The sequence below is a fragment of the Aplidium turbinatum genome, chromosome 4 (assembly GCF_918807975.1).
Source record: "Aplidium turbinatum chromosome 4, kaAplTurb1.1, whole genome shotgun sequence".
Classification (NCBI taxonomy): domain Eukaryota; kingdom Metazoa; phylum Chordata; class Ascidiacea; order Aplousobranchia; family Polyclinidae; genus Aplidium; species Aplidium turbinatum.
In genome coordinates, this window is record NC_137475.1 from 26,066,641 (window position 1) to 26,210,819 (window position 144,179).

Consider the following 144,179-nt stretch of genomic DNA (forward strand, 5'->3'; position numbering starts at 1 on the left):
ATCTCCGTGTGATGAAGCCTATCTGCCAGGCTTTAGACATTCTTCAGGGCGAGTCCAAGGCATATTACGGAGTCTTGCTTCCAACCATTACAATTTGCGAGAAGAAGTTGACCGAGATCAGTGATCTTGTGACCTGTGAGGAGTTGAAAGTGAAAGTCCTTGAAGGGGTGAAGAAACGATTCAACAAGTGCTTCAACAACGTGAAATGCGTTATGGCATCATGTCTTCATCCCTCCTTTAAGACGTCGTGGTTACAATTTCTGCTCTACGTTTCCATGGATGATGCTGACGCACTGTGAGAAAAAGTCAAGACAGATGTAATTCGACTGTTGCGGAAGACATCAAGCCAGGTTGATACCGAGAAGAGTGACACCAACACCAGTCATGACTCCAAGGATGTATTTTTTGGAGTGTTTGCGTCATCCCGTGAAACGTCGGTGCAGAAGGAAGCAGCAATTGTGGACGCCTTTTTTTCGGACAAGAGCAAGTCCTTGAGCTTTTCGAATACAGAGTTAAACATATCAGTTCATTAAATACAATACACCCCCATTCCTTCCAGTGCTGCGGTGGAGAGACTTTTCTCTGTTGGAAAAGATGTGCTTAAGCGAAAGCGGGCAGGACTTAGTGGCTCTCATTTTGAAATGCTCGTGTTTTTGAAAGATGCGTAACAATAAATTTCCCTTAGAATGTGTTTTCTATAACGACGTTAAAATGACAGCGTAAACGAATGATAGCATTCGTTTTCAAGGTCATTTTTGCGTCACTAGGGACTTGAGTGTTTCCTAGTGTCATTTTAGACAAAAGTAGCGGAAGAAGTAGCGGTAGCGCGCGCTACTTTGGCCCGAGTAGCGGTAGCAGGTAGCGCGCTACTTTTGTAAATTGGTAGCGAGTAGCGGTAGCGCGCGCTACTTTGGCCCAAGTAGCGGTAGCGGGTAGCGCGCTACTTTAAAAGTAGCGGGTGCCCACCTCTGACCATTTCATAGCATTATGGCTACACCGTCAGCAAATACCCTAAACAAGAAGCGGGAGTAAAGAAAAAGGAGCATTAATTATCGAGCAACAACTGTATCGAAGTCTCTGTTTGACTCTAATTTAAAAGAGAGAAAAAAGGCAAAACGAAAGTGAAAAACAGTAAATATGCAAAGACGTCCAAGTGTAAGAGATTGGTATTGCCCAGCATATTCAGAAAATACTGTCTCCGAAATGAGGCAATGTGAAAGTTGTAAAATATGGTAGGCAACCATGAAGACTGTGCTGGTTTAACAAAAGATGATGATGAATTTGTATGCCTTGATTGTGATATGTAAATGTTTTATTGTTGAAAATTTCTTTGAAGATAGTTATTTAACTTTGTGATTGACAAAAAACCTTGTTTGCACAAACTTACGATTGATTTGAAAAGATTTTTCTTGAACTCACTCCGTGAATTCTAACATTTCTTTTTGCAATAAACTATGTAAATAAATTGTTCTCGGGATTTTTCAATGTTTTGATGTTGTGTAATGTTTTTTTCGGCAATTTATGGCTGTCACAATCAATGTGCAAGGCCGCTTTGTATCTTGACCGAACTTGGTGTTTTGATTGTGAAACTCTTATGCTACATGTTATTATCGGTTAGGTACTGTCCTGTAGTAACCTCTGATTGCGAAGTCTTTATTATGTGACGTATTTCCAGAACATTCTACTGCTACGTGAATATCTGGAAGCTTCTTTAGCTTGCTTCTCACATTTTACCAGATGTAAGGTTTTATGACGTCACAAAGATGTTTACTAGTACTAAAACTTGACAGAACAATGAGTTCTTATGATGTAACATTACATAACCTTCTCGAAGTTACTAGACCAAACAACCTGCTATAATAGTGGTGTATTATTATGATCATTTTGAGAGATTATTATTGTAGTAGTGGTAGTTGGTAATAGACGCAAAGATTATTGTTGATCGAGAGTTGAAGTTATTGAATACGAGTAAACCAAAGTTGATGCTAATGTAATTTCTGATTGAAATTAGAATCGTATGAGAAGCTGTGAATGGATTACGTTAAACTCGATTAATAGTTGTAAGCGTTGGAATTTATTGCTGTTCACTGTTAGGCTACTATTACTTTGAATAGTTGCTGGAAGTGCTGAACCATTCGTTAAAGTCCTTCAAGAATTTTCATTATCATTTCACTAGTAGAACTATCCGATCATTTAATTGACTGCTTTTCGGTGATATCTCATTAAACTACGTCATTGATCCTTTCCAAGTCTCTTTCCTGGTAAGAGATAGAAAGAAATCGTGACAATGGCAAAAAAATTGAGTTGAGAAGGCTGGCCTTATTAAGGCAATGGTGCCGTTTTAAGGCCCACACAGCAGTAATTAGCAAATTAACTATAATTTTAAAACTGTGGTCATCAATGTTATTAAAATTATTCTAAATAAGTACTTTAAAGATGCTAAAACACAATAAAATACACATTGGTAGCCGCTTTTTTCATTTCATGATCAATTTGCGACAAAATCAAAATGGTGGGTCTTATTGGGGAAGGGCCATAGGCTATAGGCTACTCTATGTTAATTTGTAACAGTAAGTTAGATTTTTAGTGAGCTCTTAAACTGACGACATCCAAATTCCAAAGTGGCTCACTGTGAGCTTTGTGCATTTGCAGTTTGTGTATTATTTCGTTGTTTTGGTTTGGATATGGACAGCTTTGTCTAACGCAAATAAATAATAATAACAAAAAGAAGCCGAAACTCCTATTTGTAATTTATCAGTTAATGGAACGATTTTTAAACCGTTCCAAAAATTTAAATACCTCGGTACTGTAGTGAATTGGGATGCGAGAAATGAAACAGATCTTAACATAAAAACAGCTCAAGCAAATACAAGCTTCCAACAAATGTAGCGCCGGAACTGCCTCCGACGTCACATGCTTCTGACGTCTGACGTCACGCGCGCTGCGTTTCGCTTAGAAGTTTAGGAAATTGTAGGCTAAGCAACGAATTTTTGGAAGAATGCCTAATCGCATTCTGACTAGTGCTTCATGGACTCGTAGATTTGCCGTTTATATTAGCCTACATTGTATGGTTGTGTACAGCGTTTGCAATGCATTTAGGCCTAGGCTATCCTGTCATTTAATACAACTCTGAAACCTGGTATCTTTCAACAAAAATGGCTGAAAAATTTAATGATTTTGAGATGTGGTGTTTCCGTAGAATGCAACTAGGCTATTTCATGGCTCGCAAAGAATACAAACAAAAAAAATTTTACAACAAGTGAACCAAACCAGATCTCTATTGAAAATATTAAAGCTAGACAATATAAATTTCTCGGCCATATAATAAGAAAGCAAAAACCGAAGCATCTCTTTTAGTAAAGTTAAATCTTAGCCCACTGGTTTGTTATTTGAACAAAATGAGCTTGTAATTTCATTTCAATTATTTTTGTATTTGTATTTTTTTGTGTGATTTAAATATGGCCATTTCTGTCTTCAGTGCCGTATTTAGAAAGTTAGCGCATTGGCCGAGTGGTTAGCGCGTTGGACTCGCAGTCGAGAGCCCGCACTTGCTGTTGTTTCTCTGGGCAAGAAACTTTACGTTAATTGCCTCTACCCGGTGATCGATTTCGAGTAATGGGTAGTACCAAATTTAAGTCATAAGTAGAGCAGACAACCGGAAACAGACATTGCAGTCGGCTGCAGCGTGGGTCAGGTGTACGTCGGAAGGCGTACACCGATGCATAGCGCTCAAGTCCGCTTTCCCGCAATGCAGGATAAAGATAATAAAACAAAACAAACAAAAAACAAAAAGTTTGTTAGGGGGGGGGGGGGGGGCAAGACATTGTGTCAGTCAACCGCGCAGTGGTCTCATAGGGTAGTCAGATCTCCGCAGTTTCAGCTGGAACTCCCAAAACATTGGGGAAAAAGCCTATTATCGCCCCTTAGGTCTTCTAACACAGTTGCCCAGCTTCTAACATTCATCATTGCAGAAATAAAGGCATGCAATACAATTTTGGTAAAGAGGTCACTTTCTTCAACCACAGACATATACAACCAAGCAACCACACGGCATTTAACATAATCCGTTAAAATTGAACATAAACTATAAGCTACAAACGTTTACGGCCATACACGTTAGTCCTTACCAGGTAACAAAAAAAAAATAACTGCTTATCATATCTACTGTACAATGAAAATGAATAGTTTATGTTCAATTTTAATGGATTATGTTAAATGCCGTGTGGTTGCTTGGTTGTATAATTATGTCTGTGGTTAAAGGCATGTATGTAGTGTAGGCTATACTAGTGATTGCTTGCTTAATTAAATATTTTTAACTTAGGTTAATTGTAGGCCTGTTCAAGACAGGGATGGAGGAACCATTTTAAAAGTAGGTGGGCCCAGAGGTGCCGGATTAAGAGTCTGCTGGCCTGTAGGCACATTTTATAAGTGGCCCGAAAATCAGGGTTGCCAACTAAAAAATTAGAATTATCAGTGTTGCCAAATCATTGTCACAAAGATCGTTGTTGCAACTATAACACAGGGTACCGTACCGTGCAAAAACTTGGTCATATGCCTAATTAAATAGCACCTTTGCGCGTTTTTGCGATTGAAAACTTGTTAACTAGTTTTTGGAGGTCAATCTTACGGAGTAGGTAGATCGCTTTCAATACACAAAAGTGTCAGTGTATTAAGACGTTGTTGATCGTTTAACGTTTTTAATTCGTTTCAGTTGTGAAAACGAGCGTTCCCCCGAGCAATTCGTAGCCATTAGAGACAAGTACATTCTAAGTGCTATTTCAGTGTTCGGAAATGCATTATAACCACCAGTAGTGTGCAGCATTTTAAACATCTTCTGGGCACTTCCTGTTGCTGTTGTTTCATCGCGTCTTTGCTCTTTATACCAGCACATACTGTAAACTGACGAAATTCTGATGGGAAGTCGGAAGACAGGTCCTTTGAATACACACCAACCAGACCTGCAACAGCAACATCGATGTCTTCAACAGACATGGAGTCGTACTCAGTCAAAACTCCAAACCTCTGCAGCACTATGGAATATGCATCGATACGTTTCTGTGGTGCACTCTTCAGTTGGTCCATGATCACATAAAACGTGTTGATTGTAAATTTTTGCTGGCCCGACATTTCTTCCACATCACCTGTAGCAGCTCCATCACTGACATGCTTCTGCCGCTTTGGTGCTTGCCGACTTTCAGATTTATATATGCTGCTGCCACAGCGATCACGTGCCTGCTGCTCATAACAGTCAAAATTCTCTCTGCACTACTCCAAGAATTTATCCAAGCTTCAGCAGACCAATGGCTAGTGTCAGTTCTATAGTGGAACTTTGAAGCAACTTGCTACTAGTATTGAAGCGCTGCAAAATATAAATATTGTTCCAAAGTATGCACAATAGGGCAACTTCAAGGGTGTTCATGTGTTTGGCCAATGCACCTGCTTCATTTCGTGTGCTGCCATTCTGAGTAGCATCCCCAGAGATTTCTTGGAGAGCACTTTGAAACTTGTGGTACCCAATGGTTTCTTGTGCATCAAAAGTGCTCTGTGGGCAGCACAAAATATGTCCGCGGGCCGCATGTGACCCGCGTTTGGGTTAGACCACCCTGCTCTAAATCACAACATTAGGCTAGAAAGTTCATATCAATAATCAACTAACAACTTACATTTTTTCTTCTTAGAAGCATAAAACGCCCGATAAGAAACGGTTCACAAGTCACAGCTTCAATTGCACTATAAAACTAGTCTATGGAAAAATTTTGCGATTTTTGCGAAATTACGATTTTTGCATTGTGTTTGGGTTAGACCACCCTGCGCTAAATCACAACATTAGGCTAGAAAGTTCATATCAATAATCAACTAACAACTTAATTTTTTCCTTCTTAGAAGCATAAAACGTCCGATAAGAAACAGTTCACAAGTCACAGCTTCAATTGCACTATAAAACTAGTCTATGGAAAATTTTTGCCATTTTTGCGAAATTACGGTTTTTGCAACCTTTCATTCATCTGGAAAAACAGAGCTATTAAAATGAATAGGCCTACTTATTAATTTAAAAAAATAATTATTTTGAAAACATGAATACATTTTTTTAAAGTGGCCTGGATTTTTGACTGGCCTTGTAGGCACGTGCCTACTTTGCCTAATGGTTAATCCGGCACTGCCAGACCCCCCATAACATTGTTGCATTCCTAATATTTGAAATCGTTCACACCAGGAGTCGGCAAACCTATGGCCGCCATGAGAGATCATCCGGCCCGCCGCTTTCAAACTATGATAATATGTGGCCAGGCCAGTGGTTTATTACCGTAGGCTACGGTAGGCCTATAATCGAATGAAAGAACAAGTAGGCTACCTTTCATTAATCAGTTTAGTAGGCCCACGTCTTTGATTTGCAGCGTTTCTGTTTGTATAAACAAAGAACTCAACATAAAGCACCATTATGATACAAAACATATTAGGCTAACTTTTCCAAGTTAATGGGTCAAACAAGGAACGGCAAAGTGAATCTACTCAAAAATAGCTTTAAAACAACAAATTTTTCTGCTGCAAAGGAAAGGAAACCCAATGAATCAGAAGAATCTTTTGCTAGCTGCAAGGTAGCACAATCAATAGGACAATAGCAAAAGACAAGAAATCGTATAGTGATGGAGAATTTGGGAAAAAGTGTAAGATGAATGTTATTGAAAACATATGTCCAGAGAAAAAAAAACAAACTACTTTTCTGATAGGCTATAGGCCTAAGTCTTTCAACAAGAACCGTAACTCGACGAAAAGAAGATATATCGGAGAACGTAACATCTAGCAAAAAATTATTGTAGGCTATATATTTACAGTTCTTCGCAATGGATGAGAGCACAGTCACGACAGATAAGCCTACTGCTGAGCTGGCAGTATTTGTGCGTGCAGTAGATAAAGATTTTGATGTTTAAGAATTTGTTCAGCAGATTCCCGTCAAGGATATTACTAGCCGATATTCTGAAGGCATTAGGCTACGTCAACGCCTTGAAATAATGCCTCTGAATCTATCAAAACTGGTATTAATAGGCTGCGGCCCGCCTAGACCATGTCAAGTTTGGCTTTGGCCCGCTGTTAGAAAAAGATTGCCTACCCTTGGTTTACACAGTGCGTTTTCATAATAGCCTTTCGTGCCAACAAGCAAAATTTTCCATTTTTGGGCCGGTTTTGGTCAAAAAAATTTACAAAATTGTTGACTTGCTTTATAGCGCAGTCAAAATGTGGCGATGTGCAGTGTACACACAAATAAAAAGGCAACAATACACACACAGTTATAATACCACCTGGGAGTAATAATATGCAGCATTATAGCCTACAGTAGCTATACGTGCATATGTAATGACATCACTGTTCTAACCATAGTGAATAATTATATTAATTGATAGATTGCTCCACCAGTCACACGCAATCAGGGCCGGGTTAACCATTAGGCTAATAAGGCTATAGCCTTAGGCCCTGGAAAAACTTGGCCCTCAATTTTAGTAAGGCTGATAGTGATACAGATCCAGTAGGCTACAGTTTTTGCTTAAAAACGAGTGACCGAGTTGAGTCAATACATATAAAGAGCCCATCTCCAAAACCACATAGGCGCTACTTTTACCGAAATTGAGTTTAGAGCAGGACTTTTCAACCTGGGGGTCGCGAGCCGTTTTTCGGAGGTTCGCGAGGCGCTTCCAATGTTTTCAATTCTTTTTTGCCAGGAAAGATTAAAAACTGTGTTTTTTCGCAATCGCCCATTCCTCTACTTGAGGTTATTATATGATTATATCGTTTAAGCTTTCAGACGTTGCAAAGGCTTTAACTATAGGAAAGCATTCGATATTTTTCACCAAGTTCTTGTACGTTGTTTTGTGCAGATTAAAGTTAACCAGTAACAACGCTATGGGAAAAAAGCAAAATTATGTAGAATCCTATGCAAAATATAGATTTCTCAGTATCGTTTTCAATTGCACTGAAAAAAATTAGTGTCGGCTATTTCGTTTGAAAGTTCTTTCAGCAACAAGTGCACGCATTGACAAACTTAATACCGTATAGTTAAAAAATATGCAGCACCAAAATAACCATCTCACTGCAATTGATTTAAATGAATCCTTAAAAGATTGCTATAAATTCAACCGGTGAAAGTGCGACAATGTAGATTATTCTCATTATTTTTTCTCCTATTATTTAGCTAAGCTTGATAGAAAATGGAAATAACAATCGGAGGAAATGAAATAAAAGCCGTGATAACATTGCAAAAAACTTTTTTTGTTTGAGAAGTTTACGTTGGAACAGCAAAACTAAACACAACTGGATGTCGGCATGAATCAAATTTGGTTAAATTTTTGCATTGAATATGCTCTTGTTGAATATTTTTATGGGAGGCGCGAGACTACGTTGATTGCTCTGAGGGGGTAGCGGTGGAAAAAGGTTGAAAACCCCTGGTTTAGAGTGTCATTAGGTTAAGTATTGCCATAGGTAGGCTACCTACTATTCATTTCTTTCTTTCCAAAATCTTTTCCATCTGCTTAATTCAAATTTGACAATAAAAATTGTGTTTCTTTCCGAAACCAATTAGGCTATGCACCATCATTAGCCATTTTTTTATTATGTTTAGGCTATGTTACTTTGCAATAAATAATTTCAATTTTTCATGTAGCCTATGTAGCCTACTTTTATTACTTTTTATAGCTTGATTTGCAAAAATAGGCCCTTCTTTAGTAAATAGCCTTAGGCCTACAGTAGCCTACCCTTAATCCGGCCCTGCACGCAACCACACCCACACGTGCTGCACATCAATAATGGACTCAGCAGAAAAGTTTGAAGATTGGATTTCATCATTGAGCTATCAAATGAGTGAAGACCTTTTTTGCAACTCCCTCTCTGATTTGCCGTTTTCGCTACCTTTTTAAAGAAATTTGTCTTTCAAAAGTGGGTGGGCCAGGCCCACCCAGAAAATAAAGTAGGTGAGCCCAGGCCCACGTGGTTCCTCCATCCCTGGCAAGATTAAACTAGAAGTTGATTTGGAAACTCAGAATACTATTGACAAATTACATTGCAAAAAGAATAGGCTATAACCCCCCCCCCCCCGCGCTAGGATGAATCATCCAAGCAATTATGTCTTGCGCTACAACTTTTTTTTTTTGCAAAATTTGTATTGTTTTACCTGAGCATTAGGAGGGGGGCATCGCCCTTTATCTTCCCCCCTAAATACGCTACTGCTTGTCTTGTCTTATAGCCTACAAATAAATAATAATAATAATATAACTGATAGAATTTTTGGAAAGCGGGAACCTGGTAAGCAAAAACAAACTCGTTCAGTTTGTGCTTTTCAGTCCAGAGTGCCATTACAGTTAGCTATGGTGCAAAGTCAAATTTATCTTACGATTTTTCATTTTATGTAGGCTATAGTATTTCAGATTTAATTCCTGATGAGGACACACGTAGGCTACGTGTCTAAAACGTTTGAGCCATTATGTAATATATTTTGTTTGGTAGGCTTATGTAGTAGGCCTAGTAGTACATTATGTTAAACTCGCTAAGGTTACGGTACTTTGTTTTGCTTGTCTAATGACAAACTCATCTGAAACAATTTAACGACAGGGGAAAGGGCAAAAACAATCGTTCATTCACACAACATAGGCTATCATAGGATTACTTGGTTTAATTATTCATCCGAGGCGTCGATGCATGGTTCAGGTAATGCAATTGAAGAATAAGATCAAGAACAAAAACAAACTGAGCTGAATTCAAATCTCACATCACAAAAGAATAAAACTGAAAAATCTTTTTATTGAAAAGATGCTAAAGTCATAGGAAGGAACAAGCACTATATAAGGCACTTCCTCTATGGGCGATCACAAATCTAAAACTTCAACGAATCATTAAATGACATAAAACTTTAAAGTTTTTGCTCGAAGTCAATCTTTAGGTTATACCATCGACGACGAGCTATCTCCCACACAGCATTACTATTTCATTCCTTCAATTTATTTGTTGCAGAACCGGTTTTCGTTCATAAAGAACTCATCAGTAGCCTACAACTATTAATAAATTATAATAAACATTTAGTGAAAGTAGAGGTGAAATCATCAGCTTCAACAATGGTTAATTGTCCAACATTGAATGATTTAACGCCAATTTCAGCAAGATCATAAATTTTGCGAATTTGTACATTACCATTATCTGCTAGGCTACTTGCCTCACAAGAAATGTTCCAACATTCCAAATATCACCAGTTGCAGTTTCGAAAACTTTCATTTTCATGTTTCCTCTGAAAATGATATCTACTAGCAGCTTTTAAACCACCATCAACATCATGAGCAACCACCAAAACATACGTTGGAAATCCAGCCGCAGCCAAACACGGATCTTCTCTTAGCAGTGTAATTTTAATAAATACATGGTTGACTTAAATTTGGTCATAAACATTTGCTATTCCATATTTTAACTTTCTCCTTTTTCATAGCAGTAGCTTTAGATTGTGAAAGTTTCAATGAAATTTTACAAAAGTTTTAGTGCTTATATACTGAAAAAGAACAACTGTTAACAATCTCAAAGGAAATACTGAAAAATACTAAAAAATCTTCCCTTTTTTCAAATTTGCCGCTAGAGTGCAGTTTCGAGTAGCCATAGAAACCGATTTTTGCTGATCTGAAGCAACAGATTCCTCTGATAGAATTTCTATTCTAGAAGTCATTCAAGCAGGGAGTTTATATTTGGTTCCCAAAAATAGCAATGTAAACCAATGTACCGCAGTGCATACAGCATAGATAGGCCTACACACAAACAAGGAAGTCTTGAAAAAATTGTTGAAGAAAATTTGGTTTTAGAATTTATTGTTATCACGTTTGCGTAGGTGAATGTTGAGATTACGGTATCATTTTCAGATCTTTTAAATCATGCCTCCTAAAAAGAAAGGGAAAGCTAAAGGAAAAAAGGCGAATAAAGAACAACCACAATCTGCTTCTCAAAGTGATAAGCTCTTACAGCCATCGGAACGAGAGACGCTATTGCAAAAAGAGTATGTATTAATTGCGTAGCATAATAGGTACAGTACCGTATGGTAGGCTATCGGTATTTTGATTTTAATTGATACCGGTAATTATCATTTGCTTTTTAGTGAAAATAAAATTTGAAAGTGTTCATAGTTTAAAGTGCACTTACCTGGGCAAGGATGAATTTAACTAACAAAGTGGCTGTAATGTATTTACGACAATGGTTGCAATCAAAAAGCATTGTTTTGTGGCAGGTGTTGCCTGTGTTAGGGTTAAAGTTAGGGTTTTATTTGCTGCCAGGACTTCCAAATTTCCCAAATCACAAGTTTTTGTCCAACAAATTTAAACTTTTCTCAAATTTGGGCAGAATTCCCTATCTGGCAACATAGCAAATCCAGGGAGGCACTTCGTCATGTGTCCCTCTCAAAATAAAAAATTGTGATTTTTTTTCCGTATTTATTTTTTTCTCACTTTGCTGGCTCAATTTCAATTTATTAAGATTCATTCCATATCAAACCAGGCAATATGAAGATATCTTGTATATATATGGCACCTCTTGATTTTGCTAAAAAGTTGTCATACTATGCCTTAGTTAGGCTACCAAACGAAAGAATCCTAAGTTTTAGATTAATATCTCAAACGTATTTCCTATGGTGGCCATTTGAATTTCGAGTGCTACCCTCGTTTTTGACTTGGGGGGGGGTAGCAAATAGCAATTTTAGCTATTTTTAGAGCTTCGTAACTTTTGTTGTAATTGTGTTAGAAGACTAAAAATTGCTGTGCTAGTTCATTATAAACTATACTACACCATTCAATAGTAAAAACAACATCTCTTGATGGGTAAGTGTTAGGTGGGTCATCAAAATGCTGCTTTTTTGCCCCGTGTAAGTGTTTTTTCAATTTTCAAATGGTTCTACCACCCAAACCAATCAAAACATTTCTCTTAAACCTAATTATTGAGCTATGCATTTTACAATTTACATAATGCAGAATTATAGTTCAAACTGAAAACAATTTATTTTTTGAAAACGGATAGATCATTTTCCTACAGTTTTATCACTACATAAAAGCTTATTGATTGCAGATGGGTGCTTTTTCATGGGTGAGAAGAGGTGAAAGCATCATTTTGAACATAAATTAATGGTCAACAATGTCAGCATTCCAATGTTTATGATCACTAAGCATAGAACCTACTTATTTTCACTGTTTTGATGATAAATTATTGTTGAATTTTCTCTGACCTACATTGCGGACTTGAGATTATTTGCCAAAAATGACCAAAATGTTACATTTTAAAAACATAAAATTTATAGTGAAGGAGTTTGATAATCAAAGGTTTTATTTCATGAAATGAAAGAATAAATGTATGTGTTTGTCTGGTATAAATTTCAGCACGGCCATAAAATGCCCACGCGGTCATTTGGGGCTCAAAACATAGGGATAAAAAAGGCCATTTCTGCCTGATAGGGTTTTCAGATCCCCATAAGATCTCTGTTAATGGCACCACAACTCCTAAATTCTAGTTGGCAGAAGAAAAGTTTCCAAGTATTACAAAAAATTAAGTTTTAGAGAAATATTTTGATTGGTTTGGGTGGTCTAGAACAGTGCTACTCAAACGCCGGTACGCGTACCGGTGCCGGTACGCGAGCACTTGGCTGCTGGTACGCGGTCAGTTAGGAGAAATTGTAAATTGAGTAATTTGTTTTATGTTGATCAGAACGTCTATATAATAATTTTTAGGCAACGATAATGTTCAATCTGCTTTCAAAGCTATAGACTGTTTGGTAGCCCGCTCCTACGACGACTTCCAGAAAGAAATGTTATTTCGTAATTGTTATCCATTATTTCAACAATGTATCGCAATGTTCGATGCAAGATGATCATCCTTTTTGTGTGTTTGTGCTGTGTCCACGTGCTTAACTATACCTGCAGCGTCCAATAACGAGTAGAGAAGTGAGAGGCTCAATCGATCGGCCACACTCTGACTTCAAAATATCAGATGATTGTAGTGAGTGAGCATGTTTTTTACATAGATTTGTTGAAGCTATAAACCTTGTTCTTTTTTAGAAAGTGAGTTAGCTGTTAGCTCATATTAGCCTATAAAAAGTACAGTTTCAGCTTTGCATTTGCACCAACTGTAAACGTAGAAGAGTTAAATATAAGTGTCGATTTAAAAGATAAATTATTATTGGATCTATCTGCTGATGAAGGTTTGCGAAAATCTTTTGAATCAAACTCCCTTGCAAGCTTCTGGGTCAAAATAAAAGCAGAATATCCGAGACTGTGTACCATGGCTATTAAAACACTGCTTCCATTCCCTTCTACATATCTATGTGAAAACGGCTTTTCTATTATGAGCTGTTTAAAGGGAAAACACAGAAACTCTTCTTCGAGTAGTATTGTCTTCCATTGAACCGCAATTGGATAAGCTGGTTGCAAATAAGCAAGCGCACACTTCGCATCAAACTTCGAAAGACCATTAATAAAAGTGTTTTTTACTTGTTTTTTTTTGTGTATTTGTTACAAAAGTAATAATGACTTTGCTCTTGCCTTTTTTCGCAAATTGACCGGGACGCCAAGTGATGGAAGGTGCTCAGCCGGTACACGGCATAAAAAAGTTTGAGTAGCACTGGTCTAGAAGCATTTGAAAATTGAAAAAAAAAACTTATATGGCAAAAAAGCAGGATTTTGATGACCCACCTAACACTTATGCATCAAGAGATGTTGTTTTTTACTATTGAATTGTGTAGTATAGTTTATAATGAACTAGCACAGCAATTTTTAGTCTTCTACCACCATTGCAATAAAAGTTATGGGGCTCTGAAAATGGCTGAAATTGCTATTCGCTACAACCCCAAGTCAAAAACGAGGGTAGCACCCAAAATTCAAATGGCTGCCATAGGAAAATCGTTTGAGACTGTAGCACACCCAGCATGGGGCTAAGGGGGCTCAAGCCCCCCCAAACCTGCCACCAAAGAAGTTTTTGTATGTTCCCCATTAATAACTTTTGCTTACAGGTTAGATATGAATAAGACACAACAATACAACAGGGCTGAACATTATAATAATATATTTTACATAGGCCTATATTTACAAATAGTTTTAACAGTCAAACGTTTTCGGTTTAACTTAAGCCCTCATTAGGAACCTGAAAACATTTATAAAAATGCAATAAACTTCAACTTCTTGAAGGAAAAATTACTTTAGGAAAAGGCAACTACATGAATAACTACAAAAAATTTGCACCACAGGGAGCGTGATACCTACATCAAGTAAATGTTGAGGAGAATAGACTCGCCTCCAGCAAATAAGTTAATTGTTTGTTTAAATTTGGGTTGTAGCGTTTGATTAACACTGCTTCCTGAATTTTGGTGTCAAATTGAGATTTGCCTTTGCGTAAAAATTTAAATGAGTCAGCCAAGAATTTTCTATCTGTAGCCTACAAAAAGAACACTCCATGATATTGTCTTTGATGGCACTTTTAAAGTTCAGAAGTTCTCATGGTCAAATATCTGGTGAACATACGGATGTACCGTACGTCAATGCCGAATCAAACGGACATGTGAAACTGTATACAAAATTTGAGCAGAGAGACGAAGGCGTCTGGGACTTTGTAAATAGGAAAAACGTCCACATCAAATTTACTGTTTACAAAATTAGTGTTTTGTTTCAAACTATTTTCGTGCTAGTTGTTGTTTTCGCACTTATTTGTGTTGGCAAACAGAAAGCTAATTCTATTTTGTCATACATGAGGAAAAAGTCGAGATCTATAGAAGGTTGCGAGAGTAGACGTAGGAATGAGGATGCTGAAGGTGCTAGTAGCATGGGGTTCAGTAGGCCAACTTGTAGTCTATTGAGAGAACAAATCCTGATGCATCGGCAACGCAGAGATGTACGTATACGCAACAAATTCTACTTCGTAGACTTGCGGCATAGACTTTTTATTTGCGCTTACGCTTGCGGCCACATTTTTTTGGATAGTTTGCGCTTGAGGCTACAAAGTTTTTGCGTTTTTTTAGCGCATAGAGTCAAGGCATACTTCTTAATGTATTTTTTTCGTTACAACACGCCAATACCTTCCAGCGCTGCAGTTGAAAGAATGTTTTCAATGGGCAAAGACATATTGAAACCAAAACACAGCAAAATGTCAGATGAACACTTTCAGATGCTTGTGTTTCTTCGTGGAAATTCAAAGTAAAACTTATTTGTTTCGAGTAGTTTACACCGTGTGAATATTTGGCACCTAGCAAAGAAAATGAGTTTACGCTAGTGTATGCGCAAATGCTGACGCTGCCAACTTTTTTTACACGTTACGTTGACGCATACAGCGTATGGTTTTTCGAACGTTTGCGTTTACGCTGACGGCGTCAATATTTTTTGTATACGCGTACATCACTGTGGCAACGGGTGAGTTGTGGGCCGTGAGTGCCTTTAAATAATCAAAGGGATGGGTATATTGGCCTATTGTCACTGTCTCTTTTAAAATCAAGTTTGCGGAAAATGAGTATGTGGGGTTTCAGGGGTAGATTTGAGATGTTGGAATTTTTATGTGCATCTTAAAAGTTAAGAAAATAATGCGATTGTACTAAGTAAACTCGTTGCTTACTCAACTAGCTTACAATTAATTGACCTCTATTTCAGTGTATGAGGTGTGAGATAAAATGCACCTTGTACGGTACATCATAGGTGAGATCATTGACTTAGTTAGAAAGGACATTTTGAGTAAAAAAAGTAACTGTTAGATGGCACATATCATTCAACATGAATTACAATGGTATTAAAATGTGGCAGTAGTGTAAAAATATATTTTTGGACAGGCAAGATAAAATTTAGGGATGGCAATTTCCCCCCAAACTCTCCTTGTGGCTTTGTCCCTGGTTTGACATGTAGCACGTGTGTCAAATGTGGCATGTAGCGTATTTGAAAATGGCACTCATGCTCTTGCTAAAATTCATATGTCAAAAACTAAGATTTATTACACAGTCAATTTTGTTCCATTGTTTATTCACTATGCAATAAAAGAAGCAATGGCAACAACTAGCATTTTCTTATGACCTGCCAGTAGGGATGGGCAATATAGAATTTCGAATAGTTGCAATCCGAATATCTAATTATTCGAATTGAAATGACATTTCGAATCGAATTTCCCAAACCGAAATTAAAATATCCACTTTTCAGACTACCAAATTTTTTTATGGATTTTTCGCCGATCAATTACATTCGGCTCAGCAATAGCTAGTCGCTCTAGCGAAAACGGCTAGCCAGCTCTTTACCAGTGCGGTTTGTAAACGTCGGAAGACCGTTGTGCTGTGGATTTGCATCTATTTTCATCGTACGAATGGAACACAATTCAACTCTGGGTGAGGCTACTGCTACACCTAGTGTCGTAAGTTCCACAACAATGCAGCAATCCAATAAAATGGATGATCTATTGAGCTCCGGTGTTGAAGCGACGAATACTTCAGCATCAACTAACGACGACAACGAACAGCTTTGAGTCGCCGAAGAAAACCGATCCTACCTTAAGGCAAAAGTGCCATACAGCGATGCAATTGAATGGTGGAACAAAAATCAAGAAAAGTTCCCGCGGTTGTTTGATCATGCGAGGAAGTATTTAGCCACTTCTGCATCCTCAGAAAGATCCTTCTCGAGTGCTGGATTAACAGCATAAAAACTGCGATTCCGGCTCACTGGAGAGTATTTAGAAGCTTTAAACATTCTTCACTGCCTCAAAGACTTGCTCTCCTAGGCAGTTACTGTTGTTTTTCGTGTCGTTGCCACTTTTCCATTATGTGTCTTCAATAAAACCAGAATAAAAACAAAGCTTTTTGATATTTTCTGACATTAAAAAAATTATTCTAGAATAGGTATTCGAAATTCTAAATTCGAAAAATTATTCTAGAATATTTCTAGAATAGCTTATTCTTCTATTTTGCCCATCCCTACATGCCAGGGATATCATTGATATCCCTGTGACATGTGTTGCAATATAAGCATGTTTAAACATGCATACAGATCAGTGGGTGGCTTTGACTTTGTTAAACATGTTCTTAACTAGCCCTTTTCTGTTTTGTCTGTCGCTATGCAGATTGCAGATAAAACAATAATAATTACTTAAGTTGGTTTACTATTGTAGGATTATTAATGTTTTATCTCCGTATTATTATACTGTACATTGGAAGTTTGCATTTTTATCATTTTATAGCTTAGTGTAGAGAAGCAATGAGCAAGAGAAATGAGCCTTTGAAAATGAAAAGTCAAGGTAGAAATCAACGTTGACACAGGAATAGGTTAATAAAGTTATAAGATAGACATTGGCACCTCAGCGTGTTTGAGTTAGATGCTCCTGGGCTAGAGGAAGGTGAGTGCAACCTTTTTTGTCCCCTGAACACTTCGCACCCCCATTTCGTACCCTGAAAAGATCAAGAAAAAAATACAACAGAGCTGAAGTCGTTGATCGTAGTTGCCAGAAATATTTCAAAATGTCTCTTGATCTTTTCAGGAGACGAAATGTAGTTGCGCTCAAAAGTTTAAGACCGCCTGTCAAAATTTTGGATTCTTACAATAATCTATGGAAATCATTTTAAATGTTATGTTATATTGGGTTTTATGCCATTTCTGCAGTGTTATGTAACAGAGCCTTCTGTTTAAGCCATTATTAATGAGCTACAGACGAAATCGGTTAATCGAATCACCTATTTGCCAGAAGTTTTGATACGAATATACGATTGATTCGTTTAACCAATTTACTAAAAAAAAGCTTTATTGTGAATGGGCGTAATTGTTGGGAAGATGCCTGTGCTGACTAGTCTGCAACGCACATTACAACTGATGATTCCTACAACTGTTTACAATTCTGGTTAAACTTTAAAGAGTTTACTAGTTTTATGTTACATAACGCTATGCCGTATGTTCCATCCAGCAAAACTGGTCCTTTTTACATTGATTTATTATCTGCAGACGTTGAAACAATGCAAAAAAGACCAGCTTTGCTGACTTGGCTGAGCAGGTATGATCAAAGCATTTTTCTGCAAACTGCGGCAATCGGACTTGTTTTCATCTCACCGATCTCTGTGACGTCATAACGCGAACTTTGACCGTTGAAGTTTTTGATTCAAGCGTGCTATTTTTAGCTCGTACCAGCTGTGTAGTTTTGAGTATGGAACGTGGCCTACGAAAATAGTGATATGGTAGAAAAACACGGCTCACACACATTGTTTTGAAATCGCACAGTTTTTTTCAAGTCTTTTGCGCTGTCTGGTAAAATAATTAATTTGCAATGTTCTTCAACTGAACGAGACTGTACAAATGAAATTGTGCACTGCATTTCACAACAGTAGGCTACTTTTTTTCAGCACTTTAAAAAAAACTCTCCAAAGTTTTCTGGTAAAAACTTTTGGACATGCTTTCCAACACTTCACTCTCAAGCCGAAATAATTTGTCCATGTCCATTTCTTGGAAGGCCAGTCGCCGACGGGTGACATCAAAAGCATTTAAACTTCTTTAGTGTGATTATTCTTTTTGTGTGCTCTTCTGTTTTAATGAAGCCCAGCTGTGCGAAAATTGGTTCTTTGTAGTGCGATGTCTAGATAAGATTATGGCCTGGGATTACAGACACTTGTCTTTGTTTTGAGCGCATGCGTCTGTCTCACCTTTGCTTCATTTCGCCTTTGAACATTGCAGACAATTATGCGAAGCAAAAAAGAGACATTCTCTTTTCCCTAACCGGTATAATTATACGATTAAATGAATGAAGTATGTAAACTAGAAGCAAATCCTGATGCTTTTATCCGACTTATTCTTTTAAGCGGTATGCGCTTAACCGATGTTTTTACTTAACATCAGATTGAATTTGGTTTGGGATTTCTGGTTTTGATTCAAATAAACGATTGATACGTTTAAGCAGTATACTATTAACCGATTTCGTCTGTATTTCTTTCAGAAATAAAAAGTTAACTCTTTTTCAAGATTTGTTGCTGAAAAAAATGGGCAAAAAAAGGAATTATCAGCTGTGGAGAGGTCAAAAATTGTTATATTAAAGGAAGAAGGGTACTCAGAAAGAAAAATATCCAAAAGACTAAAGTTCAGCAACACAGCAGTCCATCAGGCAATTGTTAAATTTAACAAAATGGAAGTTTAGTGGACTTAAAAAAGGGTGGTAGACCCAGCATTACCAGTCCAACAGATGACCATGTGATGAGAAGGGTGGTAGCGCGCTCACTCAAGTGCCTTGAGGCCAAATTCATCGCTAAGACGGCGTTTTATGGTAGATGTATTATACTTACATTTGTACCTTTACACAACAAAGCCGATCTATTTTTTTTACTGGAACACGTGGGTTTCACTAGGCTTTTTCAAACGTTTCACTAGGCTTTTTTCCTTAGGTTTATTTTTGCGTGTCATGTGAGCGAAAATGATGAAGAGCAAGTAGGTTCATCGTATTCATTCTCACTTATAGAATTTTTCCTGGGCGTTTTCTTTCTTACTGTAATACCAAAACTTAGCCTACTCGTATAATCTAATTTTGTAACCAACCTTGCCTTATCAATATTACTCGGAGATCAAAGCCAGACATTGTGATGTAAGACTTGAACTAAAGTGCGCTGATTAGTGTAGAAGTAGGTACACCCATCCATTCTTAACGAAGAACTCACCTTTGTTACGCTGATTCAATGTCATCCATCGTTGAAGCAACGTAAAAATCCAAAGATTTTCTGCTCAAATGGAAACTAAGGGATACAGTATTAACATTGTCTAGAGTGCGCTGGAAATTGTATTTTCACAACAATTGTTTGTGTTATGCAATGGCGTCAGGGTTAGAAATGTTTTAAGCCAAAGATTCAACCTATATCGTCCCCAGAACACTTCATAGCCTACTCCGATTTCCGGGGACGAAATCGGGGTAAGAATTGTTCAGGGAACGAAATAGGTTGCATCCAAGGTGGGGTGACCGAGGAAGGTGGTTGATCTTGGAATTTTTTTAACATTTTACCAAAAGATTACGTACCGTAACACTGTACAAACCTTTAACAAATAAATCTTTGAAATTCTGTGGTCATGAAAGAAAGCATGTTTAAAACGTAGCTTAATTTAAAAGCAAAATTTGTAGCTCGAATTTCTAGGTAAGCCTATTTTAATGAATTTGGTCAATTAAAAAGTGTATGTCTTAATCAAAAATCCATTATTGAGCTGTTAAGCTCTCTTTATAAACTGTCCCACAGGTAATTTACAGTTGTAAACACTATGGTGTGTGCTGCTGCAACTTGAATGGTTTCTTTGCAATGCAATGCCAACTTATCTGTAATTTGTTTAACGACTTATCATGTATATATATACGTTTTTGTCACCAAAAAGATTCTCCACCAAACTAAAGCCTACATTACTTGCTAACCAAGGATAACAAACATGCCCTTTTCTTGTCATCAGTTGTAACATCATAATGATGCAAGAACCTAAGCATCTACTGTTTCCATTTTTCCTTATAGTGGTTAAAACTTTGGCTTTGACTTGTTGGTTTGTATTCTACTAAGGTTATTTAATCATTAGTGTTAACTATTTGTACAAAAACAACCAAACCAAGTGGTTGCTGATGCAGCTGGTTGCTTGAGAGGTTTCTGATCTTTTTGTTTTCACTTGTTGAACCTATATGAATCAGTTTGTATCCTTTGTGGATCCTCCTCTTGCTTCATGGCCATGGGCCAAGCTGACAGATATTTGTACTTTGTAGGTGCAACCCCCTCTTTTTCTTATACTTTACTTTATTTCATAAATGCTATGTCAAGAAGCTACTTAGATGAATTTTAGTGCTGCTGCATATTATTGTGCTGGTTATTTGAGATTTCTTTTTAGTCATACTCAGACTTTTGTTCAGTAATTGGAAAGTTAAATTAAATGAAGAGAAAGCAAGAAAGCTAAGTTTCATGTCCACCTGATATAGCTTCGGAAATATCGGCCAATTTTGGAGTGTGGATATTGGATAACTTTTGCCGATACAAAAAATTCATATCAAGATAAGACTTTACCAATGCTTTGCCAACATTACATAGTTTTTATTGTATTCATGATAAAACTATTTGTTTACCAAAGTAGTGATAATTTTTGGCAAATACTTGCTCAGAAAATTATGGCACAAAACAATTGCAAAGGAAAAAAACACAATGTGATATTTGTAATACAATAGGCTACAATACAAAATATACAATCTAATAAATCGTTAGCATAAATTTTGCACTTGACACTCGGCCTCTCTAAAACGGATTTTGTGATCAATATCAGACGAAAATTGTACCACATAGAAGTTTATCAAGCGTTGTTTTTTTACAATGTACACAACCTTCAGCTTAATTCATGCTTAAAAAACTTGTGGGAGAGGTACATAGCAGGACAAACAACTTAAGAAATGTTGTGTGAAAGTGATATTGATTGGATATAGTTGTACATTATACACTGTGGCATTATTTCCTGCATCATTTGTTTGACACTCTAGTAATATATCACTGATGTCAGCATGATATCGTATACGGTTTGACGTATATATCGTCTCTAATAAGCTGAACTATCGTAACTCCAAAAATGCAGTTTTGAGAAAATTGAATTTTAAAGTTCACGCTGTGTTTGCTGTACATTCATTTACGATAGTTCATCGTTCTGTATCATCAAAACTAAAGTAAATAGAGTTACGATGCTGTAACAAAATAAACTGTAGTCTATAAAGATACCAAATCAATCAAAAACGCAATTTTGAAAAATTTGGACTTACGATAGTTCAGCTTATTAGAGACGATATAGTCTTTTGAACAAGTTTGCTGTTACGGACAATTTTTAAATCAAACGTCACATAGAACCGTTGTTTACTGAACCTGACGTCTTACGTCATGGACTGTTGCTAGAAATAAGCAAAGATTGCATCACCTTTGTCACACCTGTGAAACATTTCATAATCGTTAAATCTTGAATTGCGAGATATGGTGTAAGCCAAATTAAACAGGTGTTTGAATAGCTTCATAATGCTTATCATTATTACGTCACAGAAGCTGCTTACGTGCGTTTGAAATATTGCAATATATTCTCGTCATTTTAAAATTGTTGCTTGAAAAGTTGGTCGCATATTTAACTGTTTTGCTTAGTGCTTGCCAGCTAGACAAAATTTCCGTCTTTATCTCAGTAATTTGTATAGTAGTGACAAGTTTTAGTGGCGTACGGTGTTGCGTTCCAATTTCGATGAGGTTATTTTTACAGAGATATAATTCTCGAATAGACGTTTTCAGAAGAGTGTTTCTTTCGGTCATTGCATACAGATGAACGGATCCGAGAATCTTATGTTACAATTTTCCCACAAAGAGATTATAGTTTACCGCTGTGACCATAGGCTATACATTGAAACATTTCAAATTGTCTAATTAGATTCTTTCTGTTTCTGCGAACCAATCCAGAAAAATGTCCACTTCAAGCTGTTGACTGTTTCATATTAGTATTCATTAGTATATCATATAATTATATGGACGTTGTTGGCTTACGAGGATTGAGCACTTTACTGGAGGCACCTTGCTATGCATTGCATAAAGCTCACTGCTTGCAGTTTGAGCACTTCATGGCAAGGTTGGCAGTAGTACCATTTTTGGAGCTTAGGTTTCACAAATGGGAAAATGTCACATGGAGGATTGGAGGTATATATCTACATGGTCATACCAGTGTACACTGTACAGGGCTGCGATTTTTGCAAATGAAATAATCTCGCAGTAGGTTATGCTAGCGGTATAGCTTAACGGATTTTTTCTTTTGCGGTTTGCAGTTTCGCGATCCTCAGTTTCGCCTTTACAACAGTTCTCTTTCTAGAGCAAAACAAATAATGTACACGTCCAGTAGGTACACAACTTAGCGCTTGATACTCCTTTGCAATCACTCAAACCAGCGTGCGATTAAAAACTTAAGTAAGTGACTCTGACGTACATCCACACAACCAAACGCTTATCTGACTCTTGTGACGTCATATTGTATTACTATTCGACAAACAAACGCAGATTTTTTGGTCGTTCGACAAGAAAAAAAATTGCAACCCTGCCAGTGTACCTACTGTACTGAGGAGGCCGGAAGGCCGAAACGGTGTGCACTGTCTGCAGTTAATTATATTATTACTTACGGTATTGATAAATTTCACTGTGCCATTTCTTCCTTTTTTATACTGGTGTCATCCTTTATTGTGCCGTTATTTCCTTGCTACTTCTTATATTATTTTCATTTGCCTGCTATATCATGCCTTTCTTTCAATCGTCCAATGTTGATTATGGAAAATATTTGATCCTCATGAACAGAATCATGACAAAAAACGGATGCAAGCTGAGGTCATAATGCAGTTTAAAATCCAAATGTTGATCACGTTTATTTTGACTACAACATTAGTAAAAGGACATGATAATAGACATAATTAATAGCTACCCACCAATATTCAACAACAAACCTGGATAAATATTGAAAAGCATAGAGACTAAGAACGGTCATTTAAATAGGCATTGTATTGGAATTTTGTTAAATTTTATACTTAAAGTTATTCACAGAATTGATATTTGCTGCAGCAAACCACTGCTACCACATGCCCCATATCATATGTAATAACTCTGCTATACAATATTTAATTATTTATGCTAAGACAAAAGTTTGCTCATCATAAAATTTCTCAAGTAGCACAATTTTTTTTGTTTTATTTACCTTCAGTTGTTCTTTTTTTGTTCAAATTGTATCATATGTTGTATGTACGCATTAATTATAATTGTATGTCAACTTATTTTTCAATAATCTCTTCATTGGCATTGTCTTGAATATTAATTTCCCAAATCGATTTGATTGAATAGAAGTCTAAAAGGCTACAAATTTACAATAACTATTATCTCATTTGTGTTGTCTTGATTATTCTTCTTCTTCATCGTGTGTCATCCAGCCGTAGCCCAGAGCATCACGCAAGCTCTTGAATATTAACTGCTGAGTGATCAAGTGGATTATTTAAAAGTTCAAAATTACTACAAATGTATAATAAATCAAGCCTGGTCCTCTATGAAGGCTAGTTCAATTAAATATGTGACAATCTATTTTATTTTGCTAAGCATTTTATTGCAAATGAATGTTAGAATTGAACTTGATTAGCTTGAAGAAGAAAGTTTCTTTTACACAAGAGGATAAATTTTTTTCATGGTTAAGGATTAGTATGTTTGAAGCTGTTTGTGAACTGAACTGTAGCCTACAATAACACTAATCTATTTTATGCAGATTTGACGGCTTATCTGAAGAACTCAGCCATTTGAAGAAAGAAGTTGATAAATTGTATCTTTTCGGATTTTTTTTGAGATATTGTATTCAAAAATGATTTATTATTTAACTTCAACCGATTTAGTGAACACTTATTTTATGTAACATTACATAAAGTAGGCAGTGAAGCCTTTTGCAACATCTCTAACTTCCAACATGTTTATGAAATTTAACTCTTTTTTACCCACATGTCAAAACGTGTTAATCATGGGCCATGGTCATAAATAGGCTGCTCAAAGCTTTTCTTTTATTCTCATTTTTTCCTGATCAACAAATTTTATTTGAAATTTTAGGTTTATAGCCTACTAGTTCATCTTATTGAGATATAATACATAAAAACTTTGACAAATAAACTATATCAGGATAGAAAAAAGAGGACAAAAATTTGTATCCTTTAGGTGTAAGGCAGTTAAATTCCGTGAGCTGCTTTTCTTGAGTGAGTAGAGCCTATTTCTTGTGTTCCTGTGTATTGCTTGTAGCGTGGTTTGTATTTGATGTCAAAGCATTCTGTCAGTTCAATGGCTTTGTCGAAGGTTTATATGACAGTTGAAACCTTGATTTTGGCTTCCTATACTGCATTAAGAAAAACATTCCGGTATATTTGTAAGACATTCTCAACTTATCTGAAGCTAAGTTTGTTAGCTGAGTGATCTTGGTGTCGATGAGATTTATAAACCTGTTGTACTCAGTTTTTCGGAAATTCTACGTCTTAACAGGTTTATTTGCTATCACCTTGTCCTTGATTGGGTGGACCAGGGCAATGAGCGATGTTATGTTTGCTGTGACTTGGGAAAATGGTCTTCACTGGCAAAAGCCCATGTTAGTAAATAGCAAGCCATAGCCTAATATATCTACTACAGATCCTCAGTTTGACGAAGGAATGTGTATTCTGTGGAACGATTGCAATCACTTCATGCTCCCGTGTTAGTCGTTCCAAAATAGCTCATTTAGCATTGGTAAGCTCTTCCACATTTAGGCTACATGCAAAAGTTTTTTTACAGTCCGTGATGGGAGGGCTGTTTTCTTTAAAAAGAGAACACACACTCGGGGTCACAGTGCGAAATCCAGAATCCCCTAGTGATTAGATGCCCTAGAGCTGAGAGTTTTCCTTTAACTCTCCTGGATCTGTTTTACGCTGCTGTCTCTATTTGTTGTCATTCACCTATACTATGTGCAGTGTGCACGCTTCCGGGACTCACTGAGAGAAGGATGACAACATGAGTCTCATATTTTTTTGTGGTACTTGCTAATGGCTTTAAATTTGCTCAGTTGCGTCGCAGATAGTGTGAATAGAGTAATTAAGTAGTTGTGATAAAGTAGTTGAAAAAATTATGCAAAATATTACACAACCGACCAATATTTGTATTGTTCCTTGACCATTCCCGAAATTACAGACGACGTGAAAATGATTTTTTGCAAACTGAAGCCCAACAGACAAGAGTGGAAAGTGTAAGTTTTAATACATTACCATCCACAAAATGCTTCTGTCATATAATATGAACTGTAGTTCAGATTAAATTTTCTTATGATTTTACCTATTATCCAAAAGGAGGCGTGGTGTGATGAATGATTTTAAAAACAATTAGACACTATGACACTAAATCGGTAAATTCAATTTTGGTAAAGAGAGCTTTCACCACACACGTGTGTGGCTTCGTTGTGAGATTTGTGGTACTTGGTAGCTGCAGATGCTAAAGCTCTTATTAAAGTTGTTAGAAATTTGCTTCAACGTCAGACTTACGTGTGAGATTTATAAACACGACTATCACTTACAACAATGTATTGCAATTACTCTGCTTTTGCTTCACTAAAGAACCTACTCTTTTAACTTATGCATTGTCGTCTAATGTGATTATATATCCAGCATGAATATATGTCCTATATGGCGAAAAAAACCCACAAGCGACAGACTACTATAATCACACTCAGCGACCAAAATCAGAAAGAATTGCAAACCATTACGAGACAAAAGAAGGCGATGCTTGCTGAATATGAAGCAAAGAAAAACGGTATGTCTTGGTTTCATCATTGTGCTGTCTCCGAGCCGAAAGTTGGCTGTCATTTGCTCGACACGTCACGTTCCTTCATTATTCTTTTCCCTGTGCTTGGTAAGTCAGCCCACTGTTGTACGTCATCTCCCTAAGTTTGTCTCCTTCATCTGCACTTTTTTCCTTCCACCATAGGCCTACCTTCTATAACCAACTGACATAGCCGGCCTGCCTATCCTCTTAAATATGTCCCGCGAATTTCAAGTTTTATTTTGTTAAATGGTTTTTCCATCTGTCTTGCACTCTAATTCTTTCTCTAATTGCTTCACTTGTAATGCGTTTTGGTTTAATTAAGTTTATTGGATCACTGCACTGTAAAAATTTAGTCTTTTTGTGGAGTTCTGGGCTGTTCGGATCTACCTTGGTTTGCACTTTTCTAAAGACAGCTTGAATGAGACGATTGAATTGGGTATAATTAGTGCAATTATAAAACTGTGACAACCAATACACGTGAGATAGATTTCGATAAAAAACACTTTAGCCGTTATTGCTAGTAGTTACTGGTTAAGCACCCGACTCAAGATCAAGCCGCGCTGGTTTGGTTTCCAGGGTTTGCGTTTGAGCAACGCAGTTCAGGACTGTTCTCCATTTAGCGGCACCTAATGGATGAACTAATTTCCCGGCAACAGCACTTCAGCAACTATCGAAAATTTCACTTTTCACAAACTTAATTCTCGGAAACTGACCCTGCGTAAAAAGTCTCTACAAGTACGCGAAACTACTAAGGGTCGAATGCAGAAAGGTAGCTCAAAACTAGTTTTAAGCAAGCCGGGCTTAAATAGTGGCTTGAGCCGAGTTTTGCGCTGCAGAAACTATTCTTACTTTAAGCTTAGCTTAAAACTCGTTTCATTTCAGGTTTTGAGCCACCAATTTAAGTCGCCAAAAATGGCGACTTAACAGCGGCAGATCTTGACTTAAGCATTTTTGCAAACTGGATTTCAAAGGATTCCGGTGAAGTTGTGTGTTCGGTGGAAGTTCCTGGCCATGATGCGAAAATATTTGTAATGCGTAATTTTGCATCAACAATGCACTGGGTATTTATTGAGAAATAGCCTTTCCTGTTCCAGAAAATTTCAGCGTTTTCACCAATTGCATCTATCACACAAGGAAAATAGGCAATACCATAAAACTTCTGTTTGGTATTTAGAATTTCTGCTGGCGATGATGGAAACTTTATGTATGTGTTTTTCCTTGCAACAATATACGCTGAAACTTTTTTTACTGTACGCAGGGCCGTAGCCAGACTGCAGAGCAAGGGGGGCCCAAATTTTTTTAGGAGGGGGCGAAAAAATTTAAATGGGCAAAGTCATTATATCTGTAGCTGTTGCTCGAGAATGTTTGGATTTTGCCAGGGGGGCAAAGCCCCCCTGGCCCCCGGCTGGCTACGGGCCTGACTGTACGGCATACAGTCGTTTGGTGACATTGAATCAAGTCACCATCACTCAGTTTAAAATGTCCAGTTGCATAGAATCTTAAGGTAACAAGCAACTGTAGCATTGGTGAGAGGGATTGACTTCGCTCTGTGAAACTATCGGATAGTTGCTGGCACAGTTCTACTACAACAGCTTTGCTAAATCTGTAGCGTGCATGAAGCTGGTCATCATCGTAATAATCAAATGGATTTTGTGCATCCCTAATCATCCTGCGTGATAAGTTAACCGTTGGTTCTTCATCTTCAATGAATCTTTCAAGCAAGTCTAATGTATCCATAAAGTACCGTATGTTATTGCTAAAAAGTAAACCGTTTTCTGGTAAAAAATAAACAAACGTTTGTTATCCTCCTCTTGCTAGCAAACAAAATATTGGATGCATGATTCACCAATGCTTATCACTTCGGCAATTTTATGTTTTTGTTGTAAAAACTATTTCCGAAGTATACCTGCAGAGGCTGTAGTACAGCATGCAGGTAAGCTATTTTATGGCTATACATTCAGTAAGATGAGGCTCTGCCTTTCTACAACCATTTTTTATCAACGAAGTTCTGTAGATATAAAAGAAAAAACTCTACAGTACTTGTACAAGTTGCTGTTTGTTCATACTTGCTAGTTGATTTTTTGGCTCTTATAAAGAATCATCTCTCTCTCGCCATTTTGTAGACTTTAATAATACTTTTAATTTTTATTAATAGCCTACCCCTCCCTATTTAGCCCCTTGACAAACCTCCAGATAGTTTTGGTTCACTGCTATTTTTCAGTTACAATGTTGTTAAAAAACAACTGCTACTTGTAGCCTACAAATTGTTGTCTACCACTACATGCTTGCTAGTTGCTGTCAACATGCTTTGTCAAAAATCACCATGGCAAGTCGAGTGACGTCACACCTTGCGTCAAAAACGTGGCTTAAAACCAGTTTTATTATGAAGCGCAGCTCAAAGAGTGGCTTGGCCAAGCGACCTTGCAAATTAGTTTCTGCATCGCGCTCAAGTTTTAAACCGAGCTTGACTAAAACTCCGCTTGCCTTAGAAGAGCTTGGCGTTAAGCTAGGCTTATTTTGAGCTACCTTTCTGCATTCGACCCTAAGAATAACATATCAGAGGCTTTGTTAGTCCGAGGATGAAGATTCAAACCAACCAATGCATCCACTCTACAAGCGAAGTTCTGCAGTTGCAATGAGGTAAAAAATTAAAGATTCGCTAGAAGACGATTTGCAATTAAAACTTTCACTTTGAACATTGAGTTGAAAAACTATTGAAGTTTTTTGCAGTTGGCTAATTTTTCATAAAAACAGTTTTCCTTCGTTATAGACATTGGACTTAAGTTGTGTTTTTATAGATATAAAAGCGAGTCTGTTGGAAAAAGAGAACTTGCTCGCGAAAGCTTCGAAGGAGTTCGCAGACCTAAGCGAGTATCAGGTTGGTCATGTCATTGCTAGGTCGTGTCTTTATGTAGATTCATTGCAAGCTTTTGAAACTATCTCATCTGCGTTCAAACTGCTATGGATTGTATAGTATGTTCGACTGAAGCTGATGTCGAAGAAATCTATTGAATGTAAAAAAAATTGCTACATTATTAATGAATAAAACTATTTGACTCCTAATAATAATCATCGTGTTTTTACTTGCGCCCATTGCGATAACATACAGTACACTGCGATCACAGATGCGATACAACAGACGACAGGGAGCAGCGAAGTGACATATAGTCTTCGAGTCAGCTGCTCCCCTTATTTTGGCTTACCATTAAGTGTCTGCCGAGACACAGCCGCGTGCTCTTGAGCAGTATCGAACCCACGTCCTTTCGAACGTCGCGCAGACGTTCTCACCACTCGGCTACGCAGCGATTAGCTTGGACCTACGTACAAGGAAACAGTATTTTTTGGTTAACGAAGTTTACATGCTTGCCGCAATTGTATTTAAGAGTTTTTTATATTCCAGGACCTCAGAGACGAGCAGTTGAAACGGATCAAGCAACTGGAAAGGGAAGTGCTGCGCATGCGTGGCAGTCACTCTGACACGATTCAACAACTCAAAGCCTCGTTTCTTCAAGAAAAGGCTGAATACACCCAGGAGTCCGAGGAAAAAATAAAAGAGTTAGCAAAAGAAGCTAACAAAGTTAGTTACTGTGAATTGGCAGGCGACTGTGGTTGTGGTGGACGGCTGTTTCGGCCTTTTACCGACTGCGTGCGGAGGCTGACCACGTATTACTGGTCCGTCAGCAAAGTGTACATCTTCCTAAGTGCACTGTAGCCTGTAGTGGAAAGAGCTGGATCAGCTTGTAGAAGATCTTTCAGTATTAACTTCTTATAATCACAGTCCGTTTTCACCTTATTCACTTGCTGATTCATCTCGACACTTGAGGCTAGGACACTCCGGTTTCATAACCACAGCTGTCAGCATGAATAATGAAAATATAAGACGCATCGCGATTTGAATCTCTGTAGACCAGATGCAAACCAGTATAAACGTTTGTGTGTCTATTGGGCAGAATTTATTTTCTGTTCAAGATTCGACTCGGCTTCATTCATTTTAACAATTGTCAAGCCTGCTATCCATACGACTAAAAGTTGCTAATGCAAAGGGAGCTTATTTTGCTGTATTGTTCTTACCAGTACCTCACTGACCAGCTTGTATCGTTTGTATTTGTGCCTCTGCACCCCTACGCCCGATACAGTATTGTATTTGTCTTGCAGAAAGCCGTGAAATGTCTTGCCGAGCACGCGGACAAGATCAAGCAGGAAAATCGCGCTTTGAGAAATGAACTGCTTGAAATGATCAAGCAAAGCAGGATCCTGACACGTCACAAGTGAGTCAGTTTATTCTTTCTATTGGCGTAAATATTTTTGTGTTTGATAAAACGTTTAGTTGAAAAAACAGAACACGAACATTTTTCTTCCACAGCGTTGCAGGTATGGTTGGTAAGGTTCAGTTTGCTTTGTCTTCTCTTTGTAGGCAGCCGCAGGGCACGTTATTATATCCAGGCGCAGCAGCCAATGGATTGCGTGTTCATCCAGCGTTGTTAGGTCCACATATCTATCCTGGGGCTGGGGTCGGTATTCAGGACATTGGTAGATAATGTAAAAATTTGAGCCACGTGACTGTAGCATTTAACTGACCACAATCGTGTCCAAACGTTGCAGAACATTCTTATTCAAGTAGGCTACACGATCTATCAATACTGAACCTTCATACCGCGGTCTGTGAATTAGTTTAGTGGTAGGTCAAATACAGTGGTAAGATTACAAAGTTCAATGGGTGGCACCGCAGTTATATAAGCCAACATATTATGTACACAAGTGCGAAATATTTTTTATTGCCAATAATTTAGGTTTTGTTGGATTTTTTTTGACATTGTCGAGAGGTGGCTCTATTTGAACTTGGTCTCCTACCTTATTACGAAAGACTCGTCATCGGATGACTTACAACTCTAAACTCTCTCATGTGTCGAATAAAATAATAATAATTAATTCTTGATGATCGGAGAGTTATATGATAAATGATTCGTTCATTAATGTTGTACCAGACATCGATTCCCCATCGAAAAATCTTATTAAACACTGGTCAGCCGGCTGGTCTACTTCACTGTGCGATACCCGCCTTTTACCTTGACATTAAAGAAGAAGTAGCCTTAGGTTTACTTATTTTCATCATTAGATTTTGATTTTTGTTGTTTACTTGTCACCGCAGAAAAGAGCTAGAGCAACAGCGAGGTGAACTCAAGCGGGAGCAACAATACAGTGAAGACATTCGCAAGCTGCGAGGAAACAAACAGCGAATGATCGTTCAAAAACTTGCTGACGCTAATAATAAAAACAACAACACATGACACTTCAACAATACCGAAACGGAAGATGCGTTTTTTGAATTCTAACACTGTCATTTAATTCAACAAATTAACTTTAATACAAAGTAAATTTTATTCAAGTCGGTTTCATGGTGTTTCCTTCCGCTGGAGGGGAGGCGAGATGTTGCCGACACGGCACTGTCTCTACCAAACCAAAGCTTTATCAAGTTTAGATAAAATTTTGAATTCCATGGGGCACCTGCAACGCCCTAGTGTTCACTGAGCGATGTATAGGTTGTTTAAAATCCTGCCAGATTGTGGACAGTTTTGTTTTGTATGAAGTCGGAGCAACTGTTTTATTCCAAAACGATCTGAAAAAGCTCTTAAGTGTTTGAAATAAACCGACGAAAGGTTTGGTTGTAAATACAAATTCCTTTTTTTGTTGTGGAAATAGGCCGCTTTTGGGTTTGTTTTGGATTGCAGAGAACTGAATCCGCTGTCGGAAACAAGTTTGCAAGATGGTTTTAAAATTTCCAGCCCAATTGCTATTGAAAAGTAACCGAATCGTCACAAGTAATAAAACAAGCCAAAAATATGACAAATTCGCGTAAAATATAATCGAAGTTAGAAAAAAATTGGTGAAAATGGAACGAACCCAAACGAAAAAAAGCGTTTTTTGAATTTTCCCGCACCTCCCAAACAAACCCAATTCCGTTGAAGAACCGCGGCACTGGCAACCTTGGTCGGAAGCGGCCGAGAAAATACAGATTACCAAAGTCTGCGATTAAACTTTTAGTTGTAACTTGCAATTTTTGAACGCTTGCAAAATTAACTGCAGTTTTTATTTGGTGAAGTGTGATGGTTAATGGTTATTCCACAATCACATTTAGTGCGATAAGTTTACTCTATGCTTTTTATCTCTTAAATCGGCAAATTTTTTTGATTTGTGTAAGTTTACTCGTGCAGTTTGTGCATTGAGACTTTATATATGGTGTCTGCTATGGAATAGTGGCTGACCAGGTGACCGCTTATGGTCATTTGCTACCTTATACTGATTGCGTCATATTCTAACCTAGGCTATATTATATACAGTTATATTACACATTGTTTTGAAAATTTAATTCATTCTGCTTATTTGTTATACATACATAGCGCCATTGAAACAAATAAATTGTGACTAGTAAGCCTATTGAATGTTGACAACTCAAGTAGATTGAACCACTATTATCAAATTAACCTTTATTGCCTGTGTCACCTTTTGCGAGATCATCAGAAGGTGTTTATGTGTAGACCATACTGACATAGGCTACGAACCAGGAGGGCATTTTCCACTCTCCCTGTTATCAAAAACGTTAATATATGGACAAAAATATAGACTACAGACTGGCAAAGCCTTGATAGGTTGTTATTCCTGATGGTTTCGCATAGCCTACTTGTAAAGGCTTTTGACGCAGGGCCCATTACCAAGATGGGCAGAGTGAAGTTTTCCGATTGTTGAAGTCGTCGTCGTCTGAGCTTCTGGGGCCGAGGGTCTATCCTTTTACCACCCCAGATTCACGATGTTCCCGGACTATACTGGAAGGCTGCTAGAAAGCAGCCAGTCTTTAGTTTCATCATCCATTGTTGAAGTGATGTTGCTGGATAATTATTCCATCCACTTGAGAGCAGTCCTTAAAAATGCGCTGCTTTAATCGCATACCCCGAAAACCGAACCAGCGCTGCTTGACCTTGATTCGGGCGCGTAACCACTGAGTTAAGCGGCCGGACGTTTATTTGGGTAAAAAGCTGGTGAACAAAATTAACATCAGTTGAAAATTTACTGTGGGCTATTTATGATGGATTTTTATTTGGTAGTCCTATAGCCTACACCCATATCCATATCTTAGTTTTTTGTATAGCGACAAAATCTTATTAGGCTAATTACGTGTATTTAGGCTACAACTGTAGCCTATTGTGTTGATTTGGGCAGCCGTACAATATGTAATTTTCTTGCATCTGAGTAATTCTTTTGATGAAAACGTCCACATCAACCTGATACAGTGGCCCCAAAACTAATAAAATTGGATGTGGCTGTTCGTTTTATCGAACATATGGTAGGCTACAACCTGCAACACAGGTTCTATGCTGTTTTAGTGGCTACAGAATGAGCATAATCTGATATAGTCTATCTACAGTAGTAGGCTAACCAATGCAGTGCCGGATTTACCATTAGACTATAAAGGCTGAAGCCTAGGGCCTCAAAGTTTGAGATGTTAGGCCTACCACGTAGGCTATATAAAAACGTTTAAATAAACATAACTGCAGACAGTCAGGGCCTCTGAGAGAAATTTTCATCAAGGGTACGAAGAGTCACTCCGGGCTCCCCTCTCACTCCGAGCCCCCTTTGTCTTGGGCAAAACGCTTGATATTTGCTTAGGCGTATTGCACATAATACAACATTTTACTGTAGAATTGGATATTTGTGCGCAATTATATTAGCCTATCAGGCTGCAAAAAAAGTATTATTCAGTGTTTTGCATATCATGTGATCTGTCCCTCGACAATTTGTGTATCCTGCATTGAACTCGTGTGTCAGTTGTTGATGGTGCTGTTGAGAGGTGTCGCTTGTACAGCTTTAATATAAAGTTTTCAAATTTATTTATTTCTCTTAGATGTAGCCTATAATTATTTCTGATGAGGACACTATGTGATGTCGAAAACGTTGGATTTAGTAGTTTTTTTTTTCTTCTTGTTTTTTGGTGTGTTTAATGAAAAATACTAAATCCGCGTTACTGATTGTCACATGCAGGCCTATCTGGTACAAGTCAAGCTATCTACCAAGGCTTAAACATAGCATCCTGTTAAATTATAATCAAATTGATTATCTGACGAATAACCTTTCTTCATTAACTTTTGCATTCACCACATGCCCAGCAGAGAACGAAGTCAGTTTTTTTCACTCCGGTTCTGCTTCTGCTCCAAAAATATTGCCTCCGGCTTCAACTTAGAAGTTTATTTAAAGTGAAATAAGCGTGAAACTACCTTTTTCAAATAGTTTTTAAAAAACACAAAACACCCGGGCTTTTCTCAAAACTGCTTTTGCTACACGTTACCCCCTCCCCCTCCAGACAGGAGAATAACCAACTTTTATGATTTAGTTTAGGTTGCTTTTAACAGAACATTTTGCACGTAAAGCATTTAAATCACCACTTTGGGTTCCTAATTTGCTCGCAAAATGCACTCAGTTACCTTTCCGGGCCCTTTTGCTACATTACGGGCCCGCCAAGGACTAAAGAAGAACAACTTTTATGCTTGAATTTAGTCGTTTAGAATGGTTTTGACCAAACATTTTTGCGCGTAAACTATAAAATCACAATTTCGGGCCCCCCAACAAACACAGGCCAGGGCCTTCACGGGTACGCCGTACCCTCCTCTCATAGGCCTTGCAGACAGTGCACACCGATTCGGCCTCCTCAGTGCAGTAGGTAGGCTATGGCCAGTTTAGGGTGGAGTGAAATTTTTTTTTTCTTTCAAATCAAAAAGTCTAGTATACCAAAATTCGTAGTTGATTCCAAAAACACCATTTTGGGTCGATGCCCCACAGGGGGTGCAGGCACACCCCCTAAAGTTCGAAAACCCCAAATTTTATAAAAAATTAATATCTCATTAACCACAGACAATAGAAAGTAGGTTGATGGCTCAAAATCATCAGAAGGTACAAGTTTATATTACGGTACCTTTAAAAAGAGAAGTGTTTTTACTAAAAGTAGGGGAGACCGGGGCTAAAAGTAACAGGGGTAAGTTGTAACACTATCATTTTCTCCCCAACTAAACAGAAAAATGTATTTTTCTATTGCGCCCTCTATCAAGTGTATTGTAGCTAAGTTACAGATAAACCCTCGTTTCAATATCTCTCCGTACAGTTGAGTTATAACGAAAAGCATTTTTTGCCTACTGAAAGTAAAATTTTAGAAAAATAAATTTGTAGTTACTACGACAAGAAAAAGTAAGCTAAAGGGCTGGTCTTTTTTTTTTGATATAACCATTTACTTAGGTATTTAAAAAATTAAAGGTGACCAAAAATATGTGGCATTTTATTGGTGAAATATCGAACAGTTCATGGCTAACTGCTATTGGGGCAAGATGTAACAAGAGCTGTGTTATGTTCTTTGGCAGTAAATGAGCTAGATTACTTGGTAACTGTTACAATTATGCGTAATTATAAAAGAAAAAGTGAACGTGGGAAGATTCCACCTGCTGTATTAAAACGTGCTGCTGAGGAAGCCATCACTGGAAATGAGTCTATTCGAAAAATTGCCAAAGATTACAACATATGCCATGTGACTTTGTACAGACTGGTTAAGAAAGTTAAAGGTAAACTTAACTAGCCTACCTAAGATAGCTTACTGATTGTAAGAAAAAACATTGAACACCTGTAGGCCTATGTCTTTCGAGCGTATTCGAACAGTAGACCGGGAGAAAATTGGGTCAGGTGTGAAAAGTGCCATGGTTGGTCGCATTCTCAATGTACCGAGGGATTGCCAAAGTATTATTGTCACCTTTGTGAGGAGTAAAGGAAAAATGTGAATTTTTGAAATGCCTGTTATATTGTGTGCAGTTTTGCTTCAGTGTGTACCTTCTGGTGAAAATTTTCTGACCTTGAGGAGTGAATAAACCTTTCTTGAAGAAAAGTGAATGTTTAGTAAAGTGTTTGCTATTTATTCGCAGGAAAAATATTCTGTTACAACTTGCCTCTGCCTGTATTACAACTTGCCCCAGATCCGGGGCAAGTTGTAACGCCCGATTAAAGTTTTTCTAGGCCAATTTTCTCAAAATCCTTCATATATATCACAGGGCTTTAGGTGGAATAATATGCGTAAATAGTCTACCTATACAACTAATCTCCAAAAAATTCGCTCAGACTTGTTTTTACAGACATATAATAAATAATTCAAAAAATGTTACAACTAGCCCCGGTCTCCCCTACTACAAAGTGATCATTTATGCAATAATGTAATTTTAGTCGTAAATTTACGTCAAATTTAGTCGATTTTTGTATATTCAGTTGATATTTTATGCTTAGTAACCGACGGTGTAAATGCGTAGGCTAGGGGAGACTGGGGATAAGTGGGACAAACTTTTAAGGTTTCAGAAAAACGCAAATTACGGTTTTTTGCTTCACGAGCTTTTATTACCAGCGCTTGTATTTTGTGGAGTTTGATGCCCTTCATCAATCTTGGATTGCATGAAATCATAGGTTTAAAGAAAAATGAATGGTTTGAATTTGAAAGCAGTGAGTTAAATGAGTAGCCTACATATGGGACACGTGCAGGAGAACTGGGACACCTTGGGGTGAAATGGGCCGTACAAAGAATGCACACAAATTTTGCTGTTGAAACTTGTCTTTTGGTTTTATTACAGTAGGCTAATAACAAACTCAAATAACAAAAATGATGTTAACAGTCAGCATCACATTATAGAAATGCAATGTTTCAAGCATGTTTGTGAAAAAATAGCTGCTCAAGAAAGACATCCTTTTTAAAACTTAAAAATAAATTGAGAAGCACTTTTTCGCTTAAACCTTCGTTCTTCGCCGCTCCAAAGGTCGAAGGGCTTTGCCTATCAGTTTCATCACCGTTGAGAAGTAGCAGGCTAGATGTTTGGGATGGTTTCGAGCAGCCATTGAATTGATTGGTCATCGAATTCGCACCATTTGTCGCATAATTGACAGGACAGTTGCAGGTGGTGTGGTTTGCGATATCTTTCTCGTTGCCGCACTCACAGGTCGAGAATGTGTGCAGGCGATTGGGCCGCACCCAGGCTTTTCCTGGAAAAGCATTCCAGTTGGGGCTAGTATCGGAATGAACCTTTGAAGTCTTGTGAAAACAGGTTATCTGCACTGAGTAGCCCAGGGCTACTCAACTGGCGGATCGCGGTCCGAATCCGGACCTTCTGGGTGCTGATGGCAGTGATGCACGCGCATACAAAAAATATTGACGCCGTCAGCGTAAACGCAAGCGTTCGAAAAACCATACGCCGTATGCGTCAACAAAACTTGTAAAAAAAAGTTGGCGGCGCCAGCGCATACACTAGCATAAACTCATTTTGTTTGCTAGGTGCCAAACATTCACACGGTATAAACCACTCAAAACAAACAAGTTTTATTTTGAATTTCCACGAAGAAACACAAGCATCTGAAAGTGTTCATCTTTTTTAACAACTTTGATAGGTGGCAAGTGGCTATTTTTCGAATTTCAGTTTGATAAAAAAAATGCAAACAACAGCTAAGACATGAAAAAGTATACGTTGACGCTATAGCCTACGCTAAACAACCGCGAAAACTTTACGGCGTAGCCTCAAGCGACAATTATCCAAAAAATGTGGCCGTAAGCGTGAACAAAAAGTCTAGGGCGTAGAATTTGCGGCGTAGCCTATACGTAACCTACATCTCTGGTTGATGGTGGACCTTGAGCTTTTGGAAGAATAACCTCATTGCCACGTTTCAGGGCTTCTTTAAACAGATTTCTACTGGGAGGAAGCAATTTTTAATGTGATTATCATAGTTGCTGGGGGGCTTTGACTCCCAGACTTTCTCAGAAATCCAATCCGAGTTACATTTTACCATAAAAAGTGGATTGGCACAGATAGTTTAACTTTCGTGGTTGCGTGTGAAATAACTTATTCACCGGACCGTTAAAAATATTCAACTTGTTAAACTGGATCTTAGTTAAGTAACCATGGAGTAGTGACAAACTGAGGCAAATAAATTGTGATGAGAGTTTGGATGATTTTGCTAAGAGAAAGGCTAAAAAAACTTTTTAGTCAATTGAAGTATTTTTGATCACGATAATTCATTTATGTGTTTTAAACCAAACTAGTGCATTACGGTATGTGAAGTGTGAACACTAATGTTGATACGGTACATAGAACTTACATCCAGGTTATAATTCGTCTATCTTGTTACGAATGAGCATTTTTCATACAAGCAATATACATTTTGTAAGCTTAACAGAGTATAATATTAACAACAAAGTAACTTAGCCTACAATTATTTTGATTGACTAACGTTTCCCATTTTATAGCAATATTTCACAAAAGGTTTACAATATAATAACAAACTTTGGTTAACTTCAAATGGTTAATTTCAACACTTGTGTGCTTACTTCCCAATGACGAATTCATTATGGTATCGGTGGTTGTTTGAAATACACGTCTCAATGGCAGTTAGGGTAGAGGTTGGGGGCCTCAAAAGGGAAATAGCCTAACCCTAGGATCTTCCTTTCTCTAAATCCGGCCTTGCATGTGTTCATTTTTTGTACACTACTAGGCCTACTTAACAGAATAATAATTGTTGTAATCAGACATGAAATTATTTGTGAACTTTTAATGAATCTGCCCAAAATAGAATTTGTGAACAGCGGTAACAACATCGGTCATACCTTCTGCCACTTCATATCTACTGGGCTACCTGAAAAATCGTTTATTTGTGGCGGCCGAGGTTATATTGTAAAAAGATTGAACAAGATTTTTGGGAAGTGGCCTACATGACGTGGGAGAGTAGAACAGATGGGACCCCAAGCATTTTGAATTTCAAAAATGGTGAAAAAATGAAACACCCTGATGTACACACCTAGTTACCTACCACATCATTTGCATCTTTAATGTAGCAGTAGCTACAGGAATGAAAATGATCTTGGAGCACAAAGGTGCGATTCCAGCTCACCACAAGATCATTGCAGCAATCAGCCAAGTGGAAAGATGAAATAAAATACGAATGACAAATAGAATGACTTTTGACTGTTTCATCGTTAAAAAGACAGTGATGTATCCAACCAAGTATACCAGTTATCAAAAATTCAATATTAACTACACAAAAAGCAATGTTCGACTAAACAGACTTCAATTGAAATATCGCGGCCATTGCCACAAATTAGGCTGATGAAGAGTTGGTTTACTAAATCAGTACTTGCAAGCCTTAGTTATAACTCACCACATATTTCAGTGATGTATCAGCGTTTGCAATACAATACCAATTACATCGCATAAGAGTTTAATTCTATGGAGCATTTTATCTCCTTTTGGTAAAATGTGCCGAACAAATCGGTAAGTAAGCTGTTATCACAATCGCCTGCAGCCGCTGCCATTTGTTCATATATGCGAAATTCGCTTTTATATTGTGAAACGATTTGTGATATGAGTACAGGAAAGGTTATATGCCACTACACAATACACAAGCCTTCCAGTAAATAAACGAACTACAAGCCACGAAAACTCGGGTCTTATTGTGAACCTGTAAAGTTGGATGGATTGGATAACCACTTTACAATTTCCTTGAACATTGTTTCCAAACAAAATCGGCAATTTATATTTTTAAAGTTAAAACACCATCAACACAATAAGATGAAAAACAACAGGACGAGCTGTTGAGATAAAATGAACTCAGAGTCACCACATGCATTGTCGACCTCTGAATAAACGGCAAACTTCCACGCTCTGCCTTTTAATGCAGTAACATTTTTAAAGTAAAACACATTTTTTATCAAATACTTTATCACCAAAGCACAGACTTTGATCAATAATCTTGTCTATGTCCCTTGCACACTATGCTCAAACGAATATATGCCGTGAAAATTCAGGGATCTGTTGATTCATTGTCATTCCTCGTCCTTTTTTTGAGGCTTAATCGATCTTCCATAAATAGAGTCTAATCCTATACCTGGAAAGGATATTGTTATTATCAAACTAGTAATTACTTCGACAATTGACATATAAGTTTGGGGGTCAACTTGTATTCTAAGAAAACTGAGGTATAAAGGGTTCACGAGGTTTGGGAAGCTGATATAAAAATTACGAAGAGAATTTGTTGTTGTTGTGACGTGCATCATAAAGAAATACTGTTGGGGCGATTTAGAACAAACATTATTGCTTGAAAAAGTGTCAGTTCTTTTAGCAATAATCATTCTTTTCAAGAGGTGGCCGAACATACTTTCAGCTTGAAAATAAACTCTTGAAATATGAATAGAGCTCGACCGATATATCGGTCAGCCGATATGTATCGGCCGATATCAGGTGTGGCCGATATATTGTATCGGCTATTTTTCGCCGATTAACATCGGCCAGCAAAAGCACACTCAAAACCAGCCATACATGCATTTAGAAGAAACACAAGTTGCTCAAACGTGCTTTCATAGCACGAACAATCGTTGGGAGAATATAATTTCCCGCCCATTCTAGTGCGCAAAATTTGTCATGTTTTGGTATTTCAGTAAGAAAAGCCCAGGGAAAATTAACTTTCGCTCACATGACATGCAAAAATAAACCCAGAGAAAAAAGCCTAGTGAAACTTTGCACAGAAGAAAATAGAAGCGTCATTGTAGAAGTTTTCCGACCCGTGCCCAGAGCATTGTGACGCAAGAAGCCACACGACCTCGTTCGGTGGAAGTTAATCAGTTATACGGCGTATTGCAGCTACACGGCGCTTTGACTCTCCAAGCGCACCTCGTTGATCTGATGAAAGCCTTCATTGAAATTTTAAAAAGTCTTCCAAACCGTAGCCATAGCTCTTAAATGGCGAAGAATTCAGACCGGACAAGTTTGTCCGCCGTCAGCAAAAACGAATTTCGAGGCCTGGGTTTTTTCTTTTTTGTTTGGTGTTTTTTTGTGATTAGTGTTAAGAATGATTCTTCCATTACAGCAACTAATGCATAAACTTTCTTGGACTGATTTGTTGCTTAATAACTTTGTTGGTAACTAATTTTTCGTAGCTGATATGTATCGGCCGATATGTATCGGTATCGGCCTAAAAATTTTATAAATATCGGTATTGGTATCGGCCTGAAAAAGTGATATCGGTCGAGCTCTAAATATGAACTCAACTATTTTCTTGTGCCAACTCTGCGATCACTGCTGAGAGATTAATGTGAAGTTGTCTATAAACCTTCACTAAAGACCAATTTTTGAAGTAGCTGTTACTTATTGTTGTTGTTGACTTCAGCAATTTCTTTTTTTAGAGCAAGTCATTAAAAGTTTCCATCAATTTTGTTTCATCAACATCAACAATTTTCGAAGTTGTATAATCTTAATTTCTCACATGCAGGTGGTTATTTCTTTAACAAATTTATATTCGCACAAATCAATGGACTGTGATAAGAAAACAATCCGTGATATAAAAACAGTGCAGTCATTCAACTTACCAGTGAAAACTAAAAATGTCGAAATCCATTGTCGAGAGCTAATAGGATTACGGAAGAGAATGACGGAAAACAATATTGTAAAGAACTTTCTAGTAGTAGTTATGACGGAACACGTCAAAGGACCAAATGTGACAACCTGAAATTAAAACGTGGTAAGACATGAAGATTGAAGGTGTAATATATAAGACCAGGGAAGAGAAATACATCAAACAAGCATACTTCTGCGTTCTGCATGTACTTCGAGTGTTACAGGCGGCCAAAGGTGTGCGTAAACAAGCCAGCTTTTTTTTCTGCGGCAATTTTGTGTAAAAACACTTTAGATTTTTTTCTTGACAAATTGGATGAGGTTTCCCTTTGACAGGGCAATAAGGTCATTTTAATTTTTAAAATTCTCTTACGCCTATAATTAATTTTCTAAGAAAAGATTTATAGTACATCTAGTTTAAAATGAATTTGGATTGTTAATTGAGCCCCATAGTGAAATACAACGTATAGGGGTGACAGGGATTCAATTCCACCAAATACATTTTGAAAACAACCTATTTTTATTTCAGTTAGTCTGATTACGACCTTCTTTTAAGGTATTTCACCAAGAGTATCAGAACATGATTTGTATGAAAAGGTATTACAACAAAAATCCTTAACATTTGATTCATATTTTTCTCTTTAAACGCATGGCATTAAACAGTTGAATAGCTAGACTATAACATCAGATACATAGGCCTCAACTTCCAACTCATTTCCAGGTGCTTCTTTGCAACGTGGCCCTTTTCGAAATGCTGAGATGAAAAAATATATCAATGCAGAAAAATAGTATGCATTTGCAGCAACAGTTATTACCCTGGTATAAAAATTCTGAATAAATGCAAATCATTAAGATAAAACGACAAAAGTGTCAGTTCAAATCAAGGTTAAAGTTCACATACAACGCGTTTAGTCTTCACTAGCTAAATTCTTAGCAAGTTGCATCATGTACAAAAAATCTGAAAAATCTGCAATTATTGTCTGTGTTGTGTGGGAAGCATGTTCAAACATGGTATGGAGATTTTCGTCTTAGAATGCTTGTTCGTTTCGGGTTCAAGAAACATCTTGACTTGTAGCTCTTGATTTCACACTTTTCTCAGATTATCTAATTGCAGTATCTGTATAAATTAATAAAAACAAACGTGGTATAGTTTAATTTTGGAGAAACTAAATACAGAAGATCAGAGAAATTGAACAGTGGCTCATCTCAAACTTACCGTCAAGAAAATGAAATGTTGGCCAAGGGCTGAAGTCAAACTAAACATAGCTAAATGCCAAATCACATGTGGATGCCTCATTACAAATTGAACGAATGAAATCCCTTGTCCATTCACAACAAGACCTGTAAAAATAAACGTAAAGTATTTGATAAAAAAAAGGTTTCAATCGTGTGATAAAACTCTTAATTTAAAAAGGTAAACAATTAAACTGAATATTTTGCATTGTTAGGGGATATGCAACGAAAAATTGGTGACATTTGCCCAGTAAAAACGCACGCACTTTACAGTGTATTACAGTGAGCGTGGCTCCATTTGGCAATCTTATCGGTTTCCTAAATAGAAAAAAAGCACCAACAGATAACAAACATATTATTTAAACTGCGTAAGAATTGCACAGTATGTTCAAATAAAAAGCAAAAAGTTGCATCAGCTGATTCAAATAAACATATGAATTGGAAATGATTAGCTGCAATTACACTTTTCAATCTAAGATTTGGTATCATCATCATTGGCGTATGAGCAGATCTTTCCAGGCTAGATTAGAGGACAGGAAATCATCAGCCACTCAACACTCTCGTTGTTCAGGACCCCTCAGACCATGCGCACCGTGTGGAGGCCGGTGGGTTAGGCAGTGGTAGATGACATGGTCTGCGGTCTGTTCAGTGGCACCACACTTGCATTCTGATGAAGGAGCCAGGCCCCAATTGTGCATGTCCAAACAAAAGCGGCCGACGCCAGTTCGCAGGCGGTTAAGCCTGACCCACGCAAGCCTTGCGAGGGACATCCCCGGTAGACGGGGATCGGCGTAGGGTATGAAGTCACGGAGCGTGGAGGTGTGGCTTTGCCACTCCGTGTTCCACATGTGGTTTGTCCAGTGTTTCGCACTTAAACCAAGTTCTTCTGCATTCTTGTAGTTGTTGTGCGGCAGGCACAAAGGGACGTCTTGATTTCAGCCGCTGCTTTATAGATGGTGGCATTATTATAGATTTAGTATTAAAAATACAAACGAAATGGATACAGTAGATTAAAAATAGTAGCTGCATTTAATCTTGAAGTATGATTGAAATGAAACTGACCTATTCCTAATATAAGACAAGACCACATATTGACACTCCTCATCATGTGATGCTCGTTAGTGTGATGATAAGCGCGCATCCGTTCTTGAGTTACTCCTGTTAATCCATCCAATGTCAATGAAACCAACTACAAAATCACATTATGTATGTTTATGATTCCACAAAGGTATAGAATCTCTAGGGTATCAGATATATACCTGATGAAGCATACAATTAATTGGAAAAATAAATCTTATGAGTACTATACACTATATCAACTGAATCCCTATAATACTGTAAATAGATGAAAGCTCGGTTTGCAAACAAAGAGATGTAAGATTAAATAAGTATGGGTTTAATTTTGGGTCCATGTCTTTTAGGCGCAGACAGTTAGGTGCCGGTCAAATAGGCGCGCACACTGTGGCGTCAGAATGTTTAGGTGCGGAGCATTGTGGCGGTGTGGCGCCCGTTCATTTAGGTGCTATTCCTGGTAAAGTCTGCAATTGTATCAGCTTGGCAGGTAGGGCAATGCTTCTTACACAAAATGTTATATTGAACAGAAAAATATGTTGTTTTGTTAATGCGCAGGCATTTATTTGTTGTTGACATTTAAGTGAAGGGTGGTAGAAAACAAGGAAAACCCAAGAAAACGTGGAAAAGGCAAGTTGAAAAGGAAAGCAGCAAGGTGGGCTTGACAAGAGAGGACGCATTAGACAGATCGATGTGTAGGCAGGGTGTGAAGGTGATTGCGGCACTTGGAGGTGAATCCGGCTACCCTCGTTAACAGGAACATCACAGGATTAAAACTGGACTACTCCTACTCCACATCATTGCTAGCTAAAAACTCTTCAGTAAATGAGTATTTTAAATAAATCATTTTCAACGTTTGTTTCCAGATGTTTAATTTTGGATGGACTCATCAAGGTTAGATTTCAATACAAAACAATACTGATTTTTCCTAGAAGAAACAAATTAAATTCGTTCAGTTTTTTAAGCAAATCTGACACTTGGCATAATTTTAAAAACCAGATGTCATTGTGAAAATGATGTGGAACAAGTCTGAATTTGATTCTAGAAAAATCACGACAATACAACCCCCAGTTCGGGAAACCCTGGCCCAGGGAATGGGATGGAATGGAAGACAGATTTTGGGATGGAAGATGGAAATTGTCAAGAATGGAAAGGAAGATCTTGATGATGGGATGGAAGACAATCTTCCATCATTCCATCCCAATTCCATCATTAACTTTCTAACGCTTTATCAAGACATGCAAAATATTACGTTGCTTGCTGAAATAATTCGATTTTTGGTTCGTATTAAACCAACGGGACTGTTGCCTGACGTGTATTTATCAAACCTACTGTCGTTAGGCAGATTTGACCAATTAGAAAGCTATGGTTTTTAGGTTTATTTGTGGCATATAACACAAAGATTACAAAATGTGAAGATGGAATGGAAGATGGAAGAGATTTCTGAGATGGAATGGAAGATTTCTAAGATGAAATGAAAGAAAATCTCAGGATGGAAGATGGAAAAAACGTCTTCCATTCCATCCCATACCCTGAAGCCTGCTATAGGGTATGCATAAATGGTACATGGAAGAAAAATTTCTATAAAAATGACAGCAAAAGGGGTCCACGTCTTTTAGGCGCTGACAGTTAGGCGCTGGTCTAATAGGCGCGCACACTGTGGCGTCTGGATATTTAGGTGCGGAGCACTGTGGCGCCCGGTCATTTAGGTGCTATTCCTAGTAAAGTCTGTAGATTGTATCAGCTTGGCAGGTAGGGGCGTAGGGCAATGCTTTTCACACAAAATATTATATTGAACAGGAAAAAAAATTGTTTTGTTAATGCGTGTGCGTTGTTGGTCATGGCTTCAGTGAGTGAAGTTGCTGAGTAATGCTGAGTGGCAGCGCTGAGTAATAGTGTATTCAGGTAGCCTATTTTTCAACATAAATGCTTTTCTTGACTAGGTCAATAGTAAACCAGTGCTTGTTTGTTAAATGACTTTCAAAATGTTTAAAAGCGCACAACTTTGATTAATTAATGCTATAGTGTGTACAAACTTGAGATGTCCAAAGCGGTTAAGCTATAGCCTGAAAAACTGTAGCCTACATTAAAAACTATTAGATAGATTTTCCTATTAGTTTACATGTAATGTTTTAGTTTACATGTAATAAAATTTTAACCACCCGCTTCAATATAGGCCACGGTATGATATTTATTTTACTGATGTTTAGTGTAGTTATTATTTGACTCTTTCGCAACCACCGAGGTCAAGACGTTTAATCTAAATATTACCAAACATTTTTCACACAAATCTGTTGTATTTACGCCGTAAAAACATCTCATGTGATCGACATAGACGCACAATCTTGACATCAAATGAAAGCATACATCTTCAGCTATCCGAAGATGCAAAGCTTTGCAATAAAATTTAAAACATTCAATGTACAACTAGCAACTTTCCACACGGTATTTTTTGTAATTTTTAAAAAAATTAAAAATTGGCATAAAAGTGTAGCCTAATTCATTATAATCCTTACTACCCAAGCATGATACAATAATATGAAAATATATGTAGTTTAATCGAATGCCAAAACAATTCTGCACATGAGAAAAATTTTATCTGCCATCATTTACATTTTTTTTACTTGAAATAGGCTACCTTTCAACCTTGGACACGTGTAGGGATACTTGGGGATACTTCCTTGGTCATCATGGCAAAAATCCCAAGACGTGTGTATACGTCCGTAGTCGCGAAAGAGTTAACTAAAAATGAACTCAATAATGTTCGGAAGCTTGAATGATTTATTGATAAAGCTTTCACCAACGCAAACCTGGACTAACAACAAATAAAACAGTAATAAATCAATAAAACAACAATATATTTTTCTGTTCAATATAACATTTTGTGTGAAAAGCATTGCCGGTTTAAGCAGCTTCACTCACGGAAGTCAGGATATAATTTTCTGGCAAGCTGATACAATCTACAGGCTTTACTAGGAATAGCACCTAAATGACCGGGCGCCACAGTGCTCCGCACCTAAATATCCAAACGCCACAGTGTGCGCGCCTATTAGACCAGCGCCTAACTGTCAGCGCCTAAAAGACTTGCTCCCAGCAAAAGTCTATGAGAGTTGATGGGGCCTGCACTACTATGGGGTAGCGGGAAGACATCAAAGTGTCCACTACACTACACACAGCAACAACACTTTCCATATTGGCTGCATAAGCAGAGAAAACCGGATCAGTGTCCTCAGGCACTGTACCACACTGGCCAGAAAAGAAATGGTGACCTTGTGTCAGTGGTAAAATCTTGGCAGAGTTGTGTTATGTAGCAGATTTATTTTTCAAGTAATAAAACCAGTAGAACGCATGTGTAGCGCCAGAGGCTTTTCTAATTTTTCCTTGCGTCTTATGGCGTTGTGAAACCTGTGTTTGTTAGGAATGTGAAACGCTGGCTAAAATTTGGGCGTTTCCTTAAGAATTTGTACCGTTTATAAGGGTTTGATACACACATACGTAGTTTTAACGTTGTGCATATGCTACATTGCTTGGAGCATTGAGCTTCACTTAAATCAGCCGTTTAGTGTGAAACAAAAATCAGTATCAGTATGGTTTTTCTCAGTCATTGGGTTGTGCGTTATTTTCAGTCAGTTCACCACGGATTCTTTTCTTGAAAGTCTTGGTGTCAATTCAGTTGTGGTTGTAGTTTAATTATATGTTCTGAATCAGGATTTTGATTCAGTTCATATTATTCTGTTTGCAATCAAGTTGGTACTGCTATTTTGCATTCATCAAATGCTGGCATTTGCACAACAATCTAACCTCTTAGTGTTATTTATTAAGAATCGATTTCACTATAGTAATAGCATCTTCAGCTAGCACAACATGTAAAAAAGAAAATTTGAAAATACGTAAAACGAACAAATAAAGCAAACTCCGATATTATCAACATGCATAAAATTCTATTCTAAATAGATGGTTACATAAAATTAAAATCTAAACCTGCAAGCCTAAATCTTAAACTGGTGTTCTGCCACGATTTTCAACATTATACTGGTACAAAATTCAAGAACACATGAACAATGAACATTATCATCCATCAAGTAAATTACAATCGTTCAACCAGACCAATACAAAGAAAATCGCAATTTAGATTACAGTCCACTGCCATGAGTTTAGGCATTATTTGGCTGCAACGTTTTCGATCTGGAAGTTTGTTATTTTCTTTGCAATAAACTCGTACTCGCAGAAAGCCAAGGTATCATCCCCACTACCCTGCTGGTACTCGAGATGTTGCTGTAACAGTTAAAGCTAGGTATGGGTGGATGCTCCAGACAATTCGACGTCTGCTCAAATGTATATCGAAATAAAAGACTTTGTAAATCAATCGTATGAAGGAAACAAGAACTCAATGTATCATCAACAAATGATTAATTTCACCATCGACAGATGACTTTGATCATAACTAGAAACGTATTTTCAAATTGATGCAAGCCTAATCCTAGCCTATGGATGGATAATAAAATTGTTGATAATAATTGTCGGTCTGTGGTCTACTCCTTTGCACCAAAGTTGGAGGAGGAGGAAGCTGCCACTATCCTTGATGCACGGTTGAGCCTCATGTTCTTGTGATGGGCCACAGCAGTAAATAGGTCTATGCTGTTTGCAAGATTATAACACCAATGTAATATATTCTTACCAAAAAGACTTCTCCCCAACCAAAATTGAAAAGTTTTCCATCTGCACTTGTTTTACCATCTTTATACATAAAGCCAGCAACACCGAAAACAATCATTAAAATACAAAAATATTTGGCAACTGGATACCGTTTGTGTGCAAACACAACTCCCATAATCATCACTGGAATTGGTTTACAAGCTTTTCCAAGAACCTAAAAACCCAAATATGAAATATTATAGTAACTATTTCACTTGAACAGACAAAACAGAATAACTTTAACGGATTTAACATAATGTAATACACAAAAAATATTACATAATCAAAATAAACTCTAACGTTTTCGACACGTACGTTGTACGTGTGTCCTCAATCCTCATCAGGATACATAAAATAAAAACTATAATTAACATTTAAAAAAAATTAAAATTACATAAATTTATAACTTTCAGTTTATGTAAATTGCAGATTTGTAATTCTTGATGAGGTCACAAGAACGTGTCGAAAATGTTAGAGTTTATTTTAATTATGTAATATTTTTGTGTTTAATACATTATGTTAAATCCGTTAAAGTTGCTTTGCTCTGTCTGTTTATGGTTCAACATGAAGCGAATTCTCCACCAAAGCTTTATTGCACCTAAATTGAATAAAACAAAAAAGGTTATACAAATACACAAAAATTGACACAAGTTATACAAAAGGATATCCAAAACATTATACAAATAGATCACTGATTAGTTTGCAGTACTGTATAACATTCTTTCCTGTAGAGGGTATTTGTTCAGAGAACAAGACATTCCGGTACAGCCGACCTGTTACAACACAGCATAATGCAGCTGACCAGTCACAGGGGCATCTCTCCGCAGGGTGAGAGACTACTTACCATGAATTCTATTTCATCTATTAAGCATATCCCAGTTTAGCTTTTCAATTTTTGCCTTACTGTTTTTAAATAAGCAGAATGAGCAAAAAGCAAAAACTTCAACTGTATATGAATACCAGTAATTGAATTTTTTTACCTGTGTTGGATATGTTATATACAATAAGGCATGGTTGCTGGCCACCATGGCTCCCATGTAGCAGAAAGCACAAGATGCATACAGCAGCTTCGGTGTGACATCAGGTTCAGGTTTTGTGACAAATTGAATAACTGCAAAAAGTACCGTACCATTGTACATTGTGTTTCAACAAATATGACATCATTGTACAGTGTTGTAACTTTGCCAATTATCGTTTATATGATCTCAAATTTTAACAATATGTACAGATACACTTGTACAGAAACAACACAATTTTGTTTAAATTTTCAGGCGTTTTTCTTTTTAGATGTAGAAATGCCATACAATAGCAGAAAAAGCATTTTGTGTACGGTACGGGAGTATGCCAGATCCTTTTATTCCGCACAAACAACCTTCTTGTTCGAACTTTGTATGCCATGTCCAAATCTGCTTTCCATCTGGCCCCTTTTTTCCAAATCGTTGCGCAAATGCACGCTGCACAGTCTTATTCGACTGTGTTCTAGCATACTCCGGTACACAAAATGCTTTTTTACGCTATTGTATGGCATTTCTCGATCAAAAAATAAAAACGCCTGAAAACTAAAAAAAGAAAAATTTTATGTTGCATCTGTACATACTGTTAAAATTTGAGAGTCCCGTATAAACGATAATTGGCAAAATTATAAGACTATACAGTATACATTACAATGCTGTCAAATTTTTTGCAACACCCTGTACTTCACGCAATGAGCTACCTCGGAATGGCCCGTTTCGGCTAGTCCGATTCGGCTGTTACCCTATTCGGCTACAGCCCGATTCGGCTAGTCCGATTTGGCTAGTCCGATTGGGCTAGTTCCCTATTTGGCTACAGTCTTTATCAGTTAGTTTCCTATTCGGCAATTTTTTGAAAATCCAACGATAATCCTTCTGTAATCCGACAAAATCCTTCTGTAAATCCAACGACACCTTCTGTTTATTTAGAGAATTTTGTATTTTATTCCACAATAGGCTATCGTTTCTTTTGCATTCTTGCATTATATCCAGTGTTTACTTTTGAGTGCCTTCCCAGACGGCAAAATCCGTCATTTTTGTTGTCTGGGTTCGTTCAAAATATGTGTTTTACATCAAAACAACATTTTTCATGATTAACAATACAGGTTAATGAGATAAACAGAAGTGTTTAGTAAGTTGTTCGAGTGTGTTATTGTTCAAAATCATAGGCGCCTAACTATTTTTTTTCCGTGGGGGCGAAACCGAAAGCGTGTTTCATCAGCAGCAACGTAAATTCAGCAAATGTCAAGCAGATGGATGACGTAATTATGTCGTCACACTAGGATTGCTTTTATTGCCACACTCGAAGTTATCGCTAGGTTCGACCTACCGTTAATTATTATAAACAAAACTCGACCACTTTGGTTAAGCAAACACATGACATGCGTCTGCGTTAGCTAGCGGTTTATAGACTGCGACTCTTTAAGCTAAGCACAACATAAAGTTTAGCAACGAACTAGATTTATTAGCATGAAACAAGAGACGAAAATGTTTACTAAAAGGTACACTGTAAATGGAATGACAATGTTTTGAAAATGGAATGCGAATACTAACTTGATCATACGTGAAAAGTAAAATCATTCATGTTAACATCAATTCAGCAGCACGTCACCTTGAATCAATTTAAAAGTTGCTGACATCCGTAAGCAGCCCTTGAAAAATAGTTACGAAGAAACGTTTGATTAAGTTTTCGACTTGACATTGCTCCCTTTTCACTACAATATCGCAACTTATGACTGACCGCTGTAAAACGCCCGTTTCGCGTTGCAAATGAAACAAAAGATGCGCATATTCCGCCTTTGATCGGGTTTCTATGGCAACGGTCGTGTGTGCGCCATTCAGTTTGCGTGAGTCCGTTACTGCGTTGATTATGCGGCGTGTGCGCAATGCGGTTTGTACCAGCCCTTATTGCGTTGGTTAGTGGTTACCTCGGGCCAAGACTTCAAGTTCATTTTCATAGCGAGCGATTCACTAGGCACCGCGCAATTCACTGCAGTGCAGAGGTTTCGACTTTCGAAAGCGACATCAAGTCTGTTTGCAAGCTCATAAAGCTAAACGCACGCTCCGTCTACGTAGCAAATTATGTTTTTCTTTTGGGTGCATTCAACATCTGATGACATTGAATCGACACAAAATGGTAGATTTTTGCTATGTCCCAGGTAGTAAAATCAATCATATTTACATTGATTCAACGTCTGCAGACGTTAAATCAATGTAAAAATGACAGATTTTGTTGTCTGGTGTGGGATTGTAGCATCGCTACTCGTTCTAGTGATTATTTATTGCAAAGCTGTTGCGGTTTGCATTCAAAAAATGTTTTCCTGCTGCCGATCGCTAGTTCATCTGTTGTTTTATGTATCAATACAGCATAAAAAGTTGCCTCCACGCAGAAATATGCTTGGGGGCCAGGCCCCCACGGCTTAGGCGCCTATGTTCAAAATACATGTAAAACTTACATACGAGTTATTAATTGCGGAGATAGCATAAATTTGATGCTCTAAAACAAAGTCATATATTATCATATATAGTCAAAGTGGCAAATGCGCGGACGGACAGTTTTTACGATAATGCACGGTCCATCAATTTAAAGAATTAACCGGCGGTAAGTATTAACCGGCGATTCAATTCGATAATATCAAACCTCCATCTTTACACTCTGACTACAAAAAAAAATTGGGCCTATATCACGTGAAAGTTACGAGTAATTAGGCATTGATTTCAACAACCTAATTTTTGGGCAAAATCAACTTTACGACCGGTTTTGCGAAGTTTGATCTTCCACTTTGCAAGGCAACTTGATAGTTACTTTGAACTTTAGTCCAACGTAAAGTGGTTTCACTTTAACCTGAAGAAAAAAATGTCTACTTCTGACTTTCTTTCCCAATTAAAATCATTAATCAGCGCATTCGAAAAGGTTTTCCAGAATTTCGTTATTGCTTTGTGACAAGCATTTCTATGGTAAACAACTTTACCTCGTTTCCCACTTTTTTCTCAGCTATTCTCTTTTAAATACCGGCGCGCGTAGTCTTGCTCCTCCGTCAAGGGGTGGTAATTACACGCAATTCATTATGACGCAACCGAAGGCTTTAATTTATCACATGGCTCACCCAGACAGTAAAATCCGCCATTTTTACAATAATTAAATGTCTGCAGACGTTGAATCAATGTAAAAATGACGGATTTTGCCATCTGGGAAGGCACTCAAAGGTAAACAGTGGATAAAATGCAAGAATGCAAAAGAAACGATAGCCTATTGTGGAATAAAATACAAAATTCTCTAAATAAACAGAAGGCGTCATTGGATTTACAGAAGGATTATCGTTGGATTTTCAAAAAATTGCCTAATAGGGAACTAACTGATAAAGACTGTAGCCAAATAGGGAACTAGCCCAATCGGACTAGCCGAATCGGGCTGTTAGCCGAATAGGGTAATAGCCAAATCGGGCTGTTAGCCAAATAGGGTAATAGCCGAATCGGTCTAGCCCAGTGGTTCTTAACCTATGGGTAATTACCCACATGTGGGTAATTTGAAGATAGCAGGTGGGTAATCAGCTGAACCAGAATATATAGAATTATAGATGTAACAAACAATGTCACAGCTGTAAGTGGTAAAGTTGCTTTATTACTTACACTTTTTTTGATGTTTTGAGTCCCTTCAAAACAACCAAACAAGCACAGTGATATTTTATCATTTTTAAAATTGTTTCGTCATAGGAATTTATTTTCTCATCATTTTTGTCGCCAGTTTTATGTATTTTATTTTTGTGACATAATGATAAGATTTTTCTTGTCTAATCAGTTCATTTACAGTTGTTTTATGAGCAAGCTTGATGGCTGCGTTGCTGTTTGAAGTAGTATAGCCAAGTGTAGGCTACATTTAGAGTTAGTGTTGAGACGAGCGAGCTATAGGCCTATTCTTTTGAAGATGAAAGCTTGGGAAAATTCTGGGGAAAGCATATCCAAAAGTTGCGCAAAAATCACTAACATTATTGACTATGTAACCTATATATATTCTACTTATCTCTGTGAATCAGCAATTTCAAGTGTTGTTGCTTTGAAATCAAAATCCCGAAACAAGCTGTTAGATCTGGAGTCAGATTTGAGTTGTGCAGTATCCAAAATCGCACCCAATATTGCATCGATTGTACACAAAAAACAAGAACAAATGTCTCACTGACACTATTGATGTTGTTCTTTGCATTAAATGTTATTTTTGTTGAATAACGCTGTTCTATATCTTTAATACGGCAAAATAGATAAAATTAGATTTTGGGTAATGGGACTTTGATCTGGACAGAAATGGGTAATAAGGGAAAAAAGGTTAAGAACCCCTGGTCTAGCCGAATCGGACTAGCCCAATCGGACTAGCCGAATAGTAGCAGACCCGAGCTACCTACCCAATCACCTCATGAAACATATCGCCCAGCACAACTTAACCTTGAAATGAGCACTATCTAATTCAGTGGTTCCCAACCTTTTTTGGTGTCGGGGCCGAATTTCAAACTTCAGAGTATGTATGGAGCCGCATGAAAGCACTCAAGTAATTATAACGAAAATTTTAAAGCATGAAAGCATGTAGGCTAGGCTACCAACAAATAGCAACACTAACAGCAGCAATAACTACTGCTTTTCTCAGTTTGTTTTATAGGACCTACCAGAAATTTTACACGTTTTGAGGTGTGTTGAGCATCACACCATTGCAACCTAATTATTTCACTTAACGCAGGCCTCAAAATTCACGGCGGACACGGCGATCATGTCCGCCGTCACAGCATGTGATGTCCGCGGGAAGTACCATCTAGATCGGTCATATTTGTCCGCCGAGAAATAACACAAGAACTAGCGATACAAATCGTCATTGCATAGTACTAACAATTGTTGCCAGAATATAATTTCCCCCGTACTCTAGCGCGCATCTAGAAAATGTGAATACTGTATCTCTCACCCAGACAACAAAATCTATCATTCTTATATTAATTCAATGTAGACGCAGATGTTGAATCAATGCAAAAATGATAAATTTTGTTGTCTGGGTAGCTTCCATTCAGGCAGGAAAACATTCGATTTTTACGTTGCTTCAACGATTGATGACATTGAATCAGCGTAACAAAGGTGAATTTTTCGCTAAGAATCGATGGGAGTACGGGTACTTCCACACTAATAAGCGCAACTTTGTTCAAGTTTTACGTCACAATGTCTGGCTTTGATCTCCGAGTAATATTGATAAGGCAAGGTTGGTTACAAAATTAGATTATACGAGTTCAGTAGGCTATTACAGCAAGATGCAGCAAAATTTGTTAAGTTTTGGTATCACTGTAAGAAAGAAAAGGCCCAGGGAAAATTCACTTTCGCTCACATGACACGCAAAAATAAACTTAAAGAAAAAAGCCTAGTGAAACTTTGCACAGCAGAACATAGTAGCGTTAGTGTAGAAGTTTTTCCGACTCGTGCCCAGAGCATTGTGACACAAGAAGCCACATGACCTCGTTCGGTGGAAGTTAATCAGTTATGCTTATGCGGCATATTAAGCAGCTACACGGCACTTTGACTCTTAAAGCGCACGTCGTTGGTCTGATGAAAGCCTTTCAGAGTGACTTTGCTGAAATTTTAAAAAGCCTTCTAAGCCGTAGCTATAGTTCTCGAATGGCGCAGAATTATCAAGGGGCATATTTCAAAATTGTGTGACAGTGTAAGAAAAAATAAAATTGTAACGCAGTTAAGTCTGAGTAGGTTCAAATGTTAGGGTAATGTCTCTACAGCAAATATTTAACCTTACTTTGTTTTTATCATTACAGACAAACTTTTTTTTTATTTTTGAAATCTCCACCTGCTTACAAGCAAATTTTCATTAAAATTTCGCTTAGAATGGTGCAGGGTGTAAATGAGTTTTGTTTTATTCTATTCTTCTAATTTCAATGTATCTGGAGAGGTCATATATATATGAAACATTATAAAAAAAATTAGCTGTGTGTTTGATCATGTACTTCTATACTACCTGTACTGGACACAGGTGACGTATTCATCACGTGACCATACCACAGTGGACCCAAAGGAATTGCGCTTTTTCAAATCAGTTTTTCAAAAACCAGACAGAACGAAGACCGAGAATTCAGTTCGTTTAAGATTTCTTATGAAAAAAATATCTAGTTCAGTTTTAAACTTTGAAGGAAATTGTGTGCTTTGCAGAAAGGTAGGCTACCTTTTTTTAATGTTTGGTGTGCCTGAATGTGATGTTAGCACAGCAGTAGATATGGGAAAGCTCACAGTGAGAATGGAACCTATGGTTGGCTACTGCTCAGTACAAAAGTAGCCTAAGTACAACTTTACAAAGCATAAAAAATTATCAAGAAATACCACGTTTTTGATTGTTGACAGTGAATATAAGAAGGCTTGCATTGAGTGACATTGATAGCCTAACAGCACAGCACTAAGGTATGCAAGAAGTCAAGTTTTGGAAATAGCCTAGGCTACATAATAGTAGTAGGCTACTGTAAGCAGTTAGCTATGGTATTTTGTAATTTTCGTAAAACTAAAGCATACAGAGTTGAAATCAGTTAGAAAGTGATGTTTCCAATTCATCTCTCTTATCACAGCAGTTACATGTTAGACTAATTTAGTCATTCAATTTACAAATAAAGACACCTGATGAATTGTTGCAGGTTGTGTAGCTTGGTAAAAATTTCGAATTATGGGACGTTGCTCTGCTTATGGCTGTAAAAGTGGCTATGATAGTCAGGCATAAAACACCAAAAGGTGTGTCAATGCACAGTTTTCCGTTTCAAAATGATGAACTGTTAGAAAAATGGATCTGCAAACTTTCTCGAAAAGATTTTGTTCCAAGCAAAAGTTCTAAGGTGTGTTCTTTGCATTTTACTGATGATTGCTTTGTGAGTTTATCGGAAGATTCTAATGCAAGTCGAATTAAGAAGAAGGAACTTCAGATCTCAGAAGAAAGTGAGCCTCAGATTGTATGTATACAGAAAAAAGCTAATGGTCTTTTTGTACTTTGAGATGTCCGTATTGAACATGGACGGCTTAAAGTACACAAGACCAAAGCTTAGTTCAGTTCTGTTTATTGGTTTTGTTGATGAGAGAGAGGAAAAAAAACAAAACATAATTATTCAAACCACAATTAAATTCGAACAAATAAATAAATTCTAGTTAATTGTCTTTTAAGATTTATGTTGCTGTGCTACCTCATATCTTATTTTCTCCATATAGGCCTAGTAGGCTGTTAAAAGTAGTGTTAATCATGTTGGGCCTACCAATTATATGCAGCCCTAGGCTTATTGATTATGAAATTGAGACCTTCCATTGAATGTTTTGACTCATAGAGTACCGGTATGTGTTGTTTATCATGAAACTCTAATCTTAAAAGAGATGCATAGCTTTTGTATTGTCATTTTTACAGAAAACTAATGAGTGATGCATTGCCAACACTATTTTCCAACTGCCCAACTTACATGTCCAGTGAGCCACCACCCAAACGATCCAAAACTACTTCTGCCAGACACAAACAAGATACTGAAAATGTAGAGAAAATGAGCAAATTATTTTTAGAAAAAGACCAGGTGAGATCAATTGAAGACATATATGAGCGAATACAGACAGAACAAGCCATGCCATCTGAAATTACTGCGTTGTTGAAAGATGACATTTTATTTCTTTGCATTATTGACATGACTGCTGAAATTCCATCTTTAAGCATGGGGTTGCAGATTTTTGTTGATTTGTCATACGAGTCCTTTTTGAGTAGTAAAAAAAGAAAGAACAATTGTTAATATTGCAAATGGCACAATAAGTCGTTTCAGTGAAGTTACAAACCTGCTTGCTGACCTAAAATGTCAATTACCGTCTTGTCACACAACTAGCTTTGATGATATTCTTGATGATACGAATGAAATTAATCGAGGTGGATTTATTCCACCTAATGATATATCGTTTTCTTTGTGTCAACATTGCTACTGTATCTTCAATTCAATTCGCTCTGAACCTTTCCTGGAGCAAAAATTCTTAGCAATTGAAGAAAAAAAACATTTTTTTGTGGGACTTGTCACAGTTTCATTGACTGATCTTTGGCAAAATTATAAAGATATTTCAAAGTGCACCATGGGCCATGATATCATCAACAATATGATCTGCAAGTTTTTCAATTGTTTTATGTTCAATTATGTTCGTGATCTATCACAAAGCGGTAGATCAACGTCAAGCCGTAAAATTACGAAGTTGCGTGGTGGATACTAACAACCGGAGATGTGACTTTATATTTTCGCTTAACTGCTTACAAATGTGCTATTGAATTGGTTCAATATTGGTAGTCTATGTCTATTATCTTTCACGTGCTCCTCTGCTATATCTGAAATTGTGTTCACAGACTCTGTAAAATACCTGGGTGTATTTATTAAGAGTTCTCTCTCAGATGAAACTGATATTTCAAGGCAAGTACGCTCTCAGCACTGTGTTGCAAACAATGCAAAATTTCATTTTGCTAAATGCTCACCCACCTAAAAAAACAATTTATTTCGCTCTTATTGTATGTCGTTTTACGCATCCCAGTTGTGGAACAAGTTTAGGTCTTCCAGTATAAAACGATTACGTGTTGCTTACAATGATTCTTTCAGAATATTGCACAATTTGCCTCGTTATGTCAGTGCCCGTGAACATCAAGTAATGAATAATATAACAACGTTTGATGCTTTATTGAGGAAAAACATGTTTTCGTTTATCAACCGTTGCATACACTCCTCAAATCGCTTTATATCAGACCTGATGTCATCTGATTGTTTTTATCGTTCTGAATACTTTCAACTCTTAAACTGACGACATCCAAAGTGGCTCTCTGTGACCTTTGCAGTGTGTGTATTATCTCGTTATTTTGGATATAGCTTTGTCTGACGCAAATAAATAATAATAATTAATGGACTTAACCGATGTTTTGGCGTCGTCGTCAGTGGAATCGTACCTCAAACATTGAGAAATTAATTAAAGCTATACCAGCACAAAGTTTCAGCCAAGAATGCGATGAAAATAATTCAGTGATAACTTTCTTGGACATTGTTCCACGTAGCCTACCTTGTTGTTTGTGTTGCATCAATGTCACACCTCTCCTTAAATTCACGCTGCATTACAACTTTCTGTGCTGCTTAACGTACTAAAATTAATAAACAAACATTTGCAGCTAACTCTTTGCTATATTCCACATAACTCACACCTAAAACAGTACTGCGGTGTTGTTTGTTCGGTAATTACGGTTTTCGTCGCATGGGGCCACTAGCGTATTCAATAAAAACCTGTGTCCAGTACAGGTAGTCTAGAAGTACATGGTTTGATACATAGTTTATAAAATAGGTATGCAAGTTTGGTAAGCCACACATGTCTGTCCGTTACCAAAAAATCTCAAAAAAGTTTTTTTTATGAACAACTATATGTTTTTTTAACTTCTAACATATCGCTCACCTAGAACCGAACTATGTTATGTCCATTTTTCAAGTTTTGAGAAAAACAGGAAAATAGATTTTGAATTGGGTTTTTGTAAATTATCTCCCGATATATATGCAATATTTTATACCAGTGTGACTAGTGATATCTTGCTGGTTGTTGGGCATCATTTATGATACTTTTTAACCACTAGGGTGAGCAATATAGTGTTTTTTTTTAAGTATTGGACGGACTTAACATTGTTTGGTTTTGAAAATTCTAACTGGTAATTTCATAAAATAACGGACATAGCATATTTATAAAATCGATTGAAGTATTGTAACCACTGTTTTTACATTGAAACAATTTTAGATGGAGCTAAAAATTGAGATGGAAGCATCCAGGTAGCAGTTGTAAACTTTTTTACAGTGCAGAACCATGATTTCCTGTTTTGGTACTACACAATCTTTTCACTTGTGTGATATTATGTTCAATTGTTTCTTTGCCATACTCTTACACATTTTCTGCAATAGTGCTATAAAATGTGCCAGGTCTTATTTGGACTTTTGGTACATGGCCTCCTCAAAAAACCTAGCTAGTAAATAGCTGAAAGGTTTATTGCTCAATGCTGCAATCACGTTTGTTAGATAGAACCATAACTGAGATTTCTGAATATCAAATTTAGCTGCCTAATCACCAACTTTCATCAGACTTTGAAATAATCTCCAACAGCTCAACTAAATTAACATCTGGACATTAAAAAACATCCCAATCATAACACTGTAAGTTATTAAACAATACTGTGTTTACTAAATTAGTTGATCTGACAACCTTAATCATTGTCACAAACCAGTGATGCATTCATGAAACTAGAATTCAAGGAATGGTTAAATAAAATCTCTATGCTAATTTCTAACAGTATCTACAGAACGAACAAACAACATAATGAAATTACAAGGAAAGATAATAACTCTGCAACCTAAATATCAGCAAAATTGATACTTAGTATCTCAGAATTTTCAACAGTTCTTTTGAGTACTGTAGTCAAGATGAGTCCGGCTGAAACAAAAGCAAAACTAGCATTGGTGTTCAGTGTTCACTGTTCAGCTACTTCTGGAATGTCTGCATAAAAGTGGTGGTGGTGTGGAAGAATGAGTTTTTTTTGCATAATTTCATCAAATCGGCTTTTTTGTCCTTTTTTACTGCCAGCTGTGATTTGTAACATTTGGGTAGTTCCATAACTAACGGCAATGAAAATTCAGTTGCAAGTCGTCTGCTGCTCTGTTGACTTGATTTTATGAAGTCTATCTCACTGAAAAACGGCTCTGAATATTTGTACTTGAATTATAGCTTGACTGGATTTACCTAGCAAAACTTTAATTGCATAATCTTAGTCCACAGTATTTTTTCACCGTCAGAATCTGTGAGCAAGTCTTTTAGGCGCAGACAGTTAGGCGTTGAACCGTTGGTCAAATAGGCGGCAACACTGGCGTCAGGATATTTAGGTGCGGAGCACTGTGGCACCCGGTCATTTACATGCTATTCTTAGTAAAGTCTGCAGATTGTATCAGCTTGGCAGGTAGGGCAATGCTTTTCACACAAAATGTTATATTGAAAAGAAAAATATGTTGTTTTGTTAATGCGCGTGCATTTATTTGTGGTTAGTCATGGCTTCGTGAGTGAAGCTGCTGTATCTGGCAATGCTTTAGTAAAAAATATACCGTAGGCTATATTCAAGCGGGTGGTAGGCTTGAGTGAAGAATAACTTAGTTTTTCGTCAAAACTTCGACTAGGTTTTGCCAAACCTGAGCTGATACAATCTGCAGACTTTACTAGGAATAGCACCTAAATGAGTGGACGCCACAGTGCTGTGCACCTAAATATCCTGATGCCACAGTGTGCGCACCTATTTGACCGGCGCTTAACTGTCTGCGCCTAAAAGACGTGCACCCCAGAATCAAAAGTTGAGCCTCGAATGATATGTGAGTATTGTGGTGAATCATTCACAAATTTTTTGAAGTCAACAACTTGGCTAAAATCAGTGATTGTCACTATGGTAGGATTGGTTTTAAATGACCCACAGCAACCAGCCTTACACAGCCTGTGTCATCCCTGAGTGACACAATGTCAAAAATGTGCTGAGAATTTACCATCAATACATCAACCAGAAGATCACCTTTTCACAACATGTATTATGTCCAGCATTTTCAATCAGTCAAAAGTAGCAACTAGTTTAAGTCCAACATACTATGTTATGTCCAGACACAGTTAATAGGTTGACATTATGTTAAGTCCAGGGAAGGACATAGCACAGTTCTGTTTGAAAATTTTGAAATTTCTGCAGGACTTAACATAGGCTAAAAGCTAAAATAATTGACATAAAAGAAATCTGAGCATGCCATCAGATAGAGCTATGTCCAAAACCCAAGAAAAGTTGAAAAAGTGATTTTTGCAAAAATTGGACATAACATAGTTCGGTTCTAGGTGAGCGATATATATATTGACTATCTCACATTTGGCAGCACATAGCAACCCTATACAATTATCTTTCCTCCAATTTAAATCACTACATTTATGGAAGTTTGATATTGTGTCTGTCCGTTACCATATTTTTGATGAATTTGTGTAGATTGTAAATAGGGCTTTAAACACCAAGACTGTCAAAGATGACTGGGTATGTAGTCATAAAGGGAAGGTGGGAACTAGCCCTAGCGCACTAGACACCCCCCTTTATAGATTGAAAAAAAATTTTGAAGTAAAAAAAAATTATATGTAAATGTTTTTTAATAAAAAAAATTCCCATTATAATTGTGATTCGTTAATGAAGATCATGTTTTGAGTCAGGGAAATATCAAAGATGTTTGTTCTAACAATTATTGGTTACTCGCTGCAAATGTGATTCACAAGTTTTGATTGCAAGTGAAGAGAGAGTAACTGTCAAATGTTATTCCAAAGCCAACATATCAGGATCAACATGGAGATGGCCAAAGGATGAGGACTTCCAATCTTCCATGATTACCCTATAATAAGTGATGTTGTGCAGGCTATAGTCACACCACGCCTTATTCCTGGAGGAGAGAGAAATGTTTCCTTTTACATACCAGAACTTCATCACATAATTGGGGATACTATGACTCAAATTGTGTTACGAACTAACTTGAAAACGTCAAAAATTTCCTTGAATTAAAGATAATTTCAAGAATTTATATACAATAAACTGCTTTTATCTTCCACTAGTGAAAAGTGACCGCTATGATGATGCAAATATTGATAAGAATATAAAAATATAGTAAGAAATGAAAGAACAAGGGTAGAAAAACACTTCAGCAGGGCTGGAAAAAGCAGGGTAGCACCACTATTTGGAAATACATGACAACAAATTCGAAAATGTATGTAATTTATGTATACTGTATAAGTGTAATGGTAGCCTATGAATATTAAAACAATTTTTTTGTAAAAAAAACGAACTTTTTTTCAACGAAAATTTTCCAAAGTTGCAAACCATAATTTTTCCTATTGGGAAATAAACATTTTTTCCATCACCTTGGTTCAGTGCAGCAAAAAATTTCAGAAATGAGATAGTGTCTATCCGTTACTTTTTAGAATGTCTGTCCGTTACTTTATATCAAGGTTTTGAACTAATTGTTGCGCAAACACTGCATCAGGGATTAGCAAAAAATATTACTTTTAAGATGGGGGGTAGATCTCCAATTAAAAAAAACATTGATCTATTGGGTTTGGGAGCTGAATTTAGATAGAAAGTGCATGTGAAGGCTGACTAGTGGTTTTTCCCAATTCTATCTGTCTGTCCGTTACTTTATTTCAATAGTCCGTAAAATTGGTAATACTGATACCAGACCCAAAATTTTTTCCTGCACAAACCATCATACTTAGTAGTTTTAACACGATGAATATTGTGGAGCCGGGGCTCTTGTGGTCTTCAAATTTAAAGAATTTCGCATCAATGTCTGTCCGTTACCAAATTTTATTTTTGAAATATCACCCAAGATAAAGTGATTTAAGCATGACGATCGGCGCTAAAACTGGTGTGTCCGCCGTGAGACTTAATTTGTCCGCCAAGATAGCTGCTCAGACCGGACATGTTTGTCCGGCGTCAACAAAAACGAATTTCGAGGCCTGTTAACGGTTTATGAATCACAATAAGTAGATAATGGGCCATTCACAACAGTAGGCCTATAAAGTAGGCTACAAGGTGTAAGATGTAAAATGAAAAGTTTACTGACAGTGCAACCTCTACGACACAACGACAATGCAGTTTGTAAACAATTTTGACAAGTCAAAAAATAATCGCCCTAATTACACTGGTCAACAGCAAATTTTAATCGAGCTCGTGATTGATTGGTTCTAGAAGCATTTTGTGCGCTGATTTCAAAAATGTTTTTACTTTTTTCCTAGCACATCATGTTTTCTAGATATTCCAATTTTAAAATTTTGAAAACATGCCACATTTACACGCAAGTAAAGCAGTTTTTTTATTCGCAAATTAAGTGTGACGTCATAATAAAACAATGATATAAACAATAAAAAAAATGATACGTCATAATCAAGCAAAGGGACAAAATAACTTATCCAAACTTGGAATCTGCTCGCCGGCCGGTTCCTCATGATGAAACCATGTCGCCACCTTTACCTCCACATGGAGGCCTAGATTCCATTGAAAATGATGGTGATGACGTCGCTTCATTAAGCGAACTCTCATCAACAAGTTCTGAGTATCAAGAAGAAGGCAGGCCACAGTTATTTTCCCAGGAGCACCTCAATGATTTGATTAGAGACCTTGGCCTTTCAAAGCAAAAGTCAGAAATCCTTGCGTCAAGATTAAAAGAGCAAAATCTGGTTGAGGAAGGTGTTGCAGTGAGCCATTACGGAAAACGAAACAAAGACCTCGCTGCTTTGTTTAAAGTTGATGGCCCCTGTGCTTTTGTCATGATATTGAAGAACTTTTTCACAAATTGGGAGAAGTTCACAATCCTCATGAGTGGCGAGTTTTCATTGATTTCTCGAAAAGAAGCGTGAAAGCTGTTCTTTTACATAACGGAAATGAAAAGCCATCCATTCCCATAGCACACTCGGTGCACCTAAAGGAATCTTATGAAAACATCGAAATTCTTCTCAATGCTATTAATTACAGGGATTATGAGTGGAGTATTTGTGGAGACCTGAAAATGATTGGAATCTTAATGGGGATGCAAGGGGGATATACAAAGTACTGTTGTTTCTTGTGTCTGTGGGATAGTCGCGCTACTACTGAGCACTACCAGAAAAAGGATTGGCCAACAAGAAGCTCCTACAATCCTGGATGAGAAAGTGTCCAAAATGTCCCGCTAGTTAATCCTGACAAACTTCTTTTGCCGCCATTACATATCAAACTCGGCTTGATGAAGAATTTTGTGAAAGCAATGGGCAAATCAAATTCAAACGGTTTTCTGTACCTCTGTAAGAAATTTCCAAAACTAAGTCATGCATAGCTTAAAGAAGGAATATTTGTTGGTCCACAGATTCGAGAAGTTTTAAAAGATACTGACTTTGAAAAATCACTCACTTCATCAGAATGTCGAGCATGGCAATCCTTTAAATGGTTATGCTTTGACTTTTTGGGAAATTTCAAGGCTGCTTCCTTCAGAAAAGGTCTTGAAAGGTTGCTCTCAACTTACAATGACATGGGCTGCCGCATGTCCCTCAAGATTCATTTTCTTCATTCCCACCTGGACTTTTTCCCTGAGAACCTTGGTGCAGTAAGTGATGAACAAGGTGAAAGGTTTCACCAAGATATCCAAAGCATAAAAGCACGCTATCAAGGGTTCTGGAACGAAAGGATGATGGGTGATTACTGCTGGATGCTGCATCGCGATGATCCAACATGTACACCTATGCCCAGCGATTTTAATGCAGCAATGTCTAAGTGTCATTGCAACATTTTAAACACTATCTTTGGTAACATGCTGAACGTTTTTCTTGTGTTTTTGTAATATAATACAGGGAGCTTAAAAACCTGACACTTCAGTATTGTGCTAGCTCAAGTATTTAGTACCTCAGACAAGGTTTAAGAGGCATTTTTTGCACTCTAGTGTCTAGTATGCATACGTATGCAACTAAATAGTGTTGAATCTGTGAAAGCAATGCACAAATCTGAAACACTCTGCTCTCTGAAGCTAATCTAAATTTGAAAATTGTAGCGACAAAATCGGTATTTGAACGCAATATTGACGTTTCTGGTCAAAAATTTTCAGACCAATAACTTTAAAACCTGATGTGCTAGAGCGAAACTAGCGCCAGATTTGAAATCAGCAGCAAATTGTGGTCTAAGAAAAGTTACTCCCATTCTCGATTAAAATTTTTTTTCAAATTTTGTTAACCTGTGTTATTATAAATAGATTTTTTATATTTTTTGTGGGATTTTCAGGGGTCAATGAGAGCCGCAAGAAGGCTAGCTTGGAGCCGCATGCAGCTCTAAGAGCCGCGGTTGGGAATTACTGATCTAATTCAAACAAAACTCTACGCCAAATTACAGATTTAATCTGCACTGTACAACAGACTAGCCATGCTAGATTTTTTTACATTGAGTTTACGCATTACAAAAAACCTAAACTTGCAAAGCCATCCGCTGGGTCTGCTACTATTCGGCGAGTCCGATTCGACAAGTCCGATTCGGCTAATCCGATTCGGCGAGTTCCCTATTCGGCGAGAGCCTTTTTCGGCGAGTGCCCTATTCGGCGAGTTTTTGAAATTCTATTTTTGAAAGAGAATTATCGGGTACCGTAGCCTAATTATAATTGCCGTTTTTACATCGTTAAACGTTGAAATCGTGCAGAAAAGAATAAAAATAAAATGTTTGAACTATTAAATTAAAATTCGTTATATGCCAGTTCAGTTGTTTTTATTTCTGACCATCATATGAAAAACAATACACGTCAACATAGCAAAGGTAGAAGCGACAAAACGCGAACGTTAAAACGTGCTTGAATTCGTCATGTCAATTCAGTTGTTTTTATTTTTGATCATGATATCAAAAACAATTCATGTCAACATAGCAAAGGTGTAGAAAAAGGTAGAAGCGACAAAACGCAAATGTTAAAACGTGCTTGTGACCGAAGTAAGTTATTGCGTTGAAAGAAATTTGGCACGGTCGCAACACCTTCAGAAAAATTTAAGAAATGAAGGAAAAATAAGAAAAAATAAAATGTTACAAAAAAAAATCATGTTTAATGTCTATAAGTTAGTACTTTTGTATACTTAAAATGATTAGTTTGGATCAACAAATGTGTGGCCAACAGTTTGGATTGAAAGGAAATTATTGGGTACCGTAGCCTAGTTATCCCGACCAGTAGAAATTGCCGTTTTTACATAACTTTCTGTCGTTTTAACGTCGTTAAACGTTGAAATCGTGTAGAAAAAAGGACTTTGCTGACTAAGATACGTTGAAACTGGGAAACATTCACAGAAGCCCTTCGATTTGTTCCAAGAACCCATTTAGTCTAACAGTTTATTTGTACATTGATTCAACATCTGAATACATTATCTTAAAAATGCATAATCTTAAAAATGCAACGTATCGAAGGGCTTCTGTGAATGTTTCTCAGTTTCAAAACGTGTCCTAGTCATCAATGTTCTCTTTTTTACACGATTTCAACATTTAGTGACGTTAAAGCGATAGACCACACATTTGGTTAGCTTTTTCATTCTGTTACTACAATGTAAAAAATGAACTGTTAGGCTAACTGGGTTCTTGGAACAAATTTTTGCTGGTTGGGATAACTAGGCTACGGTACCCGATAATTACCTTTCAATCCAAGCTGTAGGCCACACATTTGTTGATCCAAACTAATCATTTTAACTATTCAAAAGTACTAACTTATAGATATAAACATGATTTTTTTTTGTAACATTTTATTTTTTTTATTTTCCCTTCTTAAATTTTTCTTAAGGTGTTGCAACGTTTTAACCTTCGTGTTTTGTCACTTCTACTTTAAAAACAACTGAACGGACATGACGAATTCAAGCACGTTTTAGCGTTCGCGTTTTGTCGCTTCTACCTTTTCTATGTTGACGTGTATTGTTTTTGATATGATGGTCAGATATAAAAACAACTGAACGGTGACATAACCAATTTTAATTTAAGAGTTCAAACATTTTATTTTTATTCTTTTCTGCACGTTCAGCGACGTTAAAACGATGTGAAAACAGTTAGGCTACGGTACCCAATAATTCCCTTTCAAAAATAAAATTTCAAAAACTCGCCGAATAGGGCACTCGCCGAAAAAGGCTCTCATCGAATAGGGAACTCGACAAATCGGACTAGCCGAATCGGATTAGCCGAATCGGACTCGTCGAAAAGGGCCATTCCGCCATCCGCTATCTAAGGTTTCATGCTAGGTGACCTAGCAATTATCAGGCGCAACATTGAAAAAAAAAATAAACATTAAGCAGGAAAAAGTTGAAATGCAACTAATTGATGGAAATAAAAAAATGTTAATAAAATAATACAAAAAAATAAATGTTTAATACTTACTTATGTGTGCAAAGACTGCATTAACAATGCATTGAAAAAATACAAGTGATTGAGCATAGGTAAATCTTTCTCCATCATAATCTCCACGAAGACTAGTGAAAACAATAGATATTTAAGTGGGCACAGTAAGTGATGCTATATTCATATGTTGTTCCATAAATAAGAAGGTAGTTGGTAGTTGCAAATAAAAGTGGTCAAAGCATCACAAATAAGTCAATAAGAAAAGTACAAAAACGACAGAAAGTTATGTGCAACCAGTACAAGTAGGCTACATAAGGTTTCTTACAACAACCATTAACTGAAAAACAAACAGGAAACAGAAAAATAGCAAAATTGTTGATTTTAAAATACAAATAAACAAAATAAAGTGTTTTATGAAAAAAAAAAACGGACTAAAAAGGCTTATTGTTTTCAGAAATTGATGTCATTTGTAGCTTTTCATTTGAAATTGATTTCTGTGCTTGCACTTAGCTGTTTGATACATATAGAAGAATTCGTAGAAACAATTCAGACCTAGGAACAAAATAGCAGAAACACCTGGTCAATGTAATTGAAAAACAATGAGCTCTAAAAGGCTCTTAAAAAGAGCTTTTTACGGAGCTCTTTTACAAATCTATAAAGGCTCTTTATGTTTATACTATAGACCTTTCAGAGAGGTAGGCTATAATCACATCTGATGCTAATATGGCTTCAATGTGCAGACACAGAAACAAATCAAAATGGAGAAACTACAAATAACAATACTTTGCAAAATGGCCTGACTCAGAGATATCTCGGTTCAGAAAAGACAGGCTTTTTTGAAGATTACCAAATACCGATTAGGTGCTAAAGCGCTGTAAAAAAATGCTTGGGTGTAGACATGCTGCCAAACAGCATGTCATGATTAAAATACAATTGGTTTTATAACATCCCATGGCGACATCTGTTAATTTATCGGAATTATATTATAATACCGTACAGATTTTTCAGGGAAATCATCAACTAAGTTATAACCTAATTCCATTATATCGCTGTGCATTTCACATCGATTTTTACTGAAGTAAGCTAACTTCAGAGGGGCAAGAATTCTGAAAGATTTCTTAAAGTTGCAAATTTTCAGCCTAAACGATTGTAATCCACTATTTGCAGATCCACATATCAGTGTGCAACGGTTGACGGTTGTCGTGCAACATTTTGTGTACCGTTAAGTTTGGCTTTATTTAATTAATGTTGAATTGTCAGTTTGAAATGAAATTGAAAATATCATCAAGTAAAGCAACCTTGAGATTTTTCCATCCAATTGAGGCAAACTGTGCAGTGTGCAACTGTGCAGTGTGCAACTGTGCATGCCTTTTCATAAATGACACCCACACATAATAATGCAAGTTTGAAAAAAGATTTGAATGCAGCCATAAAGAGAACACACAATGCAAAGTTGCAAACAATTTCATATTTTCTATGGTTGACCTTACGACTACGTGAACAATTGCCAGGTCTGTATCATCACTTTTCCTATATTTTATGCATCAGTTGTTGCAATAGTTTGATATAGGCTAGCTCACAATATGTGGACACAGCCCGATTTTATTGGAAAATTTAAATCGCAGGTTTGGCCAATAAATAAATTAAATTAATGTAGTTAAGTAAATAAAAAGTTAGTGTGAACTTTTTTTATTTCCTTTTCATCTTCGGCTTTTCTGAAGGTGTTGCAAACACGGTGTACGACTTAATACTGTGGTCCGAATGACACGATCGCAAATTACATAATCCCTAGGCTGCAAGGCACGAGTGACGCAATGCATGAATGACGTGAGGTTTGATTATTTCGAACTAAAATTAATTGAATACGGTAGCCTAGTAATTTCATTTGTCATGGTAGCAATTTCAATTTTTACTTTTTATACAAACAAAAGTATTAAAATTGTTTTATGCACTTAACAAAATAAAGATGAAACTTGGCTATTTCTCACTAAAAGTACTTAATTGTTGTTTAAATACGGCTAGTAATTTCATTTGCCACAGGACCAATTTAATATTTTTCCGCTTAACTAAATACAGATAAACTGCCACTTATTCATTTGTAGCTTTTTAATCTTAATAAACACCTCTGCAGGGAACTCTTACAAGAAGCCTTTGGCAAACTCAAAATGTAGGCTAAGTCTGCTTCCGGCAGCTAATCTCATTCCTTGCCGCTTCAAGAACACAGAAGGTGAGTTACACTATTTTGTTTTCGAAGACGGATTAGGTTTGGACTTGCTGTCAAACAGTGTTTTATGATAAAAACTATAGTTCACATACCTTGATCAAGCACTTATGCAAATTTGCTCAATTTGCTTTTTCTGTGTTATAATATTCTCCTGCATTTTCATATGTTTTCAAACTCATAACAAAACCAAATTGCTACGATTTTTAAATAGAAAATAAAAAATTTTCTGTCAAATTGAAAGAAAACTTTGTGAAAAACTTTTGAACATAAAAGCAATATATGTAACTCACCAAAATCAGATCTTAACAAAAAGTCAAATTTTTCATGTTAAGATTAAATCAAGTAGTTCCAATAAAGCTACATCAAAATTCAAAACCAAAGCCTACTAAAAAATTAGATTAGCGGCTAGCATAGGCGTCGATTTTTTCTTAGAAGAGGGGAATTCTGGGTGGGCGAGAGTTTTCAAACAGATTTCATTGAATGTGTATGTTCGCAAATTCGCAGTGGTTAGTCTTTCTCACAAAGACTGCGCATTGCTGCAGCAATTAAGCTATAATAGGTTTGATGTTTGCTTTCCTGCTCCTTTCGATCTTATTAGCGCTGCTAAACTAAACAAACTTCTTTTATGTTTTCCTTTGCGATTTAAAAAGCGCATCTCGTGACCTGTTATCTTTAAAGTGGCGACTTCGGATTTGCCGCATTTTGATTTGTAAAAAGCAGTGTTGGACGCGTCAATGAAATAAATTGACGGCGTCAGCCCGAATTGCCTAAAAATTTTACGGCTAAAGTGCTGCGTCAGCTCTCAAAGAAATTGACGGCGTCAGCGCTAATTTCTAGCGCTATTATTCCAAGTGATAACATGCATTCCACAGCAGCGCTGGATGGTGTATTTCAAAAACAAGTCTTAAAAACGTTTACTCGGAAAGGTAGCTTATCACTGTTCCAAGCGTGCTGTGATGGCTTAGCATATATACATTTTTTAACGAGGTCCACTGCACCAGCATTGCTCTTTTCAGGGGCATAGAACAAATAAAGTATCTTCAACCTCCGCGATGACATTCATTGATTTTTCGCTTTCTCTCACTGATCCCTCGTTCTCGATAGCCTACTGCTCACGATATAAGTGATCAACATTTGGCGAACTTCTTCCGCTTGTATTCTAGGTAACCATTTCAACCAACGCGAAAGCGGGTAATTCGGATAAGTCGCGCTGGCCAGAACACATTGTGAAACGAGATTTTCCATGAAAACAAAAAATGACGCATAGCGCGTGACGCTTAAAATCGGCAAAATATTTGACGGCGCTATCACTTCCGTCAACTAAAAAATAAACTGACAGCGCTAGCTTCAGCGTCAACAAAAATTTGACGCCGTCAACATACAACACTAGTAAAAAGCAAAGATTTGTAAAAAGCGATTGTTTCAGTACGTCTTTAGTTTGTATCGGTTATTTTATTGTCATGTTCATTATGATGTCATATTCATATTCCCATACGCTGACCCGGAACTGAAGTTTAACCGTGACGTAACGAAAGTGAGACCATTTGGAGAAAAGATCAAACGTAGCTTTCTCTCACTAGGAATTGCCAGCGTGTGGCAGTTACCGTAGCAACAACAATGCAGTGAGTACAGGCCTCGAAATTCACGGCGGACATGTCTGCCGTCACAGCATGTGATGTCCGCGGGAAGTACCATTTAGATCGGTCATATTTGTCCGCCAAGAAATGACAGAGGAACTAGCGATACAAATCGTCACTGCATAGCACGAACAATTGTTGCGAGAATATAATTTTCTCGCATTCTAGCGCATCTAGAATATGTGAACACTGTATCCTTCAACTTCTATTCGAGCAGAAAAACTTTTGATTTTTACGTTGTTTCAACGATTGATGACATTGAATCACCGTAACAAAGAGCATTGTGACGCAAAAAGCCACACGACCTCGTTTAGTGGAAGTTAATCAGTTATGCGGCGTATTTAGCAGCCACATGGCGCTTTGACTCTTCAAGCGCACGTCGTTGGTCTGATGAAAGCCTTTCAGAATGACTTCGCTGAAATTTTAAAAAGCCGTCGTAGCTATAGTTCTCAAATGGCGAAGAATTATCAAGATGAAGTAATTGAGCATGACAATCTGGGTTTTTTTTTTTCGGTCATTTATCGGTTATTGATCGATTTTTTAGCAAAATATCCGAAAAAAATATAGCCAATTCGGTCAAAATGTCCGAAAAAATATATAGTCAATTCGGTCAAAATTTCTCGGTTGCGAACTCCAACATAAAATCGCTTGCGTTGTTCAACTGCAGATGAACTTATGCGTTTGAGGTAAAATGCTGCATCATACAAAACATTCAATTATGACACGGCATATGCGCACTGGCACAGTAACGCGAAGCGAGCACGCCACAACATGAGAGGTGAAATTGTTAAATTAAATCACTTTGTAATTGCGAACCATTAGAGCGTAGCCTAACGTGTTTTTTTATTTGGTCATTCTTACTTGTTTTTATTCCTTTCCGTTGTACTGTATTTTTGTTTTGCGTTATTTTTGAACGTATGTTAGTGTACAATAAAAGATGTCTGCGGCCGGGTGTTGCAAGGTTGAGTTTCGCTGATGAACGTTGAAGAAACGTTTGTCTGTTCAAACCTTTTTCAGATAAAACACGACAACGTTTCTGAGCAAAACTTAACGTTGTAGCTAGTCAGGAAGTGCAAATTTTGGTTGGTGTCAGCTACTTGAAAGGAAATAATTTCATCAGAAAAAATGACCGAAATAAATAAAAATTGTCCGAATTTTTTCAAGTCATTTCGGACAAATGACCGAAAAGTCTCAGATGACGATTGCCAATAAAACTGGTGTGTCCGCCGTGCGACTTAATTTGTCCGCCGATATAGCTGCTCAGACCGGACACGTTTGTCCGCCGTCAACAAAAACGAATTTCGAGGCCTGGAGTACTACATTTTTTTCAACGCAGCGTTTTTACGGAATTGCTTTGTTCTGTCGGATACCTAGCGAGAGACATAGCGTTAAACAAGAAGTTGCGCTGCAGTTGGTTGGATAGTCCAGCGTTTAACAAAAACGGAAATAGCTTAATTGTAACGAACACTTCATAAGTGTCATGAAAACAGGGTGGGCGAAACATATTTTGCCCACCCTCGTTTCACGGCAGGGTGGGCGTCGCCCACCCGGCCCACCCTATTTCGACGCCTATGGCGGCTAGTGAAAAATAGACCGGTTATTCAAATCGGTGGTTTGATGTTAGCTTAGTTTTGTTTCATGCAGCCCAACTAAGCTCAAAGTAGGCACAAAATTTAAAAACTTCGATACCACAGGAACATTTTTTTTACTTAAATTTCACGACAGAAAATTGCTTGACTAGGCAACAGGTAATTGCTGTTGGCCTAGATAAAATAAAACTTTATCTTCATTTTTCTTAAACTTTGATGTACCGGTAGACAAAATGATTAGGTAATTTGCATTGATTAGTGATAAATAAAATTAGATCATAAATACATGATAGCCTGCATTATGTAATAAAGTGCATGGCAATATAATGATAAAAAAGTTCAGATATCTCCCTCAATGGAAGGGGTAGACCCGTTAGGACCAAATATCTAATAAAGATTTTAGCAATGCAGAAACGCACGCAAGCCACGCATAGAAATGCTTTTCCTTAAAATTGATTATGTCTCCAAATAGCAAAACAACAAACCCTTACTTGACTAGTTTTGATCTTACTAACTTCAGTTGCCAACTAAAAGATGAAAAACGACCAAAACTCAGATGTGACCAAAAGATTAAAAAACAACAACTTCATTAATGATGTATTCTTGGAATGCCACTACTAGCCTATTTCTTGTCTTGCATTCGAGTTTCAAAACAGAAAACTTTCAAGAGCATAAATTGCACAATTTAAGTGACTGGTGACCTGCACACCTCCCCTCTCCCCATACCCTTAGAACTTCTTAATTCAAAAAAGTTTTAAACCAACCATATGAAAAATTTTGTTTTCAACAAACAATAAAAAAGTTTTACTGAGCGTTAAAATGATTGGGGGAACATGTGCCCCCCATGCCCCATAGACATAGGCGCCGACTCCAGGGGGGCGGGGGGGCGGCGCCCCCCCGTGAATTTAGCTCGGGGTGGCTGCCCCCCCGCAAATTATTTAGAAAAAATCCTAAATCAAATGTTTCTAAGTTTAGATTTGCGTTAGTTTGACCTTCATTGCGGATCGATCTCAATTAAAAGATCTACTTGTTGCAACAAGAGCGCTGCTCCTAAGATAACAAAAGAAACAGAAGTACAGTAGCTGATAAACGCCAGCATGGTGCCGTTGAAGCATAGTAACAATGATTGAAAAACGTTTTTCTTCATTTCTTCCGCTTTGTTTTTTCTTGGGAGTGTCAATAACGAGGTGCGATTTGCTCAGTTTAGTATCTACGGCCTACGCGTATTAAGAGCTGAAGTTCAAAGTGACCAGCATATAATTCAAAGTAGCCTACAGTAGGCCTACCATATTTTCATCGCCTAAAAAGAGGACACGTTTCGCCAGCGGGTAAAATACAAGTAGATTGTTACGTATGAAGAATTTTCGACATCCTTTTGGACAGTTATAGACTTATGCAGCAAAAGTTACGGCAAAAAAAACAGACACAAAAAACCCAGACAAATTTGTTTTTTGCAAGCCGATTTGTTGCGACAAAACAGAAATACTGTATAACTCAGTGTTTCTCAACCTGGGGGTCGCGAAGGTCACTTCATGGGGGTCGCAAAGAGGTCATGAACCACAAAAGATTGAGAAACACTGGTATAACTGAAGTTGTGTAGAGCCGTTAATGAGATGATCAAGACAGACTCAACTAAAAGGCTGTTACCTTCCTTGTACTATTGTGACTGCATCATAGATTAAATTCATTCTACATTTGCATCCACATTTATAAGTTGTAAGCATCCACGCCACAATTTATTTTAAAATTGTTATTTTTGAAATACTTATGTTATGCACAATGCACATTGGATATTTTTTTCGATTTGCTTCACTTGACAAATTAGCCAAACTATTAAGTTGGTAATCAGCAATGTTTACAAGCGCTGAATCAATACAAAATAGATTTGGAAAAAACAATAATTTATTTTAAAAGTGTGAGAAGCTTAAAATGTAAATATGTCAAACTCCTTTGCAAGTTTTTGCGTTTTTTAATGCTTTATTTTTTGTGATTTACTGCATTTCTTTTTTTTTTATTATTTTGTCACAATTTTTCATTTTCATAAATTTGTTGATCAGATTTCCTCAAATGAGGAATTTTTTCCCAAGTGGATTTGCAGTTCCACTCGCACTCATCGCTGACCACTATTTGGCTACTTAAGACAATCGCAAAGCAATGTAGGCCTAGTATGTTTTAATAAACGTCTAAGATTGTTTAGAACAGCAGATCAAATAGTACGTCAATGTTTTTTTAAAAATCTATAATTCAACATGTTGCATTGGTACAGAAATGGTTGGAAATTGCGAAAAAGTCACATAACAATGAAATCCTGTTGAAAATATGAGCAAGAAAACTGAAAATGTAAAAAAGAGGACATTTGAGCATTTTTGGGTGTCCTCGGAGGACAATTTATTTTTCTTCAAAAAAGAGGACAAATCCTCTTAAAAGAGGACATATGGTAGCCCTACCTACAGGCCTCGAAATTAGTTTTTGTTGACGGCGGACAAACATGTCCGGTCTTAGCAGCTATCTCGGCAGACAAATTAAGTCGCACGGCGGACACACCAGTTTTAGCCGTCGATCGTCATGCTTAATCACTTTATCTTGATAATAATTCTTCGCCATTTCAGAACTATAACTACGGATTTAGAAGGCTTTTTAAAAATTCAGTAAAGTCACTCTGAAAGGCTTTCATCAGACCAACGACTTGCGCTTGAAGAGTCAAAGCGCCGTGTAGCTGGTCAATACGTCACATAACTGATTAACTTCCACCGAACAAGGTCGTGTGGCTTATTGCGTCACAATGCTCTTGGCAGGAGTCGGAAAATTTCTACACCAACGCTATTATTTTCTGCTGCGCAAAGTTTAACAGGCTTTTTTCTTTAAGTTTATTTTTGTGTGTCATGTGAGCGAAAGTGAATTTTCCTTGGGTCTTTTCTTTCATACTGTATAAGTGTATATAATACCAAAACTTAACAAATTTTGTTGCATCTTGCCGCAATAGCCTACTCGTATAATCTAATTTAGTAACCGACCTTGCCGTATCATTATTACTCGGAGATCAAAGCCAGACATTGTGACGTAAAACTTGAACTAAATTGCGCGTGATTAGTGTGGAAGTACCTGTACTTCTATCGATTCTTAGCGAAGAATTCACCTCTGTTACGCTGATTCAATGTCATCAATCGTTGAAGCAATGTAAAAATCGAAAGTTTTCCTCTTTGAATGGAAGCTACGGTAAGGGATACAGTATGCACATTTTTAGATGCGCGCTAGAATGCGCTGGAAAATATATTATCGCAACAATTGTTCGTGTTATGCAATGACGATTTGCATCGCTAGTTCCTATGTTATTTCTCGGCGGACAAATATGACCGATCTGGATGGCACTTCCCGCGGACATCACATGCTGTGACGGCGGACATGTCGGCCGTGAATTTCAAGGCCTGAGCCTACATTATAAAGCTTGGTGATATACAATAGGGTGGGCCGTTTTTGACTTTTTTTCGAAATTTAAAAACGGCTAGTCATAAAAAGTGGCACATGCATGAAAAAATTACGTGTGCAAAATTTCATCAGTTTGGGGGTACATCTTCTGCCCCCGCAGGGGGGTCAAACTTTCAATTTTTTGAAAAAAAATGGGAAATTTCACTTTCCGTTTTAACATATATTTTTTTATAATTTTTCTTCTGGCTAGTTATAAATTGTAAGTGGGATGTACCCAGAACTTTCCTATGTAAAGGCATCTTTGAAGCTTAAGGTTTAATGCCCCCGCATCGACGACCGAAATGCTGAATTTTCACCAATTTGAGATGGAATTTTGTCATTGCTCAATAAACAAACTTGTCGCAAAAGGGCGAGATAGTGTTAACGCTGTACGCTCATTTATGTTCTGTCCACTACCTTTGCAGGATGATACGAACTGACAAACTATAAGACGTAATCTTGCTTAAATTAAAAGCAATAGTAGGCTACGTTAGATCAGTTGCAGCTATAAAACGCAATACTATAATTTACTTCAGAAAATTATAGTATTGTGCTTTTTTATCACATTGCTGTCAACACCACGCATCGCTTGGGGGTTCCGTAACTGGAATATTTTGCCAGTCTATCATCTCAAAGTAACGTTCGGAACTGAACTGCAATATTGACAGGGTGAATTTTTGCTGACGAGTGCTGTGAGGTGATAATATTTTTGCATTGAAAATTGTTCTTCATCCTAATGCCCTTACATAGTCTTTGGTATAACATATGATTGCAATCAAAATGTTTTCAGGATGGGCATAAAACACATTCCTCTATATTACTTTGTTGAGGATATTGCGAGCTTTATTCTATAGCTTCTGAGCAGAGTGTAGAATTTTAAAGAAATGTTTTTGGCCATTAGTGAAATTGCTTTCCTTTATAATGGCAAACCATACTGGAATATAAACATTCATAATATAGTCCACACGTTCCACCAATACAGCTGACGCGTTAGATGCAACATATAAACGTAGAATTCTACTGGCTGTGTTCAACCATCTTGAGTGGTTCATCAATCATCATACCTAGACTCCTATATGCGAAGTGAATTGATATATCTCCACTTTTCACTGCTCTGTGCATGTGTCATCATCATCAACAGTATCATAGCCGATGCGGCCTTTGATGAACTAGATGCTCAGTTCGTAAATTTTTCCAGTGTTCCCTTTGTCGCGCAGTGTCCCAAAGTGTTCTTGGTTGGCTGATTGATGTATTGAAATTAGATATAAATGTTGTTCTTTGTCTGCCACGAGCACGTTTCCCGAGAAGGCGGCCGCTTAGACAGAGATTTTCGAAATCTTCTTTTCTGATAATGTGACCGAGAAATTTGAGTTGCCTTTGAGTTATGTTGTTCAATAGTTCCTTATCTTGATGTACCTGGTTTAAAACTTCTGCATTTGTGATGTGATCAGTATATGAAATCCTGAGCATTCTTCTGTAAAACCACATTTCAGCTGCTTCAATGTTACGCCTAGTTTCTGTGTTGAAGGTCCATGTTTCACAACCGCACTGGAGAACAGACCACACTAACACTTTGAGAAGTCGCACCTTCAGAAGAATAGAAAGCTTGCGATCCAATAGAATAGGTCGTAGTCTATTAAAAGCGTCTTTAGCTAGGCCTATTCTTCTTCGTATCTCTTTCTTACATCGTGCGTCCGCTGTTAAGAGAGAACCAAGATAGTTGAAAGAAGACACCTGTTCAATTGTGTTGCCTCTCTGGTGAAGTACAAAGTGGGGTTCAGGACTTTGTTTGGAGATAGTCATGCATTTTGTTTTTTTGTCATTAATTTCAATTCCATATTTTGCACTGATGTCTGAAGTTTTGTTAATTAGTGTTTGTAAACCATCCGGGGATGTCGCTATGAGCACAGTGTCATCAGCATAGCGAATATTGTTTAATGAGATGCCGTTCACTAAAACCCCTCATCAATACCTTCTATTTCTCTGAGAATCATTTCACTATTCACTATTCACATTTACTATTCACATTTACTATTCACTATTTCACTATTCACATTTCAGTGCATGTGTAGAAGATATTTTTGGTCGGGGCTGAGGTCATTTTCATCAATTTCAATCTCTGGTGCCGGAACTGCTCTATATTTTACAACATCTAATTGTGTGACAGTGGCTAGCTGCTTTATAATGGGCCCAGTGAAGCTATCAGGTCTGCTAGCATTGCCATATCTTTCATAAGATGCCTAAGACTTAAGAGGCAATTCATTACTATATTAACCATATTAACCATTAGGCATATTAACCATTAAAGTGGCTTTTGGAAATGATCTTCCAGGAGCTTTATCACGACGCCTTTTTGACCTGTGTTTATTGCGGTTCCATCGCATCCAATTGCCATTACATTATCGTAGCTAATTTTATTGGATCCAAGATATTCAAGAATCCCGGTAGCTATTGACACATTAGATCAGTTGGCTACAGTAAAATGACTAACGAAATGAGAACTTGGCTCCTCAAGTGAAGTGTTGTGCTCCTCAACTGCGAAATGTTTTCGAAGTTGCCCAGCAATATTATTTTGTTTGATGGTTTAATCTTTTCGGCCATCAAAATATATGCTTTGCAAATTTAGGCACATGATAGGCCTACGTTCCATTTGAGTTGTAAACCTCAATTTTTTTCTCGCCCTTCTCACTTTGCTTTTATCTATGACTAATTGAGATTCGCTATCCGTTACAACTCCCGCATCTTGTAGAAGTGATGAAGCAATAAGTGCTGCAGACCTATCTGAAATACCAGTACGATCGCATGATTCAGCAAATAGCCTACTACTAAACTGGAAGTAACCTTGCTTTTTCTGGGGTTTTCCGAGGCAAAACTGGGTTGATAATCAAAATCTTCGCAGCGTTCTTCATTGGATCACAAAGCTTCTGAGCTTGAATAAGAAGTTAAAGGTGTTTTAACCAAAGCGTTACTTGTGCCTGCTCCTGGGTCTTCACGTAAACATCACAATTGTTCTGATCTTGTGACTCTCCTCGGAAAACGTTTAAAATTAGATTTTGTGGCCGATTTATCATGTTTATCAATCACCATTATGTGAGTTGTTCTTTGATCAAGAAGGAACTGTTATTCTGTAACAGGGACACGATTTTCCTGCGGGAAAGTACATTGCAGAAAATTGGAACACTCAGGCTACAACAACCGATTTCAAATATTTTTGCTTTGCAGATATTTTCATTTGGTCCAAATTTTGCTGAAATTTAGGCCCACCTCTAGAATTTGACTTCAAAAGGTTATTCATTATTTTTTTGTAACTCTTTATCATAAATATGTACTGATGTTCGGACTTCATTCGTATCATCCTGCAAAGTTAATGGACAGAACATAAATGAGCGTACAGCGTTAACACCATCTCGCCCTTTTGCGACAAGTTTGTTTATTGAGTAATGACAAAATAGCATCTCAAATTGGTGAAAATTCAGCATTTTGGTCGTCGATGCGGGGGCAGTAAACCTTAAGCTTCGAACATGCCTTTACACAGGAAGGTTCTGGGTACAATGGGGTACATCCCACTTACAATTTATAACTAGCAGAAAAAAAAATTATAAAAAAAAGTATGTTAAAACGGAAAGTGAAATTTCCCATTTTTTTTCAAAAAATTGAAATTTTGACTCCCCTGCGGGGGCAGAAGATGCACCCCCAAACTGATGAAATTTGCACACGTAATTTTTTCATGCATGTGCCACTTTTTATGACTAACCGTTTTTGAATTTCGAAAAAAAGTCAAAAACGGCTCACCCTAATATACAATGGCAGATGGACTCAAACAAACATCAATGCTGACATACAAACATCAGCATTTTGAATGTAAGCAATCAGTCGGCTAGAAAGTTTGCCCCCCCGGCAATTTTCAAAACCCGGCGCCTATGGCGACGCCCACCCTGCCGTGAAACGAGGGTGGGAAAAATATGTTTTGCCCACCCTGTTTTCATGATACTTATGAAGTGTTCGTTACAATTATTTCCATTTTTGTTAAACGCTGAATTATCCAACCAACTGTAGCACAACTTCTTGTTTTACGCTAAAACGCTGTTTTACGCTTTTACGCTTCTTGTTTTATGGCAACTGCCACACGCTGGCAATTCTTGGTGAGAGAAAGCCACGTTTGATCTTTTCTCCGAATGGTCTCACTTTTGTTACGTCTCAATCAAACTTCAGTTCCAGGTTAGCGTAAGGGAATATAAATATGACATCATAATGAACATGACAATAAAATAACCAATACAGACTAAAGACGTACTGAAACAATCGCTTTTTACAAATCTTTCCTTACAAACTTGTTGCTGGGTATAAATTGGGGCACCGCGCAATGTTGTCATTTCATTATTGAAAAGTTAAATACGAAGCAAAGTCAAAGGCGCAAGAAAGCAAACATCAAACCTATTAAAGCTTAATTGCTGCAGCGACGCTAAACGCAGTCTTTGTGAGAAAGACTAACCATGCGAATTTGCGAACACACTCATTCAATGAAATCTGTATGAAAACTCTTGCCCACCCAGAATTCCTCTCTTCTAAGAAAAAAATCGACGCCTATGCCCATAGATGCTATGCTACTGCCAGGAGGCCTATGCATGCCTAGTTGACTACACCAGTAGGTGGCTCGCCTGCAATCCTGCATCGACAGTAGCCTAGTTTTGTTATTATCACACAGCCTTGCTTGGCTAATAACCAACAAAAACATATCTTAAAGGAGGTATAATAAAAAGTTTAGAAAGTTCTTTGTCGTCATACATTTTTTTACTTTTATATTCCGTCGAAGAAAACTTTTTGGTTATAATTTCTGATATCAGAACAAATTTATATGTCTTTCTTGACCTCAATGTGAACAAAAAATAATACTGTGCTGCGTTAATGTTGGGTCTGCTATTATTCGGTGAGTCCGATTCGGTGAGAGCCTTTTTCGGTGAGAGCCCTATTCGGTGATTTTTTTGTAATTTTTTTTTGAAAATTATTGGGTACCGTAGCCTAATTATCATTGCCGCTTTTACATCGTTTTAACGTCGCTAAACGTTGAAATAAGACTCTAACCCCTAACCTGTAACCCCTACCCCTATAACAGCAATGATAATTAGGCTACGGTACCCAATAATTAAAAAAAAATCGCTGAATAGGGCTCTCACCGAATAGGGAACTTATCGAATCGGACTCACCGAAACGAGCCATTCCGGTTAATGTTACGGTTGCTAAACTGTTGATGGTTTCTGGTGTAGTTTTCAAAGCTAAATCCAAAAATTTTATCTGTTTTCTTTCATCAAGTCCATCTATACTTTTGACAAGTTGAGTCTGCAGTTTTTAACAGTTTCATTGCTTTGCGATGAGAATTGTGACGCCGTAAACGTTTCAGCAGTTGAATTAAGTTTTCATGACATCACAACGACAACATTGTGTTTATGTCTAATGATAATAAAAGGTAGCATAGTTAAAAATGTGATGAAGAACTTAACCTAATTGAAAGATTGATTTTATTTTTTAATTCAATGCAAAAAATTGATTCTAAAACAGCCAAAACATCTTTAATGCAGCACTGTCTAACTAATGGTGGCACTGATTCAGAAAAATAGAGGAGTCAATGTGAAAAAGCCACAGTTTTACCACTACAGACGAAATCGGTTAATCGTATCACCTATTTGCCAGACGTTTTGATACGATTATACGATTGATTCGTTTAACCAATTTGCTAAAAAAAAAGGTTTGTGGTGAATGGCGTAATTGTTGAGAAGACGTCTATGCTGACTAGGCTGCAACGCACATTACAAACTGATACTTGCTACAACTGTTTACAATTCTGGTTAAACTTTAAAGAGTTTACTAGTTATCTGTTACATAACACTATGCGATATGTTCCAGCCAGCAAAACTGGTTCTTTTACATTGATTTATTGTCTGCAGACGTTGAATCAATGTAAAAAAGACCAGCTTTGCTGACTGGGAAGAGCTTGTGCGATCAAAGCATTTTTCTGCAAACTGCGACAATCGGACTTGTTTTCATCTCACCGATCTCTGTGACGTCACAACGCGAACTTTGGCCGTTGAAGTTTTTGATTCAAGCGTGCTATTTTTAGCCTACCAGCTGTGTAGTTTTGAGAACGGAATGTGGCCTACAAAAATAGGGGTATTGTAGAAAAACACAGCTCACACTTATTGTTTGTTTTGAAATCACAAAGATTTTTTTTTCAAGTTTTTTGCGCTGTCTGGTAAAATAATTAATTTGCAGTGTTCTTCAACTGAACGAAACTGCACAAATGAAATTACGCACTGCATTTCACAACAGTAGGCTACTTTTATTCAGCAATTTTAAAAAAATTCTCCAAAGTTTTCTGGTTTAAACTTTTAGACATGTTTCCCTCTCAAGCCGAAATAATTCGTCGGCGTCCATTCCTTGGAAGGCCAGTCGCCGACGGATGACATCAAAAGCATTTAAACTTCTTTATTAGGAAGTGTGATTATTCCTTTTGTCTGCTCTTCTGTTTTAATGAAACCCAGCTGTGCGAAAATTGGTTGTTTGCAGTGCGATGTCTAGCACATAAGATTATGGCCTGGGATTACAGACACTTGTCTTTGTTTTGATCGCATGCGTCTGTCACACCTTTGCTTCATTTCGCCTTTGACAATTGCAGACAAAAAGAGACATTCTCTTTTTGCTTACGGGTACAATTATACGATTAAATGAATGAAGTATGCAAATGTGAAGCAAATCCTGATGCTTTTATCCGACCTATTCTTTTAAGCGGTATACGCTTAACCGATATTTTTACTTAACATTAGATTGGATTTGGTTTGGGATTTCAGGTTTTGATTCAAATAAACGATTGATACGTTTAAGCAGTATACTATTAACCGATTTCGTCTGTACTACCATTTACTAATTCTACTATGCAAATTAAATTACTACCCTATAAAATATAACAATTGGTTTTAGTGAGAAATAACTAGGGATGGGCAATTCAGAATAATTCACTATTCCAGAATTATTCCAGAATATTAAATCGAATCCAGAATACCGAATCCTATTACCTTCCAGGTTCCAGCAACGCAAAAAAAATAAAAAATTTCATGCAATGTTAATTTTAGACACAAAAGCAACACAATCAAAGTAAATGTTTGTTGCAGTGCAACACATTAAGGCATTCCAAATGACTGCCAGTCAAACGGGAGCACAGCTTAGTTGCCGTCAAGCCCGCACTGGAAAAGCATCACTCAAAAGATGCTGTTGTGACAGGTATGCCAACATATTTCAGAGCCAACTCCTTTAGCAACAGTCTTCGAAATTAGCGTCGGCGGTTGCCGACGCAGATGCATGAATGGCGCATTAGTGTCGGCTATAAAAATGCAGAGGCCACACGAGTGCTTGTAAGGTTAGGGCTAGACATTCCTCCCAGTCGTTATGCCACAGCCATAGATTTGTTCCGTAGTCAACACCCTGATGGAGCTCTGCGAAAGAGGCGTTGTGGAATGTGGATGGGTATCAAAGCACGAAACGTGGACGCTTCATTGCGAAAGGCGAAGACAGTGTAGATTTACAGCCAAGAGATGAGCCTCTTGATGTTTCTGATTCCAGTGATGACGCGACAACCTCATCCTCTGATACAGCATCTGATGATTCTGACAACTAGTTCTTTATCAAACAGACTTTGTGTTGCTCGCAGTATCCCAATTGTGCTGAAATTATGTTAGCTTATACGTAAATCAAGGCAATCTTCTCGCAGGGAGCTAATAATTTGTTACCGGTACCTGCTTGATCAATTAACGTTATTTTATGATACGGTATTCAACGTCACTAGATGTCGAATTAGTGTAAAACAAATGTAAATTTCTTATTGGGCATTGTTGTTACGCAATGGGAAAATTAAATCGATTTGTGCTGACTCGAACGTTGAATCAACCCAAGATTAACTTACTTTTCCTCCATGAGTTATTTCACGTGAATTACCGTAACAGCGTGCGTATCGCGTTGCTCGCTTTAACGCTACTTCTGGTATTATGACATCACAACAATGTCAACAAATCAAACAGTGCGGTTGTGATAGACTACTCTAGTATATTTTTCTCTTCTCGTTTACATGTTTTGGTACAATTTTTTCGCAATAAATGTTCACAGCAATTGCCGAGCCAACTTAAACTTTTGCCGTTTAGCCTATAACCCGCCGAGAAAATTAAATCGATTTGTGCTGACTCGAACGTTGAATCAACGCAAAATTAACTTTTAACAGCGTGCGTGTGGTGTTATGACATCACAACAAATCAAACAGTGCGGTCGTGATAACTACTCTAGTACGGTATATTTTTCGCTTCTTGCTTACATGTTTTCATACAATTTTTTCATAATAAACGTTCACAGCAATTGCCGAGCCAACTTCAACTTTTGCCGTTTAGCCTAGGCAACGTTTTTGCCGAAGTAAAAATATGCTAATTTTAAAGACTGTAAGCAAGAGCATCTGCTCAATGTTATTACGCCACCAGTCGAATTGTCGCATACGCACGTGGATTGAAAAAAAACATTCTACGATTGTGCATGTGTACAAAACGTGAAGAAAATTGCGCTCTTTGTTTCTTAGCTCATGCGAGCGAGTGACGTAGGGTTGCATGCGTCGTGCGCACACAATGCTTGCAAAATGTTTTTGAAAGTGCGGATGGTGTCAGTGCAAAGAAAAAATGAATAAACCACACTTTTTTTCAGTTCACTGTCTCAAGCTGACAGCTTGCATAATTGCAAGACTTATGCATATCTTTAAAACCGAATCTTATTACCCGGTTTTATTGCCATTTTGGATTCGGATAGTTTAGGATCCGAATCCTTCTGGATTCGGTATTCTGAATTGCCCATCCCTAGAAATAACCAAGTCTCAAATTTTATTTTGTTAAGTGCAAAAACAATTTCTGTTTTATAGACAGATAAAACCAAGTAGCCACACGACATTTAACATCATACAATTAGAGTGAACATGAAACTATAAACTACAAACGTTTTCGGCCATACTCAAGTTAGCCCTTCTCAAGTAACGGAGATAACTGATTTTTTGTTTGTAGTTTATAGTTTTATGTTCACTCTAATTGTATGATGTTAAATGCCGTGTGGTTGCTTGGTTTTATCTGTCTATGGTTCAAGAAAGTCAACTCTCTACCAAAATTATATTTTTGTTTGTATAAAAAATGAAAATTGAAATTGCTACCGTGACAAATAAAATTACTCCCATATTAAAAAAAAACACTCAATTTTAGTGCGAATAATCATAATCACATCTTGTGTTATTCATGTAATATGGCATTCAGGTTTTGTATCATTCATGCATTGCAGCGTTCGAGCTTTACGTTATTCAATATTCATGCATTATGTCATTCAGGTTTTGCGTCATTCGTACTTTGCGACCTAGAGATGGCGTCATTCGGACCGCAGCATAAAGTCATGTATCCTTTCAAATGTGCCGACTCAATTTAAATCACATGAACTAAACAATATAACACAAAATTGAATACATGGACTAAACAAAGTAATTCCAGGTCATATAGCTCCATGGAATCCTATTCAAAATTCAAATAGTTTAGGGTTTGGAATTCTAAATTGCCCATCATTATTTTTATGGTTAAAATATATTTGTTTGTGTGAAGACAGTATTAAAAGCCTACAGTGGGCGGCATCTGTTTGTTCAGAAAATTATAGGGATTATTTAGGAGAAAGATCTACATCAGTGATTCTGAACCGCAGCCTTCAACTATCCTTCAATAAAATTCTTATTTGTGCCTAAAATGGCGAGAACACACGATCGTTACATAACTTACATCAGGCCTCGAAATTCACGGCGGTCATGTCCGCCGTCACAGCATGTGATGTCCGCGGGAAGTACCATCTAGATCGGTCATATTTGTCCGCCGAGAAATAACACAAGAACTAGTGATGCAAATCGTCATTGCATAACACGAACAATTGTTGCGAGAATACAATTTCCCGCGCATTCTAGCACGCATCTAGAAAATGTGAATACCGTCCTGTATCCTTAGCTTCCATTCAAGCAGGAAAACTTTCGATTTTTACGTTGCTTCAACGATTAATGACATTGAATCAGCGTAACAAAGGTGAATTCTTCGCTAAGAACCGATGGGAGTTACCGGTACTTTTACACTAATCACGCGCAACTTAGTTCAAGTCTTACGTCACAATGTCTGGCTTTGATCTCCGAGTAATATTGAAAAGGCAAGGTTGGTTACAAAATTACATTATACGAGTAGGCTATTACAGCAAGATCCAGCAAAATTTATTACGGTAAGTTAAGTTTAATAGTAGCTTTAGTGTAGAAGTTTTCCGGCTCGTGCTCAGAGCATTGTGACGTAAGAAGCCACACGACTTCGTTCGGTGGAAGTTAATCAGTTATGCGGCGTATTAAGCAGCTACACGGCGCTTTGGCTCTTCAAGTGCACGTCGTTGTTTTGATAAAAGCTTTTCAGAGTCAGTGACTTCGCTAAAGTTTTATAAAGCCTTCTAAACCGTAGCTATAGTTCTCAAATGGCGAAGAATTATCAAGAAAAAGTGATTAAGCATGACGATCGACGCTAAAACTGGTGTGTCCGCCGTGAGACTTAATTTGTCCGCCGAGATAGCTGCTCAAACCGGACACGTTTGTCCGCCGTCAACAAAAACGAATTTCGAGGCCTGTTTTATGCTAGCAAAGAAACCGCCTTATAATCACAGTTCTCCACACTACAGAAACAGAGCAATTAGCTGTGTCTATCAGAGGAGTTATGCTGAACCTGGGTTTTTTTGCTGAGACTTTTCGGTCATTTGTCCAAAATGACTGGAAAAAATTCGGTCATTTTTTATTTATTTCGGTCATTTTTTCTGATGAAAATATTTCCTTTCAAGTAGCTAATACAAACCAAGATTGACTATATTTTTTCCGAACATTTTGACCGAATTGACTATATATTTTTTCGAACATTTTGACCGAACTGACTATATTTTTTTCAGACATTTTGCTAAAAAATCAGTCAATGACTGATAAATGACCGGAAAAAAACCCCAGTGCTAGACATTTGAAGGCAATTTCTCACTTTGCATTTCATTTCACAAAAAAACAAGTAGTTTATTTATGTTTTGTAAAAGTCGTTCAAGTCTTCTAGAACAGGGTTTTTTTAACTTTTTTGGGTCACGAACCACTATTTGTGAATCTGTTTATTCGCGGACCATCAATAGGCCTACAAGGGTAAAAATGAATAAAACCAATTTTTGTTTATTTAAAAAACTGACAACATCAATGGGACGGATGGGATCGCATTAGTCATCAATTCTCAGAGTTATTTGTGAAAGGCAAACTCGCAGGGTTGATTTCTAAGTGGTCAAAACCTGGTCAAAACTGGTTTTGACCACTAAGTGGTTTAAACCTGGTTTTAACCGGTTAAAACTAGGTTTAAACCGGTCAAAACCCAGAAAAATATTTTTATATATTATGTAGTGAATGGTCGGCTACCTGGGCTATGGGCTATTTAGGAAATATGTATAATATAAAAGCAGTTGTAAGTTGTGACCATTTTGATATGCAGGCCTCGAAATAGCTGGCGGCCATGGCCGCCTGAACTTTCATTAATGGCCGCTAATGGGTATTCCTCTACAACACTCAACCAGAAAGATGCAATAGCTGTTTGATTAAAACTAAGCATTAAAGTTCGATCAGAAAATAATTTGGCTAATTCTTCTTCTTTGCGTCCTGATAAATCAATCTTTGTAACAACAAAATGGTTTAAAATCCAGTCAAAATTCTCATATGTCTCTTTTAAAAAGTACTTCTTAAAGTGTGCTGAAAGCAATTCCAAATGTTGTCTAACATCAGAGAAAATCAACTCTGTAGTAATTAAGGGTTTGTTGGTAATGTCCTTGAGTTTCTTTATGAATGCTGTTATGTTGTTTTGAGGAATACGATAATTTTTCGTAAACAACTTTTTAACTGCAACAAAGGTGCAACAAGTAAGATTTACGATACTGGATAGCAAAAGCTTTCGAAATCATTTAAGTTGTAAAGAACTGCGGCAATTATCTTTGACAGGGTACGTACTGTAGCCTACAACGTATAATCGTATATGTGTGACTTTTTAATTTCTTGTTATACCGCCATGGACCACCTGTGCACTCGTCACGGACCACCAATGGTCCGCGGACCACAGTTTGGGAAACCCTGTTCTAGAAGCAACATTTGGACCTGTCAAAACTGTGTTCAGTTGCAACAGATGGGTGTCCTTCCATGTTAGGGAAGATCAAGGTCTTTATAGACTCATAAACAGATGGCATGAAAAGCATAATGTTATCCCTGTGATGTGACAAAACAGCATTTTACACCAAGAAAGTCACTAAAAATGTGTAATGTGATAGAAACTGGATTCATGCAAATGCACTTAACCATTACAAGTTTAAGCAATTTCTGGCAGATATTGATGGTGACTATGAACACATGCTCATGTTTACTGCTGTTCGGTGGTTAAGTCAAAGCACCAAGCCAATGGATCATTCGCAGGCCTTAAAACTCGTGTTTTTTTCCGGCAGCCATCGTGGCCTACCGTACCGAGAGCTCCTTCTCGACGGCCAAATCTGCGTGCTTGGAGGCTAAAATACAATAACGATAGCACAAGTAAATAGCATTAAACTTGCAACAATGTTAACACTTTAGCTGCCAGCGTTTTGAAAAAGTGAGAATAGTTCTCCTCTTTCTCTGGTTGCCATGGTAATGAAAAAATGGGTTGCCAAACTATTGATACGCACTTTGAAATTTTGGAGCAAATCGGTGTTGCAATTGATCGTCGAAATGACCATGGCATTTACAAGCGCGCCAGTCAGCAAAACAGTTTTTTTTTTGCATTGAATCAACCTGTTCAGATGTGAAATCAATGTAAAGAAAAACGATAGGCCGAGTGATTCAACGTATTCAAACATTGAATCAATGTAAATACGAACTGTTAGGCTAATTCGGTTCTTTGAACAAATCGAATGGCTTTTGTAAATATTTCTCAGTTGCAACTTATACCTGGTCAGCAAAAGTTCCTTTTTTACACGATTTCAACGTCTGGCGACAATGAAACGATGTAAAAATGACAATTTTTGCTGGCCGGTAGCTAGGCTACTGTACCGTACCGAAGTTTAACTTAACCAACTAGGCGATTGCAAACATATTTCCTTTCGATGAAACCTATAGGCTACCACGTTTGGTTTGCCTTTACATTACATTCAAAAGTTTTGTTGACATCATACCATAGTCATAGCATATATTCATAAGAAAATGCTTGCTTGGATTTTTTTAGCGACTAGGGTTAGATAGCCTACAGGACTTCTAGCTAGTACCAGTAAGCAGTCTAGTCTAGTGACTCTAAATGAATAGGTAAATTAGTCTAAACCTTAAAAAATAATAGAATATTTCAATTACCTTGCTGCATAAAAAGTAAGCTCTTTTACATGACCTATGTGCATTGATCAATATACTAGTAGCCTGGCACCATGATCCCAGTCTAAGAATTTCTAGACCTCGAAGTCATTGCTGTATTTCGAGCTTTGTTCACACAGATTGGTGTTTTGACTTTTATTTAACTTTAAGAATTTGGCGGGGAAATAGGTTAAAAATAGTTTTTTTTTGGTTTAAAATTAAAGCAACCTGTCAGGCCCCCAGACTGGCAACACATTAGGATTTTTGGGGCATTGTGACGTCATGTGACGTTAAATTGCATCACAATTGCACGAGCTAACTCGTTTCCAGCAGCAGAACTGTTAAAATGATCACTTAGCGTTGTTGAAGTCTGGGCGACGTCCTGCAATAGAATCGTTGTACCACGCATTAAATGCTTTATCGGGATTGTAATCCGGTATTGCGGGACCATTTAACAACCCTAAATTGTTTTAACTGCTCGCAGCTCAGTAAATTGTTTCAACTGCATACCGCCTTTCATAAAACCTGACCATTTATTCCGTTATGATAACACCATTGAGAGTGTGAAGACACTAACCCACAGCATTCTCAACTACGAAGACACGTGTTTTACCCACGGATGTCAACTAACCTAGTTCTCCTTTTTTAACAACGATTCAATGTCCGACAACATTGAATCGATATAAAAACGACAATACTGCCAGCTGATGTAAATTAGCACTTCGTTAAAATAAACATTGGGAATTGCAAACAAGACTTACAGCGCTGGTGATCGCAGCTGGATACATTCGGTTTTCAATACAACAGTACCCGTAGTGACAAGCCTTAAAGCAGCCGGCGGCCATCGCGGCCATGGCCGCTAAGCAGTGCTTGAATGACCGCCGGTGCTACCTTCTCAATCGGCCAAGTTTGGCCGCCGGTTTCTTCTGGTCAATTATTTAATTTCGCAATAGAATGATCGTGGATTAACTGTTGAAAATATGTAGCATCAAAGAGTGACGCAGAATTAGGTCAGCGCGTCATAATCACCAACTGTTGTATTGTGCGGAACATTTGCTATCTGCGATCACCAGCGCTGTAAGTCTTGTTTGTAATTCCCGACCTTTATTTTAACAAAGTCTTAATCCGAAGTGCTAATTTACATCGGCTGGCAATATTGTCGTTTTTATGTCGTTTTTATGTCGATGCAATGTTGTCGGACATTGAATCGTTGTTAAACAGGAGAACTATATAGGTTAGTTCACATCCGAGGGAAACACATGACTTCATAGTTGAGAAATGTTCCCGCTGTGGGTTAGTGACTTCACACTTTCAATGGTGACATCATAACGGTATAAACGGTCAGGTTTTATGAAAGGCGGCATTCGGCAATGCAGTTGAAACAATTTGCTGAGCAGCAAGCAGTTGAAACAATTTAGTGTCGTTAGTACATGGTCCCGCAATACTGGATTACAATCCCGATAAAGCAGTTATTGCATGGTAGCCTACAACGATTCTATTGCAGGACGTCGCCCAGACTTAAGAGATCATTTTAGCATTGTAGCAAGTTTAATTCTATTTACTTATGCCATCGTTATTTATTTGTATTTTGGCCTCCAAGCGCGCAAATTTGGCCGCCGAGAAGGAGCTCCCAGTAGGCCACAATGGCTGCCGGAAAAAAATACGAGTTTTAAGGCCTGTAGTGACTATGATGCGCTGACCCATAGCCACCTAAAGATATGGCCTGATTTGTCACATTTTGCAGAAATTTCCAGGTTTTTCTAACTTTGGACAAACGTTTAAATAAATTTTTCTAAAAATTAGACTTTTACGCTTTCTTTATTCTTTTCTCCAGACGACACGATAGGTTTTAACATTCTCACATGTTGAAAAACAAAGAAAATTTGATTTCAAAGATTTTAGTCAGACTGTTAATTTTCAATAACAGTTAATCTTCAATAACAGTCTGATTTTGCGTTTTTCAACTTACTTTTTCTCATTTGCTACTGCTTCCTCAAGGCAACAAAAAAGTTTTATGTCATTAGGAAACCGCAAAAAGTAAAAACATCTCAATAAATGTCAGTCAAGCACTAGCAGTAGCTGTAATCAAAATCTGCAAAATGTGACAAATCAGGCCGCATCTCCAGGTGGCCATGGCTGACCTAATTCTGCGGCAACCTTTGATACTACATATTTTCGACATTTAATCCACGCTCATTCTAATGCGAAATTAAATAATTGGCTAGAAGAAACCGGCGGCCAAACTTGGCCGACAAAGGAGGTAGCACAGGCGGTCATTCAAGCACTACTTAGCGGCCATGGCCGCGATGGCCGCCTACTGCTTTAAAGTGCCTCTGACAGGAAAATAAATTTGCTAAATTTACCTAAGATACCAAAGAGATGACACTAACAAACTTCCCTGACCAGCAAATCGTAAAAAATATCAACAGGCTAATAAGTTACAAGCTTGTAAACTTTCCTTCACTTTCGGCTAATCTGGCACTCATTCAATTGCAAAAATAAAAACGGCAACACCGCTGTGATGTCACCATGGGTGGGAAAGATACTTTCTTTCTTTGTGGTGAGTTGGTAAGTATGGTGCGACTACTGCAAAACGTCAATGTGTGGGGCTCTGTAGGTCTAAAGAATGTACAAAATGAGAATTATCGAAATGAAAAAGTCAACTTATTATTACTATCAGGTTTAGATCAAATAGGTTGAGTTTATTTTTATCAAACAACATCTCAATTCAATTGAAATTGCAGTTTTTTTAACCTCTTGTAGGGCTACAATCTTGATAATTTTTTATTTGTCCTAATCTGGCTATAGCCATTTGCAGTGTAACAGCAGTATCTCACAAACATTTACCCTTAATTTATGGTTGAGGTAATGCCTGCAAATTGCTGTTTATATGACAGTGTCGTGACAAAGACGTGTGCTATCTTTTCGCGCTTTCAAACAAAACAAGGTGCTGAAAAGAAAATAGTCAAAGTTTTCTTCAAGTGTTCGAAAATGGGATGGGCCATACAAAACTAGTCGTCTATGTTATCTTCACTTCACTGGAGATGATTTTGTTAACACCACCAACCCAATTTGGATCTTCCCAGCAATGAGTGGCATGCTGGAAACTCTAGGTGGTGAGTTTGCCACAAGTGCGAGTCTATGCCTCAGCCCAATGAATGTGTATGTTGCCATGAAGTGCCACAGACGAAAGAACTTTTGAAGAAAGACAAGAAAGACGCATCTAGCTGTGTTACCAATTTGACCGATTTTGAGGCACACTTACATCCTGCACTTCTGGGTACTTTTTTAATGAGGAGCAGGAAGAACTGGAAAAAAAACAATAAACAGAAAGGAAAAAACGGAGACGTAGCAAAAGAGTAAGGATGTTACATTAGGTTAAAAATACCCCAAACGCTAAAGAATGCACACTAAAAGAAGTGATTTTATTTCCTTGCAGACAGAATCAGTCGCTTACAGGCATGTATTGATTGTATTGGAGTGGATAGTAGGCTACAAGGTGATGCTCTCGAAAGCAACAATTGGATTGTGCTGCCGTCATGCATGTTTGGCAAATCCGAAATAATTTTCCAAGGTGCTAATGTCAAGAGAGCCGCAACAAGATTGGCGAAGTGTTTTGTTTGTGGGAAATGCAGTAAAGGAAGGAATGAAGTGGAAAGCCATGATGATGAGTTCTGCCATGGCATCGAAACAGTGACAGACTTCTGTTATCTGGGTGATCGGATAAATGGAAGTGGTGGATGTGAAGCAGCGGTGACAACAAGGGCAAGATTGGGCTGGGCAAAGTTCAGGGAATGTGGGGAAATGTTGTATGGCAAAAAATTTTCACTAAAGATGAAAGGGAAAGTATATCGGAGCTATGTGCGGCCTGCAATGCTATATGGTAGCGAGACATGGATATTGAGAGAGAGTGAACTGGCAATCCTGAGAAGAACGGAAAGGTCAATGGTGAGAGCAATGTGTGGGGTGAAAACGAGAAGGGAAAAAAGGACTGAAGAATTGTTGGATATGCTAGAGATGAGAGAGACCATAGACCAACTGGCAAGGGCAAATGGAGTAAGATGGTATGGACATGTGATAAGGAAGGAGGAAGGAAATTTTCTTAGAAAGGCACTAGATCTAAAGGTGGATGGGAAGAGGAAACGCGGTCGTCCAAGAAGAACGTGGAAACAACAAGTGAAGGATGAATTTTAAAAAGTCGGACTGAAGGAGGAAGATGCAAGGGACAGAGTGAAATGGAGAAAAGGGATTAAAACAATTGCTGCGAGGAAACAATCGGCCACCCCCACTAGTGGGGAACAAACCGACGATGGATTATGATGATGATGAAGTCCAGATGGCCATTACACCGGATTTCAATGGCCAACTGAAGGCACATTATGAGAGAAAACTTCTATTTATTTATGAATAGTGATGAATGATGATGAATTAAATATGAATGCTGAATCGTACGATTTCTTCATTTTTCACTTCAAGTATATTTTAGGCTTTGTAGGAACATATCCAGTACAGCTTTATTGAACTGTAAATACCCATAAATCTTTGAAAAAAGCAAACGCTTGTACCAACTCCGACCAAACTGTGATCTACCAATTACATCTAGAAAGCATTTGTTTTATCCGTCGCTAACAACGCCCACCCATGATGACGTCATACCACCAAAGTCGTCCCAGAGCAGTGAAATATGGAGTTTCGCCAGTGGTGGCGCTGCGAAGCAGTCATTTTGTATAAATTTCGCCTTTTAAAACAAACCTTTTAAAAGGGTTAGGGTATCGGAGTATAGGTATCCGCAAACAAACAAACTGAAAAGATCAAGAGAAAAAAATAGAACATTACTGATCGCAGTTTCTGTTTTTCTGCAGTTTCCGCAAACATTTTAAAATTTCCGGTAATGATCCTAAGAGTTTGCCGAAGGCGCTGATCGCAGTTTCCGCAAACATTTTAAAAGGGTTAGGGTGTTTCCGCAAATAAACAAACTGAAAAGATTGAGAGAAAAAAAATAGAACAAAGCCGAAGTCGGTGATCGCAGTTTCCGCTTTTCCGCAAACATTTTTTAATTTTTGGTAATGATCCTAAGAGTTTGCCGAAGTCGCTGATTGCAGTTTCCGCAAAACATTTTAAAAGGGTTAGGGTTTAGGGTTGATCGGAGTTTTCGCAAACATTTTAAAAGAGTTAGGGTTGATCGGAGTTTCCGCAAACATTTTACAATTTCTGGTAAATGGTAATGATCCTAAGAGTTTTTGTTTGTTTGCGGAAAATTTTAAAACGTTTGCGAAAACTGTAATTAGCGACTTCGGCCTTTTTTAATTTTTTCTCTCGATCTTTTTGTATGAACTGACGGTACAAATTGTTCATGGTACAAATTAGGTTGCATCCGTGATAGACTGCTGACTAACGTTTGCATTTCTAAGTTTATCATTGATCAACAACCTGCTGTATCAAAAGAATCAAGTTGAACATAGCCTTATATTTTTAGTTAAAAAACCAAACCTAGGGGTGTTCAATTTCGATTATTGCAATATTCGAAATTCAATTTATTTTCGATTTCCGAATTTCGAATATCACAACTATTCACCAAACTGCAAAATGTGATTTTATTGAAAGAAACGACATGAAAATTCACTAGAAAACGCAAAAAAAAGCCATGAAAATTTGTTAAAAAAGAACACAAAATAACGTCTACAGCTCCAGGCCCAAGTTGGTGTTTATGAACACAAGCTGATCGACATGGTCACCCGTCAGTCGGGATCTCAGCTTTGTGACGGTCAGGCCAGCTTTTGAAAACGATCGCTCCGCTGGAGCCGAGGTCGCTGGGATCCCAAACACTTCAAGTTCATTTTCATAGCGAGCGATTCACTGCCGCGACATTTCACTGCAGAGTGCAGAGGTTTCGACTCGATAGCGACATCGAGTATGTTTGCAAGCGCATAAAGCTAAACGCACGCTCCGTCTACGTAAGCAAATTATGTTGTTTTTGGGTGCATTCAAGTTCAATATCTGATGACATTGAATCGACACAAAATGGTAGATTTTTGCTATGTCCCAGGAAGCAAAATCAGTCATTTTTACATTGATTCAACGTCTGCAGACATTAAATCAATGTAAAAATGATAGATTTTGTTGTCTGGTGTTGGATTGTAGCATCGCAACTCGTTCTAGTGATTATTTATCGCAAAGCTGTTGCGGTTTGCATTCCAAAAGTGTTTTCCTGCTGCCGATCGCTAGTTCATCTATTGTTTTATGTATCAATACAGCATAAAAATTTGCCCCCACACAGAAATATGCGCAGGCCCATAGCCAGCCAGGGTAAAGAGGGGTTTCCCCCCCTAAAAAAAATTTTGCCCCCCCTTAGCAAAATCTCAACATTCTCGGGCAACAGCTACAATGATAATGATTTTGCCCATTTAAATTTTTTCGGCCCCCCCTAATAAAAGTTGCCCCCCCTTGCTCTGCGGTCTGGCTACCCCTTGCTCTGCAGTCTGGCTACGGCCCTGCTCCCACGGCTTAGGCGCCTATGAATTCGGTAAAAAATGGATAAAACTGCGACAAAGCTCAGCCTACACTTTCTGCTATTGCACAACCTAGCTATCTTCATTCTTGAGAGAAATTTGGCATTAAAAATGCCAACCTGGCATCCCTGGTGCAGGACTGGCCGTTGGACCCGCGAGAGCGTGTGATAGTCACGTGATCGACGATGCGCATGCGTCAAAGTCTTTTTTCGCTTGCAAAATGCGACAAGACAGATTTCGCGCCACTTGCGTTACTTTCAACCGCGTTCAGCCGAAAGGGCGGCTATAATTTCGAATATGTCCGATACGAAAAGCGAATTTCGAATATATATCACCTTAATCGAAATTGAACACCCCTAACCTAACCTTTGTGCCATGTCCTTTGAAATTTTAAACGATGCACCAGTGCGTTGCGACTTACAGTTTGAGAATCATTGTAGGTTAATACACAAACAAAGCACAAACAACTTTTAAATTTTGTAATTTATCAATAATGCTGAAAACACGTAAACTTTGCGGACCCCCTGAAATCGGTTCACGGACCCCCGGTTGAGAACCACTGTTTTAGAGAATAAAAACGAAATTTGATATAATTTGCTCTGCTTGGCATTGAGCACTTTTTGTAGTATTAATAGTAGGCTACTGTATCTAATGTTTAACTTCAAAGGCTATATCATATATTCACAATATTATGGTAAATATAGCTTCTGCCATTTTTTATGCCTTATGCTATTTTTACATTTAGGCTTCCTTCCATTTTCAAAAAAAAATAAAACAGTGTAAATAGAAACAGAAACACAAAATGGCCCGTTTCGATGAATCCGATTAGAGAATTCTCATTTCAGAAATAGCTTTATTTCAGAAAAAAAAAACAATGCAGAGAATTTGTAGCGATTATTTTGGTAGACAAATGTTGTGTTTACCTTTCCATATACCCATGCAAAATGTTGGGCAATTAACTTAACCTATAACACTTGTCAACGAGGAATTTTTACAAGACAAACTAACAATCATTTGCAAGTAATTCTGGTGCCCAAGTAAGTAATTCAATACTAATATGCACTACGCAGCCAGTGCTATGCTAGATCAAAATTATTATTATTTTTGGAAGCTTAATTAAACTGTATATACAAGGTACCTTTCAAGTTGCTGTATTTTTGTTATTACCATAGCTGGCAAGAGCGACTCCAACACATGAGTGCTAGACGAAGTATACATATAGCTCAAGACCAAGTTGATTAAACATCAAAATATATTTTTGTGTCATCTGCGGAGAGTCCACCAGACACAAGCTTGCCTGGGCTAATAAAGTTAATTTATTAGGCTTTAAGGAAGTGATTGCCAGACTTGCCACTGATAAGTCGATCGTGGTAATGATTCGTGCGTAACGAGTATGGATGAGCATTAAGCAACAGCCAAAATAAAAAATCCATTGAAAAATTGTGTTTATAAAAATGTGTTAATTGATATCAGGTTTTTGCGTTCACTCAAAGAACAATGCAAAGACCTGAAATATATTTGTTTGCAGCTGTATTCAAATTTACTGCTTCCCACGTAGATATAGAGCTAGTCTTCGAGTGTTTATAGGTTGACAGCGATACTCATACTTTGCCTTGTTGGTGAAAAAATATTGCAAATGACATACCGTAGGGCGTAGAGAAAAACATTTTGAATACCAACGGAAAGAACAAATGCTAACTTATGAAAGCCAATTCCTTTGAACAGATGCCGCAGTGGAATTTTAATTTTTTTTTAAAAAAAAGCTTTCTTTGAACTGGGACTTCTCTGAATCGGCTTCTCTGAATAATAGCAGACTATGCATAACATGACCAATACTGTAAAACTACACTTACACTTTTTCTTGTGCAAACCCAAATAACAGATAACAAAAAAAAACACCACAAAAGCATATGACAAGCTGCAATGTAGAATTCTTTGTACGCATCTTGAATAAAAAAGTAGCAAAATACTAATTATGCAACTATTTTGATTGCAAACTCTCTTAATTTTTCAACTGCAAACCACATAAAATTAGAATATTTAAAAAATAAATAAAATACAACTGATAATGCTTTACATCAAACTAGAATTGGTTTGTCTGTAGGCATTAGGCAACTACAATAATCAGCTCAAATGCAGCACCAGAAACATGTGAATAACTACCGGTAGGTGTCGGCCTCATCCTAGTCAGTAATGAAACATGGCTTGGTTGTAGGTAAACCAAGTATTTTTGCAAATTAAATTAGGCTATTGTTTAACTCATATTTCACAACATTGATTTGAATGGATGCTAACTTTTTGTGCAGCTTCCTTCCGTAATAATATAAATAAGATTCTATATTTTTAAAGCTAATTTTTTAGAAATTCCTTTGATGCCAGCAACATATTACAAATTATACAAAATCAATCAAGCTTGTTTTTTCTATCCAGCAAGTGAGCTACAGCGAAATTCCTACCCATGGAGAAATTAATAAACAACAATTCCTAGTGAATGAAAAAGGAACAGCAAAATATTTTTCCAAAAAAAAAAAAAAAAATTTTGCATAAAATCCATAGCCTATACATTTGTAAATCAAACAACAAAGTGATTGCATTCAATGATCAATGTGTAGGGCTGGACCCAATAAACATCATGATTTCATATGAACTAGTCTGGCTGTCTACCATTGCGTACAGATTTACGGTAAGTATGTTCAAAGGCTTTTGCCTTCCATGGCCCAAGCTAACTAGGGCCTACGTATCTCTAGTTAGTCAAATCTGTCGAACTGTCTGGTGTCCACTAAACAACTTTGGCATGAGACAGAGACACGTAGCCTTTGGGCTCAATCACAATTTCCGCAGGGTAAATAATGGTCATGGTTCACTAATCCCAGGTGAACAAATTTTGTCATTGTGTTTATTCATGCATGAAGATGGCGCTGTGGAGACTCAGCGCGCATCAAAACTGCAGAGATGTGCTCAGGCTGAGTGCTTTTTAAAAAAAAACTAATGTTAATCGTGATCTTAAGAATATTATTTGTTACTTTTTACTGTTGCTTTAAAACCGTTAACGAACAAAATCGTTGGCGTAGGCTAAAGTATATCTTAGTCAACTGTTTGCGGCACGGTGAGTCATTCTAGATCAGTTGTTCTTAACCTTTTGCCTCATGGGCACCACCTTGATCACCACCCAGTTTTTTACCCTCCTCTTAGATTTGTTGAAATGTAAATGTTGTAACGTAATAGTAATACATTTAGAACCAACAGTTTAAAATGTTTGCAAAAGCTTTGTAAAAACCATTGCTGCTTACGTCATATCATAGCCTATGGCTAACCCAAAAAATCAGCATCTCCGCACCCTCTAGAAACAGATCTAGCAAGATTGCAAAGGACGTAGGTTCGACACAGCTCCAGAGTTTGTGGCTGTGTTTCTGCAAAAACATTTAATGTCCTGCTAAAATAGGAGTAGAAGCTGACTCGAAGACTAGGTTAATCATACAGTAGGCTAGCCTATATGTCTTCGCAACTTCTTGTTGTGTTACACTTGTGATCACAGTGAAGGCTGCGCACTCTATATGTTGTCGCAATGGGAGCAACAAAACGTTATTCCCATGTCAAAGTTACTGGGTAGCCTAAGTTGTAGCTCGCAGTCGAGAGCCTGCATGTTCGACTCCAGCCACCCGCACTTGCTGTTGTTTCTCTGGGCAAGAAACTTTACGATAATTGTCTCTACCCAGTGATCGATTTCGAGTAATGGCCTAATGGGTAGTACCAAATTTAAGTCATAAGTAGAGTAGACAACCGGAAACAGACATTGCCGTCGGCTGCAGCGTGGGTCAGGTGTACGTCGGAAGGCGTACACCGATGCATAGCGCTCAAGTCCGCTTTCCCGCAATGCAGGATAAAGATAATAAAACAAAACAAAAAAAAACTGGGTAAACAAACAAATTATCGGCAGCCGTGGCCGAGTGGTTAGCGCGTTGGGCTCGCAGTCGAGAGCCTGCAACCCAGCATGTTCGACTCGAGCCAGCCACTGCTGTTGTTTCTCTGGGCAAGAAACTTTACGATAATTGCCTATACCTAGTAATCAATTTCGAGTAGGCCTAATGGGTAGTAGCCTATCAAATTTAAGTCATAAGTAGAGTACCCAGTAGGCTAAACAGTTTTCGTTGGCTGACGGTTGTTCAGGCTGGCTGAGGGTAGTGTAGTTAATGGTTTTACCAACTTTGCCAACTTTTGAAATGTTTTAATTGAAGATACCTTCGAAAAATTGCTTAAGTTTGCTTCATGGTATTCCTTTTACAATTGTAATGGGACAATGAAAATGCAAAAAAAAAATTAGAATTAGGAAGTCGTTCTTGCCAATGTTTTTAAAATAAGTTGGCCCAACTGCGATGAATGGTGCAAGATACGTTTGGTCAACAGAGGAGCACTATTTTACCAACTGTCACACTACGTTGGGCCGAGTTACAAGGTTTGCTGGGTAGACAACCGGAAACAGACATTGCCGTCGGCTGCAGCGTGGGTCAGGTGTAGGCTATGTCGGAAGGCGTACACCGATGCATAGCGCTCAAGTCCGCTTTCCTGCAATGCAGGATAAAGATAAACAAACAAACAAAACAAAATCTCTCTGTGGTTGAAAAAAAAATAGGCTATTAAAAGCGTAGCTTCGATTTTAAACCTAAAGTAATTACCAAACTAGTTCTCAGTAGGCTACATTATTTTCCCAAGTAAAGAAGCAAAAAGACTGCATACGAAATCAACGTAGCCTACTTATTGTAGCAAATCAGACAATAACTCTCATTTATTATTATAAAGACACAATAACACAGGAGTGAATTTTAAGTCTATCAGAATTCTAGACCAACAGCATTTTGCTTTCACACCAACACAGTAACACACTACCAGCAGTTCCTTCAAGCGCCATGGCTTATGCCAGTTGCGAGAGCCCATCAATATGGCTTAACATTGTAGGCTATCATTTGGCCTGTTTTTCTGATAAACGTAACTTGAACAAAATATAACAGTCAGTTCCTTGTTGTTTTAACGGTGATTCCAAGTTTTTACGAAAATTCTACCAACTGCTAAACAAGTTAGGCTATTAAATATTCACAAACAGTTTAGTGCTCAGGTATGCTAATGAAGCAGCCAGCGTAATTGTTTTCCACGTCACGCCTCATTGCACAAAGCTGCAGGAAAGTCTATTGACTCTACGAGTCCAAAAAGAGAGGGAGTTTGTATATTTGCTTTTCAACAGGTAGGCCTATATTGCATGTTGTTAACTTTAAAACATAGCTCAAAGGATAGCTATTTTGATTTGCTTGGCCACATCAATGCTGCTCCATAGGCTAAATAAACAAATAGACTTAAGTTTAGGCTATGATATTATAGGTCCATTGTTCTACATTCATACGCGCATTTGAAAGAGATAAGATAAATAGGTTACAAATCAGTAGGTTAGGCTTCGTAGATCCTCTGACCTGTTGTAGCTTATTTTCAATAAAAGAAATAAAGTCAAACTTACACTATTTCTTCCTGAAAGATGGAATAAATAAGGTAACAAAAAAATATTCCAGTGGCATAAAATAACAGTTTTCCAATTTTTTCTTCTTTTGCGTACACCAGAACACTTTGAGAAAAAGACGTACTAGCTAGTAACTTTATTTTGTTTCTTTGTATAATATCTTTGCATTTTTCCTTTAATGAAGAAATACACGACACATCAATATTCTCGCGTTGTGCAGGTAAATTTAACTTCGTTTCGTTTTCGGGTGCTGTGCTAGGGTTTGTTTCCAACAGAGAGACAAGTTCTTCTTTCACAGAATCCATAGTTTTCTTGCGATGATATCCTGTACTAACCGATCAAGTTTTTGTTTCTGATTTAATGAAGAAATGGCCAGAGGGCAAATGCAATTTTGTAACTGCTAGGAGTAACTTATAGAGCCTTAGAAACGCATTAAACAAAAATTGCGTACGACCGGCTTTTCTGCAAAACATTCTACAAATATTCGGCTAGCAGCAGCCTATCTGCTCAGTGCTCATTTAGACTAGCTTACCGTATAATAGACTATACTTTAGACCAGGGGTGGGCAACGTGCGGCCATTTTCCATTTTTGTGCGGCCCTTCATCTTCTTCCAGCTTTTTCCCCAAATAAGGCTATTTAAATTAAGATTATTTTCATCTCGATTTACACAATTTCGAAGCTTAAGAAGTGATATGACCGTCTTGAAATAAGTTTAAGAAATAAGTTTTGCGCTTGTAGAAATCCAGCTTGAATTGAATTCACTGCAGGAGGATGACATTCTTGTACAAAATTTCAATAAGATAAACTCGGCCATTGCTGAAAATATGAATGAGTGTTTATTTGATGTGCGGCCCTTCTGTAAGCATTACATTTTCCTAACTGGCCCTTGTGTTAAAAAGGTTGCCCACCCTTGCTTTAGACTCTCATAGGCTATATAGGCCTACAACTACAACAAAGTGATTAAATAAAGATTGGGTAGCCTAAATAACATTAACCTACTTCAACAAAAATAAAACCAACAAAGGATAAAAAAAATATCCGAATTTGTCTTGTGTAATCGTAGGCTATAGCCTACGGTAAGCCTACTCATATTTCTGTTCCTGAAGAGAAAACAATAGGCTACGTTGCGCCGAAGACCTTAAATTTTCGACTTGAGCTGTATTGAAAGAAAACAAGCGTGGGTATAGCCTACCTACATTCAATGCTTTTCAACCAGTGGTTACGCATCTGTACGGATGAAAAATATTGTAATGCGGATGACGAACGTGGTGCGGATGAGAGGGATGAAAATGGTCCATGATTTTTACTTTTCGCTTTGTGCAATAATTAAAATATGCCACATTGAAAGCAATAGCCATGTGTCTGATTCCTTTATGTCATTTCAGTTTTTACTCTTTTAATGTGCGGTATAAGCAACTTTATTATAGGGTTGCCAGTCCCGCTGTCTTTCCGCTAGGTTAGTTTTGATTCAAAATGGTGACAAAAATTCAGCACTTCAGCAGTGTTAGGTTTTGGGCTAGTTTTGCTTTTTTGGTGCGGTTTCATAATTTAAATGTGTTTTACTTGTTCAAGTTTGATACAGCTTCGGTAGAGAGTTTGTCTTGTTGAACCATAGGCATACGAAGCCGATCGAGCAACGTTATCAAGTTTAACATATTAAAGATTATTATATTTACAAAAAACACAAAACTACGCACCAATTAAATATAGAACGTTTTCGACATCACACGATGTCCTCTTCAGGAATAACATATAGGCTATACAATTTTTATTACATCTGAATAAGATACAATGGTTATTATAACTATAAACAGGAAAAATCAAAAACTGCACAGTAGCCAGAGATGGGCAACATCACCAGTATTGGTGATCTTGAAGATCAAGATCAAGATCACCAAGAATAGGTGATCTTGAAGATCAAGATCGTGATCTTTTAAGATCAAGATCACTTTTCGTGTACTTGAAAAAAAAATTAAGTTTTTTATCAATGATGTTGCAAAAAATAATTACTATAAGCAACCTGGGTAAAGGTATATAGTTGGTGTTGCTGACTTTTACTTTTAACTACTCGATCACTGGCCTAAGAATTGTAATAAGTTAGTGACTGTTGCTATTAGGCCTATCAATCGTTGACGTAGTTTGCGTAGAACCGCAACGTTACACCCAAGGCCGAGGTTAATTACAATAGTACGGTACTGAAAAATTCGCAAAATTTGCAATTAGTTTTATACTTTTTATTTATAATAAATAAAAATAAACTTTGAACTGCATCATTTTTTACCAAATTTTTGTCTGATTCATGTGGGAGTTTTTTTCGTGTTACTAAGTAATTTTAAGTTTCACTCATGGCTTAGGCTACTTAATACAGGCCTTGCCATCGTACAGGCTGGAGTCCAAGCTGGAGGCAAACAAAAACGCATGTCTATGACTTGCTAAACACACTTTTCAAGGCTTGTTTGCCCATTTTGTTAAATCCTGCTCGATTGATACCATATCAGTAAATAATAATCTTTTTTTTTTAAATTTAATTGATAAGTTATATGCATTCTATGTTTGATTTACAATGAACGACACATTTAAATAAAGCACATAGTGGAATAAAAGTGTTGTTAAATGAAACAGTGCAAATGCACACAAGAAAACAATATTTCTTGTCAGGCATAATCTGCTATTATTAACGTTGATTTAACGTCAGGAACGCAAATATAAGCACAACAGAAAAGCACAATGAAAGACAATATGTATGAGTCATTCTATTATAATACAGTCAAAATTTTGAAATTTTGTAACCCATCCTCTCAGAATTTCTTCATTTTTTAATATATTAGAGCTATTGGGAAAAGATGAAGATTGGCATTTGCACTGTCAAAATCTATCAAGCGGTTTTCAAGATATCGACAATTATATTTTTGCCACTAGAGGCGCTATTTTCATATCACAAAAACAAAAATAGCTTAGAATTCTTAATTTGTATGATGCATAAATAATAAAAATATGTATTCTTATAGTTTTTGGGGCAAGGAATTCAAATATGTTATTACATTTGTGAAAAAAGCAACAGAAAACACTTTATTTTATTGTACAAAAGTTTTGGGGTACTCCATTTCAATGCCCCATATCTCAAATCTGCAAAAAGATTTTTTTCCCCCAACTAATGCATGTTAAACTGTCAAGAAAAGCTACCTGCTTCATGTAGAAAAGTATGATAAATACATTTTGTTGCAAGCTTCTGCAATTGACATGAATTTTTCATTGCTATATTCATAACGCTTTCAATCAATAGACTCGAAGTGTCATACAATTAAGGCACTAATGATGCTCTACAGTAGTAGAGCGAAATGCATATGCCATAAATAGGGCACTGCTGATTATTGATTTTTTAATAAAAAATACATGATCACACAGCATATGCATCATGATGTCATAGTAAATGTTCAATTAGATTGGTGACAGATTTTGATTTAAAAGACTTTCATTAAGTGCATCAAGTGCACCTTCGTTATTTCTAATTGCAAATTCTGATCTGTCAGTTTCAGATGTACTTGATGATTAGCATGCATCATCACACTCATCCGTGTCAGAAGGGTTGCCCTTGGCTAGAATATCAAGCTCTGTTTTGCTTGTCTTTGGCAAGTGATGCATAATTTCAATCTGGGTGTAATTGCATTGTGGGTTTTTATCAAACTTCTTGCCATGGGTATTTAATGTAATTGATTGGCGTGCTTTCATCGTCATCATAATCCATCGTCGGTTTGTTCCCCACTAGTGGGGGTGACCGATTGTTTCCGCGCAGCAATTGTTTTAATCCCTTTTCTCCATTTCACCCTGTCCCTTGCATCTTCCTCCTTCAGTCCGACTTTTTTAAATTCATCCTTCACTTGTTGTTTCCACGTTCTTCTTGGACGACCGCGTTTCCTCTTCCCATCCACCTTTAGATCTAGTGCCTTTCTAAGAAAACTTTCTTCCTCCCTCCTTATCACATGTCCATACCATCTTACTCCTTTGGGAAGCTTAACTCCATAATGGAGTTGTAAGAGATTGCAGCATCTCGTTTGTCTCTTTTCACATCGCGCAATATGTATACTTAATAAGGATAAAGGCATATCTTTGCACTTAGTCGTAAATGCAATCTTCCACTTTGACTCCCGCTCTCCATTATGCAAGTTCTAGTTCATTTCGTTGCAACTGTGCAATTGGTAACAATTCTTGTCGTTTGGTATACCACGTTTTATGACATTCATCAGACTCCTTTGATTTTCCAATAAAGCACTTCTCCAGCTTCATAACTTTGACACATAAATTGTAGCAATAATGTTGTGTATTGTACAGTATGTTCTACAGTAAGTTATTTGCCTATTAAATTCCTAAAAGTCATGATGGTAACACATAATACATTGAGCACTCTGAAAGCATTGATCACTATCATATACAGCAGTAGTCACAGTCTCATTAACGACCAGAATTAAAACAAATAGCCTTGCCATTTTGTTGTTGATGATTTAGCTAGCTTTCTGTATTTCTTAATAGGAAGTGGCTATTTTTCTACACTTAATGCCATTGTTACAATCAGGTGTTGCCAGAGTTAGAATTGAAGTTAGGAAGGTTTAAGGTAGGGTTTAGAGTTAGGAATAAGAATAGGGTTTTAATCTTTGCCCAGGACTAAAAAAAATTTCCAAACTACAAGTTTTTGTTTTCAACAGGTTTAATCTTTTCTCAAATTTGGGCAGAATTCCTTATCTGGCAACACTATTGAGGCTATTATTATATTATTGTGTAAATATAACCACAGCCTTCTTAATAACTGAATAACTATTACTAAATTGATTTAACAAATTTAGTCAAGTTTCACAAGTCATTCCGTTCATTCTATAAAAAAACTGATACATTCTTGCAATGAACAATAGACATTCATATCAAGTAACCAACTGTAAAAGTTTACAAGACTACACATTTATCATATCTTTGGCAAGAAGCAAGTAATAATTGCAATTCATCACACATTTACGCCCCATTATGAATTAATTGTTATTAAGTTACCTAAATATAACATGCGAGTAGTTAATTACAGTATATGATTTTATTCAACCATAGGCTTACCTTTTAGGTTCCTTATAGCCTATTAACCTATTCCTGATCACTGATCAGTAACATAAAAAAAAACTAAAGTTTTAATCTCTTGCTTTGACCTAGCCCTGCGCAAAGATACTTTTAGGCTCTTGGTAAAATTCTCTGTCAAAAACAAACATGCAGAGTAACTTCTACTCTGTAATTTGTTTATTAAAATTTTTATCAAATCTTGATTGCTGAGAACCTGGCTGTATCTATAGTCAGTGTTGTACGTTGACGCCGTCAATTTGACGGCGTCATTTGACGGCGTCAACTTTTTGTTGACGCTGAGGCTAGCGCCGTCAATTTATTTTTCAGTTAACGGAAGTGATAGCGCCGTCAACTATTTTGCCGATTTTAAGCGTCAAGCGCTAAGCGTCATTTTTTTTTTCATGGAAAATCTCGTTTCACAATAAGAGTTTCACAATGTATTCTGGCCAGCGCGACTCATCCGAATTACCGGCTTTTGCGTTGGGTGGAATGGCTCCCTGGAATACATGCGGAAGAAGTTCGCCAAATGGTGATCACCCATGTATTGAGAACGAGGGATCAGAGACAGAAAGCGAAAAATCCATGAATGGCATCGCGGACGTTGAATATACTTTATTTCAAGAGCTCTATGCCCCTGAAAAGAGCGATGTTGGTGCAGTGGACCTCGTTAAAAGATTTATACATGCTAAACTATCACAGCACGCTTGGAACAGGGATACCTTTCCGACTAAACGTTTTCAACTTGTTTTTGAAATAGCCTACAACACACCAATACCAACCAGCGCTGCTGTGGAACGCATGTTTTCACTTGGAAAGGACAATATGCGCAGGGGCGCCGGAATCGGGGGGAGCAGGGGGAACGGATGCCCCCTGCCCTCAAATTTCTGTGGATGGGGAGGGAAGAGGGGGCAATGGTGCCCTTTTAAGGTCATGTAAGGTACTGCACACTTTGCAATATAACAATTTATGCTATTCGCTTTTAGCCTAATTATAATGTTCTATTTTTGCCTCAAAATAATATTCACGACACAAAATTCTCCATCACAGTAAGTTATATTACATCATTATAAAATAGCATGATGCCCTTCCGTGCCATTGTTCTTTGTATAGCGGACACTTGTATCATTACTCGATAATGAGCTGATAGATGAGCATTATCGCTATATCTTATCTAAAAACTTACAAAACAAATTGGCCTTTCAGCAACAAAAGTGCCCTTTTTTCATACTCCTGCCCATCCAGTCAAAAACCGTTCCGGCGCCCCTGAATATGCGTCCCAAACGCAACAGATTGTCAGACAAACGTTTTGAAACAACGGGGTACGAATTTTTCAGGGGACGAAATTGGTTGCATTCAGACTCAACAAACATGGAGACTATAGTTATCTACTGTTACAAATTCACACACAATGAGAGTTGGAAGTATTCAGGACGATAAAAACAATCAGATGACATCAGGTCTGATATAAAGCGATTTGAGGAGTGTAGGTATGCAACGGTTGATAAACGAAAATATGTTTTTCCTCAATAAAGCATCAAACGTTGTTATATTATTCATTACTTGATATTCACGGGCACTGACATGATGAGGCAAATTGTGCAACATTCTGAAAGAATCATTGTAAGCAACACGTAGCCTAATCGATTTATACTGGAAGATGATCTAAACTTGTTCCACAACTGGGGTGCGTAAAACGACATACTATAAGAGCGAAATACATTGTTTTTTTTTACAGCGGGTGAGCATTTAGCAAAATGAGATCTTGCTTTATTTACAGCACATTATTGAGAGCGTAAGGTACCTGCCGTAGGGTACCTGCCGTAGGGTACCTGCCGTAGGTACCTGCCAGGGTACCTGCCGTAGGGTAGGGTACCTGCAGTACCTGCCTTGAAATATCATTTTCATCTGAGAGGGAAGTCTCTATAAATATACCCAGGTATTTTACAGAGTCTGTGAAGTACAATTTTAGATTTACCTAGATGTAGCAGAGGAGCACGTGAAAGATACAATTTTTTTGGGGAGAATAACATACCAAATGACTTTTTAGAACTGAAAATAATTTCTTGTTCAACAGCATACTTGTGGCAAACATCTAGCTAATTTTGTAACCCACACAAACTAGGCGAGATACAGCAAATGTCATCAGCAAACATAATATGATTTAAACCAGAGTTGCCGACATAGCAACAAACTTTGTTTTATTGAGGTCATAAGAAAGCTGATCAATATATAGGCTACGGCAAAAGGATAGGGGCTTAACACTCCACTTTGACTGACTCCATTGGACACAGTAAATGATTGGGACAGGTGACCTCCCCAACTCACTTGCATAGTTTGTTTACTATACCCAGTGGCGTAGCTAGGAGGGGGGCGGACCGCCCCGGGCGGAACGTCTGGGGGCGGCACTTTCAGACTACGATTTTTGATTTTGATTATAATCTGATAAAAAACCAATTTCATTTTCACATGCTTTTTTTTGAAGGGGCGGCAAAATGGAATCCGCCCCGGGCGGCACATTCCCTAGCATTCCCTAGCTACGTCACTGACTATACCAGTAGGCTATTCCAACCAACGAACAAGATACATAGGCAAAGTTACATGTGATAAGCGTTTTAAACAATAAATGATGATTCACTTTGTCGAAGGCTTTTGAAGCATTCAAAAAGACAGAATATACAGGAGTGTCAATGTGTCATGACTGATATAAGAGGACACTGCTTGTTTTAATAAAAAAATACTCTGCTAACGACTCTCACTGGCATGGTTTTTCTGAACTGCGTTGCCACAAAATTTTCCTTAATCCTTTAAAGTTCGAAAACCGGAAGGGGCTAGGTCGGATAGTAATCTGAAAACTAAATCTCGTAGCCTAAATTCGTTTTGACGACGAAGTAGGCTAAGTGAACAAAAAAAAATGATTCAGCAGTTCTCTTCGTCGTCGTCGTGTGAGCGTCTGGAGCTGAGGGTCTATCCTTTTACCACTCCAGATTCACAATGTTCCTAGACTACACTGGAAGGCTACTAGAGAGCAGCCAGTCTTTGGTTTCATCATCCATGACACGGAGACCTTCCACTCCGTTAGGTTAAGCAGTTTTCCTAAATATCGATTAGTGAAAAACGAATAAGGATTTCGATGATTGCATAAAAAACCAGTGAATAAAGCGCATTCAATATTTACTTTTAAAAGGAATTGGTATAGGCTAAGCATTCGATATTCAGAAAGCAACGAATAACGCTATAGAATAGTGACAGCTAGTCCTGGACTGGAAACTCAGTGGGCAACATGAGGCCAAACAGTTGGTACAACAGTTGGCCAACAGTGGGCCAACAGCCAAGTAACTAACCCTGTTGGTCCACTGTTGGTCAACTGTTGTACCAACTGTTTGGCCTCATGTTGCCAACTGAGTTTCCAGTCCAGATGCTACTATTTAGAAGTCCATGGCTAGTCGTTACTTCCAATCCTGACTATAGGCCATGAACGTTCAACAACAGTTCCACAAGATGCGCTAATTTCTTGTGGAGTGTAGATGAATCGGCATGATACATTGGTACAGAAAATATTTGGAAATCATGTAGCCTAGTCGTAGTCTACAAGCGTCGCCGAAAAGTCAACAAACAATACAATCCTGTTGAAAATACCTGCAAGAAAACTCAAAATGCCAAAAAAGAGGACATTTGAGCATGTTTAACAAGTTCAGTTGTTGTTGGAGTAGACAAGTGTTGATGGAACCTCAAGCACCAACGTAAATTGTGTGACGTCATAATTGGTAGGCGTCGTGTTCTCAGTTCTGTGTTCACTGTTCAGTGTAATCATTCTTTAGTTGCACCTAGTAGGTACAGTTGACACGTAATATTTGTTCTCCCTCTCACACTCTTTTGTTAACATGGTGGCAGCGAAAACGTTAAAGAAGCCTTTAGCTAATCATTGTAATTAAATCGTTGGTGAGACGATCCTCCCAACTAGTGCTTAGCATTTGCTTCAGTTTTCGCGGCTGAAAATTTTCAACACAATTACGTCGATACAAATGGCAGGAGTGCGTTTAGCCCTACTGCTGAATCAGAGAATGGTAGGTATTCCGCTTTAACGCAAAGCCAAAAAGTGTGAAGCTTTTTTGCACAAAATTCATAAATTTCCAGAAAATTTAAACTTTAAATCAGAAGATAAGTTAGATCAGTAATATCTTCCTGAGAAAGGTGCTCCGTACTTTATTTTTGCGTTGTAAATAGATTAGGTTTTGGATCCAATGTAATTTGGTAGAAAATACTTTTGAAACTGTTTCAACAGATTTAACAAATGGTTATTAAGTTGAACAAATGAAAGAAGTTAACTGTTGAAAGTATATTGCTTAAAAAAAGATGGCAAATAATAACTTTAGAGCGCCCTGTCCGTTAGACTTACGTGATCCTAATTTATCAGAAGCATACAAGAGATGGAGGCAGCATCTGGAAGTTTATTTAAATGCAAGTGGAGCATACGAAAAAGCAGACAAAATAAAAGCAGCCATCATACTTCAATGTGCAGTACCACAATTTATAGAAGCATTCTTTCAGATGAACTTCGATGAAGAGGACGACAAGAACAAACCAGACATAGTTTTGAAAAAGATTGAAAATTATTGCCTTCCTAAACAGAACTCAGTCATGGAAAGCTATAGATTTTGGAAAGTGCAATATCAACAGCCTTTCGACACATTCCTAACTGAACTCAGACAACGAGCTGAAGGATGTAACTTCAAAGAAGCAGACAGAATGATTAGGGACAAAATTGTTTTTTCTATTCCAGACAAATTACAACAAGTTTTGTTAAGAGATCCGGATTTAAATTTAGAAAAAACTATTTAAATATGCAGGTTGGATGAAACGTCACAAAAACAAGCTAATGAAATGTCTCTTCAAAAATCTGAATCAATAATCCAGAAAGTGCAGAATCCAACACCATCGAAACCACAAGACAACTTTATCAAGAACTGTCCACGATGCTGAAAATCTCATCACCGAAGGAACTGCCCTGCTTATGGAAAAAGTGCTTGAAATGCAACAAGATGAATCACTTCAGTACAGTCTGTCGCACTCGTAGCCTATTCACTCTATGAAAAAGACGAACAACCACAAGGAAGAGCAAAAAGGTAACTGTGAAACTGATGACGATTTTTTATGTTATGCGTTGAAATATAACGAGACTCGCTTAATGGTAAAACTCAACATTAATGGACAAGACGTCAAATTCCACTTAGATACTGGCGCTGATGTCAACGTTATTCGTGAAGAAAATGTTCACAAACATCAAATAACTTTTAAACCCAATGCTCTAACCATGTGGAACTCTACACAAGTAAAATCGATTGGTGAAACAGTTTTGCATGTAGTGAATCTTAAAAATAAGGAAGTTTACAAATTACCATTCACTGTTGTAGAAATCAAGTTTGACTGTTTGCTAGGACTAAAGTCTATTCGAGATATGGATCTTTTTAAAGTAAACTTCGATAACTTTATATCTCAAGTCAAACAACATGATCAATTAGGAAATTTAGGCACAACAAATTTAATTGTTGATCCAAACGTGAAACCTCGAATACCATGCCGAAAACTTCCCTTTGCCATTCAAGATCAGGTCAAAGAAGAAATCGAACGTCTCGTGAAGCGGAACATTCTATCACCGATTGACAAACCTACACAATGGGTAAGCCAAATGGCCGTAGTAAAGAAACCCAACGGAAAATTACGAATTTGCATAGATCCGCAACCATTGAACGCCGCTCTACAGCGTGAGCAAGTGAGCATTACACACTAGCCTACCTACCATTAATGACGTGCTCCCAAAGATGAATAAAGCTAAAATATTCAGCAAACTAGATGTAAAAGAAGCTTATTGGCACATCAAGCTGGATGAAGAGTCAAGAAATCTCACAACCATGATCACTCCATTTGGACGACATCAATGGAATAGATTACCTTTCGGACTAAAAGTGAGTAGCGAAATCTTTGAAAAACGTCTCAATCATGCCCTTGTTGATCTCCCCGGTGTGATAACGGTAGCCGATGACATTGTTGTAGTAGGTTGTAGTAAAACGAGTGAACAAGCTGAAGTTGATCACGAAACCAACATCAAAAAACTGCAAAAACGTTGTCAAGAACAAAACATCATTCTCAACAATGAAAAAGCAGTAATCAAGCAAGAAGAAATCACTTGACGGCAATGTCTGTTTCCGGTTGTCTACTTTACTTATGACTTAAATTTGGTACTACCCATTAGGCCATTACTCGAAATCGATCACTGGGTAGAGGCAATTATCGTAAAGTTTCTTGCCCAGAGAAACAACAGCAAGTGCGGGTGGCTGGAGTCGAAGATGCAGGCTTTCGACTGTGAGCCCAACGCGCTAACCACTCGCCATTGCTGCCGACTGCCGACTGCTGCCGCTAACCACTCGCCATTGCTCGCCGTTGTGAATTCGTGGTTGGCTAATGATGTGTGAGTGTTGGAAGTTACCAACGTGGAAAGTAACCGCTGAGTCTTAATTTTGTGACATCATAATTTCGTTAAACTTTCAATTTGAAAAGTTTAGGAAACTTGTGCGTAGTTCTGTAAAGTTTAAGTCGCCCTTGTTGCAAGTGTTTATTGTACAGTAATTTTCGGCCTATTTTTTCTTTTGTTGAAGAGAGGGTTCGGGCTTGTTGCAGTGGCGTAGCCAGGAAAAAAGTTTGGGGGGGGCCAAATATTTGATGAATTGAAGAAAACGACAAAGTGTTTGATTTATGTGCAGTGGCATATGCACGTATGTGCACCTGATAACGGTAGCCGATGACATTGTTGTAGTAGGTTGTAGTAAAACGAGTGAACAAGCTGAAGTTGATCACGAAACCAACATCAAAAAACTGCAAAAACGTTGTCAAGAACAAAACATCATTCTCAACAATGAAAAAGCAGTAATCAAGCAAGAAGAAATCACTTTTATGGGTCACCGAATAACTAAAGAAGGCATTTAGCCGATAAAGCAAAAGTTGAAGCAATCATGAAAATGCCTGCCCCAACGGATATACACGGTGTGAAAAGATTTACCGGTATGATTCAGTACTTGGCAAGATTTATGCCTAACTTGGCAAATGACCTGGAACCAATCAGAGCCCTCGTAAGAAAAGATGCAGAGTGGAATTGGTCAAGTGAGGCCGAAGAAGCTTTTCAAACAATCAAAAAGAAAGTGTCTGAAACATCAATGTTAGCTTACTTCGATCCCGAAAAAGAGCTTTGTCTTCAAGTAGACATTAGCAAAGATGGTTTAGGAGCCGTACTTATGCAAGAAGGTAAACCTATTGAGTATGCCTCAAGATGCTTAACATCCGCAGAACGTAATTGGGCTCAAATAGAAAAAGAAACTCTTGCTGTAGTATTTGGTTTGAAACGATTTGAATACACTTATGGCAATACGGTTCTGGTGGAAAATGATCACAAGCCTCTGAAAATCATCCTAAACAAGCCTCTAAGTCAAGCCCAAAGAAGATTACAAGCATTGATGCTACGACTGCACAGATATAATTTTACTTTTCAGTATGTCCCAGGAAAACAACTTATTTTAGCTGACACGTTAAGTCGAGCTTACTTAGATATTCCTCTCGTCAATGTCAACTCGATATCAGTCGACGGATTTGGAAATATACCCGATCTTCTGGTAGAAGAAGTAAGAAAAGCTTCTAATGAAGATCCCGACATCCAGAAACTATTAGAAGTTATTCAAAGCGGACGGCCAGATCACCAACATGAACTCGAGGTATCTATACGACCATACTTTTCTTTAAGAGACACTCTAAGTTGCCACGATGGCATTGTCCTAAAAGGACAGAGACTTTTAATACCAAAAACACTCAGACATGAAATGAAACAGCGCCTTCATAAAGCACACTTAGGATGTGACAGTATGATGCACCGTGCTCGAAACACCATTTTTTGGAAAGTCATGTGTAAAGAAATTTCTGAAATTGCTAATTCATGCGATGTTTGTCAAGAATTTAAGCCAAAAAATCAAAAAGAAACTTTAATTCAACATGCCGAAGGTAAAATGCCGTTTGAAAAAGTGGGTGTAGACATTTGTCACTATCAAAACAAAAACTACTTAATCACTGTTGATTATTTTAGTAATTTTTTTGAAGTTGATGTTTTACCAAACTTAACTAGTAGTCAAGTGATTGCATGTATGAAGAAATCGTTTGCTCGTTATGGATACCTAAATGTATAATAAGCGACTCTGGTACTCAATTTACTTCTTATGAATTTCTTAAATTTACAAAAGAATGGGGTATCACACACAACACCTCATTTCCAGGACATCAACAAAGCAATGGGAAAGCTGAATCGTCTGTGAAAATTGTAAAAAACTTGATTAAAAAGTGTATTCGTAATAATTCAGACCCGTATTTGGCATTTCTTGAATTTAGAAATACTCCACAACAAAGTACTAATTGTAGTCCCGCTGAATTTGTGTTTGGTCGAGCAACTCGCTCTATCGTTCCTTCTGTTAACTCTACCCAATGTACTTTTGATCCTTCGAAAAGGATGAACCGTCAAAAGCAGGTGAAACAATCCTACGACAAAAATGCAAAGGATTTAAGTGTCCTCTATCCAAATCAATCTGTTTATTTCCAACATTCGGATTAGCCTGGCTGGTTTAAAGGAACTGAAATAAAACAATTATTATTTGATCGTAGCCTACATATTTGATCATCACGAGTGATGGTGCCACTTACAAGAGAAACAGAATTCATGTGCGCTCTAATCATTGTAAAAAGACGTGTGATGAATCTTCGTATTATTACTACCCACTACCAGAAGCCAGTCAACAAGGTGAGCCTTGCAAGCCACAACAACATGAACAGCAGATGGAGTCTGTCCGAGAGCGTCCTCGGAGAAGTCGAAAACCTCCCGCAAGATTCGCTGATTATGTGTATCATTAATGTTATTTTGTATGTTTATTGCATTGCTTGTACTCCTCATAATTTTGGAAACGTAATTCTCTATTTTAAAGAAAGAAGGATTTTGATGGAACCTCAAGCACCAACGTAAATTGTGTGACGTCATAATTGGTAGACGTCGTGTTCTCAGTTCTGTGTTCAGTGTAATCATTCTTTAGTTGCACCTATCACCAGCTAAGTGGCCGAGTGGTTTCGCCTTCGGCTCTGGCGCTGGTAGATCTGAGATCGATTCCAGGTCGGGTCAAACCGAAGACTTTAAAAACGGTACCGATTGTGTTCTATCCTGCAAATCGCAGTGAGAATGAGTCGGGTAATAATGTGATAACATCGTAAACCTGATATAAATTAAAAATGAGCCCTGTCGCTAAAAGACCTTAGCTGTTGTAGAGCGACAATAAATAAAACCATAACATTATTATTATTAATAAAATTAATTTGCGTTCTTCTGGTGACTATTTACTAGGTTACCTCGTGATGTTCAAGATGATAACTAGCTTTTGTATTTCCGACGTTTCGTCAGAAATACAAAAGCTAGTTATCATCTTGAACATCACGAGGTAACCTAGTAAATAGTCACCAGAAGAACGCAAATTAATTTTATTACCAAATGCCTGATGAACAGTCTCTCTCTGTTTTTATTATTATTATTATTAGTTGCACCTAGTAGGTAGCCTACAGTTGACACGTAATATGTGTTCTCCCTCTCACACTCTTTTGTTAACAACAAGATCAACCTGGGTGTAAATAAATATCACATAACTAATGACAGTGTGATCTGTCCTATTCCTTAACGTCTATATGCAGTAATACAATTTTCATTGTTTCAACGTCTAGCAACATTAGAATAACGTAGGCTAAACAAGCAACTAGACTAAGCTGCAACTGCTTGGTAATTAGCTCAATGTGTGTTTTTTAACTCAATACTCCAACGTAGCCTACTGTATTCAGTTTGAGGTTGTGTTTGTTTGTTTGTTTGTTTATCTTTATCCTGCATTGCGGGAAAGCGGACTTGAGCGCTATGCATCGGTGTACGCCTTCCGACATACACCTGACCCACGCTGCAGCCGACGGCAATGTCTGTTTCCGGTTGTCTACTTTACTTATGACTTAAATTTGGTACTACCCATTAGGCCATTACTCGAAATCGATCACTGGGTAGAGGCAATTATCGTAAAGTTTCTTGCCCAGAGAAACAACAGCAAGTGCGGGTGGCTGGAGTCGAACATGCAGGCTTTCGACTGTGAGCCCAACGCGCTAACCACTCGCCATTGCTGCCGACTGCCGACTGCTGCCGCTAACCACTCGCCATTGTGAATTCGTGGTTGGCTAATGATGTGTGAGTGTTGGAAGTTACCAACGTGGAAAGTAACCGCTGAGTCTTAATTTTGTGACATCATAATTTCGTTAAACTTTCAAGTTGAAAAGTTTAGGAAACTTGTGCGTAGTTCTGTAAAGTTTAAGTCGCCCTTGTTGCAAGTGTTTATTGTACAGTAATTTTCGGCCTATTTTTTCTTTTGTTGAAGAGAGGGTTCGGGCTTGTTGCAGTGGCGTAGCCAGGAAAAAAGTTTGGGGGGGGCCAAATATTTGATGAATTGAAGAAAACGACAAAGTGTTTGATTTATGTGCAGTGGCATATGCACGTATGTGCACCTGATGTGCAGTGGCGTATCCTGGTGGCTTGAGCAAGGGGAAGCAATGAAACTGGTGGGGGTTAAAGCGTGCCGAAGGCACGCGTTTTCTAGGGGGGTCCGGGGGCACGCCCCCCGGAAAATTTTTGCAAAATTACACTTGAATATTGGATTATAGCGCTTTCTGGAAACACTTTTAGGGTAACATTTGTATGAAATTTATTAGCAGATAAACAGCTATTAACTTATTAAAGGTAGCTCTTACACACGAACGGGCAACATCTGCGGCTAAAATTAGAGAACACCAAAAACTCAGCTACAGAAAAACCTAACAGAGTAAGCCATTCTGAAATTGCTTCCACAAATTAGTTAAAAGAAACGTAAATCCAGTAAATTTTGCGCGATTTACGATTTGCAAAATTTATTGGTGTCTTTCTGTGTGTCTAAAACAAGTCCTTGGGGTGTTAATAGCCAGATGTCTTGGAAAACGTTATAAATTTCTACAAATTTGATTATATTTTCAACAAAGGGCTCAACTTCGGAATCCAAACTTCGAAAATTTGGGAGGGGCCATGGCCCCTTTCGCCCCCCCTTGGCTACGCCTATGGCTTGTTGTACTTCAGCCGGTGATTAAAATCGCCTTTGTTGCACTGGCAAGTGTTGATTGTAATTGCAGCCTATTTTTGTAGTATTTTCACATATTTTTTTTAAAATCTTTTTCATCTCTTTTCTAGGTTTGGTGGCTGTGCAAATTAAAAACAGTGACATCCAAACACTGCTTTTGCATATTTTAAACCTTTTGGTTTTGCCATCTTTCACTTTAATTCGTGTGTTTACTTTGCCGTTTTCGACAATCATGTTCGCGCCAGTTCTCTACGCTCTACATCAGTGGCTCCCAACCTTTTTTTGGCTGTTACCCTAATCTCCAGCCTGAAGTGAGCCAATTACCCCCACAATCAATTTTCAAAAAAAAAGTGTTTATTGCTACGTATTTCAAAGGGCCAACTCTGACAATCAAAGTGCAATAAGTTACAATACTGAATACAAGATGAAAATGCGTGGTAAACATTCAATGCGAAGGTTGGGCCTGGACTTCAGCCGCCAGCTTTATGACATCGCTTTCGACATCTAGGCGTGGTCACAGCGGTAAACCATAATTTCTTCGTGGGAAAATTGTAACTTAAAGTTCCCGGATCCTTTCGTCTGCATATAATGACCGAAGAAACACACACTTGAACTTCTTTTCAAAAAGTGTATTTCTGTAAAAATTAGCCCACGGCTACCGAAAACGAGGGGGTGCAACGCGTACACCACTGAAAACTGTCACTACAGAACAGATTACTTGGATAAAAGACGGAACCTTTGTCCAGCTAGCAAGCACTAAGCCAACAGTTAAATGTGCGGCCAACTTTCAAACAATCATTTTACGAATGACCAGAATAGATAGCAATATCTCAAATTCACGTATGCAGTACTGTGACGCAATAATGAAAGACAATTATGAAGTCATTCCAACAGGTGTTTAAAGCTGATGTAATATTTCCTGTTTAAACAGGCCCAAACAGGCCCAAACAGGTTTGACACAATTCTTATGAACGCTGGTGCAATTTTGGCACATGCTTTAGGAATTTCCATGACGTAATATTCAGTAGACTTGAACGGTTTTTATATGACGTTTAATTTGGTGAAAATTGTCGGGAACATAGCGGCCCCTAGTTATGACAGTCTGACATGGCATAACTAAAAAGAAATGACGACAATTGTGAGCCAATGAATAAAAACACACGATACACAAATTGTTTGAATCACTCACGTTTAAGTTAATACGTAAATACAAAGGGCATGCAAAGAATGAACAACAATACGGAATAATACACGACGATACATGAAATTGGTACCATAGGTACACGCTAAAATGACGCTATATACAATAGTTGCGATAATAACCGACTGTTCCGGGCTCAGACAAGGGTCGGCCACCGCAGACAAAACCAGGCTCAAACCCTAACACTTAGGTGTTCTTTACGGGGGCGAGGCACGAAATATCCCTCAACACGTAGTCTACTTTTACTTTCCCCGCACTCTCATCATAGTTGCAGACGGCAACTTTGGCTCTACGAACCACAGGCTTCCCTTTCCTAATTTGTGGAACTACCTCATGCACCCTCCCAAGTTGATACTTCCCACGTTTACCAATGTCTTGGAGAGAACCTACCACTACAAGTTGACCAGGCTCCAAATTCTCGGCCATTTTTAGCCATTTTTTCCGGCCCTGAAGACCTGGCAAGTAAAAATCGATCCATTTACTCCAAAACTGCTGAGAAAGTGACAAATTGAACCGATAATCCCTTCTTAATTGGTCACGATCATAGACATCTTATTATAACTAGACCGCGCATCGTCACTTCTCTCGTTTACGATTTTTGAAGAAAGCAGGTTCAGACGTCAGCCATTATTAGTGTACCTATTCCGCGCGTTTGCCAATGCTTTTGTAGGGACCCGTAATGAATTTTCATTGTTTTGAATTCAATTCAATTTATTTTTCCTTGTCAGAATGCAAAACAAATGATATTGTGAAAAAGAAATACAGGAACAAAACCAACAAAAGGAAAAGGTGGCAAAACTATTATGGTTTAAGACGTGCATGAACGGATTTAATATTGCGGTATATGAATCGATAAATATACAGTAGTTAAGCACGGCCACCAAACCTGATACTTTAAAACAAGTAGAAGTAGATGAATTAATTAGTTAAGAATCAGTCGCCTCCTCGTTCCTGAAACAACTGGAGCGCCAATTCTTAAAGCAATGAGAACACGACTGAACACAACTTAACTTTCTACAAAATGTAATTCTCCTATAATATTTGCGTTTCTTAAAAAACTCAGTTGTTGTGAACAAATAATTGACAAAACAAATAGTTTTCTATGCAACAACACAACCGCAGCTTTTTACCAGGATTCTGTTCAATAGAGATTGATGGCTTTCGATTTTCTCCGTTGTAGCAAAACGTTGCATTATGACGTAAATTCGTGTGATTTCATCAACAATAACTTTTAAAGAAATAGCTTCAGTTTCAAGTTGCTGTGAGATAACAACTAATAAATATCTCCGCAATTCACCTAGTATGACGAAATCTTTATATGATTTCACCTTTGCTGTTCTACAATCGCAAACATATTGTTGGAATTTGTTAATTTTAAATTACCGTACGTAATTGCTTGCTTTTTCTTTTATTTTGAAAGTGCTTTATATACCTCCGCACAAACAAGTTTTACATATAATATAGTAGGCTAGGCCTATAGTATAGTATGACAATTGCGAAGAGAACATTTCCGCGTTCATTTCACAGGTATGGAAATATTGTGATACTTTTAGCGAGCTATGAGAAAATAGAAAATACTACTATTGTGACGATAACACTGGTTGGTTGGTTTTGAATTTTTATCCTCGGACTGACACTGACTAATTTCTTTTCCTTCTAGGCGGATATTTTTGTAATTTTTTTTGTTATATTTTGGACAAAAATTGTGGCGCTTTTCTTATAAAAAAACAAAACAAATGTGAAATCGGGCTTTCAATATATAGCCTAGCTACTACATTAGCCTATAACGTATCATGCTATTTTACGTTGCTTAGATTTCCAACCAATGAAGAACGAAGAAAATTATGGATTGCGAACGTCAAGCGTGCCAATTGGACACCTTCTAAACACACATTTATTTGTTCTGATCATTTCAAGGAAGAGTTCATGTATCGCTGTGGTGAGCGAGTGACTTTACGAGACAACGCTGTCCCCACTCGTTTTAAGGCATTTCCAAAGCATTTGAACAAGGTAATCATTTGAAAAACATACGAAAAGTTAACTGCCGCATGGGCTTAAATAAAAACACGACTAGCCTATTATTATTATGATTATGCGCACTGTTGGCCAATGATAGGCTATTTTTGAATTTAGTTCCAGTTTTCAAACAGCCTATAGCCTACCTTGTAGCCTATTTTGTATCTGCTTAATGAAGACAGACGCTTAGGCCTATGTGCATTGCGACTTGTAGGCTATGCAAGACGCATAAACATAACTCCAAATAAATAAAATTATTTGTAGAGTGACATATTGTGAATTTTAATTGGGTATATACTATAGGCTACTATGAGATCGCATAAGCTCTGTCGAGTAGAGGGGTTCAAGCAGACATAATCCTAATCTGCCACCATTGAAACATGGAACATTGGTGGGCCGAGTAGTTAAAATATCAGACTTGTCTGGCTGTAGACACCAGGAGGTCTAGGTTCGAAACCTGAGTCTGTCTGATGTGCTCTAAGAAGAGCGAAACCGGTCACGGAATCCTTGTTCACTTGAAATAATGTGATTTGAAAACTGGGATGCTTAGACATGATAATATTTTCATAAAAAATTACGATTGGTATGCTTGTAAATTTTATGCTTATAAAATTAAAACGATGTAACTTCAAAACTTTTTTTGAAAAATGAGACTTGGTTTTAATAAACGTTATGCTTATACAACTTTAAAATCAATGCAAGCTACTGTGCAATTTAATACATGCTTTTATTCATTTCATAGATGACTAAAACCTCTATTACACCAAAGTTCTAAATTATAGTTAACAAGTTAGTTTTCTGCAGAAGCGCAACCAGCTCAGAAATGTTATCGTTAACAGCGCAGCTTTCACGCGAGTTTGAGACACTAACAATGGCCGCCGCCTTTTTTCAATTTCTTCAATCGAAATACGAGAAGCGCAGTCTAGTTATAATAAGATGTCTGTGGTCACGATCATGTGGTTGCCCAACAGCACAGTATGGGTCTAAGTATGGGGTCAAAAGTGAGGCAGGGGTAATGACAGTAAAATCCCTAGGATCGTCACTCAAAGGTACCAAAGGGCGTTCGTTCACGATCCGAACGGCACTACTGGTGTACGTAAGCAGTTCAATAAAACTGGGCTTACGTATTGAAGAGTCCAAAATGTGAAAGAAGTATTTGGTCATATCGGCCACGAAACTAAATCTGCCAAGCCGCAATCTAGCCAAGACATCTACCAGAGAGTTTAACAAGTCAGGACCCGAAAACATTACATCATTAACACAAGTTCCTCGAAATTCAGACTTGCCATCGTAAACAATGCGCTTTTTTAATTGTGACGTCACAAAGTATGGTAAATACCATTCAAATCCCTTGACATTTCCAGCTTCACCAGCACGCTCAATATAGCCATTAGATTTAAGATCTTTCATGGTGTCAGTAAGGAAATCACGAAGTTCAGGTTGTTTTAAAGCCTTCTTCCTTAAAGCAGCAGCTCTATCTGACGCCAACACAAAATTGTTAGGTAGATCAATATCTTCCTTCAACGGAACAGGTATCTCAAATCGACCATCTTTCAACTCAATATTCGGTGCGACAAGTTCTCTAGCCAAAATATCATTGCGAGACAATTCACAGGTTTCATTTTGCAAAGTCAAATCCTGAATGACTTTATTCAGGTCTGCTATTTCCATATCACGAGACTCAATTTTACGCTGAAAGCCAGAGATGACATCCGACTCTGAAGACGTCTGCACTCTGCACACTTTAGCAACGCTTTCAACTAAGGGTGACTTACCACCACAAGCCAACCAACCGAGAGGAGTGAGCAAAGCATGCGGTTCACTGCGATTGTCACCAACACGCTCTTCTTTTGCCCACATCAAATAAGCGTTGTCGTTTCCAATCAGTACATCTACAGTACTACAATCATTCAAATGAAACATATTCACGTCATGAAAATGACGGAAACTACTTAAATCCTGCTTATGTGGTAAAGTTTTAACATCGTCAGCCCAAGCTGGGTTAACCACCGAGGTTGTATCACAAAACAGTTCATCAGTCTCTAACGACTGGATGTTGAGTTTAACAAGGTCAGCACAAGTAGGTTTCTGACCAGCCAGAGTATCCATTTTAAACGACGCTTTATCATACGGTTTAAGACCAAGTTCGCACACCAAATCACTCGAAACAAAGGTCAACTGCGAACCAGGATCATGCTGACAATACACCAACTTCGATTTGCCAGTCATTGGATTCAAAACACGAGCAGCAGTAACGCGGTTAAAGGCTGCTTTAACATTTCCAATCTTAACATTACGCACAGGAACTCTGGCACCAGCATCATCTTTACCGACCGAATCCAGAGAATCACGTGACGTCACATAAAAATCATGCAGAAGAAAATAGTGTTTCCTATCGTTGTTAGGCCCACACTGACGACAGTTGTTTGCATGATTACAGTCCTTAACCATATGCTGGCGCAAACAGTTCAAGCATTTTCCAGCTTTCACAATGACATCTCTCCGACCTTTAGGTGTCAAGCGCAAAAATTCTTTACAATTAGACAAAAAATGATATTCAACTTGACCACGTGACGAACAACAAATGCATGCCGGTAGGTTTTTACGTCTGGCTTCACCACCGCGCGGTGCGCCAACAACAGTCGAGTACTGCGAACTCCCTGACATCACATCATCATGGGGTTTTACGGACGTCTGCCTAACCGGACATGAAGGCAATTTTCCTTTGCCAAACTTTTTAAATTGCTGCGACTCACCAGAATCGCCCATTAGCATAATGCTAAAATCAGTCGACTTACGCGTTTCCTCCCGTACTACAAATTCAAACAAACTCTGAAAGGTAGGCTCATCAGTGCCACCATACTGATCACCTAAAAAGTCAAGATAACGCTGCTTAGCGTCAAACGGGAGTCGCTTAGCCAAATCCAGAACAAAACGTCCTTCTAATTTATCACGCTGACCACAAGCTTGCGCGTAAAGCAGACACTGCGACAATTCATCTTTAAACTCTTTCAGATCACTGGAAGAAGTCGAAGTCAATTTGCTACCATAGCGATACTTTCTAATTTCCGGTTCTGCGAAAAGACTTCCACGAACTCCAAAACGTTGAGACAAGCGAGCTAATGACATTTCTATCCTGTCTTCCTCTGACAAGCCAGGAGTGTCGGAAACCAAATTAGCAATCGTTTGTGCAGCTGTTCTAACACAAGCTGCTTGCAACAAAGTCAAACGAGTTCCCTTAAAGGGCGAAGCTGCCATCAAGGCCATAACACGATTTTTAAAGAAGACAAATGGCATATTATTACCATCGTAACCAATCAAGGACGCCTTATCGAAGAACGTCCTACTATTTTGGTATTCAAAAAGCAATCCTGCTGTTGAGAACTCGATTTAGCGGGAGAAGACAAGCTATATCCCTTAAGGGGCTGAGTGGGTTCAGTCACATGCACAGCCCGATCACGATCCTCACACACGTTAAAATCAGGAGACGCGATACGCCTCTCACAACCACCCAAATTACGTGTAGCTGGGCGATCAAAAACTAGCGGCGCTGAAAACTTTGAAGGGGGCAAAGCATTACTGCTAATGGCGGCCCCGTGACCTGTACGCTCTGGGGGAGGAGATCGGTTATAATTCACAGACCTTGGCTCTACAGCCTTCGGAAGACCCTTAGCCGCGGCCCCGAGACCTCCTGAAACATCTTGAAAAGATGTGGATTGTACTGGTCCACTTACAGATTGAACAGGCGTCTGGAAAAGGTTAGGTAAATTAAACGGCGATTGATGTTCACTTCTGGAATGCCTAGAAGAGCCCTTCTTAGAGCTACGCCGGTAGCCCAACTCAGAACGATATTCAGCTAAAACTACCTCTTTACGTTGTTCAGCCCTCAACTGAGCGTCTTTGAGTGCGAACTCAGCAGCTCTGGCTTCGGCCTGAGCTCTCGCGGCAGCCTCAGCTCGTACGGCCTCAGCTCTCGCGGCGGCCTCAACAGCTCTCGCTTCGGCCTCAGCTCTCACGGCGGCCTCAGCAGCTCTTGCTTCGGCCTCGGCTTGTATCTGGAGCTCCTCTCGTCTTAGCTGTAGGTTAATTTGTGCAACTATCCGTGACGAGCTCTCAGACATCCTAGTGCTTACATTTGAGGCGCTATCCTCAGGATGTATGTCAGCATCCAACCTATCTGAGAACTCACTTTCTTTTTGTTCGAAGTTATTTTTTAACGAGTTAAATTCGGGATCTACCCTATCACGAAGTTCTGCTAAGATTGCAGAGTTAAAAATTTTACTCAAGAGAGCATGGAAATGCCGTAATTCCTCTTCTAAAGTAGATAAGTTAGATCGAAAAATTAACAGTTCCTGCTTATCACTCAAAGAACCTAGGGCCACAGAAAGTTTCCCAATTTGAGTCAAAATATCCCGTCTAAGATGCCGGGCCTCTCGAACTGACTTAGCCTCATCGTTAATGGGTCCCTCCCCAGAATGGCCTGCCCGACCGCAAAGAACATCATCAGGCTTAAACTCAGTCGAGTCGACGGCGGTCGAGTCCCTGTCACCACCGAGTGTAGACATATTAAATGTTAGGGCTAAATTTAACAATTAAAAAATTAAGTTACACAAACACACAAATTACAGTAGTTATAAAAAACTTAACTGCAAAGACCGTAAAAATACAAAAAAGAATTTAAATGCACGATACCGTAGCTGTACGAGTATGTGAAGTCCAAACGTCCACAAAACTTGCTTGGATTCTTCCACTTGAATCTTCAAGCACAGATGGATTGCCTTTAATCTTCTTTCTTGCCAATAAATGTCAAAGTTATTTTTCTTCTGTACCAAACTGAGAAGAAATGTCTTTACTTTTCTTTACTTCTTTAGACTACCAACCAATAAGATCTTCTTTTATTATTTCTTTGCTTCTAAGTGCTTCTTGGCCTACCAACTAACTAACTTCGTCTTTTATTTTTTTATGTGCTTCAAATGCTTCTTGGCCTACCAGCTAACAAAAACGTCTTTTATTTTTTATGTGCTTCAAATGCTTCTTGGCCTACCAGCTAACAAAAACGTCTTTTATTTTTTATGGTCACAGCGGTAAACCATAATTTCTTCGTGGGAAAATTGTAACTTAAAGTTCCCGGATCCTTTCGTCTGCATATAATGACCGAAGAAACACACACTTGAACTTCTTTTCAAAAAGTGTATTTCTGTAAAAATTAGCCCACGGCTACCGAAAACGAGGGGGTGCAACGCGTACACCACTGAAAACTGTCACTACAGAACAGATTACTTGGATAAAAGACGAACCTTTGTCCAGCTAGCAAGCACTAAGCCAACAGTTAAATGTGCGGCCAACTTTCAAACAATCATTTTACGAATGACCAGAATAGATAGCAATATCTCAAATTCACGTATGCAGTACTGTGACGCAATAATGAAAGACAATTATGAAGTCATTCCAACAGGTGTTTAAAGCTGATGTAATATTTCCTGTTTAAACAGGCCCAAACAGGCCCAAACAGGTTTGACACAATTCTTATGAACGCTGGTGCAATTTTGGCACATGCTTTAGGAATTTCCATGACGTAATATTCAGTAGACTTGAACGGTTTTTATATGACGTTTAATTTGGTGAAAATTGTCGGGAACAAGGCGATTGCGCTTCTTTGCCTTCATTCCCAAGACAGTTGAAAATCCTTGTTCACAGCGATACGTTGTTGAAAAAGATGTCAGGATATTCAATACCAGTGTCGCTAACGTTGGTGCGTCCTGGAGTCTGCTAAACCAGAAGGGTTCCAAACATTTCCCCTTGAAATCAAGTTTCAACGCTTCGTTCATTCGGAGAGTAATAAATTCTTCTTTGGTCGGAAAGTCGTCATCATCCACCTGGCTGTCATCACATGTGAAGGGCTCAGTGCACCATTAGAGACTAGCCGTAGCCAAATTCGGAAAGTAGTTGTCCATGTTCTTGGCTAGCTGGCCTAAGTGGTCAGCTATGTCCTCCTTCAACGCCGCTGTCAACTTAAGTTCATTCGACTGTTGAGCGTCTAAAACTGCGCCACGGTGCCTCTTCCAACTCGCTTGTTCCACAATTTAACCTTTGCGATAACTGCTGCTAGGGCTAGTTCGGTGTCGATCACAATTACATTCTTGCCTTGAATTAAAAGATTGCCTTTGTTCAATTCACCAAAGATATCAGCCAGATAGCACACCTGGCAAATCCACTGTTGGTTAGAGAAGTTTTCAGCCAAGTCGGACTTCTTTTCTATCAGAAAACCATGGACAGCCTCACGAAGTTCGACCAGGCGGGTTATCACTTTGCCACGAGACAGTCATCGTACTTCCTACAGCAATGCTTCGTATCTTTCTTCCATCTTCTTGCACAGTTTCTTGAAAAGACGGCTGTTCAATTCCTTCGCTTTATATAAAGTTTACAACCTTCACTTGCTTCGCTGTTTCTAAATCGGGTCTCGTTACCCCACAAAAACAGGCAAATTACCCGCCGGGGTAATTTCCCCCCAGGTTGGGAACCACTGCTCTACATGTTCTCTTTCTTTGCTTTCAATCGCATTTTTTCTGTTGGTCTTCACTGCTTCGAATTTGTGTTTATTGTTGGAAGTTTTTACGTAATTTATCGTGGAAAGTAATCGCTCACACATCATTGACCAACCTTTAAAATATTGTGTGTTTTAATTTTTTGCCTTCAATAGCACTGCAGTATATAACCTTGTGAAATTTTATTTTGTAGGCTATGTTATTCACTCTGAGGATGCGAATTGGCATGGTGCGCGAAATGTCAGTAAAGCAATAAACTATGGAAAATTTCAGCTCAGTTCAGTTGTTTTTTATTTCTAACCATCATATCAAAAAAACAATACACGTCAACATAGCAAAGGTCGAGAAAAAGGTAGAAGCGACACAACGCGAACGTTAAAACGTGCTTGTGACCGAAATAAGTTATTGAGTTGAAAGAAATTTGGCACGGTCGCAACACCTTCAGAAAAATTTAAGATATAAAGGAAAAAAAAAGAGAAACTGTTACAAAAAAATAAGATAAACAACATACATTTAGGCTATAGCTTTATTAGCCCAAATAGCTTTAGCTGATATATTTAAGATTTGTATGGACAGTTGCTATGAAGATCGGCCATGGTGCGTTATCAAGAGTGCTGATAGTCGTGAGGGGAACACGTCTTGATGCGTTTAGCTCATAGCAAAGAAGAGCAAGGCAGGCAAAGAAAACCCCACAAAGAAATCCTACCACGGGCAAAGCCATTTCAACCGGAAGTGAAGTGGCTATTTTTCTAAATCAGGTGTTGCCGGAGTTAGGATTAAAGTTAGGAAGGGTTAAGGTAAGGGTTAGAGTTAGGAATAAGATTAGGGTTTTGATCTTCTCAGGGCTAAAAAAAAATTCCAAAATACAAGTTTTTGTTTTCAACAGCTTTAAACTTTTCTCAAATTAGAGCAGAATTCCTTATCTGGCAACACTATTCAGGCTATTGTTACACTATATTGTGAATATAGCTACAGCCATAAACTATCCTGTTTATTGTTTCTGTTACTTTCTATTTCATCAGATGAACGTTGCAACTAGTGCTAGAAACGATAATTGTCCTGATGAATATCCAAACTTTTCAGTATTCAACCCCATATTCTCTTTATTATAATAGTCAATTCCATTTTGTGACGCATATGACGTTTTTGTGAAAGACGAAACGAAACTAGGGTTGCCAGATTGGGCGCTTTTACGCCCAATTGGGCTACTTTTCATTTCTCCAGGCGCCAAAAATTCGCGTTGGGCGCGCTTTTTTGGCTGGCGCCCAATTGGGCTACTTTTTTTTTTAAATATAATATAACTTTTTATGTAAAAATTGTATCATGTTTAAGATTTTTACCTAATTCGTAATTATTTCATTAAGGAGCAGCGTTTTTGGAGGCCTCGGTCAGGCAGGGTTACCAATTTGGTATAAAGAATAGATGCCAATTTTCAAAAATGTACATGTTTAGGCTTTAATATCTGGCAATCCTGGCAACTTAAGTGATCCAGATTTTCATGAAAATGCAGTCGACATCATAGACCGAGAGCCTACGACAGAAGATTTCACCCCATAAGGTACAAAAGGTTTGACCCCTTGAAGTTACTGGGGTCAACCATGTCACTCACAAAAAGTATGGAAGATTGACCGCACCGGGTGGATCTGGACCCTAGGGCCCCCTAAAAAGCCCAAAAAGGGGGTTAATTTCACCCCATAAGGTACATGGACCAAACTTGGTGAATACGAAGTTTTATGTCAGGACATCACAAAAATATCAAATCTAACAATATTTTCGAGTGGAAAGGTGATGTAAGACCCCCCCGAAAGTGACCCCCCGGGGGGTTAATTTCACCCCATAAGGTACATGGACCAAACTTGGTCAAAACGAAGTCTTATGTCAGGACATCACAAAAATATCAAATCTAACAATATTTTCGGGTGGAAAGGTGATGTAAGATGCCTTCAAAGTGACTTCCCTTAATGTGACCCCCTCGGAAGGTTTATTTCACCCCATAAAGTACATGAACCAAACTTGGTCAAAATGAAGTCTTATGTCTGGACATCACAAAAATATCAAATCTAACAATATTTTCGGGTGGAAAGGTGATGTAAGATGACTTCAAAGTGACTTCCCTTAATGTGACCCCCTCGGAAGGTTTATTTCACCCCATAAAGTACATGGACCAAACTTGGTCAAAATGAAGTCTTATGTCTGGACATCACAAAAATATCAAATCTAACAATATTTTCGGGTGGAAAGGTGATGTAAGATGACTTCAAAGTGACTTCCCATAATGTGACCCTCTCGGAAGGTGTATTTCACCCCATAGAGTACATGGACCAAACTTGGTTAAAACGAAGTCTTATGTCAGGACATCACAAAAATATCAAATCTAACAATAGTTTTGGGAGGAAAGGTGATGTAAGACCCCCCTAAAGTGACCCCCCAGGGGGTTAATTGCACACCATAAGGTAAGCTACATGGACTAAAGTAGGTTAAATCGAAGTCTTACTTCACGGCATAACAAAAATATCAAATCTAACAATATTTTCGGGTGGAAAGGTGATGTAAGATGTCATCAAAGTAACCCTAAGAGGGTTTATTTCACCATAGAGTACATGGACCAAACGTGGTCAAAACGAAGTCTTATAGGACACCACAAAATATCAAATCTAACAATACTCTCAGTTGGGAAGATGATAAAAGACCTACCCAAAAGTGAATCTCCTCCTACAGTTTAATTTACTTCATTCCTTACTCGAACCAACCTTGGTGTAACGGAAGTGCTATGCCAGGACAGTACCAATGGATGAAATCTAAAAATATTTTTATATAGGTTTTGGTGAAATACATTCACAAGCTGTCCCATGATGCATATGCATGAAATGGAACTATAGCCTACTTTACAAAAAGTTTTTGTATAAATCATACTCAGTCAATCGAAAAAAAGCAACAGGACATGACAATACATGGCTTTGTAACACCAAAAACAGAAAGTACATAAGAAGCATATAGGCTACAGTCATGGGCGCCGATCGCTCTCTAAGATTGGTGGGGACATTTACTAGGAAAGAAAGGGCAGACGAGCGAAGCGAGCTGAAAGATTGGGGTCTGTTCAACAAACAAACAAATAGGCCTACAGTAGATAGGCTACAAGTCTAATGCGATGTATTTTAATTGTCAGTGTCAGCATTGGACAGCAGAAGTCCAAACACTGCAACTCGCCAACGAGTCTCCGGCGAATTAAAAACGAAGTCCTTGGTTGATCCTTGGCTTGTAATGAAGGTTGATCGAATTCAAAACTTTATTGTGCACATAGCAGACCATTGCATGATTTGGCCGTTTCTGTGTCATGGTAGATCGTAACAAAGTTTTGATACGTCGCAAAGTTGAAAATGAGCGTTCAGCTGAACTCGAGCGGGCTGGTGATATGAGCAAAAGTTCCACTTGTAGAAACATTTGCCAAACAGCGGATGGTATCTTCTTGAATATCATTCGAAAATCTTGTGCAAGGGACTCTGTGTCAAAGAACTGAAGATAATCGTCTACCAAATGTGATTGTAGCTTTCCACTAAAGAGTGATTCTTGTAGAATTTTGTAGTGCTCAAGATCGGTCGACTTGAAATAGTCAGTAAGATTTTGCTGCGAGCTGTCAATGACTGCAAAATACTCTGACCGATCGATCTTGAAGTTTAGGAGGTTGACCATGGCCATGTCCAATGTCCATACTGAAGACGATTTGGAACGTGACAAGTCTTTTAAAAATTGGGTAGGGTAAGAGTTTTTTCAATTGAAAAAAAGCTGCCTGCCAGCCTTCCAACTGCTGATTTTCCTATATACAATTTTTTGCCAAACCGGTAAAGACATTTCAACAGCTCTTCACCTCAATGTAATAATAACTGAAAAAATAGCTTTTTTCTTATACAAAAGTAACACAAGCTACACTTACTGCACTACATGCTTGTACGACTCTTTCAAAGTAATTCTAAAACTCTGCACTGTGTGGCCCTGGCGTAACCAAATTAAATACAATTTGCGAGTTACACCAGGGTTTCTCTGCCTAATAAAACATTTCTACTACGGTTGGGGCTTCCTCGCATAAAACAAAAATATTGTCCCCCCCTTTCAATATATTTTAAACGTTTGACTGGTAAAATTGTGACATTCGGGTAATATTTTCCCTTTTACGTTACAAAAATAATGTAAAAAGATGATGGGGACATGTAAAAAGATGGTGGGAACATGTCCCCACTGTCCTATAGGGATCGGCGCCCGTGGCTACAGTAGCCAGAAAATTGATCCAAGGTCTTGATACGACCACTAAATGTTGACTTAATTGAACAACTGACTATCCAAATAAGACGAAGAATAAGACGAAGAAAGTGAAAGCGACAGCAGTGACAATGAAGAATAAAGAAACGACCGTTTACGTTTACACAAACAATCTCTGTTTATGAATGAACAGTTTGTTCCCGACAATTTTCACCAAATCAAACGTCATATAAAAACCGTTCAAGTCTACTGAATATTACGTCATGGAAATTCCTAAAGCATGTGCCAAAATTGCACCAGCGTTCATAAGAATTGTGTCAAACCTGTTTGGGCCTGTTTAAACAGGAAATATTACATCAGCTTTAAACACCTGTTGGAATGACTTCATAATTGTCTTTCATTATTGCGTCACAGTACTGCATACGTGAATTTGAGATATTGCTATCTATTCTGGTCATTCGTAAAATGATTGTTTGAAAGTTGGCCGCACTTTTAACTGTTGGCTTAGTGCTTGCTAGCTGGACAAAGGTTCCGTCTTTTATCCAAGTAATCTGTTCTGTAGTGACAGTTTTCAGTGGTGTACGCGTTGCACCCCCTCGTTTTCGGTAGCCGTGGGCTAATTTTTACAGAAATACACTTTTTGAAAAGAAGTTCAAGTGTGTGTTTCTTCGGTCATTATATGCAGACGAACGGATCCGGGAACTTTAAGTTACAATTTTCCCACGAAGAAATTATGGTTTACCGCTGTGACCACAGTTACAATAACTGATTAGAGACATGAAGCAAATGGCATTAAACAAAAAATTACTACATTGGGTTTATTGGGTTATTTATTGTAGCAGCTGGAAAATGTTCATTACTGCCTGAATTAACGTTCCAAATGATTCACTTCGAAACGTTTTGATTTGGATAGTCAGTTGTTCGATTAATTCAACATTTAGTGATCGTATCAAGATCTTCGATCAATTTTCTGGCTACTGTAGCCTATATGCTTCTCATGTACTTTCTGTTTTTGGTGTTACAAAGCCATGTATTGTCATGTCCTGTTGCTTTTTTTCGATTGACTGAACATGATTTATACAAAAACTTTTTGTAAAATAGGCTATAGTTCCATTTCATGCATCATGGGACAGCTTGTAAATGTATTTCACCAAAACCTAAATAAAAATATTTTTAGATTTAATCCATTGGTACTGTCCTGGCATAGCACTTCCGTTACACCAAGGTTGGTTCGAGTAAGGAATGAAGTAAATTGAATTATAGGAGGAGATTCACTTTTGGGTAGGTCTTTTATCATCTTCCCAACTGAGAGTATTGTTAGATTTGATATTTTGCGATGTCCTATAAGACTTCGTTTTGACCACGTTTGGTCCATGTACTCTATGGTGAAATAAACCCTCTTAGGGTTACTTTGATGACATCTTACATCACCTTTCCACCCGAAAATATTGTTAGATTTGATATTTTTGTTATGCCGTGAAGTAAGACTTCGATTTAACCTACTTTAGTCCATGTAGCCTACCTAATGGGGTGCAATTAATCCCCTGGGGGGTCACTTTAAGGGAGTCTTACATCACCTTTCCTCCCAAAACTATTGTTAGATTTGATATTTTTGTGATGTCCTGACATAAGACTTCGTTTTGACCAAGTTTGGTCCATGTACTTTATGGGGTGAAATACACCTTCCGAGAGGGTCACATTAAGGGAAGTCACTTTGAAGTCATCTTACATCACCTTTCCACCCGAAAATATTGTTAAATTTGATATTTTTGTGATGTCCTGACAAAAGACTTCATTTTGACCAAGTTTGGTCCATGTACTTTATGGGGTGAAATAAACCTTCCGAGGGGGTCACATTAAGGGAAGTCACTTTGAAGGCATCTTACATCACCTTTCCACCCGAAAATATTGTTAGATTTGATATTTTTGTGATGTCCTGACATAAGACTTCGTTTTGACCAAGTTTGGTCCATGTACCTTATGGGGTGAAATTAACCCTCCGGGGGGTCACTTTCGGGGGGGTCTTACATCACCTTTCCACTCGAAAATATTGTTAGATTTGATATTTTTGTGATGTCCTGACATAGAACTTCGTTTTCACCAAGTTTGGTCCATGTACCTTATGGGGTGAAATTAACCCCCTTTTTTGGCTTTTTAGGGGGCTCTAGGGACCAGATCCACCCGGCGCGGTCAATCTTCCATACTTTTTGTGAGTGACATGGTTGACCCCAGTAACTTCAAGGGGTCAAACCTTTTGTACCTTATGGGGTGAAATCTTCTGTCGTAGGCTCCCAGACTATCAGTTCAGTTTGTTTTTATTTCTGACCATCACAACGAAAAACAATATGTCAAACATAGCGGGGGTATAGAAAAAGGTAGAAACGACAAAACACGGACGCTATAACGTGCATGATGCCAAAGCAGGACAATCAGTTATGGCATGGTCGCAACACCTTACTAAAGTTTTTACAAATGTAGAAAGATGAGAAAAAAAAGGCTACGGTAGTGAATTTTTTTTTGAACAATTTGGAGCTGGTATACAAGTCCCCCCCCCCCCCCTTGGCAACTCATGACAAAGAGGAAGTGTGTGAACAGTAAAGCAAAGGTAAAGTAGTTTCACCCTATAAGCAAAGGTACTGTAAAGTAGTTTCACCCTATATGTTTGGTTGAGTCCTGTCTTTGTCATGAGTTACCAAGGGGGGGGGGGGGGGGGACTTGTATACCAGCTCCAACAATTTATATGAGTAAAAAAAAAACAAGACATAAAGATAGTTTCTACGTTGATCGACCTTGGTAGGTTATCAAAACTGTTGATGGTCTTGAGGGGAACACTCTCGATGCGTTAGTTCATCACGAAAAGCCTTTTAATCATTTTTTGTGTTTAGGTACCGGTATACTTGTTTGTAGTTATTTTAACTAACAGTTGAGTGAATGCATGGTTACCAATCTGTCTGAAAGATGTGAAGAACTGGAAAAACTCTTATATTTTGGGACTGATGATCAAGCGCTCTGGAAGAATCTTGTATAATAGCCTATCTCTTTGCTTGGGCTCCATTTTAGAACCCCCAAAAAAATTGGGCTACTTTTTGCATAAGCTTGGGCTCTTTTTTATATTAACCTCTGGCAACCCTAAACGAAACTACGAAAGTAGAAACCTAGAATAGAAAGTGTAAAGCTGACAGCGCACTGACTTTCAGCCTGGCAAGCAGTGTTTCCACTTTTAGGGAAATTTTCCTAAATTAGGGAATTTGGAGTAAATTTTTGGCTGTAGGGAAATTTTTAGGGAATTGCTTGTTTTAGGGAAATATTTAGGGAAATTTAAATTTTACAAAACGAAATCAATTTTTTTTATAAATTAGAATTTGGCTGGTAATTTAAAAAAAAAAGCTTTAAATTTAGGTTTTTCTATTTTATTTTGAAACACTGGAATTTCGCAGGAAATTTTCAGGCCTTTCAACAAAGTTGAAAATTTAAATGGCCTTGCACTGATTCGCTACGGTAGCCTATATATAGAATTTATCGAAGCTGGCTGCTGCGAAGTGCCTTCAAAAGCTCAAATTGTGTTTTAGGCAGCCCATTTTTGAAAACGTGTTTGTTTAAGTATCACTTGTATTTTGTTGTAACTTTTTATTTGGTGGAGTCTTCTCTGACAACAAAATTCATTTTTAAAAATGCCCTTAAAATAAGAAGTTTAGAAAACTTGTTATATTTTTAATTTCTTTTCAATTTTATTTTTCATTGCTGGCACAAACATGTAGTGAACAGCAAAGTAACAAAAGAGAAACTAGCAAAATAACAAAACGTAATTTGCCGATGCTTGACATTTGTCACATTAAAAACAGGGAAGCTGACTCGATGACTGATTTCTTTTGTTGCTTCCTGTCTGTTGTGGTATCTAGATTGCTATGGTGCTATCTTATTCATATTGTATATAATTGTACCGTACTACTCTCGCAACAGACAAATTAAAGTTTTCTCTCTGTAATATCGGATGCAACCTAGTTCGTACCCTGAACAGTTCGGACCCTCAGTTCGTACCCTGAAAAGATCGAAAAAAAAAATTAAAAAAAGCGGAAGTCGCTGATCGCAGTTTCCGCTAACCCTAACTCTAACCATAGACTAATCTATGCTCTAACCCTAACCCACGCTGATCGCAGTTTCCGCAAACATTTATCCGTAGTTTCCGCTAACCGCAGTTTGTGCTAACCTTTACCCTAACTCTAACCATAAAGTAATCTATGCTCTAACTATAACCCTCGCTGATCGAAGTTTCCGCCAAACATTTTTCCGCAGTTTCCGCTAACCTTTACCCTAACCCTAACTATAGAGCAATCTATGCTCTAACCCTAACCCTCGCTGATCGCAGTTTCCGCAAACATTTTTTCGCAGTTTTTGCTAACTGCAGTTTCGGCTTACCCTAACCCTAATTCTAACCATCGAGTAATCTATGCTCTCTAACTCTCGCTGATCGCAGTTTCTGCAAATATTTTTTCCGCAGTTTCCGCTAACCGCGTTTTCCGTTAACCCTAACCCTCGAGTTTGTTTGTGGAAACTCCGATCAGCGACTTCGGCTTTGTGCTATTAAACTGCGATCAGCGACTTCGGCTTTTTTTAATTTTTTCTCTCGATCTTTTCAGGGTACGAACTGAGGGTCCGAAGTGTCCAGGGTACGAACTAGGTTGCACCCGTAATATCAATGAATTGATATTAAATGGCTCACACAGTATGAAGAAGCAAGAGAACTCAGAACAAAATTTGGCTGGTTTGTAATTGTGTATATGCATAATTGTGGCAGTAGCAGATCCCGAAACAATTGGATAATTTTAAAAATTTCTGTTGATTGAGCGAGATTCTTTTGTTGTTTCATTTTTTGCCATTTTTTGTGTGCTTATCAAATTCTCATGTGTATCTATCATTCGTTGTTTTTTTTTATCTGTCGCTACATATAGAAACCTGGTTTTTTTATGCTTTTTTCAACACATATTTGTTCTTTTATTTTAGGGAATTTCAAGGTTTGATTTAGGGAGATTTAAGCAAACTGTATGTACACTAAATTTAGGGAAATTGAAAATTTGAAAGTGGAAGCACTGCTGGCAAGTGCCATTAAGACAAGTCAATTTGTTTTTGTTTTAGTTCATTCAGAAACTTTTTTCAGTTTATTAAAAGTTTAGTTATTATGTAAAGTTCAGTTTGTTTTATTTCTGATATAGACCAAAATTAACAGAGTAGTTCAGGCCCTTAGGGGCAAAAATGAGCATCTTTAGGCTAAACGTGTTACACGTTGTTTTTTTGCATTTTTTGTAGTTGATGAATCTAACTTCAATTTTAGTGGGTGCCACAACTTTTTGGGTCACGTGATCACCCCCAAATCGGGGATTCCCCCTAAGTTAATTTTGAGCTCTTCACGGCATTTTTATGCAATTAGATACGTTATTTTTTTACATTTGGACTGACTGCCACTACAAAATACACGAGATAAAAATCATACAAAATTATGTTATTAATGACGTCATTGTGACGTCATGTAGGCCTATTAATTTTATGCTTGTTTTTTCTTATTGTAGTCGCTTGTTGTTGGTGTTACTTTTTTGGTTACAATAAGTTACCAATGGTTTTTCAACTGATTTGATTAGTATTGAGTGTCAGTACTAACATATTTAAAATCTTAAGGAATCCAACTTCCGGAAAGTGGTTATTTTCAAGATAGCTTCCAAGATGGCCGCCAAACCATTGAACAAATTGTGTTTTGTGTTTTTCATATCTTTATCCTGCATTGCGGCAAAGCGGACTTGAGCGCTATGCATCGGTGTACGCCTTCCGACGTACACCTGACCCATGCTGCAGCCGACGCAATGTCTGTTTCCGGTTGTCTACTCTACTTATGACTTAAATTTGGTACTACCCATTACTCGAAATCGATCACTGGGTAGAGGCAATTATCGTAAAGTTTCTTGCCCAGAGAAACAACAGCAAGTGCGGGTGGCTGGAGTCGAACATGCAGGCTCTCAACTGCGAGCCCAACGCGCTAACCACTCGGCCACTGCTGCCGACCACTCAGCCACAAGTTCAGTAAATTGACCATAACTCGGTCATCATATGACCAAAACATGTAGTTTTGTTGTCTATTATCTAGGTTTTTATACCCTGTGAAGTCAATGAGACTATTCTCAGAATTGTTGAATTAGGGAACGTTCAAATATTACGTAACGTTTTTTTTTTCCGAATTTTTGACCCCTCCCTAGCAAATGGATCAAGTATTAAGTTACTAATGCTCATCGCTGTCACTCTCGATGTCATCGTCTGTAATTATGTGTTTGCTGTATGGACACATGAACCAGTTTGGCATGGTCCACATCCAGCATGGTATGGTAGCACATATCAGGGTGAACAAAGGACTTGGCTGTTTTAATTTTCTTGACCAATGTATTGTATCGCTGTGTTTCTAGGTTACTACTGCCATCGTTGCCAAACATAACGGTCATAGCTTTGTTTTCAAGATCCTTAATGATGTGGTCTGTCTGATTTGGGAGAATAAAGCAATTTGCACATTCTTTGATTATTGGTTGACTTTTCACTAGTTTCTTGAAAGCGTCTTCTTCCCGATACCAAATATCCTTGACGTTGAATCACAACCGGTGAATGAAGAGGAGCTGTAAGCATAATTATGTCTGGTCCGATGATTGCTTTAAGTTTGTTGATGTCGTGTATCTTGGTTGCGTAAGCTTTTTCGGAGCGGAAGTAGAGGTCTTTAATGTCTGGGTCAGTGTCAGCATAGCGTAGTATCAATATTAAAAGGTCCGTGTCTTCACCAATTAAAGTCGTACTATGTCGATGAGGGCTATCCATCTGCCGTCTTGACGATGTCAACATCTGCATCACCTGGAGCGTTCATCACATTGCAGCTTCTATTCCTCAGTTGAGTAGAAATTAATCCTTCCTTGTTGGAAGCTCGAGGCAAGAACTGCTCCTTCTTTCCAATGAACTGGGTGTCTACAGTAAAGTGAACAACCGGGTGGACGTTCATGCCGCGTCTTTGATGGGTATTGTCTTTGATAGACGGACCACCATATCCATCAAAGACCACCGTTGCTAAGCGATAATGACGATTGGTAAAATCTGCATACGACTGTGCAATAGACCCATAACTGTCTCCAGTTTCCATGACACTCGATGCAACAAGAACCCTCCATCAAGGACGTAGTGATCGGTTTTCGAGGCAGATTCTTTCACTACTTCATAATCGGCTAACATCACACTGCTGGCATGTTCTGTGATGGCAGTAGCTATTTGAGGCTTATCTTCTGCAAGAAACAGGGTCTGGATGTTACGTGGCTGTCACAAGTAATACTCGTCTTCCTCTCAACTGGTCTGAGTGTTTGGGAAATGACAGCAACAAAACTGCGTTATATCAACAAGCTGTGATAACTTCAGTCGATCCAAACTTGTTTGCGATTGTTGTAACATCGTTAGATACAGCTCTTAACAATCAAACATTGGACATGTCTGAGGTTTCCCCATGTGATCACGAAGAGGCAGACACCCGTATGTTTCTCCATGTGAAACATGGAAAATCCGATGCCATAGTCAAAATAGTAGATACTGATGTGGTAATTATTGCAATTTCGTGTTTTGACAAGTTAGAAATCTGTAAACTATGGGTTGAATTTGGAGTTGGAGAAAAAACTCGCTTCATTCCAATCCATGATATTGTTTCATCTTCACCTCAATCTCCAATGATTTGCGCTTCTTTACCTTTGTTTTATGCTATCACAATCTGTGATACTGTTTCGTCTTTGGAAAAAAAGGCTTGGGATTGTTGGATGCTTAATCTTACCGCAATGTGTGGCTTATTTAACTCTCTGAATTTTTCAAGCTCACCGAGTTCTATAAATGACATACAAAAGTGTGTCATAGCTCTTTATGGCAATGGTCCTACTATCACGGATGTAGACGAATGCCGTTATATGATGTTTACCAATGATTGCACTATTGAAAAGCTGCCACCAACGTCAGCTGCTCTGATGCAACATACACGCAGAGCGATACATCAAGCTAAAATACGGAAATCAAGCCTCGTAAATGTTCAGCAACTACCTTCTCCTTTAGCTTGGGGTTGGAAACATAATGATGCAAATCAGCTTGTTCTGTTTTGTCAGTCTACTTGTGGCTCTCGATGTTCCTGTAAGAAAAAATCCATAAAATGCACAAATCTTTGTTCATGCGAGTATGATACGAAACATGCAATTCGACCACAAAATATCCAATCCTCTCTGATGTTTCATCTTCAATCCACATTGACGTTTCATCTCCAATCCACACTGATTGTTCAAGAAATGCTTTTGACTTTCTAAACTCTATATATCTTGTAACTTGAAAAAACTTGTCGTACACGAATTTTTTTAACATCAAATTACGTATGGTAGGAATTTAACATCGAAAACCGCCAGTTTTTTCATCTTGAATTAACAGTGTTAAGACTCTGACATTGCATCATCTGGGGTCGTGTATTAATTTGATTTGTAGATCATAATTAGGCCTACATATTATTTTAAATTTTAAAGTGGCATGAGCAAAAGGGAAATTCACCCCTGGTAGCTGCTCTTCTGGTTATTCCCTTGATGACGTCGTTATTGCGTCATACTGTACTGGAATTATTGTTATTGCTTGCAATTGTAAAATTTTAAGCATTTGCAAAACTTATAATGAGAGTATTTGATCGCTTTTTTCGGAATAAACTTACCTTTGGTTCCTGAATTTGAAGTTGTCTAGTTTTAATAATGTAATGATGATGTCATAAAAGATGCAATCATGACGAAACTACTTTTAAGAATTGTGAAATGGTTTTAGTAACCGGTACTCCAACTAAAACCAACAGCAAACGACCAAAATAGGTTAAAAAAGCAAAAAAATATATGTGATGACGTCACACTGACGTCATCAATCAAATTATTTTGTGTTTATTTTGTCTTACTTATTTGTGTGTGCTTTTTAAGTTAAAATATACAAAAATCAAACATGTAATTGCACAAAAATGCCGTAAAAAGAGCTGATACGTGATTTCTAGGGAAATCCCCGATTTGGGGGTGATCACGTGACCCAAAAAGTTGCGGCACCCACTAAAATCAAAGTTGGGTTGATCAACTGCAAAAATATGCAAAAAAACAACGTGTAACACGTTTAGCCTAAAGATTCCCCTAAGGGCCTGAACTAGAGGTCCAGAAAAAAGGTTGAAGCCACTGAACACAAATATTATGTGCTTGATACCAAAACAAGACATTCATTTTGAAAGAGTGCAACCTATTTGGTCCCCTGCACATGTCATCCCACGATATTTTCCCCTGAAAAAATTGAGAAAAAAGGCACAACAGAGCCGAAGTCGCTGGTTGGAGTTGCCGCAAACATTTCAAAATTTTTCCCTTTAAAACAGTGGTTCTCAACGGGGGCGACACCGCCCCCGTTGAGTAAATCAGGCTGTAAGGGTTTTAGAAACTGGTAACTAGCCTATATTTAATGTAATTCGCTCTGCTCGGCTTTTTGCTTGGCATTGAGCACTTTTTATACCGGATTATTTTATATTCGCATTTCGTAGTTAATTGTTTTTGTTGGGGGGCGGTAACATTTTGCCAGTTCATGAAGGGGGCGTTGGGCCAAAAAAGGTTGAGAAACACTGCTTTAAAAGATGAAGAGAAAAAATAGAGAAGCGCCGAAATCGCTGATTGGAGTTTCCACCTAACATTAGAACTTTGTAATTTTGACATAATATGAATGCAAGTTTGTTTCTTGTTGCTTGTTTCTCCACTCTATTCCTTGTACGGATATCGTACTTTTCTTGGAAAGTTCTGTTAAATGTTTTACTTAAAAAAGTTTTTTTAATAATAGCAGTGGGCTATAAATGGGCAATTTTTTGTTTTGTTTTAGGGACAGTTTTTTTGTGTTCCATTTAGTCTATCTCAACATAAAATGACAAATATTTTGGTCTGAGTTCCAAAAAAAAAGTGTACAGGGCAAAAATTCAAAATGGCCGATATCACGTTTTTAGCCATAACTTGGTCATTTTGAGGTATTTTTACCTTGTTGTGGTGTCTTACCCTATGTTTGTGGGGTCAGGCAATCTGTTTAAGCAATAATAAGTATGCTATAATTTTTAAGTGTAGAGTTATGATATAGTTTGACAAAATTACCCACTTTTTTAAACTTATTTTGTGGTTTTTATTTCGATCATCAACAGACTACAAACTGTATGAAATTGTCCTGCCTTCTGCTAAATCTGTGGTATAAAACAAATTCAAACACAAAAAGGCACTCTGTCAGCAAGTAGCATGTGCAAATGCCTTTGTAAATAAGAAGCCCACAACAAAAGTAACTCTACGCTTTGACACTACACAGAGAAGTAGGATAGACAGTGATTGGCCCTGTCTCATCTTAAATTTTCGTGATGATGATTTCACTGACCGTAAGATGATCTCTCAACGTCCTCGTTTCTTTGCGTTTGAAGATAGACACCAAATAGTTGCCCTTTTATATTGAGACGATGAAGAGACTACAGGTAGCTGCCAATGACCCTCGCTGGACTGCAGAACGTCTATGGGAACAGATTGATGCCCTCATGGCAGATGCCACAATCAAAAATCTCAAGATTGAGGTAGGTGTTGCAGAACAACTTGCATCAAAGCATGTGCCATATCCTTTGCTTTGTGAGTCCCATACATATGAACGGTTTGATCCTTACAATCTTTCAGCCATGGCTGCTCTCGAAAACAAAATTGGTCTTCGTAAACTTGTTGTAAAGAGAGAGCCAGCATTGCAGGCCAACCTACATCTGGCAAAACAAATCTGTGGTTGAAACTGCTCTGGCAGCTCTTTTAAAGCTCCTAGCCCAGGGGTCGGCAACCTTTTGCTAGTCACGGGCCAAATGTCGAGTGTACAACTCTTTGGCGGGCCGGAATTTTCATTAATACTATAATTTACACTCACTTCAGTATATTACGCTGCATTGCTGCAATCTCAATCATACCAATCACAAAAGAAGCAAAATATATGTATTCACACTTCAACAACACAGCATTAATCTGCTGCTTGCTTTGTGAAAGTTTTTCAACATTTGGTGACAAGTCAGATGAAGCAAGAACCAAAACATTTTCTAAATGGGCGTTGGAAATGCGTGATCTTAACGTGCTTTTCGTGAATTTCATTACTGAAAACATTTGTTCACACGATTGTGTACGTGCTACCAAACACCGATGCCATTTCTTTTGCATTGTTGGTCAAGCTGGGATAAAGACCACTTTCAAGAAGGTATTTTTTGTAAAATTCAAGCAGCGATATGCCCTTTGTATGAAATTTTGCCTTCAATTCGTCACTGCATTGCATTTCAATAAGGTCCATTTGAAATTTTTTGGGAAAAGTATTGGCGTCCACATCAAACGGAGTAGGCTACTGAATAGCCTGAATTTATTTTGTAGAGAACGAATGTCGGAAAAGCGTGAGGAAAATTCAGTAATTAAATTTCGTATCACAGTGACAAATGCAGTGTTGCTACTAGGTTTGCTTTCCTCCAGTATAGGAAAGTGAATAGAATTTTCCTTGTCCAGTTGACATTCCCAGAGTCGTAGTTTTGTTTCAAATGCGAGTAGGCTATGTGCCTCCACAGTCCACATCTCATGTATCAGTTGTTTTTTCCCCTGAAGTTGCAAATTCAATTTGTTCAGATGTGACGTTACATCTACTAGGAAAGCAAGATTAGATACCCATTCTGGATTACAAAAGTCTGTGGCGTTAATGTTTTTATTTTCAAGGAAAGTTGCTAT

At 37.9% G+C, this 144,179-nt stretch overlaps 2 protein-coding genes across 2 annotated transcripts; one reads left to right on the forward strand and one right to left on the reverse strand.

Annotated features, from left to right (window-relative positions):
• The first annotated feature begins 10,669 nt into the window (after positions 1-10,669).
• On the forward strand, positions 10,670-31,697 carry LOC145768525 (coiled-coil domain-containing protein 166-like). Its single transcript, XM_082580035.1, has 8 exons — positions 10,670-11,017; positions 24,252-24,305; positions 25,685-25,739; positions 26,155-26,299; positions 29,110-29,189; positions 29,712-29,888; positions 30,467-30,579; positions 31,461-31,697. The coding sequence occupies exons 1-8, from the start codon at positions 10,896-10,898 to the stop codon at positions 31,597-31,599; spliced, it is 885 nt and encodes a 294-aa protein (XP_082436161.1). The 5' UTR covers positions 10,670-10,895; the 3' UTR covers positions 31,600-31,697.
• Positions 31,698-37,687: 5,990 nt separating this feature from the next.
• On the reverse strand, positions 37,688-98,551 carry LOC145768832 (solute carrier family 35 member B1-like). The gene is made up of 8 exons (XM_082580434.1): positions 98,399-98,551; positions 67,711-67,802; positions 49,734-49,864; positions 48,737-48,928; positions 44,050-44,176; positions 42,971-43,095; positions 41,730-41,865; positions 37,688-40,252 (listed from the first exon to the last, which is right to left on the reverse strand). Exons 1-8 carry the CDS (start codon positions 98,488-98,490, stop codon positions 40,191-40,193), a joined length of 957 nt encoding a protein of 318 aa, XP_082436560.1. The 5' UTR covers positions 98,491-98,551; the 3' UTR covers positions 37,688-40,190.
• Between the last annotated feature and the right edge of the window lie 45,628 nt (positions 98,552-144,179).

Bases quoted from the DNA above. Each gene is read 5' to 3' on its own strand.
- LOC145768832 (XM_082580434.1), bottom strand. From the start codon at position 98,490: ATGCGTACAAAGAATTCTACATTGCAGCTTGTCATATGCTTTTGTGGT. The intron at 44,177-48,736 runs GTAAGAATATAT...GTGATTTTGTAG, and splicing joins GTTGGGGAGAAGTCTTTTTG to TTGGTTTCATTGACATTGGA. The intron at 41,866-42,970 runs GTAAGTTTGAGA...TTTTAATTTCAG, and splicing joins AACATTTCATTTTCTTGACG to GTTGTCACATTTGGTCCTTT.
- LOC145768525 (XM_082580035.1), top strand. From the start codon at position 10,896: ATGCCTCCTAAAAAGAAAGGGAAAGCTAAAGGAAAAAAGGCGAATAAA. The intron at 25,740-26,154 runs GTAAGTTTTAAT...TTATATATCCAG, and splicing joins AACAGACAAGAGTGGAAAGT to CATGAATATATGTCCTATAT. The intron at 26,300-29,109 runs GTATGTCTTGGT...GTGTTTTTATAG, and splicing joins ATATGAAGCAAAGAAAAACG to ATATAAAAGCGAGTCTGTTG.